Here is a 144,179-nt window from a genome sequence, read left to right on the forward strand (position 1 = left end):
GCATGGAGTCATTGAGAGAACAGAGCTGGGCTTGGGAAACCCAACGGTATCCCTTTCTGAGTGCAAACAACCCAGGAATTCAGACCCACAGCTCCGTTCGGTTCAGTCACCCTATGCGGTTTTGGAGGATGCCTGCAAGGTTAAGCCAAATGTGGATTCATTCCTTTCGACGCGGGGACTTCACTTGCTTCATCTTAACATCAGACGCCTTTTCCTTAAAATCACCGAGATACGTCTCCTCAGTTACAGCAATAAGGTGGGACTTTTTTGTTTTACCGAGATATGACTGGACGACTCCATTAAGGACGCCAAAATTGAAATAGAGAACTAATTTTTAATCAGGAGAGACCGAAACCGTAAAGGTGGAGGTGTGTGTCTCTATGTGAGATCGGACATTGGTTTGCCGATCAAACGATGTGACGATAAATCGGAAGTTATCATGATAGGAGATTTTAATACTGATACTCAAAAGACGGACCTCTCCGGCTATAAGGTGTTATTGAGTTTTTGTCACTACTTTAGTTTACATCAGCTGATCTAAGAACCAACACGTGTCTGTTCTTCCACTCAAACTATTATATTAACCTTGTTATAGTGTCAGAAAAGTCTAGGGTAGCAAGTAATTATGGATTGAGTGATCATTCTATTGTTTTCTGCACTCGAAAGATAAAGAAAGCAGTGCTCAGTTGTCATAGCTCTGTAAGAGCTAAATTATGGGTCATAATTCAAATAACCCATTCTTAATTTCTTGGCCATAACATTTTCAACTAAAGGAGTAGTGCCAGGCTTTTTCACCCCCTCCCTTTGTGCTTTTTTGTTTTTATGTCTTGTAGCTGAACTTTCCTCCTTTCACTTCCATAATCATCTCATCCATCGTCATTGTCAATGTCACCAGCTCCATTCACCATGCCTGTGTCCACAGAACTACACTGAAAAAAATGATTTTGTGGTGAAGTAAATACTACAGAAAAAAAACAATGTAATTTACATGAAAAAGTTAGTTCAGGCAAGAATTTAAAAAACGAAGTAAATTCTATATTAGTACTCAATTCAAGCAAGTAGAAATGAAAGCGTAAATATCAACGTTATAAAATTAAGTTCATCATGCACTGGGCCTTGAATAATTAATGAGGTTGATTTTTCACTGGTTTCCAGCTGTATACACTGTTTTATCATTGCTTTTGTTGTTAGGATTAGTAACTTGTCATTTTGTGACATTTGGAGTTCATTTTCTACTCAAAATGACACATTTAAACACAAAAACGTTCCATCAAATGTTACCGTCATTGTGTATTGTCTACGAAGTATTGAGGTCTCTGTGTTCACATAATACTTTCCTTCTATAATGGAAATATGGTCTCACACAATATCTATTGTATTAATTACTTGGATGTTTCTAAGTAAAGCATATACTTTAAAAGTGTGGTTTTATTCAATGTTATATTGTTTGAGTGAAATGTATCACAAAGGAAACTTCTACTAAATAGATTTTACCTCAACCTTTTATTAGCCAAGTTAAGATTACTTATTTTCTTTTTTACTTTCACTTAACTTAGTTAAGTACAGTTTACTTAATTCCATATGTGAAATTTACTTTTAAAATATCTGTGCAAAAACTTGCCAAAGAAAAATTAAGTACATTTATCCTCAATCACCTGCACCTGGAAGCCATTACCCTCGTTATCTCACTCACTGGCTGCCTTCGCAGGACGCATTCAGGTGAGAAGGCATCAAGGCACGTCCGAATGCAGCGTTAGCTTCACTTCCTGTCTCTGTCCTGAGATCCTTCATCTGGTCGCTTTTTGAAGGCAGCATGTATTCTTCGGATTCTTCCCTGCCTTTGATATCCCACAATCCTGTGCTTTACATTCTGTGACAGTTGATCTAGAAAAATAAAGATGGCGTCTGAAATTTGCAGCTGTTCGTCAGTTTGTGTGTAAATGTACATTTTTGATAAATGTTTTTCACTTATGATGTAATTTTATGAAAGTAAAATAATGCCAAATGTTTTTGAAACAAAAAGCCTGTTGAATTGCACTACTTGACAAAAATATGCATTGCATTAACCATGCTTGCATTTTAATGCATTATATTTTAAGGACTTGCATTTTTTATTTGCTCAAATTCGACATGGTTGAATATTTAAGCTGTGAATATTTCAATTCAAAATATTTCAAACACATTTTCATTATTAAAAATTCAATAATCCATATTCACCCTTCATATTTCACTTCCAAAATATTCAAACTTTTTAAAAATACAACCTATAATATTCAACAGGCAATTTTCGGTCCATTTTATTTCGCTTCACAAATTCGCTTCCACAAATTCAGTGGTTCAAATTCGACAGTAAATTCAACACTGAGATCCAGGAACTGCAGGAAAAGCAGTAGATTACAGAGCATAATCCCCATCAGCTGTTTTTATCTGCTGTTTGTTTTTAACCGGAAAAAAAACGTTATCAAAAGAAAAGGCGATGGTCAAAGAATCTCTGACGTCCACCGGACTTTCTGGTGCGCCATGCCGCCGGTTGTTTTGATTTTGTTTCCGGTGCTTCCTCTGCGCCTCGTCACCTCGCTTTCTGATTGGCTACACGCCACAGTCTGCGTGCTCGTTTGTCCCCGGGGGGCACCACACACGAGGAGAAATCGGGCCAAAAAAATCCAACATGTTGGATATCCCCGATTTGAGATCTGAGCGGAACGTCCTTCCGAGCAGACGAGAGCAGTCTTAACACACCACACACGGCAGGAATATCTGATCAGATTATTTTACGATAATCGGAGCATCCTTAAGATTGTCGGAAGGGGTGAATCGGGGCTAAAATCGGCCTAATTTTCCTGCCGTGTGCACCAGTCATAACTATGGTGACCTTGAGCAAGGCACCTAACCCCAATCGCTCCCGGGGCGCCACAGCAATAATGGCTGCCCACTGCTCCAGGTCTGTGTGTTCAATAATACTCACTGCTGTGTGTGTGCACTTGGATGGGTGAAATGCATGGGACACCATACTTGGCTACACGTCACTTTCAAACTTTCACTTTCAAACTTCCCAGGACAGTCCCACTTCAGGGTTTATATTACATTTGGCGTCACAGGCGAGAGAAGGAGGAAGGCCATCTATAACAGCACAGAGGCTGCAGAGAAAGCAGCCATGTCTCTACTTGTACAAATCAGTCACTGTACATTCATTTAAAGGGTTAGTTCACCCCAAAATGAAAATTCTGTCAGTAACTACTCACCCTCATGTTGTTCCAACCCCGTAAGACCTTCGTTCATCTTCGGAACACAAATTAAGATATTTTTGATTAAATCTGAGAGCTGGATCACTCTGGATTCATTTCCTTCTCTGTGGGCCGTGAGATTTCACGTAGTGGAACTGCGCAACGGTTCTGTGTTGTACGTCACACGCAGGCTCACCATTGGCCGACGCTGGTCATGTGTGTGATGCGTGTGACGTACAACCTAGAAGCTTTGCGCAGTTTCACTACGTGAAATCTCACAGCCCACGGAGAAGGAAATCCAGAGTGATCCAGCTCTCAGATTTAATCAAAAATATCTTAATTTGTGTTCCGAAGATGAACGAAAGTCTTAGGGGGTTGAAACAACATGAGGGTGAGTAATTACTGACAGAATGTACATTTTGGGGTGAACTAACCCTTTAATTCTGACTTTCGCATACATAAAAAAGTCATTTGGTTGTGGATAGTAAGATACATTTGCAACATTCATGGATAATTGTGCATACATTTGTTAATTTTGAGAATAATTGCATTCAATAAAATCTGGACATGGCTATAAATTTGATCAAATCTGGACATTATAATGTGAAAACACTAACATAGCCTACTCTGTAGAGTTTGGGGCATCATATTTGGAAATCAAAGGTTGAAACAAAACTTTAATGAAGACTATATAGCTAATATCCAGTCAATAACAGGCACATTAATTGTTTGTGGAAAAACCTTTACTAGCATTTGTTACATTTGAGAGCCAACAATAAAAACGTCATGCACATTAAATTGGTGCATTAATGGACTGGGCATTGTTACAGATTTCACAATTCGATTTTGTTTCACAAGCTTTCGATGTGATTAAATTCATTTCGAAATATTTAATTTACATGTCATTTTTAAAGACAAAAATCTGCAAACAAATGCTGTGAACTATAGGCTGAACTCTCGGCTCACTCTCACTGAACCTCTCACATTGCTGTAATATTAAAGGTTAAACTTGGCAACACAGCCCAAACTATTATACTCAATTGGTATTTCAGGTATAATTAAAGGCGAATTAACACTCAAACAAAACAGTTGAATACAAACATTCAAATTAAACACATTTCTAGTTTTAGTGAGTGAATGAAAAAAGGGAAGTCTCAGTTTTAATTGATATACAAGTATTAAGCAGTTTTATGTAGGCTATTAAGTAAAAAACAACAACATATAAAGTGCAAATATTTAGCAATTTGTTCCTCTCCAGAGTTTAATCTGTCTAACTAATGAGCAGTGGACTTTGAATGACTTTCCTGAGGTAAATGTCATTTTGTTTTTTATCAGCTATTATTTATGTCTTCGCAGTAATACTGCAATTACATAAAAGATTATGATTGCATTGCCTGTGATGGACTGGCCACCTGTGCAGGGTGTTTAGAGTATAGCTTTCAAAGGTAAGCGAGTAAATGTTAATGTAGATATATTACTGCAAACGGTCTCCCTCCAATGGAAAAGCAGTGTATTACAGTTTTTCAAAAATGCTTACACTTTTTGAAACATTGCTCCATTTCTATAAACTCCACACACAAAACCACAAAACAATCTACACAAGATGCAAAACATCCCAAATCTATTGCAAAAGCAAATGCTTCATTCAAAACTATTTGAACTCTTCTAAAAATGCTATTTATGCTACTCTACACAGTACACAAAAATAAAATGACTCTACATAGGCACATACACGCCAAACAACACACAGATGTGATAAATGTAAAACACTAGGCCTACTATATTGTGTCTTTTGCTTGTTCGGTGTGCAGTGGAGTGTACAGGAGTTTGTCAAAGGTGTACAAATATCAGTCATATCATCAGTAAATGAGTGTGGCATTTAAATAGTAGTGTTTCTCAAATGAAACTAAAGAGCTGTTGTTAGTTTTAAATGAAGTGTCTAATGTAGAGAACTATGTTTAGAGTTTTGCAAAAAGTTTGTTTTACAATAGCAAACTGAGTTTAAAGCACATAATGTGTTTGTAGTTCTGTAGACCTGGTCTAAAGATTAGGTATGTGAATGGTTTCACTTGGGCCTCAAGACCTTTTAGTGTCTAAGCAATTAAAAAAAAAAATGTAAATGGAAAAAGCCTTCAGCATCATGTAATTAATATTCATAAAGAAGGGTCTCATTGTGACAGGTCTGGAAGACCATCGTTGTTTGTCAACCGCCAATAAAATCTCAAAAAGAAGAAGACGGAAGAAGGAAGACCTTATTAATATTCATAACCCAATCCTTCGTCATAGTAATTTGGCATGAGGCTTAGTTAGTCGCTAGCCGAGCTCATCGATCTGGTCATCATGCAGTTGCAGCGTCATTGTGGGCTGTCGTTTGAATGAAGTTACAAGACATACAGATCTTCCGCATCCCAACTTAAACCCGGCATTTGGTGTAGAGCTGTTTAAAGGACAAGCAAACAGAAAGATGCCCGTATTTACAGGTCTGTTCACAGTATGATTTGACATAAATCATAGTTAGTTTTTAAACGATAAGAGATGCGTTAGAAGAGGCAGCGCCGTTAGCATGAGACATTAGCTCCAGGCCTCAGTTGATGGTTTCTGTTTAAAAACAGAGGGAAAGCTAAACAAGAAGCAGAAATCCCATAACAAGCGTTCTGGTGTGACTTGTATTTAGGCGTTACGTTTATTTTATATGGAAATGTATGATGTGAAATGTAAACGTTCAGACTTGAGTAACGTTACTTATTAGTGATGAAGCATGTTATCATGCCGGCTAGGCGGCTCACACTTTATTTTAATACATTTTAAAACTTATAGCACTTTCAATTAATAGACAGTATTTCTGAACAGTAGGTAACGTTACAGACTTTACACTAAAAAAATGTAGTTGTTGCAAAATTGACTGTAGAACAGCTTGTAGGCTAAACATCAAAATTGATGCATCATGGCTTGTATCCATAGTTGTGCTGCAAATCTGGTGTGTTGTAAATTTACTAGTTCACTGTAATGGATTTCCAGGGATACATTTGTTAAACTATATTATTTATATATATGTCTTACTGCTGTAATAACGTTCAGGTGTAGCATCTCATGTGGTGGTTATGTTTTGTGTGTAGTCTCAGCTCAGTCGTGTTAATGGGGTTTCAAACAAACATATTTCAAAGAATAGTTCACCCCTGATTGTTCAGGATGTTATGCTAAAAATATTTGTTTTCCACCTAAGCAGAAATATAATTGTATCGTTTCAAAAGACATGAGGATGAGTAGAAGATGATTGAATATTCACTTGTGGGTCACTTGTAAAGCAGGTGTTTTAAAGCTGTTCCCTGCTCCCTACACATTTTGGAGGTTTCCCTTATGGACCCTTTTCACATTTCCGGGGTTCTCAGAAACAGCTGGTGTCATGAGCTGTGTTTCCATCCACCTATTTTTATGTGCATTTTGGGATATGGAATAAAAAAAAAATGCTGGATGGAAACGTCAAGATGCGCATACGGTTGTGGCCAGAATTATTGGCACCCCTGGTTATATGATCAAAGATGGCTGTAAAAAAAATCTGCATTGTTTATCCTTTTGATCTTTTTCAAAAAATTTGCAAGAAGAGAACCTTTTTCTCCATAATGCCGGATGAGTTTGGAGATCAGAGTCCATTCCTCCATACAGAATCTCTCCAGATCCTGCAGGTTCCCAGATCCATGCTGGCGCTTCTACTCTTCAGTTCAGCTCACTCATCTTCTATAGGGTTCAGGTCAGGGACTGGGACGGTCACGGCAGAAGCTGCGTTTTGTGCTCAGAGACACATTTTTGTGTTTTGATGTTTGTTTTATATCGTTGTCCTCATGGAAGATCCAATCACGGCCCATTATAAGATTTCTAGCAGAGGAAATTTGAATTTATCTGTTGATATTTGATAGAATCCACGATGCCATGTATCTGAACAAGATGTCCAGGACCTTCAGCAGAAAAATAGGCCCACAACATTAAAGATCCAGTGGTATATTTAACCGTAGGCATGGGGTACTTTTTATCCCTGTGTGCACCAAACCCATCTGGTGTGTTTGCTGCCAAAAAGCTCTTTTTTTAGTTTCATCTGTCCACAGAACCCTGTGGCGTTTGAAGATCCAGCCGTGTGTCTGACAACTGAATAGCAAGGAGGATTTTTCTTAAAACCCTCCCAAATAACATGTGATGTAGGGGCTGTTTGATTTATTTATTTATTTTAAATTTTTGGAAACCTAATCTCTGCAATTCTCCATCTATGATCCTCTGAGAGTCTTTGGCCACTCAAACGCTCCTCCTCACCGTGCATTAGGACGATATAGACACACGTCCTCTTCCTGGCAGATTCATATCATCTTTAGTTGATTATTGCCCTGATGGTGGAAATGTGAATTTTCAATGCTATTTTCTTACAGCCACTTTCTGTTTTGTGAAGCTCAACAATCTTTTGCTGCACATCAGAACTATATTCTTTGGTTTTACTCGTTGTGATGATGGATGATTAAGGGAATTTGGCCTTTGTGTTTCCTCATATTTAAACTCCTGTGAAACAAGAAGTCATAGCTGGAGAATTTCATGCTCCTAGTCACCCTGGGGTGCAATTTTTTTTTTAAATATTCATGGGGATATACTTCAGAGATATTTTACCTATATAAATTCTAGGGGTCCAATAATCATTCCAATAATTGTGGCCAACGTGTTTTGTTCAATGAATGATTCGATTTTTGTGCTTTTTTAAATGAAAGATCAAAAGGATAAACAATACAGATTTATTTTTACAGCCATCTTTGATCATATTTTTTACATGGGGTGCCGATAATTCTGACCACAACTGTAAATTCTCAAAATGCACATAAAAAAACATGCGCTAATTGAGACGAATAAGTGTATTATGTGGATGGAAACCCATTTACCGAATAAATCCCTCGACTGACTCGCGTGACTGCCTCAACAGAGGATCTGATTGGATAACCGGACTAATCACGGACCAACCGCATCGCACAGCATCTCAAACGCTGCTTTGGTCGTTCCTTTTGCGTTTCCTAAAAGCATCGTCAGCCAACCATGGTCACGACTCAGAAGATCCGCTGAACTCTGTTGGTAACGATGGAACTTGCGACTATAGTTCGTTTTGGAAAAATACCTAAGCCAAAGTCTGTCCTCCAAAATGATCTGGTTTATTTCCCTCCCAGTGGCATCTCACATGATTTCCTTCCCGAACACCAGGTCGGTGTATCTATAGATGGGTTAACTGGTATCGTGATGAATGAAACTTTTGCTCCAATAGAAAAGAAATGCGGCTTTCTACGACTTTCCAAAAAGATGGAAAAAATATAGTGAGGTTGTTTACGGCAGTCATAAGAGAGAAAGATGAGGAATTTATCGTCACTCCCTCAGGCGCTGTAATAGAAAAATGTGCAGTACTGGGTGTGGAGAATCCTGGGATAGTCTGAAAACCCATACGTATTTTCGTAGAAGACAAGATGCAAAGTTTGCCACTGGGGTAAAAAGTCTGTATCTCGCTGCTCTTTGGATGTGGGATAGTTACAAAAGACATTAGAGGCCAAGGCATTTGAGAATGTAGAAAAAATATACAAAGCCTTTCTGTAGACTATCAGCAATGTGCAGATGCGTGGCACTGAATAATTTAGCTGTGTCACTATTCTTTTGGTGTCTTGATTTTTCCTTCTTTTTCTCTGTGAATATCTTAGTGAATGTGAAATGGGGAAAGGAGAAGTTTGATGCGGTGGAGCTGAACACAGAGGAGCCGCCCATGGTGTTCAAAGCCCAGCTTTTCGCTCTAACAGGAGTTCAGCCGGAGAGACAGAAGGTCATGGTGAAAGGAGGAACACTGAAGGTACTGGCTGGAGTCTGTAACGGAGAGCTGTCATATTTACTGTCCTCTGTTATTGCTGGTATGTGACTTCTTTTACCTTTTGTTCACCAGGATGATGAGTGGGGCAATATCAAGTTGAAAAATGTAAGTATGTGGCTAAATCTTGACTTCTGGTAGATTCAGAAAATGCACTTAAAGAGTCGACCTGTAATAAGAGTTCAGCAGTTTATAGTAACACAAGATCCAAAATAGGTGATCCAACAGTACACCTTAATTTAATAATTAGTTCTGATTAGTTCCTTAATACACGTTCCTGGTCTTATTGTGCGCGTTTGTTGATGGCCATTCGAGCGCTAGTCTAGAACAGCGAGCAGTCGCGTGACTGACTGACTGCTGGAGCACTTCAGGTTCGGGTGGACCACCAAAAACAATGTTACAGCCGTTCATAAATCGTATAAATACATTCCCATTACCACAACTCCAGTTAAATATACTAAATTATTGCCTAGATTTATTGAAACTTCGCACAGAAGTCCGAGTGAGCAGCTTTGTCATCTCAGCTCAATGCAGCCCTTACATAGCGAAACGAAACCGCTAATGTACGACTACAAAAAAACTAAACTGTACATAAGTAAATTATATGAAATAGGCTAAAAAGAGTTTAAAAAAAAGAGCTAAAAAATAACTAAAATACAGTTTTGATTTAGTTTGTCATATTTAGCTGAATTTTGAACCTGCTCACCAAACCCACTCCCTTGAGGGGCGAGCCTGGGAAAGAAACAAAAGACATTTGACTCATTAGAAGGCAGTGTACCATCAGAATTATTTTGAAACTGATATTTCTAGTTAAAAAAAAACGTCCATACAGTTGCTTTAACAATTCACTACAAACTCAGGTCTGGCTCATAGACTGTAAAAAAACATAGACGTAGTGTCACGAAAATGGGCAAAGAGGCAGGATTAGCCGAGGTTACGTGGCGCTAACAGACAGCAGACAAACTGCTAGTAGTGACATCAGCGGCAATCCACCTGTCACTCAAGTGGCCGCACCCTTATTATGCACAACTTTAAGGCTTAATAAAATTGAAACGGATGAGCTATAAAATAATTCACTCTCCTCACAGTTGTCATAAAGGGCAAAATTAGCTATACAGACCAAAGCCACTTTTTGCACCAGGCTGTAAACATATATTTTTCTGCTGTAAAGTTGGGCATTTTAACATGGGGGTTTATGGGATTGACTCTCTTTTGGAGCCTGTCTCTAGTGGCCAGTCGCTGAATTGCAGTTTAAGTCACTTCCGTGCTGGATTCAAGAGAGAGACGGGAAGGTTGACTTTAAATGTGAGTTTTCTTCGGCTTAAGATGTTTTGATCCATGTAGGGGATGACTCTTCTGATGATGGGCTCCGCTGACGCCCTGCCTGAAGAGCCTGTAGTGCGACCCATGTTTGTAGAGGACATGACGGAGGAGCAGCTCGCGTCTGCCGTACGTGTTCAGGCCAGATCTGAAACAGATCTGCCATTACAGTATTTTAGCAGGAATCAGAGAGACAAGCCAACAGCTGTGAAATCATCTCTGCTATCTGTGTCATGTTCAGATGGAGTTGCCGTGTGGATTGACGAATCTGGGCAACACATGCTACATGAATGCAACAGTGCAGTGTCTACGCTCCGTGCCTGAGCTCAAAGGCGCTCTCAGGAGGTACAGTTTAGCCATGTCCTTCATATCCAGTTCACACATGTTATGTGGTGTAATGCATCAATGTGTTTTTGTGGTAATTCGCCTCCATCTGTAGGTATTCTGGTGCCTTGCGGTCTTCTGGAGCTAACGCACCTTCCCAGTACATCACAGCAGGTGACTGACTTTCACTATCAGTTTTGAGGTTACCGAATTCTTTTATTTATTTATTTGGCCAACTGTTTGGGGTCAGTATGTCCAAGCTAATGCATAAAAGAGTCAAGCTGTGTAGCCTTACTGAATCCCACAGGTTTTGTGGGCCGCATGTAGCTCATGTTTGATTCTTCTCTCAGCTCTGCGTGATTTGTATGAGTCCATGGATAAGACCTCGTCAAGCATTCCTCCCATCATTCTGCTGCAGTTCCTGCACATGGCCTTCCCACAGTTCGCTGAGAAAGGAGACCAGGGCCAGTACCTTCAGCAGGTCGGGTCACACATCTTTAGCTCAATACATTTAAGCAGAAAATGTTCTGTCAAAGTGGAACGTTTTTATATATATGTGTGTATTTTTCCATTTACTCAGGATGCCAATGAGTGCTGGGTCCAGATGATGCGGGTCCTTCAGCAGAAACTAGAACCTGAAGAACTAGAAACCCCACCAGAGGCAAGGCTACTCTATTATATATATATATTCATATTCATTCTAGGGTTGTCAAAAGTATAGATACTTTGTTTACAAGTTGGTACTGAACTCTGTGAGGAGCATCAAAGGTTTCTATTTACAACGTGTTTTTGAAGCATTGATCATTGTAGCCAATCACAGACTTATGTTGCGCATGATGCCAATCAGAGATGTTTAAGTTAGTCGTAATCCACTCAACATGCTCGTGAATCCTTTATTTCCAAAAAAGTGTAAACGCGATGTAAATAAGAGATTATTTGTGCAGTGTGGACAGCTTTTTTGACTATTTTCATAGTAGTGTGTATCTAACCGTGTAGAGTAGACCAGGGGTGCTAACGATTAATCGATTAATTGTCGATAATAATTTAATCGATAACTTAACGATCGTCGATTAAGCCGGTTCATGCGCATACGCTCAACCGCGAAACACGTAAAGCAGATACGAGTAAAAAAAGCAAAGTTATGTTTGGGACCTTTAAGGCTAGAATTACAACTTCATGACAATAAGTTTGCATGTGCATTCGCAGCCTTTTGTTTTGTGTAAATGTAAGTTGTAATATTGTTTATTTTGTGTAGGCCTATATATATATATCTGATTGATCTCATAGAGGATGCTACGGTTGAGAATGAATGCGGTAGTAAAACACGCCGGTGATCATCTTCAGCCGCTCAAATAGCAATGCACGACTAATAATGACTATGATTTGGACTGTCATATTACATAACACGATAGAGAGAACTATATTGTAATAAATCGTTGTGAATTCATTGGGTTTAGCTGCCGTGTTTCAGCGCATCCACAACAGTAGTTACACATTCTGACAAGCACACATAATCTGAGGCGCCGTTGGTGACATTTAATAATCAAATATAACGACTACAACATAAGTAATTTAATGAAATGATCAATCACATCAACTCATTTTACAATCCCACCTGCCCTTTATTTAGATTAAAAACCCATCTCATTCATTTGGTGAGGAACATGGCGTTTTGAGCAGATTTGCAGACCCTGTCATGCTGTCGGCCATATGATACTGCAGCGGCAGGATTAATGCTAATGATTAATTGATCGTTAATTTAAACGACGATCGATCATGGGAATTTGTGTAAATTGACATCCCTAGTGTACACTGCAAATATTCTTTACATCTGTTTTGAATTGCGTGATTGAATCCGAAACTGCATTGATTGACAGGGATATAACCATAGCAACAGATGGGACGACGCAATCTGATACTGTATGTCAAAATACATGTATCTTAAAGTGTAAATGGACACTAGTTGACCTGCCACTTGTTCTATCTTTTTATAAGCAATGTTTACTTAATACATTTAAATGTTTATATTTACTTATAATTAGTATCATCATAATTAAACTCATTTAATTTAATGAAAATTTGTATTTTCAAATAGTTCAATAAAATAGTAAATTAGTTCTTGCTATGGTATTGAAATTGACATATTGACAGCCGTGAAATCTCACTGGTATTTGTACCGACTACTGGAATTTTGGTGCTGTGACAACCCTAATATATTCAAACTCTTTCATTACAGAAATGCAGAGAATTTATAATAAAATGGGTCTTTATTTGTAACATTGTTTTTTAGCTTGCAGACAAATATGATAATGTATCTATTCTTCTTTGTTTGTTTTGGTGGAATAACAGACTGACAGTGATAGTGGAGCTGCTGCCGCCGCAAAAAAGAAGAATTTCATCGATCAGTATTTTGGTGTTGAAATTGAAACTACGTATCCTTTGAGAAGTGCCTGTTGTACACGTCTATATCAGCATGTGCTCTCTCAGTCAGTGATTCTGTGGGCTGTTCTTTCTTCAACACACTGCATTTCTTCAATGTTTACTAGGGTTGGGAATCGAAAATCGGGATACTTAAGGTCAAGAATCATCATGTTCGATTCCTCTTATCGATTCCTTTGTGTGCATCTTAATATGCTTCCAAAACGAGCGCACAGAAAGCCGCCTCTTATACTGTATACTGTAGTTCCTTCCGCCTCTTTTTGCACTTGAACGGATAAATATACACACAAAAACGTCAAAAGATCCTCAAACACAGTAGCTTATGTCTTAAATGTAAACATTTGACAAAGGCATCAGATGTTGTAGTCGGAGTTCACTTAAGGCGTGGGTATACTTCATTTCCCAAAGTATACTTTGGGCTTTACGCTACTCTGATAACACTGAGAAATGAACTCGACTTGTCATGTTTGGGGGAATGATCTATAATCCCGCTGACTATTTGATTATGTAAGTCTTTTGAATTCACTGCGTCACATTGCACTGCACGATTCTGCTTAGCAGCCATTATGATGATATATTATGGGGAAGGCCAGACTGAGCATAATGTGTTTTGTAGTCTGACGACTCCTGGACTGAGTTGAAATTTTCACCAGGCCAATAGATATGAATTGTACGGTACTTAACCTTTATGTGTCCAGTATGAAATGTACCGAGTCAGAGGACGAGGACCCAACTAAAGGCTCCGAGAGCCAGCTGCAGCTCAGCTGCTTCATCAACCAGGAAGTGAAATATCTCGCCACTGGACTCCGACTGGTGAGTGGACCGTCCCGTACGCAGAGCCACCGGTGCTCACAATCCCTGTTAATATTGACCCTGTCTCTCTCATTATATCCAGAGGCTACAGGAGGACATCACGAAGTTCTCTCCATCCTTACAAAGAAATGCCCTCTATATCAAATCGGTATGTTTTACCTTTTGGCATTTCTGGCGTCAGTGGAGAAATGCTGCTTTTTGTTCAAGCGTTTTCTCTTTCGTACAAGAATAAAACAGTCACTTTTTCTGTTTCTGCATTCAAGTCCAAAATCAGCCGTCTCCCGGCATACCTCACGGTTCAAATGGTGCGGTTCTTTTACAAAGAAAAAGAGTCTGTGAATGCCAAAGTCCTCAAGGTAGGTCTTTTACTGAGCAGGGGTTTAAGATATCAGGTGTTGTCACCAAAATATCTATAAATTGATTGTAAACTTGAATTTTGCTGCATTTAGGATGTCAAATTTCCTCTTATGCTGGACGTCTTTGAGCTGTGCACTCCTGAACTTCAGGAGAAGATGCTTCCTATGAGGACAAAGTTTAAGGAGGATGAAGACAAGAAATTGGAGATGCAGCAGCAGCAGCCGAAAGCAAGTGCCCTGTGTGACGTCATGCTGAACGCATCTTGCTTTTTGAAAAGCCATCTAACATTTTGTTTCTCATTCAACAGGTGATTCAGAAGGTTGGGGCACCAAAGGATAAAAAATATGAACCTTTCTGTTTTTCTGAAGGTGAGCACTCACTGCAAAGCTACTAATGTCAGGGATAGGCAACGTCGATCCTGGAGTGCCGCTGTCCTGCAGAGTTTAGCTCCAACCCTAATCAAACACACCTGAGCAAGCTAAACAATGTCTTCAGGATTACTAATGCTAAAGGCAGGCGAGTTTATATCAGGGTTGGAGCTAAACTCTGCAGGACAGCGGCACTCCAGGATCGACGTTGCCTATCCCTGGTCTACATGGTTCTGTAAGTTTAGTGTGCAGATTGATTTATAAGCTTCACTTCGTTCTTCTCTACAGACTTGGGCTCCAACAACAGCGGTTACTACGACCTGCAAGCGGTTCTGACGCATCAGGGCCGATCCAGTTCATCTGGCCACTATGTCGGCTGGGTTAAAAGGAAAGAAGGTCAAGTATTGTCGTTGTCAAATCAAGTTTTTGCTTTCATTATTTGTAAAACGTACTTGCATAGTCTTTATTTTTGCCTTTGCAACTGTAAACGCGACTTGATAGCATTCTTTCCTAGTGTTGGGTAATGCTACTTTTACAAGTTATCCATTACAATATTTCGTTATTCCCTAAAAAGTAACTAATTATTTTAGTTGCTTTTTATGGAAAGTTATGTAGCCACTGCTCCCTCTAAGCTACGCACGTGTGCACGACAAAATTAATAAAATGCTGTGGAAAAGGTAGACGTAAAATATGTGGGGAAAGCCATTTCATTGTATTGTAGCGAATAAGAAATAATTGCAGTGTTTGGATCAACCGCTGTAGAGTTAGATAGACAGACGGGTTTAATAGAGCATGATGTGAGCCAAATCACTCACTGTTGGTACACTCTAATGGACGGGGTACAAAAGAGCTCAAGATTCAATGCAAATACATGAGAAAAAAAGGCATGTTTTAAATAAGAGGTTTGATCAAGTGCTGGAAATAACTATGATTAGCGCAGCACGGTAACTCAGATCCGTTTAAATGACGGGTTCACGCTCAAAGCACTCCTAGGACACCTGCCACAGTACTCCCATCCCGAGGACACGAGGCATGGAAAGAGTAACAGGGTTACTTGTTTATAATAATGACTACATGTCTTGTATATTTTAAATGAGTTATGGTACTTATAAAAGTAATCTGATTACTGTAATGTAATGTGTGTTACCCAACACTGCCTGGTAATTCCCCAAATCTATTTTTCAAAATATCTAGGCAAATTTGCATACATTTCCAGCTCAAGCTGTTTATTTCTTCTGATGTATGTTTGTGTAGAGGAGGGGTTGTCCAGTCCTGCGTTGAGGAGCAGCTGCAGCTAAACCGCTTCTGGTGTTCCTTAAAGGGATAGTTCACCCACCAATGAAAACCGTCATCATTTTCTCACACTCATGTCGTTCCAAACCCGTAGGACTTTTGTTCATCTTCGGAACACAAATGAAGTTTGAGGAAATCTGAGCGATTTCTGTCCCTGAAACTGTGACGCTTCAAAAAGTTCATCACAAAACGAATTCGTATGAATTGAGCAGTTTAGTCTAAATTCTCTGAAAAGACTCGATAGCTTTATATGATGAATTTAGGCTTTTATTCACATAGAAACATTCATCAACAGAAGCAAGTATGTTCGCGTGACGTGTGAGAACCAATGAGGTTCATTCTCGTGTTACGCAGCAATATCTTATTTCATCAAAGCTCTGAAGATGATGAACTAAAGTCTTATGGGTTTGGAACGGCATGAGGGTGAATAATTAATGACAGAATTAACATTTTTGGGTGAACTATCCCTTAAGACCTTGATTAGTATTTCTAATCAGGGTTTGATTCCCCCTTCTAATGCTCGAGTGCTTTGCTGTTGTATCTGGTGTTGATACCTCACTCTCTCTGAACAGATGAATGGATGAAGTTTGACGATGACAAGGTCAGCGTGGTGACCCCTGAGGACATCCTGAAGCTGTCTGGTGGAGGGGATTGGCATATAGCATATGTCCTTCTGTACGGCCCCCGGCGTCTGGAAATACTGGAGTAACGGTGTTTCACAGAGGAAACTTAAACCATAATTGCCATTTTCAAAGCACTGTCTGTATAGATGTGCAAATAAATTTGTGTCTTTAAAAACACGACCGTAATTTCTGAACTCTTCATGCATCAACTCAAGTGGCGTGTCTGTTAAGGGTGTTTTCCCCCTTTCATGGATGGTAGGTTGATGGACCTGATCCTTTTTATTGGACTTTTTTTTAACGTTTTCTATATGCATTGAATATTTTTTTAAGCCTGTGAAAAGGTGTTCATGCTCAATAGACAGAATCCCACCACAGTATCTAAAGATGTTCTTGGCCACAATACTGGATACTGGGATCTCTCCAAAAGGACCGTGTGTCTGAACGACCAAAGGTGGATTTCATATCAAAGCACTTTGAGAAGATGTTGTTCTGCTCGATTACTGCTTCTGTCTTCTAGCTGCCGTTCAACACATGCAACTGTAATCTTATCTGTCCTGAAATACTCAAATACAATCAAACCAAGAGAATTGACCTCTGTAATAAGTTATTGTTTACTGGCTTTTCATAAACCGTGAAAACAAATAAACATGCCATTAACACTCTTGTGTGTATTTTACAAACAAAACTGATTCATTTCAAATTGCCATTTATTTAAAAAAATGTAAAGTAAACAACTCATCCAAGTACAGAAAAAACATATCAAATAGTTCAAACGGAAGGAAAAGGCTATGTTTCGTTGAGGCCATCTGTGATGTTCCTGAACCCAGCCGTGTTTAGGGCCGTGACCAGGCTCTCCATCGTGGCTTGAGGGCCTTCTCGGTCCTGCCAGGCCACCAGCAGCATCTTGGCCTGCAGCTCTACGTCCTCGCTGTCAGACTCGATCACGCGGATCTCCTTCTCGCTCATCTCCAGCTGATCCGCCAGCGTCTTCCACCGGGACCCGAGCTTGCCTGCGATCTCGTCCATCTGACTGTTGGTCACCGCCTTGCTCCGAATGCTGGGACCTGGAGAGATTTCACTTTGAGTCAAACTAAACGCTCGGGTCCAAAATCTGCACTATTCACAACATGCATCTCAGGGGCTGTTTTACACGACACCATTTTTATGCGTTTTGACAATGGTGTCGTCTGTACGCGGAAAACTCAAAGGAAGACCTTCTCAGTTTTAAGCATATCGTTGTCGTGTGAACGTCCCCTCAAATGAGTCTCCTGTGACCACTTGTAATTGGATTTCATAATCTACCGGTACCTTACTTCCACTGACTCGCTGAAAGGAGTTCTTGGCCCAAATGGAAAGAAGGCAAACCACGGGCATCCATATTGTATATGTGCATTTAAGGGTGAAGCCACAGAGGCACAGACCCCTCTTGTGATCGTTAGGTTTGCAGCCCATAGAACCATATGGTATAAAAAAAGAAGACTTGTGTGTTAGAGTAAAATTGGGAGTATCTCAAATCCCTCACCTGCTCAAAGTGTCACCAGTTTATGCTAATACGCTTTTAACGCCTATAAACAAGTCCTGAGTTTTGAGGTTCTTGAGTCGCCTATTAACAAGTTCCAATTTAAGAATTTTCATAAACTACTCGTCTTAGACGATTCATTCCATCATGTAGATGGAACTGCCATAAAAAAAGGGCGGATGATTACCACCATAAAAAAAATAAAAAAAATTCCTTTTCCTTTAAATCCTCACTTGTCTGGCTTATGCTACTCCGAGCAATGTCTGAACTTTGTATTTTGAGCACTTCTTGCGTTGTTTTTGCCTCTTCACGATGACTCGCTTGGTTTAGTCCTCAGTTGTAAGTTGCTTTGGATTAATGTAAAGATTGGCTCAGATCATTGTGAGGCCATGCTGGCGAAAAAAGTTGTTTATGCCAAAGTAGACGTGAGGCTGCATCTCTGAAACACTGGTGTATTGAGATGAAACTGGACTAGCTTCCATCACACACATGACCCGAGGTGCAGTTTTGGAAAGGAAATTAAAACAAAAGAAGGCAAAAATAATAATAATATTTACAAGACTGGACTTTTCAGATTTAATGCAGCATATAGAGATAAACGACGCTCGGTTTTCATACGCCCATTTTGAGTGTCTTTTGGAATTTTGACCAAAAAGAAAAAAGCTTTATTTTACAAATGCTTTGGTGTGTCATTATGAATTGTGGTGTGTTACCGCCACCAAGCCCTGAAGCAGTGTTTCCCTACCCGAGGTTTGGAGGAAGGCTTTCAGCTATGATTACCATGAGTCATTTGATTGTATCATTTATTTAATGTTTTACTAATAGCTGTTATTTCATACTGCTGATAGACATATTTACCTTACAAACTGTCTCACTCCGTTTACATAATATATATATATATATATATATATATATATATGGATAACTATGGCTATAGGAGGCCTAGGCTTACAGCGCCACCAAGCCATATGTAGCCATAGTTATCCAGTTATAAAACTAAAGTACAAAGTGAGGTGAGCAACACCATTCATTTAGCTGACTTCTCCCGTGTAGTTGTTACCTAGCAACAGCTGCCACTTGACAATGCCGTTCGGATCCAGAGAGTCCGGTGTGAACAGAGTCCAGTGGAGGCAATAGCTATAAAAACGATAAACTTTTGAGGTTTAATAATAAAAAAGAGCAACAGACTCACTGTCATTGCTCTCTTTCAACAGGTTATCTCCATTCTCATCGTCATCCTCCTCTCCCGTTTTTATCTCCTCAGAAGGAAGGTCTTTCTGTTAAAGAAAAAAAAAACATTCGGTCAAATTTATGCATTCATAAAATACTGAATATTTGAGTAAAATATTAAGCAAAATGTTTGAGTAAGTTTGTGTCTCACTTAAATTAATTGAAATGATATACATCGTTGCCTCCCCATTTAAACTAGGGATGGGCCATAAATTGCTATATTGTTTTTCATTATTCCACATATGTCTCTAAGATGATCAGGTGTGTATCTCAAAAAAGTCTGCATGCAAGTCCCAAGTGAAGTGGCACAGTTTTGTCTACTACACACACTCACCATGATAATTATGTCACGCGTGAATGCTTGTCAATGATTATGAAATGCATAGATTTTGAAAAGATTCTTTCAATTATTTTATTAAAGGTTAGTGGATATTTTGAATGAAAAACCAAAGGATAAACACCATTTTCCATGGCCATATTTACCAAGGGCGGCAAAATGTGTTGACGGCACTGCATACGTGTCACATAATAGAGGCTTTTATTATTAGCCCCCAATATTAGCCACTGAAAAGGCTATATCGGTCAAGCACAAGTTCGAAAGTTATCTACATTCCAGAAAGCTCCGCTAGTGTTTGATGAGGTGGATGCCCACTCACAGGAAGCTCTTTGGCCAGTTTGATGACCATGTTCTCCAGATAGTCTGCCAGGCTCTTGAACTGCTGATTGGTGGGCTGGAAGAAGTGAGGACTCCTCCTGGACAGCAATCGCAAGGCTCGCCAGCCGTAGTTTGAGTTGCGCACAACTCTGAGGGAAGACAAAGACTTCATTCATTCTGAGGTATAGTTTGTAATCATTTTGATTTAAGAGAGTAAAGGATGAATGTACTTGTACTCATCCTCCACCATGTTTGATGGATCTGCCTGTTCAATAGCTTCTACAAAAAACTCCTCCAGTGATGGCATGAATTCCCTTTGAACGAGACATGTATTAATGCTAAACGTCTCTTATTGAACACCTCTGAGGAAGTGTTTACCAAACACACACCTGGTTTCCGACTTGCAGGCCTCCATATTGTCCGGGTTCAGGTTCCAGAGTCTTGTGAGTTCGTCACTGTAGATGGTCAAGAACAGCAGAAATGCTAAATAAGATCTCAATCGAAGTCTCGGCAAAGTTGCACAGTAATCAAATATAATCTTACTTTCCCATGATGATTTTGCGATCAGGACCTTTCCCCAAAAAGTCTTCAGGCGCTTGTCTCTTTCGGCTGGGGCGGATGGGTTTGGTCTCCGCGGGTCTGAGAGAAACAAACATATTCATTCATAACTTGAAAAATAGCAGTGACCAAACCTGCAAACGAACGAGAGATGAACAGAAGATGTTTGTGTGTATCTAATGCGTAATGAGATAAAGCTGTTTGTGTGCCGTTTTTATTCAATACCTCTCTTTCACAAAGCTTGGGCAGCCCTCATTTTTCCAAGAGTTCCAGTTATCCTCTGTGTTTAGGATGTGCTGTTGGAGACATAATTCATAAATTAAGATGACATGAAAAAGCTTTTGGAGGCCAAAGCTGCATTTTCTATATGTGACCCTGGATCACAAAACCAGTCGCAAGTCGCACAGGTATATTTGTGGCAATACCCAACAACACAGTGTATGGGTCAAAGTTATCCATTTTTCCTTTCTGGCCAAAAATCATTAGGATATTAAGTAAAGATCATGTTCCATGAAGATATTTTGTAAATTTCCTACCATAAATATATAAAACATTTATTTTTGTGAGTACAATTGCGAACATAAATGGACAACTTTAAAGGCGATTTTCTCAGTGTTTCCATTTTTTTTGCACCCTCAGTTTCCAGAGGTTCAAATAGTTATCTCGGCCAAATATTGTCCTATCCTAACAAACCACACATCAATGGAAAGCTTATTTATTCAGCTTTCAGATGATGTATAAATCTCAATTTAAAAAAAATTACCCATGTGACTACATATGTGACCCTGGCTGGACCACAAAACCAATGTATTCATCACAAGATGAGAGCAAAACCTAAAACCCATATGCATACTTTAGAGACACTACTTACCTCAACCATAGACGCAAACTTGTCGCCATCAGGAGGGGTTTCTCTCAGTAACTGCAATGGTAATAACACAGTATGACACAGCGGTGTGATTAATATAGAAGTCACTCCTGTACCCAGGGTCCAATGTTCCTGAGATTCATAGGGTTCTTAAGAAAACATAGGGTCCTATTCCCTATATGTTAATGAAATGCAGTTTTTTTTACTGTAAATTTAAAGTTCACTTCCATAACACTTGAAATGCTGCTCCTCCGTGTTTTTTTATGGCAAAGTGCTGGCAACCACAGATGCTGTTTTTTAATGTATATTTTATGGGTTTATATTCTACAGTGAGGGAACCTGAAAAAGCTCTGTATTTACATTTGCTTAATATGACATGGGATATTGTGGAACTTGTCAAAGGGGTTTTCTGTTCCTCTGCACTGCCGCATGGCTCTCAATACTATAGACTTGAGGGAACTAAACAAATGGTTGGAGTAATAGAATCACAAAAGGTCTTTGCTTCCTTAGGTTAGGGTTAGAAGCTTATAAAGTTGATAGGGCCTTGGGAAATGTAGTCCTGACCTTTTAAAAAGTTTATTTACAGTGTGTTAACAGACCATTGAACTGGGGAACATAGGACCCTGGGAATATAGGTATACTCTCTTAACCCTCTGGTGCTCTTTGGTCAATTTTATTTAATGTACATGCATCAGAATGGTGCGAAACTTGGTAAAGGTTGGCACTTGCGCACACACAATTGAAAAAGGTTAAATGGTCCTGAAAAAAAAAAAAGTCACACTTGTGCTCCTCACGGTCAAAAATGACCACATTGGAAACGAATTACATCTAGTGGAAACTTTTGGTACTGCAGCCCAAACAAAATCTGACTGAAAGCTCATTTTTTGAGACATCAAGCTCAAATTTGGACCACAACTTGTCTAGATTTATGTCTTTTATGATTTTCTCGCAGAACATGTTTTGGAAAATATACATTTCGTATAAAAATTGTAAATAGTATTTTTGTACATTCAGAACGTAAAACTAACTTTCAAAAACACTTTTTAAAACCATTTTCTTTCCAGCAATAATCTGCCAAGTGTGGTCTTTAAAAAGAGACCAAACTTAAGTCTGTGCTCCAAAGCATTCAAGATTTTATGACAGTTTAAGTTGGAAATTTCATTTTCAGGTCTATGCTCAAAACGTGAATAAATGGATTTTAACAACAGCATAAATATAATTGAGCACCATAAAATCCACTTCAAATACAAAATATTAAATAAAAAAAGAAATCAGTAATTTTTGACTGCCACACGAAGAGCACCAGAGGGTTAATATGTACCACACACTAACCTGATAGACTAGTTTAGCTGTGTCCTCAATCCACAAAGACTGATCATCATTCAAAACACAGCCGGAACTGGAAAGGTTAAAGACAGATTGCAGAAAAACAACATTTATTGCCACTGACAGCAGGGTAAACGTATCTTTACAGCTTGAGAAGATAAGCGTGCGGCTTCCCCTGACCTCTTGAACTTGACCTGGCCCTTGAGATACTGGAAGAGGATAAGGTACTGAAGCAGAATGTGCCGTCTGAAGTTGCTGTCGCTCAACTGAAGGTCCATCAGCTGCAGAGAGATGGGAATTTGCCTTGTGTTATCAGGTCAATGATTGGAGTTTGCTTTCTATTGAACAGTTGATTGAAAGAACTGACTTTTTCACTGGTGAGGAACTTGGCGAAGTAGACATGGTCTCCAGCAGAGGTCCTCATCTCCTTCATCTTTCTCTTCGACGCTTGCATGTCATCCAGTTTATAGCTCTTGAACACAGCTAGTGTCTCATCTGAATACTGCACACAGGAGAATACCATTGAGGGGACATTAAAACAAGATGCATGTGGACCAATCCTGTCAGCTTTCCTTGTTCAGTTGTTTCAAGTCAGTTCCCCTCAAGCTCACAAACGTGTCCTATCAGAGTACCCGCAGATATAGTTCACGACATCCACTACGGACAATCACAGTGTTGATATACTTTGGTCTCAAAGGGTTAAAGTGCTAAATGTAGACAAATGACTTCAAATAACCAAATTTTAAGAGAAGCGTTACCAGAAAAAGGTAAGTGCAAACTCTTCAAGAGCTGATTCATGAACGATCTTTCCACTTTGCCCTTAATAGAATATATTCACCTCAAATGAAACCAACAGGACTGCTTTTGAAGACGAGGTTTTGGTAACACTTTATGTACTTTGACATGTACTAGTAATAACATAATAATTACACAATAATTACACATCATTTTCGAAGTGATTAACCCTAACCCTGTAGTAAGTACAGTTAAATAATATTACTCAGTACTGGTTTGTGCAATTACACTGTAACAATGTCACCTTAAAATAAAGTGTAACCGATTTTTGTATATTGGTTTGGATTAAAAATGAATAAAATCAAATACCTTCAGGAAAGTCATCCATGAGAACTTGTCGTAGCATTGAACAGGGTTTCTGAAATAGTCCTGCAGGGTCCAGAATTTTCTGTACAAGTTGTAGTCAATAGGAATGGAGCTACAAAACAAAAGGCCTCGGGATTAGACTAATAAATAACAGGCTAAATAAAGCAGGAGGAAAAGCAAGACTTGGGCTGCGTCTGAAATCGCATCTCTCTAGACTCGAGTAGGTACTTATTTCCAATAACTACTTGCTATATGGATCGTTCTTATTTAGCGCTCGCAAAGTATGAATGTAATCTGGACATGCTAAATCCTCTATGATGTCATTATCATGTGACCTTAGCGGCGGCGGCAGTTACATCACTTCACTGCCGTTCACAAATTGTGTCCACCATAAGCACTTTTTGCCTTCTCTTTTATGAGAACTGTGAATTCAGACATCCTACTTTAATCACAATCTGTTTTTCGCCTACTATATATATTAGGGAAGTGTATGATTTCAGATGCAGCCGCTGACTTTGTAACAGAGGCTGTGAAAACACAAATATCTTTTACCACGGAGCAGGTGCATCTTCATCACCCATCTCTCCCTCCTCCACCTCCATCCCATCCTCCTTAACTTCTGCATGCTGGGAAAAAAACACACAAAAAAACTGATGAACAACCCTCTATAGGTGTCTAACTGGCTGTGTTTCCATTCAAGATGTGAATTTAACTTATGTGGAAAATTGGAATATCCATAAAACATCTGCAAATGAAGCAACAGAACAAAATCATCACTTCCTGGGAAATTGGCTAAATATATGACAAAATATCTGAAATAAAAATGGAAGTTGCCGCAAACGGGCAAGAAACTGTGAGGCATTGATGGAGAAGAAAAGAGACTGAGAACGCAGACGAAACACAATAAACACTGTGATGTTCTCTTGCGTTCGGGAACGCCTCATGTGTGAGACTCTTCTAGCAGGGAAATTAACCAAATCATCCTGATGACAGACTTCAGGTATTTTAGAAGAATCAAACTGAGATTTGAGATGCTGTGCGAATGCGTTTTATTCGGTAAATGCGTTTCCATCATAGTTTATGCCATGTCTTCTGGGAGGATATGGAGAACGCCTTTTTTATTGGGATAAAAATGTATATCCGCCTCAATTGAGCGCAAAAGTTTATGGGCATTTTTAGAATTTATGCATCCATCCAGCATTTTATTATGCAGTATTCCCAAATGCACATAAAGTAGGTGTATGGAAACAGTTACTGTCAGTTTTACTGAAGTCCTCCTGCCCCTTAAACTCATCTTTGATAACCAAAATGAAGTGTTTTTCCCTGTGAAAATGTCTTCTTCATGCCTTAAAATAGCTTGAATGTAACTCTACGCCCTTGCTTTGTTTCGCATACATGAATAAGCATATTAGTCTCCGCCTCGACTCGAACACTACCTGATCCACTCGCTCAGATTTACCGCAGTAAACGCTGCACAATGCCAAGTGGAAATATAGGCTCGCATACAAGTCCATGTATCTGAAAGGAAATGTGTTTTATGTATCGCTCTCTACAATGTCGGACACATAACGGTTTTCAAACCGTGTGTTTGAGGCCGTCTTTGGTTCACTGCAGTTTTAAGCAGAAAAGACTCAGCAATGGTGTCGACTTAAATGAATTTACACATGGTTTGTCTTAAAAGCATATTAAAACCAGGAAACCGACATAAACAATGTTAAAGACCCTCTGTGGTGAAAGTCAAAGTTTTAATGTTATCTTCTCACATGAGAATTCAAAATAATCTATTCCGGTAAATCAAGCCCGACATGCGTCATAAGTTTACCTGCAGTCCAAGTGTGCTATCCTGCTCATTCTTGTTGAACACGGTGATGTTATCAAGGTTGAACTGACTCTGTAAGTTCAGTCCTGTAACACAGAGGACAAACCGGTCAAAAACAACCACTGAACAAACAACTAAGAAAAACAACTAGTTAAAAACAAAAAGTATACCTGATTTTTCAGACAAAGGGAAGAGACGTGCTAAAAACAGCTGGATCCGTCCACAGAACACTGTGTTCTGAGACTTGGAGAGTCTTCTGAGGAGGTCTGTGGACACAAACACATGGTCATGCCCGTTTAAATCTAGAGTACAGAGACAATCACAGCCCACATCTGTGTCCAAGAGAAAGGAGCTGTCTGAAGCTTTAGCCTTTACCATTTAAAGATAAATACGATCAATTAAAAGGAAGTTGTTGCCTTACACATCCAAGGTCACTATACTTAAGTTAATTTAAGTAATTTCAATTTAAAGCTGCAGTCTGTAGCTTTTTTAAGTTAAAAATAATCCAAAATAATTATATTTAAAAAAACATATTCTGCCAGTGGTCAAAACTATCTGCTTGCCATAGCTAGATTCAAAACGGTTAGCTTGTAATAATGATTTTAATTCCAGTGGTACTGGTGGGTTTCCGCGGGAAATTCGAGCATGTCTTTGCGTCATTACGTCACACCCGTACACATAAAGAAGGAGTTTCGGCTAGCCGGCTATACTGCGCGTGACGAGATGTTTAGATGTATAGGCTTTTCTCGCAGCACTTTACATGATTAAACTTATGGCATCCAGAAAGATCCAAACAACAATCATCAGTGTCAACTGGAGATTCAGCAGTTATAAAACCCAAAAGACTTCGTACTTCGGATTTAAGGTGGCTAGAGAAAGAGAAAGAAACCGTCTCATGCGAACACAAGGATTTAAACATCGGCGGGGCTTTTGAAAAGTGCATGAACTCCGTGTTTTGAAGTGGTTCGAAACGGAAGAAGAGACGGCTTTTTTCTGCTGAACAAGTAAGACATTTCAATAGTTCAATCGTGTAACAGTACGTTTTCTTAATTCACACAGTTATGGAGTTTCCTTTGTTGTGCCTTTCTCGTTTTGCTATTATGGAGAATATGAATTCTGAACTACACAGGTAACCATAAAACACATTAAATTTAACATTAGTCACGCAATGCTGGTGTGATGTTGTTAACATGAACAGGCTATAATTTGCACGGTTGCTGTAAATCGCGTAGATTAAATCTAACGAAGCTTATCATGTCGAATGCTTTTCCCCCCTTAGTTGGTCAGAACAAAAATGGATTTTACTTACTTGTTCAGAAAACATTTTCTTATGAAAATTCTTATGTTGGTCAAACTTTCAAAAAGTGAATCTGTGATTCTGTATGCCAGTATCCACACAGCGCGGTGACTGACAGCACCACTCGCCTCAAAGCACTGTGTTCATCCGCGCTGTTTCATGCCGATTTACAACCCACGTAAAGATGATAATTCCGCGAATCACTGCAGTTACAGATTTCGAACAGAGAGATGGCGACAAAGAGGAAAAGCTACGGACTGCAGCTTTAAATTACATTAAACTGACTTGAAACGTGTATAACTAATAATAAAAATGTAAGATTGCTTAACTTATTTTGATGAGTTAAAGCAACGTAAAAACATATGTTGTCATAAATTATTGATCATATCATTTTTTACAGTATACTGTAAAACAATGAAGAACTCATTCAGCGACACTGTATTAGGACTGTGTAGATGCTAAATTCAGTTTAGAAACATTTGCACAGATTTCTACAGTAAACCTGCTTTGAAACGGTTTGAACTGCAATATAAATAAACTTGAAACTCACCATTGCACATTCTTAACAAGTAGTTTTTTCCAGCAGAGTAAAACGTATTCTGTGAACATGAAAGGAAGAGCAAACACATAAATATAGCTGTATCTGCAAAACAAATACACTGAACAAACCATTCTGATGATTATTTTTGACAGCTGGATTAAAATCCATTAACAGAATTCATTTTAAACATGGTGTAAATATCTCGTTTCGTTTATGATAGCCATCTCCATTTACAAAAAGTGGCATTACCCCTTTACTTTTTTCAGCGTTTTAACATATTCCCCAAAACACACAAAAACTCAATCAGCCAGGTTATTATATCCGTGGTTTCTTTTCTGATTGGACAAATGAGTTTGTAAATAATGCATTATACAATAAAATTCAAAATGGTTGATGACCAAAATGGCCAAATAATGTACAGCTCCACTGATTTAAGCATTGCTCGGTCTGCCACACTGAATCCAAGTACACACGTCTCCTGTTCTGTTAAGCAACTGTCCTGAACCTGTTGACTCCCCTAATGGGGTTTTACGTCAATTGTGAGAAAGGCTGGTGTAAAAACACAACTTCTATACGTTTTTGCCAGCATTTTCGAATGATGATGACATTAGGAACGTAGAAAGACTGCCTGAACCGTCTGAAAACAAAGGTTATTTTCTGAAAAACTTCAGGTGGATATAGAAACATTAAACTGGGCTCAAAAGTTATTAGCATAAACGTGTGAAAATTTGAGCTGTTGGTGGCACTAGATGGTTTGAAATAGAGATTACACATTTTCTATGGGACAACTGTCCTATGTGCAAAACTTCACAACTTTTGCGCAAGCGGTTCTATGGGCTGCTATACACTTCAATGGTGGAAGAAGAAGAAAACTAACGCATACAAGAGGTTTATACACTCCTTTCTAGCCTCTAAATATCCGTCTAATTTATATAGTCAAAAACGAATCACTACCAACTAAAAGCTCCAAACTTACAGCCTTCCACGTAGAGACGTTTTCTTCAACAAAGGAGAAGATCTTGTCACACTGATCCAGAGGAAGACAGTCGAGAACGTCTCCCAGCAGAAGGAAAGGAGTGGTAGCCGAGCAGATGCCTGTACAGACACGAGAGATGGATGATCTGCATATCAGTTTTCATACGCACTACTGTGTGTGCAGAGCGCAGGGGCGTAATTTGTGGGGGGGATGGGGGGGATATAACCCCCCCCAATATTTAAATCTATGCATTACGACCCCCCCATTATTTATACCATGATCACAATATCAGGAGGCATACCCAAACTTCAACCCCCCCAATGTTCAAACCAAATCTACGCCCTTGGCAGAGCGCAAAAAGAGGTGGTACCTTCAGTCACGCCATCTATACTGATGTAGATCAGAGAAAGGAAATCTTCAACATTCACTTTCTGCTTCACCTGCAAAATAAAGTGCAATCATCATCGGACTTGTAGGAAAAATAATTGCGCGTATGCCAATGTTTCAAGATGAACATGACAATAAATAAATGCACAAATATACTCACTATTTGCTCTTCAAGAACTCCACGCAGAGCTTGATCGAGAGTGGCTTTCTTCTCGGTTTCACTGTGAACAATCACACATCATATACAACTAATACATTCAAATACATCACTGGAGTTCAAGCGTAATAAAGCAACTCCCTGCAGCACAATTACAACCATGATAATATTAATAAAAAGCAATTATTACTTTCCAGGCAGATGACTGAACGCGCTGGTCAGGGGTTTACAGTTCCTGATATCCACAGCACTTTTAGTGGCAGCCTGCAAACAACAGAAATAACACAGCATGACTTCGACTGAGCAATTGACTGATGTGCTTGTATTATGGCACAAGCAATATAAGCACGATGACATTACATGGATATGGATAATAATACCAAAGTAATAAAGTTTTATAATGAAAATGTTATTTTGGCCATGTAGCATATTATTAATACCATGTTTATCAATGAGTAAGACGGCATTATTATAGCCTTCACAAACATCATCATCCTTTATAAAACAACCAACAACAAATTACTGTACATATGACTTATGTAAGTGTCCAATAGGCCTAATGAATGATAAACATATATTACGATAAGGTCTAATATTACATTAGACACGAGACAGAAACAAAACATTTTTATTTGAACCTCTATCGGTTACTAGTTGTGAGGACACTCCACTAATAATTTACCGTAAATGCATCTCTGGCTTCGGTGAAGTCGAAGAGAGACGGAGGAGACATCTTTACTCGTTACTGGCGCTTTGTCTGTCTCCTTCTACTTCCGGTTCTCCTTCTTCTTCGTTTACTGGCGACACACATTTTATGCGCATATCTCCACCTACTGGACTGAGTCATGATTCCTTTTTCTTCCGATTTTTCTTTTCTTTCCCTGCAATGCGTCTCTCACATGGTCAATGTATTCAATATACCAGGCAGCTTGGCAGATCAATAACAATGCTGTTCTTTCATCTCTTTATTCTTTTCCAGATTTTTTTAAGTAACTAGTAGTAAAGTAATGCATTACTGTTAAATTCGCATCAAAATATCTGAGTTACTTTTCAAATAAGAAAGGCAAGAACTGTTTTCCCATGCGTTGACGACAGCTCTCCTGTCCCCGTGTTGAGTGAACACGATGCTTATTGTAGTTCTAGACTGAATGTGAGAAGACATTTACTCGTCGTCGTACACTTGATATAATATTATTGGCTATAATACTATTGGATGAGAGCTGAACTGAGCTGGATGATGACATCACTGTTTTCTTCAGAGCTGCTTTTATAGATGAATTTAACTCATTTCATAATTAATGCATTTTACTAATTTCAACTGAATAATGACTAATTAAAAAATAATTGTCTACTTCACAGCAGAATTGAATTCTGTTTGCATCACTGAATCGTTATTTTCCTGTTTATCTCTGTAAAGCTGCTTTGCAACCTTTGTACTGTAGCTATAAAGTGACTTAGCTTGCACAAAAACAGTATTCCTCAAAATGAATAAAACTAGTGAACTGCAAACTTGGAATATAACACAAACCTTCAATATAAATATGTTAATACAAATATAGGGTGCGTTTCAATTAGCGTCTGTGGCTCCTCGCTCAGTTGTATCCTCCTTGGCTCCCCTTCATCATCTCCTCCTTGGTCTGTCCCACCGCCAAAAATCCTGCCCTCCCTCCATTGTTGGGCTGTCTTTTGCAGTGCAAGGACGTGCATCCTGGGAGGGAGTAGCACTGCCATATTTGTTTTCTTTAATTCCTGTTCCCTTTGTTCATTAGTTGCTATGGTTAATGATTTATAAGTTCATTATGTTCACCTGTTTATCATCTAGTTGACTTTTAGTACTAGCTTGCATATACTCCTGTTTCATCTTCATCATCGTGCTTGTCTGCAACCACAGCTTCAGCAAACACTGTGAAAATGCTTAAAGTCCCCCTGTAGTCAACCATTGTATCCCTTAAAACTCATCTTTGATCACCAAAATGACATTTAAAAAATATGCTTGATTTTTTTTTGTCATGCCTTAAAATAGCTTGAATGTAACCCCCGCCTCCACTCACTCATAGCAGCTCAGTTTACGGTCACACGTTGATCTGATTGGTTACAAGGTAGTTTGTGACGTCAGAAACACCAGCGATTTCAAACCGTGTTTTTGAGACTGTCTTTGGTTCACTGCAGTTTTAAGCAGAAAATACTCAGCAATGCTGTTGACTTATGACTTTACACATAGTTTGTCTTCAAGCACATTAAAAAACACACATAGAAATATAAATAACATTATTTTTTTGGAGGCCAACAGGCCAAGTCTTCACTGTAAAAAAATTATTTCCTCAGCTTTCCAATTTCTAATCTCTCCAACTCGAAATTGTCTAGTGACTGGTCACATCTAAATTTTTCAATTGGCCCAAGTGAAATTCTGCTAATTTAATTTTATCACTTTGCAGAATTTCACTTGGGCCAATTGAAAAATTTAGATGTGACCAGTTACTAGAAAATTTTGAGTTGGGAGGTTAGAATTTTTTTACAGTGTTGAAAGCTGAGGAAAGAAATATCGTTGGAGGCATAACCAGTTTGTCCGAAAATTTATCACAAGAAAATTAGCTGATCTACAAATGAAATGTGATTAAATATAAACAAGAAATGCCAAAGGCCATATGCAGGACTGGCTCTTCATTTGGATCAGAATATATAATAAAATGCTCTTTTATTTTGTTTGGAGACATGCATTATATAAAGAAAATGGTTATAATGAACTGTTGGAAAATGGTGGCCTTGACTTCTTAGATTTTGGTACATTAAACAATAGGTTCAAAACTAACTGGATTAGACAACTTGTTAAATACCCTAACCCAGGGTTCCTCAAAATCCAGTCCTGGAGGGCCATGCCCTGAGTTTAGTTCCAACCCTGATCAAACACACCCGAACAAGAGTTACTAGAACATTGCAGGTAAGGTAAGTGGTTTGAGCTAAACTCTGCAGGACACTGGCCCTCCAGGGCTGGCTTTGAGGAACCCTGCATTAACTTTTCACCTTACAGATACTTCATATGGAACATTTTATTTAAAGGGTCACTCCACCCATTTCAACATTAATCTTTATTGAAAGTGGGTTATATATGTAGTCGAAATGTAAAAGAAATTTTAAATTTGGTGCCCTCTTGACCGAGAAAAGACAGAAAATAACTTTGGGGCGCATTTGTATGTAAGACAACAACTCCCACAATGCACCATGTTGCACAGCTCCGCAAGCCACTCCCACTAATCCAGAACAGCGCAAACATCAGAGAAATCGCTCTTCCGTCTACAAGAAGGCTAGCTGCCAAATGAGTTTAAAATTCATTTCACAAAAAATGTCTAGTTAGTTGTGGCGAGCAGGACGAGGGCGAGGGACGTGAGAGGACGACGCGAGTGATAATGAATGGCACCTGTGCAGCGGTCTCATATCTCTCACGGAGGAGCGGAAGCACAAAAGGAACAGGCCTGATTTTATGTTTTGTTTCTGTTGTGTGTGGCCAGCTGGCTTATACTTTTGTTTTGTATTTGTTTATTTTACTATTAAAACGTTTAAATGTTCGCCGGTTCCAGCCTCCTTCTTCCCACAACAACGAACCCCGTTACATTGGCAAACTCATTAGTGAATTATTTGTTTGTATTTCTTTCTATATGGTGAATTATTGCATGATACCTGCATGTTCAGTCAGGCGAAACTAGGATGGTTCACATCACAACACAAACGTCCGTGTGGTCGTCTGATTCAGAGATTTCGTCCAGGAGAAACTGCCTTGTTGAAATTCTCTGCAGCAGACGGACTCTATCTGTGTCCGTAGCGCACAGCGAGAGCACACGCACCAGCAGTCCGCCCAGCTCAAGCCAGCCCGGGCTCCTCGTCCGCGACAGGCAGCCGCCTCCTGTTCCACCATCAGCCTCAGCTGCTCTTCACTATATTGCGGCTCGTAAAGATAGCCACGAACAGCGGATTCGAGCAGCAGAATTTCAAAATCCTCTTCTTCCATATCATGTTTAGTTTCTTCCGTCATTGTCGTAACTTCCTATATCCACAGCGCTTGTTAGCTTAGCTTATAAACAAGATGGCTGATATTGCTTTCAGTATCTGCAAGTGAAGTCCCACCCACTGATCTGTGATAGCTCTGTTAGCGCATTAGGTCCAACCCCCTATGGGCGGGTTTGAAAGGGTGGGAATTTGTGCTTGTAGTCTATACAGAAATCCCCCCTTTTTACACTTCCTCCTACAATGACGTCAAATGACGATTTTTGCGTCATTGTAGGAGGAAGTGAAAAAGGTAAATAGTAGATTTCTCTCGTCTCAGGGGAAAATGAAAGAATGTTGCACGACCATTCAATAGTATGACTGGTTGTCTAACAATGGACCTCTTAATGCAAATGGGTGGAGTGTCCCTTTAAACATGACTCTCTTCTTTGTAAATTGGTTTCAAAATGATATTGTACTGGTGGACCAGTCATTTAACACAAATGGTTTTCTCTTTACATATGAGGAGTTTATGAAACATTATAACATCCATGCAGGTGTGCATGTCATTGTGCATGCTATTTAATTCAATCGTTACACGTTTATTTGCATAGCGCTTTTAACAATACATATAATTTCAAAGTTCATTTCAACATATTTAAACACCAAAGGAGACTGGATTATTTGCATCTTAAACCTAAACACTCATCTGAAGGTTAAATATGTTTACTTCTCATTCTCGCAATGATAACTGCTCAATAAGAGCCCTGTTCCAAAAGGTTATTGTTACATGACCAAATGTAATTACATGGAGTCAATTTGTGGATGAGGTCAACTGAAGGTTAACCTATTAGTTATTTTATAACAAACAAGATGAAAGAAGTCTCTTTTAGACTTACTCATAGAATATACCCATTGGATTATTAAATTTATAAAAGATATAGAAGTAAAATGTAGCTTTTTGTAATTTGTGTCAGGAGAGCTATTTATTTGTTTTGGTACTTTTCTGAGGTAACTTGACTTTATTATTGAAAATATTGATTATTGATTATAAATTTTGTTTCACAGTAGAAACATGCTGTTGGGTCCACATGCAAGTCAGAATGACAAACAAATTCATACATATTTGATTGATTTTATTTCCTTATTGGCTAAATTACATATACATAAATGAAAATTATCAAAAAATGAACAATGTTTTGTAATGTTTAAAAAAAGAGGTAATGCATTATGCTGAGTCAATATTGCCCAAAAAAAACCCAGAAAGATATTCAGACTGTACACGCATGCAATAGTCTTTGTGTAATATTTGTACTTGTTTATTAGCCTGACTACGTCAGACTTCGTACTTCCGCTCTATTTCAGTTCGCTTCTGTGCAGTCTGAGACATCGACATGTCTCTCAGTTCCCTATCAAGGCTACGGAACTTCGACATTACGGATGTCGTATATGGGAACTCATCCCCTTCTTCACTTCTGCTGAAATCTTATAGGCTAACGCCAGCCGTGCTGGCCAATTGACGTAAAATATGCAAATACTGAAACGCCGTTGCAGTAATAATGCAGATGCAGCATCAATTTCCTCAGAATCTCTCTCTTCACGCTCAAATCGTGTGCTAGAAAGCTGATACTCCAAACTACCGTTACAAGGATTTTTCGCCATCATCGAAGGTGCGCCGAAGATACGCCTCTGACTTCTGTATCCGATGGCGACTATTTGCAACTTATGCTTGGGCCCCATCGTGCCCCCGGACACGCACCTGTTCTGCATCGCGTGCATGGGGCTGGCCCATGCCGAGTCGGCCCTCAAGGATGGCGGGTCTTGCGAGCACTGTGCGGATATGTCCCTACGAGCTCTCAAGGTCAGGCGGGATGAAGCTCGTGCAGCAGCGGGGATCGGGCCCACTGCCGCCACCGAGCCGCTGGTGGGCCCCCCCGACCGCGAAAGAGTCGAGGTGCGGCCCCCGGTGAGTTTCCCCGACGCCACTTTTCACCACCCTCGCGAGATCGCGGACTTCGTGTCTTTCGGGGCGAGTGAGGAAGAGGACTCCATGTCTCTGTCTGCCTCCGAGAACGACTGGGGCGCAGAGCAGGCCGCCCCGGAGCTGGCGGCTTCGAAGCAAGACACCCCGGTGGACCTGCAGGACAAGCTCTTTCGAATCCTCTCTAAGGCCGTCAAGGAACTGGAACTCTCTTGGAAGGCCCCGGATGAACCATCCAAGAGCAAACTCGACATGTGGTTCCTACAATCGAGCCGCCGCCAGGCCGCGTCGAAAAGAGGAACCCCGTTCTTTCCTCACGTGCACGAACACGTCGTGAAGTCGTGGGCCGCCCCACAATCGGCGCGCACCCTCACTTCCACCCAGGCCATGTTTGCCCCCGCGGACGAGGCGGGGGACCACGGCTACCTACGCCCGCAGCCGGATGCTCGCAGAGGACGGAGCGGCCGGTGGCAGGGTGCGGGTAAGAAGAGGACGGCCCAGAGGAGCCCGTGCAGGAAAGTCGCCGCGTCTCCAGCGAGGCCGAAAAAGTCGTCCTGACCGCACTGGCAAGAGGGCAAGAGGGCGCCAGGCTGGCCCCGCTCCCAAGCGCCGTGCTCTACAGAACTTAGTCCCTCGAAGTTCCACGAGCGACATGTGCAATTGTGTTGTGAATGCTGTTTCATGTTTATGTTCAATAAAGCAAACTACCATTTCACAAACAGAGCTTTTTTCCCCTCTTACACCACACACTGTGTTACCCGTCCTGCCCTCGAGCAGCGCAGAGTCACGGTTAATAACTATAAGGGCACCTCGCAGGCGCGAGGTGTTCATTTCCAGCCCACAAACAGCGGCGATGACCGCAGGTTTAGATCAGCCCACACTGATCCACTTTCAGGCAGCGGGGGAAGCTATTCCGGGCATTTCGCGGTGGGTGTTAAATGTAATTCGGCATGGGTACACACTTCAGTTCAAACGCAGACCACCCCGCTTCCGCGGCGTAATTCATTCATTAACTTTGCCCCAAAAAGCTCATGTACTGAGGCAGAAAGTGTGCAACTTGCTCGAGAAGAAAGCGATAGAATCGGTTCCCCCGAGCGAGCAGGAGAGTGGGTTCTACAGCCGCTACTTTGTAGTGCCAAAGAAAGGAGGTCTCGGCCCCATACTGGATCTGAGACCCGTCAACAGAGCGCTCCACAAGCGTGCCTTCTGGCTCTAAAGCAAATCCTGGCGCAAATTCGCCCCGGGGATTGGTTCGCTTCAGTGGATTTAAAGGAAGCGTACTTTTATATCCAGAGAGTAAAGCGTCACAGGCGATTCCTGAGGTTCGCGTTCGAGAATTCGGTGTACCAATACACAGTGCTTCCGTTCGGACTAGCCCTCGCGAGCGGGATGCGCGTCTTGAACTATCTGGACGACTGGCTGGTTCTCGCCCAATCGAAAGAGACGCTGATCGGCCATGTGGAATCCCTCCTTCGTCACTTGGAGACGCTCGGTTTGGGGGTGAACGTTCAGAAAAGTGTGCTCTCACCGAGCCAGACCACCACATTCTTGGGAGTGCACTTGGATTCGGTGAGAATGAGAGCACACCTCTCGCCCCGAGCGAGCGAAGGCTCTGAGCTCTTCTCTCGGTCTCTTCAGACCTGGCAAGCTCGTCTCACTGAAGGAATTTCAGAGGCTATTGGGACGGATGGCAGCAGCTTCGTCGGTGTGTCACCTAGGGCTGCTGTATATGAGACCGCTTCAACACTGTCTGAAAGCGCGCGTCCCTTCGAGTGCGTGGTATTCCGGCCACAAGCGCATTATGGTCACTCGCGGTTGCGAACGCGCTCTGGCTCCGTGGAAGAACCCGGAGCTTTTCAGATCGGGTGTCCCTCTGGGCATCGTGACACGGCGTGTGGAGGTCCTGACGGACGCATCGACCACCGGATGGGGAGTGGTCTGCTTGGCAAGCCCGCTTCGGGTCGGTGGTCAGAGAAGCAGGCAGAGTGGCACATAAATCATTTGGAACTAAAGGCGGTCTCTCTAGCTCTCGAAGCCTTCCGTTCTCAGCTGGAGCAGCGGCATGTGTTGATTCGGACCGACGATTCGGCGGCGTACATTCCAGAGCCCTATTCAAGCAGGCAGAATCTCCTCTGCTATGTGCGGACCGGTTTTTCCTCTCAGCGAGAGCGACTCACATCCCCGGCGTTCTGAATCGCGGGGCGGACATGCTCTCGAGGAGCGGGATTCCTCAAGGGGAATGGAGGCTTTACCCAGGAACGGTTCAGCTGATATGGAAGCGTTTCGGCAGAGCGGAGGTTGGCCTCTTCGCAACGAGCGAGAACACGCATTGTCAGACGTTCTTCTCGCTGTCTCGTTCCTCCCGGGAGGAGGACGCGCTGACTGCGCGATGGCCGAAAGTTGTACGTGCTGCACTCGCGAGCCTTGAGCACCATCGCGGAGGCGCGAACCCCGTCCACAAGCCGTCTGTATGCCCTGAAGTGGAGAGTTTTTTCAAAATGGTGTCAGGATGTCGGCATCAACCCAGGGAGTTGTTCTGTGTCGGATATTCTGCGCTTCCTTCAGTACAGGATGGACGAGGGGAGCCTTCCATCCACTCTAAAGGTGTGTGTGGCTGCTATCGCCGCATTTCATCCCCCTGTTGACGGGCAGTCTATCCCCTGTTGACGGGCAGTCTATCGGCAGACATACGTCGGTGATCGGGTTCCTCAAGGGAGCCAGGAGGTTATGTTCCCGCACGGCCGCCTTCGGTGCCGCTGTGGGATTTGGCTTTGGAGGCTTTGTCACGACAGCCTTTCGAGCCCCTGGCTTCGATCGCCATTAAGGAGCTTTTTGTAAAAACGGCTCCGCTTGCATCGGCGAAGCGAGTTGGGGATTTACAGGCTTTCTCTGTAAGTGAAGATTGTTGTGGCGAGCAGGACGAGGCCGAGTGACGTGAGAGCGGCGCGAGGCCGGTGGCGTGAGTGGTAATGAGCGACACCTGTGAGACGCACCGGTCTCGCATCTCTCACGGAGGAGCGGAAGCATAAAGGAGGAGCGACGACGGTGAATATGGAGAGAGGAACAGGCCTTATTTTATGTTGTGTTTTGTTTCTGTGGCCAGCAGTCGTCCGTGAGGGGCTGCTGGCTTTACTTTCATTTTTTATTTGTTTATTTTATTATTAAAGTGTTGAATGTTCACCGGTTCCCGCCTCCTTCTTCCCATAACATCTGAACCCCGTTACAATTGTATTCGCTTTGGACCGGGAAACTGTAATGTGACTCTCAGGCCAAGGCCGGATTATATTCCTAAATCGCTCAATACCCCGTTTAAAGCCCAGATTGTTTCTCTGCCTGCCCTGTCCGCCAAGCCATCAACCTCTCAGGTTTCGGATGCTCAGAGTGCCGTTTGCCCGGTCAGAGCGCTCCGGGAATATATTTTTCGCTCGGCCGCTTTTCGACAATCGGACCAGCTGTTTGTGTGCTTTGGTGGATGCAACAGGGGACGGGGGGTCTCTAAGCAGAGGCTTGCCTTAACATCAAGGCCCATTCGACGAGGGCGATCGCCTCTTCGTGGGCCTGGACTAAGGGTATGTCTATTCAGGATTTATGTCTTGCGGCTGGCTGGTCTTTTTAGAACACGTTTGCCAGATTTTACAAGTTGGATATACCCTCGGTGGGGTCTCGGGTGCTTTCGGTGAGCTGATTTGTGTCATTGCATGGCATTTAGTGAGCTACTCTGTGCTTGGCTCATGAGTTCTTCTATATGCTGATTGTGTATGTTTTAACTGTTGTCACCGCTATGCGTTGGCCTTCTCTTACTATTGTTGCACTGTATGCTCGACAGTGTAAACTTCTCCCGGTTATACTGCTCGGGATATGCAAATTTGGGCAATGTTTTGTGAGCATGCGATTGGTCTCTTTTGACCTATCAGAGCTTAGTGGTTCGCTATTGGCCAACCTCAGCCTATCAGATGCTTGCTCGCTGGAGGGACGGTCTTGGTATTGGGTTCTGTCGTCAGTGGTGTGTTATGCTGCCACAGCGGGATTTTATACAGTTCCCATATACAACATCCGTAATGTCGAACTTCCGTAGCCTTGATAGGGAACGTCTCCTGTTACTTCCGTAACCTCGGTTCCCTGAAAGGCAAGGAATGAGACATTACGCTTGCCGCCGTGTTCGCTATTGATTTTAGCATTTGTTCGATTCTGAGGAAATTAACGCTGCATCTGCATTATTACTGCAACGGTGTTTCAGTATTTGCATATTTTACGTCAATTGGCCAGCACGGCTGGCGTTAGCCTATAAGATTTCAGCAGAAGTGAAGAAGGGGAGGAGTTCCCATATTCGACATCCGCAATGTCTCGTTCCTTGCCTTTCAGGGAACCGAGGTTACGAAAGTAACCAGAGACGTTTTCCTCCGGCCTGAAAACAGCCGGCCAATCAGCGAACAGAGGGCGGGCTAAGAGCCCGTGATGTAGACGCTAAGCGCAGAGTTTAAGATTGGGGAAATCTAAAACGACCGCGGATATGAAGACAAGGGGTTCTATTCGCTCTGTTGTGGAGAATATTCCTGGCATTTCCAAACTGAAAGCCGAACAAGAAGAGTGTTTGGTAAACATTTTGAATAGAGGTGATATCGTGGCCCTACTCCCGACAGGTTTTGGTAAAAGTTTAATTTATCAAATATTACCGATCGTCAGCGAGAAACTGGGGAGAACAAAGGCCGGCAAGACGATAGTTGTGATTGTGTTCCCCTTGGTTGCACTCATGGAGGATCAGGTTAAGGAGGCAGCAAAACTCGGTCAGCCATGTTTACTCCGGTATTTCGCTCGATGGTTTCGTTTTCGCATCATACATGTGTTTACAGTGGAAGTTCGATGCGGCTGAGCTGGCGAATAACACACGTCATAACCAAACGTTATGTGATTGGCTTACGGGTAACCAATGATTTTATACTTCAGACAAGCGCCCTTTTCAATTATTTTGATTTGATTTGATTTGATTTGATTGACTTTATTAATCCCACACTGGGGAAATTCCTGTATGCCATGCCAGACTCTGTCTACGAAGCAAAGCGAAGTAGCAGAGTTTGGTATTACCAGGCTACTTGTTTATGTGCATGTTATTAAATAATTGAAAAAAGAAACTCAACACTGACTATGAGAGCGGCCGTGCGCTAGCTGTGACATCATCACAGTGAGGCGAACACATACATTACCAAAAACGTGCCAGATATTGTTTAAAACTACAAACATATAAAAAAACTAATATGAAGTAAATGTTGCTGTCCACTCTGAACTGCTTGTCCTTATTCCAGCTTCTCTTACTGCTGGTTGTATAAAGCTGGTGGAGGGTGTGAGATGTTGTTTAAGTTTGTTATGTTTAGTACATGTGTTAAGTACACAACTTTTTTGTTTCCTGTTTTCTAAGTGCAGATGGCAACGTTGTCAAAAGGATCCCCATTCACACAGATCCACGAAAATGGCTAAAAACGCTGTATTCTGCAGCCAGGCCAGTAGCTGGCGACGTTACTCTGACATTTATAGGCTGAACACGTAATATGCATGCGCATAAAGTCGGCATTTTCACAATTTCGCGGTTTTGTAGTTTACACAGAGACAATATGTTATCGTTTCAAAAACTTGCACTTTTAAACCCGTTTTCAAAAGTTTGCGGTTTCAAGCCCCCAAACGCTGTCGTGTAAATGAACGTCCGAAAGCATGAAGAGTTTTCTGTTTTTAGCTGAATACAGTGTAGTGTAAATGCTCTCTCTTAGTGATTAATAAAGCTACATTAAGTGAAACAGATGAACATATGGAGCAAATCAACTGACCAGAACAAATTTGAAATGAACTTTGGATTGTTCTACAACACTGGATATCAAAAATAAAATGATGTAGACAGAGAGCCATAACAATCTCAACCGTGTGGGGTGAAATATATTTTATGAGAGCTTTTATTGCTCTTTATTGCATGTTATTGGGTCATGTTTGCTGAGGGATGAATATGAACATCAATTACTTACTGTGATTTCGGACATGCGCTTTTTGTATGGCCAAGCAGAGAACCCAAATAAGTGAAACTCTTTCCGCATGAATGACACTGATACGGCTTCACTCCAGTGTGGATCCTCTCGTGTATTTTCAGATACTCTGGCCGTTTGAATCTCTTGCCACACTGCGGACACTCATAAGGCTTTTCTACAGTGTGAACCGACTGGTGCAGTTTCAGTTCAGAATCTCTAATGAAGGACTTTCCACACTTGGAGCAAATGTGATCCCTCACGCCGCTGTGTCTTTTCAGATGTATTTTTAAATTACCCATCTGTCTAAAACCCTTTCCGTTTCACGTGGTCCTTCAGGGCATCTGCCCTAAAAAAACGTTTACCACAATGATCACAGTTATAAGGTCTTTCTCTAGTGTGCGTACGCAGATGTACTTTAAAAACACCAGCCTTTCGGAAACTCTTCCCGCACTGATAACACGTGTACAGATTCTCTCCGGTGTGGATTTTGATGTGATCCTGAAGGCTTGGTTTTCGTCTGAAACTCTTCCCGCACTCGTCACATTTGTGCGGCTTCTCTCCGGTGTGGATTTTCATGTGTTCATTAAGGGTTACTTTCAGTTTGAATTTCTTCCCGCACTGATCTGATCACTTGTGTGCGGCCTTTCCCCAGTGTGGACTTTCATGTGTTCGTTCAGGTTTCCCTTATGCGTGAAACTCTTCCCGCATCCATTACACGTGTACGGCCTCTCTCCAGTGTGGACTTTCATGTGTTCGTTCAGGTTTCCCTTATGCGTGAAACTCTTCCCGCATCCATTACACGTGTACGGCCTCTCTCCAGTGTGGACTTTCATGTGTTCGTTCAGGTTTCCCTTTTGAGAGAAAGTCTTCCCGCACTGATCACACGCGTGCGGCTTCTCTACAGTGTGGATTTTAATGTGTTCGGTTAGGCTTCCTTTATGTAGAAAACTCTTCCCGCACTGATCACATGTGTGCGGCTTCTCTACAGTGTGGATTTTCAGATGATCATTAAGGTTTCCTTTTTGAGGGAAACTCTTCCCGCACTGATCACACACGTGTGGCTTTTCTGCGGTGTGGATTTTCATGTGTTCGGTAAGGTTTCCTTTCATTGTGAAGCTCTTCCCGCACTGATCACATGTGTGCGGCAGTCTATGCAATCTTGCGTGAAAATGAAGATTTTGTTGGCATGAGAAACTCTTTCCACACTGAGGGCAGGTGAAACATTTTGGGGTTTTTCCTTCTAATGAGTCACTTAAAGACGTCTCTTCAGTTTTGACATGGTGATGTTTCTCCTTCGCTTCAGTCAGTTCTTCAATCTCCTTATTCGCTTCCATCAGGTCTAAAGTGAAAGTTAAAGTACAATAAGTTCCTACAGTTAGATTTTCAGTAAATCATAAAAAGAAGCAATTGTTTTCAATGAGTCTGTTCATATTAGCCTTTATTTTTGATCTTATGTCTTTTCTTTTTAGAGGTACAAGTTATGTCATTAGTGACATCTGCTCTGATAAAACGAATGCCTTTAACAGGTACCAATAAACCTCAAAGCATTGTATTGATTATTTCATAGCTTATGATTTTCTAACTGCAACCGCTACATCTGATAAACTGCTTGAAGTGTTATAACCTCACTGAAGAGTCAAGAATAAACACCAACCTATTTGTGCTTCAATATCTTCCTGCTTAATTCTGCAGGGTTCAGGATCATTTATGTTCTCCATGATCTTTCATAAACTCTTCTTCACTTGTAGGCTGACTGCAATATTCCAGCGCTTATTGGTGAATTTCTGTGGGAGGAGCAGATCTGCAAAAATAAATCTGTTATTAAATTGATGCTTCCACACTGTCACATTTTAAGCATGTTTTGTGTTCATCGATCCAACTATCGAAATGTAAATTTATTTGATTTGCTTTAAAACATATTCACATATTGTAATTGAGCTGAGTTTTTGTTAATTGTTTTTATTGTTTTATTGTTGAAAACATTAATCTGGTTTATCACAGACTTTATAGTTTGTCTCAATCTATGGACATCAATCAAATGAACTGTAAGTGTCAATTTACTTGTGATCTGTCGACATCAGCATGACAAATGAAGTAAAAATGGGGACTATTGACATGAAATAAATAGGTTTTTCAGCGGCTCTGTTAATAGATACTCCCGAAACAAGCCTTTAGTGAGATGAGAGACCGTTTCATTAACCTCGGTTAAATTAAATTATCGTATAGCAGTATAGCATTAACTTTAACAAACATTTGAACAATTATACACAAACAAACAACACTTTTTGTAGAAAAATTGTAGGGATGGACGATATATCTGCCACCATATTGGTATAGGCCAATATATGTTAATTTTTAATGTTATCGTTATTGGCCCGATAAGGAAATTTGACTGATATATTAAAGCCGATAAATAATGGATTTTTTTCTTTTAACTGAGACATTTACATTACATTTACATTTATTCATTTAGCAGACGCTTTTATCCAAAGCGACTTACAAATGAGAACAATAAAAGCAGTTAAACTAACAGTAGGACAACAATACGTAAGTGCTATAACCCCTCTCAGTTTAATTTTAGTGCAGTTTTTTTTTTTTTTTTAGAATAGAAGAGAAGAGAAAGTGTTAATTCTACTGAATCAAGTGCTGCCGAAAAAGATATGTCTTCAGCAGTTTCTTGAAAGTGGCTACTGACTCAGAAGCTCTGGTTGAGTTAGGCAGATCATTCCACCAACAGGGAACAGCCATGGTAAAGGTCCGAGAAAGAGATTTTGTGCCTCTTTGAGATGGTACCACAAGACGACATTCGCTAGCAGAGCGCAGGTTTCTGGATGGCACATAAGTCTGAAGTAATGAGTTTAGGTAAGAGGGAGCAGTGCCAGTGGTTGTTCTGTAGGCAAACGTCAGTGCCTTGAATTTAATGCGAGCGGCAACTGGCAACCAGTGCAATTGTGTGAGGAGAGGAGTGACGTGTGCTCTCTTCGGCTCATTGAAGACTACTCTGGCTGCAGCATTCTGGATCAATTGTAGAGGTTTGACAGAGCAAGCTGGAAGACCAGCCAGGAGAGCATTACAATAGTCCAGTCTGGATAAAACAAGTGCTTGGACAAGGAGTTGTGTGGCATGCTCTGTAAGGAAGGGCCTGATCCTCCTAATGTTGTGCAAAGCAAATCTGCAGGACCGGGCAGTTCTAGCAATGTGGTCTGTGAATTTCAACTGATCATCAATTACAACCCCAAGGTTCTTAGCTGACCTTGATGGAGTTATGGATGACGAGCCTAGCTGAATGGAGAAGTTGTGATGAAGTGTTGGGTTGGCCGGGACCACAAGTAGCTCTGTCTTCGCAAGGTTTAGTTGAAGGTGGTGGTCCTTCATCCAGCCAGAGATGTCTGTCAGGCAGGCTGAGATACGAGCAGCTACCGTCGGATCGTCAGGCTGGAATGAGAGGTAGAGTTGCGTGTCATCAGCGTAGCAATGATAGGAAAAGCCATGTTTCTGAATCACAGATCCTAGTGATGTCATGTAGATGGAGAAGAGGAGTGGTCCAAGCACTGAGCCCTGAGGCACCCCAGTAGCTAGATGTTGGGTCTTAGACGCCACACCTCTCCACGACACCCTAAAGGACCTACCTGAGAGGTAAGACTCGAACCATTGGAGTGCAGTTCCCGAGATGCCCTTCATCTTTAGGATTGACAGGAGGATCTGGTGGTTAACTGTGTCAAAAGCAGCAGACAGACCCAGCAGGATGAGAACTGAGGATTTGGAAGCTGCTCTTGCCAGTCTCAGAGCTTCAATTACTGAGAGCAGGGCAGTCTCAGTTGAGTGTCCGCTTTTGAAACCAGACTGATTGTCGTCCAAGAGGTTGTTCTGTGTAAGAAAGGAGGAGATCTGGTTGAAAACAACTCGTTCAAGTGTTTTCGCGACAAATGGAAGAAGAGATACCGGTCTGTAACTTGTTAGATGTGCTGGATTTAGATTGGGTTTCTTAAGCAGTGGGGTAACTCGAGCCTGCTTAAAAGCTGTGGGAGACACTTCAGATGCGCACTGTTCAGCGTGATGGTTTTGGTTTCATATAGGCCTACGGCTACATAAAATTGAAATAAGAAAACATCATTATAATTGTGTGCTTGGGAAATGGATTTTAATGGTAAGACTTTTGTTTTTGTAATCAGGCTCTCAAAAATTATAAAAAAATTTGGATTTAGATTTATCGGCCAATATATCGGTTATCGGATTTCAAATTTAAAGATTTATCGGTTATCGGCCTAAATTTTCATATCGGTGCATCCCTAAAAAATTGCTCTGAAGTTCATCATATCGTTGCCAGCTAAATTTTTATTTCAGCAAACAGATGCCAGAGGTCCATGTACGTTCACCCGTTTGAAAGCTTCTCTGAAAAGGAATACAGAGAAATGGAAAGATGGATTGTGTTTTTTCGTTTAGTTTAACAAACGGAAAATGAGATTTGGGCTCGATTTCTCATTTTTTTGTTGGTGGTTTTCAAATCGGTTTATAGCGTCGATATTTCATTCTTGCATGTGGTCGGCGCTGAAACGCACCTGATTGGTCAAACCGCTCCGTCTTCAGTCCAGTCTGTCAGGCAGAATAAGAGTCACACTGCCAAGTCCCAGTTTACGGGCCGTGACACACCAAGCTGATGGTCGGCCATCGGTGAGCGTCTGTCAGGCCAGATTCTGCGCTGTCTTCCACATGTCGGCTCTAGTCGGGCTCACGGCGACGGCAGTTCGCCCAATCCAGCATGTCGAATCTGCAGCGGAGCCGTCGATGAGAGAGATCACTCTGATTGGCTGTACAGTTTAGCAAACAGGTCAGATCACGAGAAGAATAGCAAAAGTGATAGTCTAGAAGCGAGCAAATAAGTCAAGACGACACAAATAAGTCAAGACAGAAAGATCTAATTGCACGTCATCTTACCTGAGCCTTCCAATACATGAATATTTTCATAACATGAGCCATCTGGAACGAAGAAAGTGATCAACATGATTGATATTCATAAGCAAGCGATGCTTTGTTTACGGTTTGTATGCAAGTCAAAATCTGCAACGGGGTAATATTATTTACCACAGGATCTGCATTTTTCCATTGGTTTAAATAAAAGTTATTTGGTTGTAAGTGACAATAAAAAACCCTACAACAAAACCACTACTTTCCTGGTAAAAAATTAACGTTATTTTTAAAAGTCAACGAATTTGTGACAGCTGAATGTAACATTTTTGACAAGCCAAACATGTTACTCTCTAAGTAATCTAATTTAAGCCACAAAATAAACGTATTTAGTAAGTTTGGGAGATAACAAACTACTCAAAAAGCATTTTGAATGTCTCCAGCACGTTTCATAATTACCCAAAAATCGAACATACACTCACCTAAAGGATTATTAGGAACACCTGTTCAATTTCTTATTAATGCAATTATCTAATCAACCAATCACATAGCAGTTGCTTCAATGCATTTAGGGGTGTGATCCTGGTCAAGACAATCTCCTGAACTCCAAACTGAATGTCAGAATGGGAAAGAAAGGTGATTTAAGCAATTTTGAGAGTGGCATGGTTGTTGGTGCCAGACGGGCCGGTCTGAGTATTTCACAATCTGCTCAGTTACTGGGATTTTCACGCACAACCATTTCTAGGGTTTACAAAGAACTGTGTGAAAAGGGAAAAACCAGTATGCGGTAGGGCTGTGAATCTTTGGGTAGGCAGCGAATCGATTCGATTCACGATTCATATTTTTTCGATTCAAGAACGATTTTTGCAAATGGGCTATATGCACGCATAACTTCCGCGTTTGATGCAAGGATGCTCTTGCGTTTCCGGTTGGGGAGATTTAAAGCGGAGGAAAACGGGATTATGGCAGAGTCTTCAAAATGTACTGTCCTCTCGTCTTTGAAACGAAACTTTAATATGTTTAGATGTAATTTTATATATAGTTATGTTTATTTAATACAATAAACAAAGAAGCATAAACAAAATGAGGGGTGTCTGTTTTGTCTGTTTTTGTGACTAACGTTTCTTTAGTATAGCAATAGAGTATAAAAACCTATATAAAGTCTCGGTATAGCATTGGACTCTACGATCGCCGGAAGTAATCCAGCATCCTTAGACCTTCACCGGAAATACCGCCATGCATAGAGCCCATTCAGAAAGATTCGATTCAATGCGATTCACATTAAAATTCGATGCGATTCGATTAATTCGATTTGATTCTTAATTTTTTATATGCAATCATAGGATTATTTAAATGCTTCCCCCAATGGGTCTTAGTCAGGGTGTGAATTATAGGCTACAGCTGCCTTCGGGGGTCAGAGAGTGAAAAAAATAAAAAAATAAAAAAATTTGTTTTGTCTATTGTTAACGTTAGTTCATGTTAGTTTTTAATGAATCTATTATTATAAAAAATATTTCCAAAGCCTATAAATTAGCATTTGTAAAAATGTAAACCAAGATTTAAAAAGGCTTTAAAAGTATAGTTAGTTCATCATGCTAACTATTTTGTAGGAATGGATACACAACCTTAAAGTGTTCCTGGTACATTAAACATCCTTCCATTGTGAGACTAAAAATACCATGAACTTTCCCAACTAAACCTTAACTAACGTTTCCTCATGGAATAGCTACTCTTTGTTTTCTCTTTCCATGTAATGAATGCGCACCCTTGAATAAGTGGGTTTTTACTTTAACTGCTCAGGACGGGTATGACCCATTTCCGTAAAACTTCAGTATCTTATCTTAAAGAAAATAACGGTGACGTTTCCACGCAACTAACGCGTTGTTTCATAGCAGTGCCCGCGCAATGATATGGCAGCTTTATCAATGGCTTGCTTTCTCGATAGAGAGCTGTCATCTGCTCATGTGAACTCCAATGGCTGTCCTGAGGAGAGCTCAAACATGGACTGCTCAAAAATCTGCAGATGAGAGCTATATGGGACCGAGCGCGAGCGAAATCCAGTGAAAGATGGTAAGAGTGCAGCGAGTATGTGAGAGCTGTGAGGACGCGAAATGACGCCGCACAACGCCTCATTAATTCGCGCATGTAGTCATTTAATGTTTAATGTTTTAAAGCACTGAATCGATATAGAATCGCAAATTATTCGATTCTTAGCATTTTAAATCGAATATTGACCGAAATAAACGATTCACGATTCGAAATACATGATTCAAGATCGATGCATATTCATCGTCAGGATTTGTAATCGATGCATCGAGAAAACGAATGAATCGTTACACCCCTAGTATGGGGCAGTCCTGTGAATGGGCAGACTGATTCAAGCTGATAGAAGAGCAACTTTGACTGAAAAAAACACTCGTTACAACCGAGGTATGCAGCAAAGCATTTGTGAAGCCACAACACGCACAACCTTGAGGCGGATGGGCTACAACAGCAGAAGACCCCACCAGGTACCACTCATCTCCACTACAAATAGGGAAAATAGGCTACAATTTGCAAGAGCTCACCAAAATTGGACAGTTGAAGACTGGAAAAATGTTGCCTGGTCTGATGAGTCTCGATTTCTGTTGAGACATTCAGATGGTAGAGTCAGAATTTGGTGTAAACAGAATGAGAACAGGGATCCATCATGCCTTGTTACCACTGTGCAGGCTGGTGGTGGTGGTGTAATGGTGTGGGGGATGTTTTCTTGGCACACTTTAGGCCCCTTAGTGCCAATTGGGCATCGTTTAAATGCCACGGCCTACCTGAGCATTGTTTCTGACCATGTCCATCCCTTTATGGCCACCATGTACCCATCCTCTGATGGCTACTTCCAGCAGGATAATGCACCATGTCACAAAGCTCGAATCATTTCAAATTGGTTTCTTGAACATGACAATGAGTTCACTGTACTAAAATGGCCCCCACAGTCACCAGATCTCAACCCAATAGAGCATCTTTGGGATGTGGTGGAATGGGAGCTTCGTGCCCTGGATGTGCATCCCACAAATCTCCATCAACTGCAAGATGCTATCCTATCAATATGGGCCAACATTTCTAAAGAATGCTTTCAGCACCTTGTTGAATCAATGCCACGTAGAATTAGGGAAGTTCTGAAGGCGAAAGGGGGTCAAACACAGTATTAGTATGATGTTCCTAATAATCCTTTAGGTGAGTATTTCACCCCTCACGCATGTTATCACGTCCTTCAAGACTGGCTGTTGGTTGCAATATTAGAACTAAAAACAAGGACACACTCATGGGTATCAATCACGTCACTGCATACTTAATTATTTCCTTACAATTCCTCTGTTTTCAAATCCACATCGCTGTTTAGTGGTCGCGTGATCAAGACCGACCAGCGAGTAAACGCATCTGCTCTAGACTGCGTCCGAAAACTCAGGCAGTGACTTGTTTCCTCGCTGCCCTATCAGGCCAATGACTGGGCACGAAGGTTCCTCACAAAACAGTAAACCGTAAAATAGAGCGAGCTTTAGTAAAAACTAAGCGAATATTTAACTACCGCAATAGTCATTTCTCGCCAGAAATGACATCATAAGTGGAAAACGTTAATCAAAAATGTACATTTACACACAAACTGACGACCAGCCGCAACTTTTAGACGCCATCTTTATTTTCTAGCTCAACTGCCACCGAATGTAAAGCACAGGATTGTGGGATATCAAAGGCAGGGAAGGATCCGATACATCTATGCTGCCTTCAAAAATCGATCAGATGAAGGAATCTCAGGAGACCGGAAGTGAAGCTAACGCTGCATTCGGACGTGCCTTGATGCCTAAATGCTTTTGTTCTTTATATCACATTTAATGTATAACGTAAGCTTGTTCTGTATATTGCCTAATTGTAAGCTTGTTCAGAAATTGTGACAAAAAATGCAATGGATAAAAAAAACGTCTTTCTTGTTAAAGGTCATTTAAATAAACAAATATTCGTTTATGAGCCCAAATATTTGAATACAATATTTTTGAAAAATGCCCATCCCTAATTCAAATAATGTAAACGATAATGTTCAATGAATGGTAAAAAGCCTATTTTCAGACGCATCTACTGTAATCTACCTCATCAGAGAATTATTAATCAGGAATTTTACTAAGGCACAGCATTATTTGACTGTAAAAAGGGTCTAGCGACACCTCTGCTAACAAGTAAAATCTTCTCCTCACTATAGTCTGCTTTCACAGCCTCTGGTGTGTATAACTGTGCTCTTGCAAACTATTTTTTTTAAAAGACTGAAAAGTGAAAAGCCTTTAGGTTTTGACTTCTGCCTATTGTATTTACGCTTCAAACTTCATAAAAGTTGTTCATTTGTGAAGATTATCACAATGAACAAAACATGTAAGAATTATAAGGCTTTTGTTAAGTCATCTATACCTTAATTATATATACCTAAAATTAATGAAAGTAACTAACTTCCAATAAACTGTAAACAATCAGCGAAACATTCACTCTATGAACAGAATATGAATAATGATTTACAAAAACTGGGTACAACGAGGTTTACATTACATTTGTTACATTATTTATTAATCTTTGTTAATGTTAGTTAATAAAAATACAGTTGTTTGTTAGGCTAATAGTTTACAGTACATAAACTAATGTTACAACTTTTGATTTTAATGCATTAAATGTTGAAATTAACATTAACTAAGAATAATAAAAGCTGCACAAGTTTAGTCAATTCTTTATTCATGTTAACTCAATTTGTTAACTAATAAAACCTCATTGTAAAGTGTTACCGAAAAAATAGCAGCGACTGAAAAGAGCTCTTGCCATAGATATCATGTCACATTAAAATACCAAAAGTTAAGCTATTCTCTTGACGTCTGAAAAAAAAGTACATTACATGAAAATTTACAGTTCATTCAGTCAAACTGACGGATAAGAATATTTGTAGCTCAAACGTATGATGATTTGCACTGATTTGTTTCAGTCTTTTTAAGTGGAGCTTCCCCAAAATGAATTAATTTAAAACACAGCAGGCTCGCCAGGAAAAAAAAATACATATTCAAGCTGTTTATCCATTTTGGATTTATTGTAAAAAGTGATATGAAAACAAAAAATAAAATTATTAAAAAACGAATATGTGATGAAGAATACGGTCGAATACGTGATAAATAAATCAAGACAAATTATCCGAAGGCAAACGGGCCGCCAGAAAATACGCACAAATAGCGCTGTACCAGTTGAAAACAATACAGAAATGACCCTGAACAAACTGTTTTTATAATTGTGTAAATAAGCACTGTGAACTACTAACCTCAGCTCAGGGAAGTCTGTCACTGACGTAACATAAGGGGCGGGCGCTAGTGGTGACGTCTTCTTCTTCCTCTGATTTGATTGGCGGTTGGCAACCTGCTTTAGAGGCGCGTTACCGCCACCTACCAGACTGGAGTGTGGAGCAGGAGAAAGAAAGAAAGACAGAAAGAAAGAAAGAAAGAAAGAAAGAAAGAAAGAAAGAAAGAAAGAAAGAAAGAAAGTTATCTCTATTATCCCAGTAGTCTTCAAATTACCTTCTAAGAGGCTTTTAACAGTAATATTTTGATGATCTTTTTCATTTTCTTTCTTTCCTCCTCACTCCAACAGCACATGTTACTCCGATTCCATTTCATCACAATTTGCACATATTGGGTGTTTACCTGAGTGTCTGATTTAGTCTGATTAGTGTGCCCATAAATCCTTAACCGTAATGACTGCCTCTTCCTTTCGGTTCCTGCCCCACCACTTGAGGGCCCCACCAACCAACCTGTTTCTGGATATTGTGTTTACCTGTATCCTTTATTTCTCAGTATTCTGGCCATTTCTCACCATTTGTCTCTTTATAAGCGCTTCCCCCCAGCTTTACTTAAAGGTGTTAAAGCTGCATTGTGTAATATTTAGGAGGATCTGTTGACAGAAATGCAATGCAATGTTGAACTTCATTGCGTTGTGTTTTAGCGTTAACGGAAATGTCCTTTTCTTTATTTGTAATAGCCATTCTATTGTCTTCCATTACATGTATCCTTTTGAAGCTGTCAAAAGGCTGCAAACACAATTATACAAAAACTCAAAACACTTCAGATGAATGGGAAATCACACAATGGTAGCTGAACAACACCAACATAATGCCGAGAACTTACACCATGATGGTGGGATAGACTGAGAAGCTGCTAAAGCCATTCGCCACTTTACTACATAACTGTTATCAACACTATCCTCTACTGAAAGATGATTGAATTGTTCACATAGCATTCAAAATTTCTCCTAGTCTGCCTTATCATATGCCAATTATAACAATTATATTTCTTTATTTACTTCACAGGTCACTGGAAAATGATCACTACCTATTTTTATATTTAGATACTGACAATATATATTTACAAGCTAATGATGCTGAAACTATTGTGATATCCATACATGACATACACCTCTGACTAGTTGGTTTCCCATTATTTAGACACACTGAAGAGTTCTCTTCCATGAATTCTATCCCCCATATTTATCTGTAACCCTGCTAACCCCAAATACCATTGTGAGCATTAAAATCACCACATATAATCATTTTGTTTGACATTTCTCCCATGGCCCTTTTCAAAATATCTATTGTTAATTCTGAACACGGATAACTTTAATACTCTAATTGTCCTCTGTGTATCCATTCCATCTATACACACATGCATTCTGCATTACTTATATTATTTACGTCTGTTTATCAAACTTTCTTTCATGAATATTGCACATCCTCCACCACTTTACCATAATTCCTGTCTTATTACCTCATAACTACTCATCTTAAAGGAACACTCCGACTTTTGGGGACTTTAGCCTATTCACCTTATCCCCCAGAGATAGATAAGTCCATACATACCTTTTTCATCTCCGTGCGTGCTATAAGTCTGTTTCACGCACCCACCGCTAGCCTAGCTTAGCACAAAGACTGGATGTAAATGGTTGCAGCTAGCATACTAATCCAAAATAAGTGACAAAATAACGGAAACATTTTCCTATTTACATGTTGTGATTTGTATAGTCACAGAGTGTACTAAAAACAAAGTCACATGAGACACAGACATATTTTAACCGTATAAATACTGGGAACTATATTATCTGAAGGCGAAGCACTGCTACTTGGGCGGAGTGATAACCGCAGCACCTGAGACGCGCTCTCTGCTCAAATAGAGGTCTCCTTCTCTCTCTGCTCCTCACCACGGCACGTCTCAGGTGCTGCGGTTATCACTCCGCCCAAGTAGCAGTGCTTCGCCTTCAGATAATATAGTTCCCAGTATTTATACGGTTAAAATATGTCTGTGTCTCATGTGACTTTGTTTTTTGTACACTCTGTGACTATACAAATCACAACATGTAAATAGGAAAATGTTTGCGTTATTTTGTCACTTATTTGGATTAGTATGCTAGCTGCAACCATTAACATCAGTCTTTGTGCTAAGCTAGGCTAGCGGTGGGTGCGTCAAACAGACTTATAGCACGCACGGAGATGAAAAAGGTATGTATGGACTTATCTAACTCTGGGGGATAAGGTGAATAAAAGTCCCAAAAAGTTGGAGTGTTCCTTTAAACCTAATGACTTGCACCATGTTTCTTGTATACAGATGACATCATGAGATTTATTCATATTCGCAACATATTTAAAATCCTGTCCATTAGCAATCAAGCTTCTGGCATTCCAATGAAGCAACAGGAAATACATGATAATGTTACAGAGCTCTACAAAAAGTATTGGCACATTTGGCAGTGACATACATTTTGTGTTTAGCAAAGTTTGTAGATGATTTTTTTCACATGTTTCCATGGTATGCTGGAAAACAGTGATAAGCATTTAATAAGTTTTAAAGGCTTTTTATTGTCAAAAACATTCAATATATGCAAAGAGTCAATATTTACAGTGTTGACCCTTCTTCATAACCTCAGGCGTGCTGGATATTAGCTCCTAATCCTGACTGATAGCGATCCATTCCCCTTATTAGCGCTCGGAGATGTTCGCGATTTGTTGGCTTTTGTCCACTAACCTTTTGAGGATTGACTACAGGTTCTCTATGGGTTTAAGATCTGGGGAGTTGCACTCACAAACACCTGTTGCCAATATTGAGCAATAAATCTATGGTATATCGTCATTTATAAATGACGCAGAGATTAAAATTGCGTTTAAAATACAATAATAATATTCAACAACAAAAAAAAAATCACATTTTTGGATTATCATAGCCTATATGACACTCCCCTCAGCCAATAAAATTAAAATCTATGTGCCATGTGCTTGACATTTGTTGCAACAAGGAAGTAAAGGAGACATTCGCACATGTTAGGCCACATGCTGTCAAGGCTCCTTTGTGAGTTTATTTTAGACTAGGAAATATATATTTTTTTATTTGTACATCCAAATAATAGAAACTCTTTCAAATGTCAAACATAACTGAACATTAAACATTAGCAGATGTTTCCCTTTACTCAAAAACACATAAAATAACACTTAATTTCAATACATTATTCGAGCCATGTGCAAAGCATGCTGAGAACTAATATTTCCAATTTTGGATGCAATTAATCTTTGAACAGCACTAAAAAAAAACATTGTTTCTTTCTTGGAAGTCCAAATCAATGATAGTAGCACAAGGCTAAATCAACAAGACTCTTCTTTTTCAGTGCAGGACAATCTTCACATGTATTTTAAGTGTATTTTTTAAAGGGCTTTCATCAGGCTTGTATTCAAAAGGCTAGAGGTTACTATCTCTTTTTTTCTCTCTCCCCATTGACAGATGGGATGGCCCTGTAAATTGTGCAGCACTGTGGTACCAGGAAAGAGTGACATTTTAAAGCATCATAGACTGCATCATGGGACCTTTGGACACAGCCATGCCTTGCCTTGTATTCATATAAGTCTTTCATTTCCTGCCCTTTGTGTCAAAACCTTGGACCCTGGACAATCTTGGGGCACACTTAATTTGTGGATTAGTGGAATTTTTTTCTGGACCATTCATTTGCAGATTTTGTCTTGGACAGCGATCAGAATTTCAGATAAAGGAGGTGAGGCCTGGTGCATTTCCTGCTCGCACCCAAGAAGCACATGCAGCTCATGTATTGACTGTCAAAGAAAACCCCACCTTGACACATAGTTTTGGTGTTAAAAAGGCTTGCCCATTGACTGAAAATCTGAGCTACTTCCACTGTGTCACTGGTTATCCACTGTGTCACTGGTTATCCACCATACACATTACATTTTTTAAGGGTTTGTTGCCTTGGAACTGGGTCTGTGCTTCAGTGTTTTCATTGGGTCTGTGCTTCAGTGGTTTCATTGGGTCTGTGCTTCAGTGGTTTCATTGGGTCTGTGCTTCAGTGTTTTCATTGGGTCTGTGCTTCAGTGTTTTCATTGGGTCTGTGCTTCAGTGGTTTCATTGGGTCTGTGCTTCAGTGTTTTCATTGGGTCTGTGCTTCAGTGTTTTCATTGCGTCTGTGCTTCAGTGTTTTCATTGGGTCTGTGCTTCAGTGTTTTCATTGGGTCTGTGCTTCAGTGTTTTCATTGCGTCTGTGCTTCAGTGTTTTCATTGGGTCTGTGCTTCAGTGTTTTCATTGGGTCTGTGCTTCAGTGTTTTCATTGGGTCTGTGCTTCAGTGTTTTCATTGCGTCTGTGCTTCAGTGTTTTCATTGGGTCTGTGCTTCAGTGTTTTCATTGGGTCTGTGCTTCAGTGGTTTCATTGGGTCTGTGCTTCAGTGGTTTCATTGGGTCTGTGCTTCAGTGTTTTCATTGGGTCTGTGCTTCAGTGGTTTCATTGGGTCTGTGCTTCAGTGTTTTCATTGGGTCTGTGCTTCAGTGGTTTCATTGGGTCTGTGCTTCAGTGGTTTCATTGGGTCTGTGCTTCAGTGGTTTCATTGGGTCTGTGCTTCAGTGTTTTCATTGGGTCTGTGCTTCAGTGTTTTCATTGGGTCTGTGCTTCAGTGGTTTTATTGGGTCTGTGCTTCAGTGTTTTCATTGGGTCTGTGCTTCAGTGTTTTCATTGCGTCTGTGCTTCAGTGGTTTCATTGGGTCTGTGCTTCAGTGTTTTCATTGGGTCTGTGCTTCAGTGGTTTCATTGGGTCTGTGCTTCAGTGTTTTCATTGCGTCTGTGTGCTTCAGTGTTTTCATTGCGTCTGTGTGCTTCAGTGTTTTCATTGGGTCTGTGCTTCAGTGTTTTCATTGGGTCTGTGCTTCAGTGTTTTCATTGGGTCTGTGCTTCAGTGTTTTCATTGCGTCTGTGTGCTTCAGTTTTTTTCATTGCGTCTGTGCTTCAGTGGTTTCATTGGGTCTGTGCTTCAGTGTTTTCATTGGGTCTGTGCTTCAGTGGTTTCATTGGGTCTGTGCTTCAGTGTTTTCATTGGGTCTGTGCTTCAGTGTTTTCATTGGGTCTGTGCTTCAGTGGTTTCATTGGGTCTGTGCTTCAGTGTTTTCATTGGGTCTGTGCTTCAGTGGTTTCATTGGGTCTGTGCTTCAGTGGTTTCATTGGGTCTGTGCTTCAGTGTTTTCATTGGGTCTGTGCTTCAGTGGTTTCATTGGGTCTGTGCTTCAGTGTTTTCATTGCGTCTGTGCTTCAGTGTTTTCATTGGGTCTGTGCTTCAGTGTTTTCATTGGGTCTGTGCTTCAGTGTTTTCATTGCGTCTGTGCTTCAGTGTTTTCATTGGGTCTGTGCTTCAGTGTTTTCATTGGGTCTGTGCTTCAGTGTTTTCATTGGGTCTGTGCTTCAGTGTTTTCATTGCGTCTGTGCTTCAGTGTTTTCATTGGGTCTGTGCTTCAGTGGTTTCATTGGGTCTGTGCTTCAGTGTTTTCATTGGGTCTGTGCTTCAGTGTTTTCATTGCGTCTGTGCTTCAGTGTTTTCATTGCGTCTGTGCTTCAGTGTTTTCATTGCGTCTGTGCTTCAGTGTTTTCATTGGGTCTGTGCTTCAGTGGTTTCATTGGGTCTGTGCTTCAGTGTTTTCATTGGGTCTGTGCTTCAGTGGTTTCATTGGGTCTGTGCTTCAGTGTTTTCATTGGGTCTGTGCTTCAGTGGTTTCATTGGGTCTGTGCTTCAGTGGTTTCATTGGGTCTGTGCTTCAGTGGTTTCATTGGGTCTGTGCTTCAGTGTTTTCATTGGGTCTGTGCTTCAGTGTTTTCATTGGGTCTGTGCTTCAGTGGTTTTATTGGGTCTGTGCTTCAGTGTTTTCATTGGGTCTGTGCTTCAGTGTTTTCATTGCGTCTGTGCTTCAGTGGTTTCATTGGGTCTGTGCTTCAGTGTTTTCATTGGGTCTGTGCTTCAGTGGTTTCATTGGGTCTGTGCTTCAGTGTTTTCATTGCGCCTGTGTGCTTCAGTGTTTTCATTGCGTCTGTGTGCTTCAGTGTTTTCATTGGGTCTGTGCTTCAGTGTTTTCATTGGGTCTGTGCTTCAGTGTTTTCATTGGGTCTGTGCTTCAGTGTTTTCATTGCGTCTGTGTGCTTCAGTTTTTTTCATTGCGTCTGTGCTTCAGTGGTTTCATTGGGTCTGTGCTTCAGTGTTTTCATTGGGTCTGTGCTTCAGTGGTTTCATTGGGTCTGTGCTTCAGTGTTTTCATTGGGTCTGTGCTTCAGTGTTTTCATTGGGTCTGTGCTTCAGTGGTTTCATTGGGTCTGTGCTTCAGTGTTTTCATTGGGTCTGTGCTTCAGTGGTTTCATTGGGTCTGTGCTTCAGTGGTTTCATTGGGTCTGTGCTTCAGTGTTTTCATTGGGTCTGTGCTTCAGTGGTTTCATTGGGTCTGTGCTTCAGTGTTTTCATTGGGTCTGTGCTTCAGTGGTTTCATTGGGTCTGTGCTTCAGTGTTTTCATTGGGTCTGTGCTTCAGTGTTCTCATTTCTAAGAAATATTTCACATTTAGGGAACTTAACAGTGCTATTTCACAGTTTCCATATAAGTGGGCTGACAAAACGAACTCTCCTCAGCCAGTGCCTGCCTTCTCCTCAACAAAAAAGATTGGAGGAAAGGACTGTTGCCATCATTATTGGGCACAAAATACCTTTGAATGACCCAGCCTGGCTTCTGCTGACATTATTGAGCTTGTTGTGGGTCCAGTCCATAATGAGGAAAGCATTGCATATCTTGACTCAAAAATTTCTGAACACCGACACAGATCTTCCCAAATGAAAATTTAATCCCGAAGCACCACTTTTTAGAGCACTATCCTGCATTGATAGAAGCTTTTGGACCAGTGATAGCTTTCTAGACGATGCAGTTCGATGCAAAACACAGCCAGTTTAAATGGATTGTAAGGCATACTGGCAACTTCAAGAACATTCTCCTGTCCCTGGCTACAAAGCACCAGCTTATGATAAGCCACAACCTGCATTCCACAACACCTTTGCCTGCTCTTAGTGTTGTAAGAGTAACATCAGTTCCAGTGGATGTCCTACATGTAAATGTTCAGGAGTCAATCAGGCATATATCTCCTTCTCAGTCTCAAGTTCAGCTGGCTGACACAGTCACCTATCAGGGAACGTGGTACTCAAAAGGCATGATTGTAGCCTATGGTTCTACTGAAGGTCTTCCTGATTTTGCAGTGATTCTTCAAATTGCACTTATCGGGGAAAGAGTGTATTTTATTGTGAGAACACAGATATCCTGGTATGATGAACACTATCGTGGATATTATCTGGAGAAAACAGACCACATAACTCTTGTTGAGCAACAGCGCCTTACTGATGTATGTCCTCTGTCTGCCTATATTGTTGCAGGAAAGCGAATGGTGACATTGAAGTGCCACATCTGTCTCCAGTGTTGAGTATCTTTTTTTTTTTTTTTATGATTTATTTATGCATTTTAAGATACATTACAAAACAGTGGGAGACAAAAAAGGCACTAAAATATATAACAGTAAACAGATACACCGAAGTCCCACAAGAAAAAAAAACAAGAAAAAGAAAAAAAACCCAACAAAAACAAAAACAGAAAAACAACAAATTACAAGTGCAATCTAATACAATCCTGCATACAGTTAACCCAATTATATATTGACCAGACAATACAGGAGTAGTATCATCTAGGCTGGTGATTGGTGGGCTTGGGGTCTGGGAATGGGTTCCAAAATCAAACACAGAGAGCAGGGTCAAGCTGGAGAGTTTGGACATGTTCACGAAGGGGTCTCCAAAGCTTGACAAAAATAGTGCTAGGTCGGCGAAGAGAGTACCTTATTTTCTCCAACTTCATGAAATAAAGAACATCTCTAACCCAGCGAGTGTGAGATGGAGGGTGAGGGCTCTTCCAATTCAATAAAATTAACCGTCTAGCCAAAAGAGTTAAAAAAGCTATAAAGTCTGAGAAATAAGAAGGCAAAGAATGACCAGGCTGGAAAACCCCAAATAAACCAATAATTTGACAAAGTGGTATTTCCACAGAGGTTATAGCTGACAATGAGATAAAAATGTGACTCCAAAAGGAAGACAGTGCAGGGCAGGACCAGAACATATGAATTAAAGTGGCTGAACCAGAGTGACACCGGTCACACTCCGGGTCAATAGAGGGGTTAATGCGAGCTAACCTGGTTTTGGACCAATGTGCTCTATGAACCACCTTGCACTGTATGAGTCTGTGACGTGCGCAAAGAGAGGAGGAGTAAACCCTGTTCAAGACTGCTTTCCAAGTCTCCTCGTTTATGTCAGTACCGATGTCTTGGGACCAGACAATGCGCAAGTTATCAGAGGAGAATTGCAAATTAACAATTATGTTCACTAATTTACAAATTGACCCTTTAGTACAAGGATCCACACTCAAAATGGTGTCCAAATCTGAAGGGGGAGGGGCATTTGGAAAGTTAACCATTTTTTTACGTACAAAGTCTCGAATTTGTAAATATCTGAAAAAATGGCTTTTGGGAATATTAAACTGGGAGGTCAACTGATCAAAAGAGGCAAAAACACTATCAATATAAAGGTCTGCAATAGAAACCAATCCATGGTCTCTCCAGGATGCATACGCACAATCCAAAATGGAGGGGTGAAACGAAGGGTTAGAATGTATTGGGGATAACAAGGGGGTATTATGAAGACCAAAATGGCGCAAAAATTGGGTCCAGATTTTAAGACTGTTTTTTACAACTATATTATTTGAATATTTGATCGGAGACATTGTATATGGGAGGCATAAAAGAGCAGCCAAGGAGGAGGACGTACACGATGCGTTCTCTATGTGAAGCCAGGATGGGGAATTGACAAAATTGCTTGAATGGAACCAGTTAAGGGTGGAGCGTATATTCACTGCCCAATAGTATATTAAAAAATTAGGAAGAGCCAGGCCACCCAATTGTTTTGTCTTCTGCAGAATACCTTTCCTGAGCTTTGGAGTTTTTTTATTCCTTATAAACTTAGAAATAGAACTATCAAGTGCAACAAAAAAAGACTTTGGAATAAAAATAGGAATACACTGAAATAAATATAAAAATTTCGGGAGCACGCTCATCTTAATACAATTAACCCTACCAATCAGGGATATAGGAAGGAGAGACCAACGATTAAAATCCTGTGCAAGACGATTAAGCAACGGGATAAAATTGTGATCAAATAGATCAGAAAAGCTTTTTGTGACATTTATGCCCAAATATCTAAAACTCTGAGATGAATTTTTGAAAGGCAGGGATGCTAATGGGTATTCCAAGGCAGCCGTGTTGATGGGCATTAATTCACTTTTGCTCAGATTTAATTTATAGCCTGAAATTAGGCCAAAATTTTTAGCAAATTCAGCACCAAGGGAATAGAGGTGCCAGGGTCGGACACATATAACAAAAGATCATCCGCATATAAGGATAGCTTATGCGCCAACCCTCCCCTTTGTATGCCAGCCATCGCACTAGATCTTAGAGCAATTGCCAAAGGCTCAATAGCTATTGCAAACAGCAGGGGGGAAAGTGGGCAGCCTTGTCTAGTCCCGCGACCAAGGGAGAAATACTCAGAGTAGTTATTGTTTGTTCGTACACAGGCCAAGGGAGACGTATATAAGAGCCTAATCCAAGCTATAAATTGGTGGGGAAAACCAAATTTCCTCAGTGTGTAGAACAAATAGTGCCACTCGACTCTATCAAACGCCTTCTCAGCGTCCATGTTTTTAATAAACCCTGTTTGGTCAGGAGAAATTATGGTCGGAAGAACAGTCTCCAGACGCCTCGCTAGGACTTTAGCTAATAACTTCACATCTGAACAAAGTAAGGAGATGGGGCGATAATTACTACACTGAGAAGGATCTTTATCTTTCTTGAGAATTAGAGAAATAATTGCCTGCCGTAAAGATTGAGGGAGGTTACCTGAGCTGTAAGACTCATTAAACATATTGAGCAAAAGAGGTGATAATTTGTCAGCGAATGTCTTTAAAAATTCTGCAGGAAAGCCATCAGGCCCTGGGCATTTACCATTCTGCATTAGACTAAGAGCAGTCTTAAAGGTTCTCTAAGCGATCCTGGGTTACGTCACTTCTTGTTGACGTTCGAACTATTGTCAAACAAAACGGAGGCTAGCTAGACCCTCCCTCCTCCTCATCCGCACACTAACCCCCCAAACCACACCCCCAAACCCTTCTTGTCGGTGATTGGCTAGAACAGTTTGTTATGTTTTGGGGAGCGGGTCGCTGCAGTTTGTTTTTGTTGCTGTGTGTGGAGCCAGGGCTGTCTACAGAGATCGCGTTTCTTTACAGTGTGTTCAGGGGACAGGCAGCCAGCGGATAGTGAGAAGATGTTTGCTGTATGTGACAAAAAATGTTTTGGCCTAAAAAACGCGTGACATCGCTTAGAGCACCTTTAATTTCATCTAAAGTAAGAGGGGCTACTAAATTTGAGGAGATATCAAAATCAATGCAAGGCACATTTAGGGAACTGAAAAAGTTATCGAATTGAGCCTCTTCAGCTATGTTTTCCGAGGTATATAAGGAAGTGTAAAAGTTTCTGAACTCGTCATTAATAGTAAGTGGATTAACTGAAGACCCAATTGGGGTGTGGAGATTTGAGTAATGAGGTGCGAGGCAGCAGACTGACGCAATTGATGGGCAAGCAATTTACTCGATTTATCACCGAATTCATAGTAATTGCAACGAGTCTTATGTAGAGCTTCAGTTGCCTCATTTGTAGCAAGTAGATCAAACTCTGTCTTCGCCGTGAGAAGCTTAACTAAGAGATCTGAGTTTGGAGAATTAACATAGGTAGACTGCAGGTCTGTCAAAGTATTCAAAAGATTAGCTCTCTTTTCATTCATCACTTTTCTCTTGTAAGCCGAATATGAAATAATTTCTCCTCTTAAATAAGCCTTGCATGCCTCCCAAATTGTCTTAGCTGAGACGTCCGGAGTAATATTTGTGGAAATAAAAAGGTCGATCCTATCGTTAATAACACCAATAAAATCGGAATCATTGAGCATTAAGGAGTTAAAATGCCAAGGAGACCGGGACATTGAAAGGCCTGGTAAAGCCAGGTCGAATGTAACAGCAGCATGGTCTGAAATAACAATAGTATTGTATATACATGAGCTAGCCAATGGAAGCAATTTGTTATCAACCAGAAAATAGTCAATGCGGGAGAAAGAACGATGCACGGGTGAAAAAAAAGAAAATTGTTTTGTGTTGGAGTTAAAAAAGCGCCACAAATCAGACACCGCATATTGCTCCATAAATAGCTGAATAATCTTGCTGGATTTAGACTGCGCACAGGGCCTAAATGAGGAGCGATCTAGAACAGGGTCTAAACAGCAGTTAAGATTCCCCACCTAGAATTAGTTGGTTGGAATGCAAATCAGGGAGGGAAAACAGAACTTTTTTGAAAAAAGCCTCATCATCCCAATTAGGACCATATACATTGGCCAAAATCAAGCAAACTCCATTGATCTGTCCTCTAATAATAATAAAACGCCCATTGGGGTCGGAGATGACTTCAGACACAGAAAAAGGAACTGATTTATGAATCAGAATAGCAACCCCTCGAGACTTACTCTGAAAACCGGAATGGTAGAGCTGACCCACCCATCCCTTTCTAATTCTAAGATGATCTGCAGGCCTGAGGTGTGTTTCCTGAATAAAGGCTATGCTAGTATTCAAATGTTTCAAATAATTAAGAACTTTATTTCGCTTCACCGGAGAATTCAGTCCCTTAACGTTCCAACTGGTGAATTTCAGTGCACCACGAGGTGCCGCCTTGTTACTCATCACAGACATGGATAGTTAATTCTATAAACATGACCAGATTTCTGAGCCCCTGTCCACATATACAACCCAGCCAACAACCCACCTTGTTTGTAGTATATAAGGATATAAAATAGCGTAGTAATGATTGCACACGAACCGACAAATGTAAAAGAGAAAAGAAAAGAAAAGAAAAAAAAAAACCGAACAAAGAACCCAATAAAACCACCCACCCTTACACCAGCTGACAAAACCAGCAACTGGATCCACTTTACCATAACAGGTAAGTTTCCTAACTCCTAGTCCTCCCATGTATGGTACGTAACCTCAATAATATGTGTCAAATAAATAAATAAATAAATAAATAAATATATATAAAAAATAAAATAATAATAATAATAATAATTTTTTTTTTTTTTAATTACTGACAGTTAGACTTCAAAACAAATCTAATGTATAAGAACCAGGTAAAAAATAAATAAATAAATAAAACTCAACTTGGGCAAACAGGCATTAAAACCAGGTGTCTAAAATTAGCACACTATGTATAGATTAAGTTTTAAAGATCAAACAGAAGGATCGTTGAGGTGAACAACAAGTTAAAGTGATACCGAACACTCACCTTTGTCAAATTTAGCAAACAGTCTTATATTAAATTCACTAGCCAACAGCCCAAATTGTCCCTAAAATAATAGGAGACTGAGAGGAAGAAATTATTATTATATTTTTTAAATAATAATAAATAAATAAAAAAGGGGCTGTTCAAACCATAACCAAGAAGAGAACAAATAATAAAATAAAAGTTTGAGACCGTGTTTGTACAGTGACGACATCACATCTTTATACTCGGCGCGAAGTTTCAAAACCTCAGGGCAGTAATCCTCAAAGATACGGATCTTATGTCCTTCATACAGCAGCTCACCCTTTTTGCGAGATTCACGGATGACCAGGTCTTTCACTTGAAAGCGATGAAATCGCAGAATGACAGGTCGAGGTCTCTGCCCAGGCGCTGGTTTAGGTGCGAGGCTATGATGAGCTCTGTCCAGCTCAGGCGGCGAGGTTAATACCTGAGATCCAAGGACATCCACCAGAAGCTGGGGAAAAAATGTAGTCGGACGTGGCCCCTCGATTGACTCGGGTAAGCCCAGAATTCGAATATTTTGGCGCCGGCTGCGGCTTTCGAGGTCCGAAACTTTAGCCTTGAGCCATTCATTATCCTTCTGGAGCCTCGAACACGTAGCTTCGACTTGCTCAAGCTGTTGACTGATTTCCGTAGTGCCAGACTCGAGATTACCGATGCGAATATCATGATCTGCCACAGTGGACTGAATGCCATCTAGTTTGGTTGCCAAGCTTTCGAAAGATGTTTTGAAGTCCGCGGCGATCGAGGCTCTGAGATCGTCATGCAAAGCACTGATCTCGGCTAGCGTAATGCTAGCACCCGGTGTAGAGGCGCCTTCTCGGTCTTTATCAACATGTTTGCCCTTTCCTTTCGACATTTAACAAGTGATTGAAGTCACGAAACAGTTAATAAACAAATACTAACAGATGCCAACGAAAATGCTGAGGTTTAAATGAGAAAACACTGAAAAGTTAAGGGAGCGAGGCGCGCACACGTCTACTCCTTAGGCGCCATAACCGGAAACCTCCCAGTGTTGAGTATCATTGTACCTCTCTCTCAAGTGTTGATTAACATACCTCTCTGTCTTTTGTCTTCCTAGACATGGAGCAAACTGTGAAATTCCGGGTCCTCGTCGATCATGAAGTCAAGAAACTCACTCTCAGCAGTGGCATACCCTCAACTGTGGACGAGTTGGTTGCAGCTGTCAAAGAACATTTTTCCATCCCCACAGATATAAGTCTTCAATACAAAGATGAGGAATTTGATGACTTCTTCACCCTAACATCTACCAATGAGCTGAAAGATAAATACACACTTAAAGTTGTGCATGCACCACTGGAGCTGACGCTGACAGTTGTTCCCCAGGAAAGCACCCCTGATTCCTCTGATGCCTCTTTATGTTAGCGTATGAGCGAGTCCCAGTGGGAACTCAGTGGCTGCCGTCATTCTGAATCCCTCCCCCTCTGAAAGGCAGAGCCCATGTGTTTCCCATTCCAACCTTCTCACACAACACTGAACTGGCCTTAAGACAAGGAAACGAGATTTATTTAAAAGATGGCACCCCAATGACATCCCCAAGTGTCAAATCGGACATCCTGGAGCGCCTGACAGAGGCCATATTTTCCTACACAGCTTACCCCAATGATGCCCAGAGATGTGCAGTGGCAGAGGCACTAGTTGCAAAGCATCCCTGCTTAAAGGAGCCCGGATCTTTTAATGGGATTTATGGGTGGCAGCAAAGCCTAAAGTATAAGTGTGGAAACTACCGGACAAAACGGAAAGCACTTGGAAGCCCTGAACTCCTGATAAACTCACTGAGAAACAAGTCAAATGATGAGCGAAAAGCTGCTAAAAATGTCAAGAAACCAAAGAGGGCAGAGGTGAATTACTTACCCTCACACCCACATGGTGAAACAGATGACACCCTTGAGAATCTGAGACTTGACCAAATTGTTGCCCGTCAGACAAAGGACTCTGTCAGGAGCACAAACGATATGATGGCCAGAACATACAGCTGGAGAAGACAGGAAGTGGTTGCCAAGTCTGGTGTGAAACACCCACTGAGAAATCTGTTGATTGTGCCCTGGTAATTGGTGATTCGATCACACGGAACGTGAAAATAGAGACACCAGCCACTAGGGCTGCAACTAACGACTATTTTAATAGTCGACTAGTCACCGACTATTGAAACGATTAGTCGACTAATCGAATAATTATTAAATTTTTCTAAAATTTAGCATGAGATTGCTTTAATTCTGTGGAAAATGATAGTAAACACAAGAAAGAAGGGGGTACTTCAATGAAAAATGCATATTTTATTGAACTTTGCTGCTGATAGGCCGATTCATACTAAAAGTAAATAAAAATGCCCTGTCTAAAACCAATTAGGCACAGTGCTCGGTCAGTATAGACATAAATACATAAATAAAGAAACTCTATCATTTTTATAAAGGACAGGCACATTTGTTTTATAAGAAAAAATAAATTAAAATCAAGTAAACATTTTCTTCCTGTAAACCAGGGGCAGGCACATTAGCAGCAATAAAACAGTAAACAAAAATATTAAGTGCATTTTGTGAGATACATTCAGTGGTCAATCTGTTGCAAAAGAACTTTACAACTCGTCTCAACATTATGAAATCTAACGGTTTTAAAATAAGCTTTTGTAAACATGGACTGTGTGATACTACCTGGACACAAACCTGTCATGGTGGCCAGACTGAGTTTAAAATCAACATGAGGCTCAGGCTATGTCGTTCAGTTTATTCATATTAAGGAAAGTCAGCATATCCACATGGTCTCGTGTGAGACTTCCTCTCTTCTGGGAGCAGATATTTCCTGCTGCTGAGAAGATTCGCTCTGCAGGGGTGGATGTTGCAGGAATGCACAGAAGAGATCTTGCTAGGTTTGACAGTGTGGGAAAACGCCCCTCATTTTCGCTCCACCAGCTGAGAGGGTGTTCTTTTTTTGGCTATTGGTGGCTCTGTGAAGAACATCTGAACTTCCCTCCTCACCATTTGGATTTTTTTGTCCTCCTGGGTTTCCTCCTCTTCCTCACTCAGACTGTCAGTGTCAGTCTGAAGCAGGTTATCCAGCGCTGACTTTCCCCCTGGGATATGACCCCTCTTCTTCTGCTGTAGCTCCTCAGGGTCATCATGTAGCCCAGTCTTGGCCTTTGCTTCTTTGATAGCAAGATCTTCAACTGTACTTTGCACCCTTGTGCCATCTTCAAGTGAGATAAACTTCAGCTTTCTGAATCTTGGGTCGATGTCAGCTGCAAGAACAAGTGGCTTGTCTCTCTCTGCAGACACAGTGTTAAGATTCTCCCATCTCTCACTTATTCCTTTTCCTCAAATGGCTTGAAAGGCTTTTCCTGAGCTTGTCTCAAACTGGGTTTGATGTATGGACCGTTGCAGCCCTTTGACCAGCTGTGGAAGACATGAAGCAGTTAGGGGTGTGACGAGACGCTTATCTCACGAGACGAGACACGAGATTGGGTTCACGAGAACGAGACGAGACAAGATTTTTGCACAATTTTTCAGAAATCCTCAATGACAAAATTCATGACTGGAAAAATAGTATGCAGGTGCACTTTTCAATGTTTTAACTAATAATCTTCTAATGCATGTCATTTCAGGTCTACTTTATGAGTGTGAATTATCAAATGCATTGAAAGAAAACAATATACAAGCACTGTAAAAGGTTTTTATTGATTGGCTTTTCTCCTGTGTGATTTCACATTAGTCTCTTCAGACTTTACTGTACATTTAAGAGCTTTCAGAACTTCTGATTGAGCCTGTGTGTGACCTAACTGAACTCCTTTACATCCATTGAACAGAGAAATAAAAACAGTATAAATAACAAAAATAAATAACTGTTTTCTCTTAGTCTTATTAAGTGCAAACAATAAGTGCAAGTGCAACCATAATCAAAGTTAGCACACAGACTCTTTATAATTGTTGTGAAACCGCCGTTTTAATTTTGCACCGGCAGTTATAGGGTCAATGCGGTGAGTTCGGGAAAAGGTCGGGTAGAGAGAAACGAGGCTGGTGTGTTTGTCTCTACAGTTGTTCTTGCGTTCCGATTATAAGTTCAGAAACGGAGCCTCCCTTGTCTGTTGTCCTTTATACGTTACAGTAGGCCTACTCTCTCAATATTCGCAGTGCAAACAGAAACCATAGCCGCAAATAAACAGTCCAGAGATGGGTATTGGGAGACGGACTATTGTATGTATGCAGCCTAATTTATGCGCAATGCACATCAGGGAGCTTGTGTTTTACTTTCACTTACAAATCCGTGACCGCGCGTATAGGGAGCAGCGGTGCTGAGCGCGCATATTCTACAAGATAAGACATTTATCAGATGTTTAGTCTGTTGCGCAACGAATCCTCCGCCATCGTCACGCGATCAGTGAACTGTGATTCGTGCTGCACTGATTGGCAACTCGTGCTGGATGAGCAGAGCAGACTTTTACATTACTTTATAATGGTTTTTATTTTTTTATAAAAACAACAAAACGATAGTTTAGGCGAATGTGAGTGTAGCGGTGAAATATTCATGGCGATATCGCGAGACAGCTTTTTCACTCGACGAGAAATCTCGTCATATTTAGTCTCGCGAGATCTCGTGGCACGAGAGCTCGTCACACCCCTAGAAGCAGTAGCATACTCCTGCCCACTGAGGAAAACGGTAGCACATTCAAAAGGCCCTAACCCTTGCACCAGCTCTTCAAGTAGTACCCACTGCTCTGGTTTCAGGTCAAAGTAGTGCTTGCCTCTTGGTGTTACCTCAGGGTCTGAGAGAGTTGCAGTGACTGGCCAGCACTGCTCCAGGAGTCTTGATACCATGTAATAGGTACTATTCCATCGCGTACTGACGTCCTGGATCAGCTTGTGCTCTGTGGTGTTCATTTGCTGCTGCTTCTTCTTTAGTTTTGAATTTGCCAGCTCACTTCTCCTAAAGTGCTCAACTAGGTTTCTTGCAGCACCAGTAGCTTTGTTGATGCTGGGCTCTTTGAGGGCACTGTTGATGATAAGTTGGAGGGTGTGGCCAGCACAGCGGACTGAAGACCAACCGTGTTTTTCTTCCAGGAGTCGAGCTGCCGCCACCATGTTAGACCCGTTATCATGTACTATTGCTTTAATTTTGCTAGGCAAGATGTCAAATTTCTCTATCACCTCTTCCATCCATATCATGATGTTCGCAGCAGTATGTCTCTCCTCCAGGGGTAGAGTGGCAAGGTTTAAAGTCTTCATTTGCCAGTCTTTGGTGATGAAATGACACGAAACTCCAAGATATGCCTCTGTGGCACGGCTGGTCCAAACATCACCTTTAAACACAAAATTTGATTTTTGAAAATATTTAACATGCAAAAACCTGCATGTCAACAGAAAACTATTCAACATACAAGTTTTACATTTTTAATAATTGCAGCTACTATGATTTTACCAAAACAAAGTTATGTATTTCAGCTATTTTAATATATATATATATATATATATATATATATATATATATATATATATATATATATATATATATATATATATATATATAATTGCTTTTAAATTAAATTTGTGATTTTTTTTTATTTTATGAAATATGTCTGACTGTGGGTGCATTCTAAACAATTACCTTCAGAAACGTTGTACTGTATTTCTGCTCCATCAAGTGGGTGAAATGGGTTCTGGATGGCAGGATGTAGTCTGGATTGAACTGGGCTATCATTTGTTGAAACCCAGCACCATCGACCATGGAGAGCGGCCTCATATCATAGATCAGCATCTGCAATACTGACTCAGTGAGGGCATTCGCCTGTTGTGGGGTGCACGTCTGCTTCTTTTGCAGAAAGGGGTCCATGGTGGCTCTCTTCTTCAGACTGCATGCATTTAATTTAAAGCTGCTGTCCGTAACTTTTTTAAGTTAAAAATAATCCAAAATGATTATATTAAAAAAAACATATTCTCAGACATCCCAACCTGCAAGAAGTCATTTCAGGGAGGTATATCTTGGTGACTGGATTGTTGAGGGGGTGTGGGGGGGGGGGGGGGGGTCTTTGTTCGGTCAACCGGATTGTTGACGGGGGGGGGGGGGGGGGGGGGGGTGTGTCGGGTTGACTAACGTTAGCTTTCCTGAGGCACACTCGCAAGGTCTCTCTCCCTCTCTGCCTTGCACGCGCCGCGCGCTTTGTAGGCTATGTTATGCGCGCAGTCAGAGCCGTTAAATATGAGTTTTTCAAAGCTCTGCGCGCAGTATGTTCTATCTCGCTCTAGATTCCGGGAGATTTTAACTAATTTGCGGGCATCAGGGAGACGCTAGCAATATGCGGGAGACTCCCGGAACTTCCGGGAGACTTGGGATGTCTGTATTCTGCCAGTGGTCAAAACTATCTGCTTGCCATAGCTAGATTCAAAACGGCTAGCTTGTAATAATGATTTTAATTCCAGTGGTACTGGTGGGTTTCCGGGGGAAATTCGAGCATGTCTTTGCGTCATTACGTCACACCCGTACACATAAAGAAGGAGTTTCGGCTAGCCGGCTATACTGCGCGTGACGAGATGTTTAGATGTATAGGCTTTTCTCGCAGCACTTTACATAATTAAACTTATGGCATCCAGAAAGATCCAAACAACAATCATCAGTGTCAACTGGAGATTCAGCAGTTATAAAACCCAAAAGACTTCGTAATTCGGATTTAAGGTGGCTAGAGAAAGAGAAAGAAACCGTCTCATGCGAACACAAGGATTTAAACATCGGCGGGGCTTTTGAAAAGTGCGTGAACTCCGTGTTTTGAAGGGGTTCAAAACGGAAGAAGAGACGGCTTTTTTCTGCTGAACAAGTAAGACATTTCAATAGTTTCAATAGTTCAATCGTGTAACAGTACGTTTTCTTAATTCACACAGTTATGGAGTTTCCTTTGTTGTTACGGACAGCAGCTTTAAATTAAATGCATGCAGTCTGAAGAAGACAAACCCCCCAAGCCAGATTCCCAGTGAAATGCTCTCAGACGTCAAGTGCAGTGAGTTTGCTTCTTTCTTCTCTGAGAAAATCAATAATATCAGAAAGGTGATCAGCTCATCCTCGACCGCAGCACCTGAGACGTGCCGTGGTGAGGAGCAGAGAGCGCGTCTCAGGTGCTGCGGTTATCACTCCGCCCAAGTAGCAGTGCTTCGCCTTCAGATAATATAGTTCCCAGTATTTATACGGTTAAAATATGTCTGTGTCTCATGTGACTTTGTTTTTTGTACACTCTGTGACTATACAAATCACAACATGTAAATAGGAAAATGTTTCCGTTATTTTGTCACTTATTTTGGATTAGTATGCTAGCTGCAACCATTTACATCCAGTCTTTGTGCTAAGCTAGGCTAGCGGTGGGTGCGTCAAACAGACTTATAGCACGCACGGAGATGAAAAAGGTATGTATGGACTTATCTAACTCTGGGGGATAAGGTGAATAGGCTAAAGTCCCCAAAAGTCGGAGTGTTCCTTTAAGTGGGGGGCTATGTCACGATTCCTGTCTTGTGTTTTCCTTGTCTTATGTGGACTTTAGTTATTTCCTGTTCTGTGCCATGTTTTGTAGTCCTTTGTAGTTTTTCTTGTTTATGAGTCTCTCCAGGTGTTTCTAATTAGCCCCGCCCCCTTGTTATCTTATTTAGCTTGTTTGTCTGTGTATTCAGTTGTTGGTTGTCTGTTGTTGTTGCTTGTAGCGTTCTCCATGTTCCTGTCCTGAGTTATGTGTTCCTTTGTATGACCTGTTTACTTTATTAAAAGAGTGCTTGCTTTTGTATTCTCTCTCCGCTTCGTCCTTGCCGCATCGTTACACTAGAATCCAGCGCTGACTAGAATCACGCAGCGGAGGAATGGAAAGTTGACAAGCCATTAAAAAGTATTGACTTAAGAAACACTTATATATTTTCAATAAATCATGTTCCCATTCACACTAAATTCTATTTATAAGGTAAAACTTTGTTTGAACATTTTTAGGCATTATCAATCCTAATGCCTAATGCCAAAATGTTTTATTTGTTCACCAAGTAATTCAGGCTACTGGTCAGGCATTTTTTGTTAACTCGCATGACAGTAAGGAGAAAATGACAATTTGATGGATAATTTAAATATATTCTGTAATCACATTTTGGTAATGTATTAATTCCACCATCACATCTGAGCGCGAAACGCTGCTTGGATCATTTCAAGATAGTTAAAAATAATTAATAATACAATAATAATTGAATTGAATTTAAGTAATCATATGTGTTTATTCTTGTTATAATATATTTTTTTTTACTGATTATGAACACAAATTAATCACGACAAACCAAATTAATTGTAATTGTATTAATTATACCATTAATGAAAACCAGCTGATACAAAGGTATTTAGGCCTACAAATAATTTTTCATGAAAAATCAGGATTGTATTTATTTATTTTTCGAAAGTAAGGTTAATAAGTAGCTTCTTGCAATACTCTCCTAAATGAGTAATAAAACCTACGTGCAAACATTATCGCTTTAATGACCGTCCTTTTTTTTTCAGTGTATTTGTTTTACAATATATGGCTATTACTGTCATGGGATTAATATTATAACTATTATGTAGTAGTGTAATGTGGACAGACACAACTAAAAGAGGTTTCCTTTGTTTAATTTGCACACTGAATATGGGTAGAGCTTTTAATTTTGATCTGTCAAAGTGCACCAGATTGATGAATTTAACATTAAAATGCACAAAATTTTCTTACAGGGGGGCATGCTCCCGAACCCCCCTAGCCTAGAAGGCAAGAGGACCACCCACCACAGATTTAACAAACAACCTATGAGAAACACTGCTATTGCTATGCTAATGCAACTAATTTTTTTTTTTTTTGGGGGGGTGGGATTAATCACTGTGGAGTATAATTTAATTGTATTAATAAATTACAATTTTGTACTTATTTCATCTGTTAACTCTCACTCGCTTGACTCGCTCGTAACATGGCATTAGTTGAGTTGGGGTGGGGGCGGTCAGGGACCTGGATATTGGATAGGGGGCGCTGGCCCAAAAAAGGTTGAGAATCACAGATGATTTAACGAGTTTGCAAAATTCTTCCTCTCCTATAGCAACAAATGAATCCAATTTTTCCTCAGGGAGACTACAATGCACTCCCTGATGCGATACTGTAGTAGACGGTTGTATAGTTGTAATTTTGTCCCTGATATTATCGATTTTATAAGTGAAGAAGTTCATAAAGTCATTACTGCTGTGTTGCTTGGAAACTTCTGGGCTAGAAGCTTTATATTTTGTTAGTTTAGCCACTTGTTCAAATAAATACCTAGGATTATGTTTATTTTCTTGTAATAGGGTTGAAAATTAAGCAGATCTAGCAGCTTTTAAAGCCTCTCTGTAAGCAATCGAGCTCTCCTTCCACGAAATCCGAAATGGCTCTAGTTTTGTTTTCTTCCAGTTGCGCTCCATTTTTCTGGCTGCTCTTTTAAGGGCCTGGGGGTGCTCGTTGTACCACGCCGTTGGACTATTTTCTTTAATCTTCTTTAAGCGCAACGGAGCAACTGTGTCTAAAGTGCTGGAAAAGAGAGAGTCAAAAGTTTCTGTTGCAATATCAAGTTCTCCATTTGAGTTTACAATGTCTTTAAATGCCAATCCCAATGCATCTTTTTCATTATCTACATGTACATTAAAATCACCTACAATTAGTACTTTATCTGCAGCCAATACTAATTCTGATAGAAAGTCAGCAAATTCTTTGATCAAATCTTTATGGTGCCCTGGTGTCCTGTATACAGTAGCCAGCAGAATTCTCAAACGTGATTTATTGATTACACTATATATTTTTACATTAAGCACCAACACTTCAAAAGAAGTTTATTTAAAACTAGATTTCTTAATGGTTTTGAAAATATTACTATAAATTACCGCAAACACCTCCCCTTTTGCCTTTCGGACGAGGCTCATGTTTATAACTGTAATCTTGTGGGGTTGACTCATTTAAAGTAATGTAATCATTTGGTTTTAGCCAGGTTTCTGTCAAACACAGCACATCTAGGTTATAATCTGAAATCATATCATTGACTATGAGCGCTTTGGAAGTAAGGGATTGAATTTTCAGCAACCCAAGCTTTATCGTTTGCTCATCTGTATTATATCTGTTTTTTATTTGTTGAACATCAATTAAATTTTTAACCTCAGATGGGTTTGGAAGTTTTTTGGACTTCCAAATTCGGGGAACAGACACAGTCTCTATATGATGATATCTAGGTGAAAGAGGCTCTATGTGGTGGGATTTATCTGACCTTGGTGACGCGAGGCCGCTAGCAGACAGTCGGTTAAGCCAGTCTGTCTGCTTCCTGCCAAGGTCAGATAAATGGTGCCCAGGTCAGGAACTTTTTAAATAGCCCACTTAAAGTGTTTATACAAATAAATTATTAAATGCTTAAAATGAATGAAAGTAAATGAACAAAAATTTGCGTTATATTTAAACTCATGAACGCCCCCCATTAACACCTGAACGCCCCCCTTTCAAAAATCCTGCTTCCAACTTGTTCTGAACGCCCCCGTTGAGAACCACTAATCTAAATCGACAACTTGAATGTTAGACCGTATATCGACTAAGCTACTAAAAGATATGCTTCCAGATTTCATAGATCCTCTTCTTAATATAATTAATTCGTCTTTGTCTCTAGGATACGTACCAAAAACCTTTAAGCTGGCTATGATTAAACCGATTGTTAAAAAAACGCAACTTGATCATACAAAATTATTAGTCAATTACAGGCCGATCTCGAATCTGCCTTTTCTGTCAAAGATATTAGAAAAAGCAGTATCCTCACAACTGTGTTCCTTTCTTGAAAGAAATGATATCTGCGAGGATTTTCAGTCCGGATTTAGACCATACCATAGCACTGAGACTGCTCTCATTAGAGTCACAAATGATTTGCTCTTATCATCCGATCGTGGTTGTATCTCTCTATTAGTGTTACTTGATCTTAGTGCTGCATTTGACACCATTGACCACAACATTCTAGAAATAGACTAGAAAACTATGTTGGCATTAGTGGAATTGCACTAGCATGGTTTAAATCATACTTATCTGACCGTTATCAGTTTGTAGCAGTAAATGAAGATATGTCTTATCGATCACAAGTTCAGTATGGCGTACCACAAGGCTCAGTACTAGGACCGCTGCTGTTCACTCTGTACATGCTACCATTAGGAGATATCATTAGGAAACATGGAATTAGCTTTCACTGTTATGCCGATGATACTCAGCTGTATATTTCTTCATGCCCTGACGAAACTTACCAATTCACAAAATTAACGGAATACATAGCTGATATAAAAAATTGGATGACTAGTAATTTCCTACTACTAAATTCTGAAAAAACAGATTCTAATTATTGGACAAAAAACGTCCTCACGTGATAACCTAGAATACTGTCTAACACTTGATGGCTGCTCTGTTAAGTCTTCGTCGTTAGTTAGGAACCTGGGTGTGCTCTTTGATACCAATCTTTCATTTGAAAATCACGTGTCTAGTATCTGTAAAATCGCATTTTTTCCATCTTAAAAATATATCTAAATTACGCTATATGCTATCATTGACAAATGCGGAACAATTAGTTAATGCGTTAATGACCTCAAGGCTAGATTATTGTAACGCTCTACTGGGTGGTTGCCCTGCACGCTTAATAAACAAACTACAGCTAGTCCAAAACGCAGCAGCTCGAGTTCTTACCAGAACCAGGAAGTATGACCACATTAGCCCGGTTCTATCAACACTGCATTGGCTGCCTTTTAAACATCGTATAAAATTCAAAATATTGCTGATTACTTACCAAGCACTAAATGGTTTAGCTCCACAGTACTTGAGCGAGCTCTTAACGCATTATAGTCCTTCACGTCTATAGCGATCTCAAAATTCTGGCCAGTTGATAATACCTAGAATATCAAAATCAACTGCTGGCGGTAGATCCTTTTCCTATTTACCTAAACTTTGGAACAGTCTTCCTACCATTGTCCGGGAAACAGACACACTCTGTCAGTTCAAAGCTAGACTAAAAACACATCTCTTTGACCTAGCATACACATAATACATTATCGACGACTTCTATATTTCAATGTTAGGCTGCATAGATTAGGTCAGCCGGAACTGGGAACACTTCCCTTAAATCCTGATGTACTTGTTACATCATAAGAAGAATGGCATCTACGCTAATTTTAGTGTCTTTGTTTATCCAGAGGTTTTCCCGCAACCTGCCGGATCCAGGCCGTTTCCAGATCTGACGAAGGGCCTGGACCCAATGACAACGCAGTGCTGAAGTGCCAACTAGCCTCTCCCTATGGAGGATCCCTATTCCACTCTACAGATAAAGCGTTGTGGAAATTACGGTTCACTTACCAACCCCGAAGTGATAAAATAAAATAAAATCTCTTTGTTTAGGCATGGTTTGTAGGGAATTACAAACCTGCGCACATACACTCACCGGCCACTTTATTAGGTACACCTGTCCAACTGCTCGTTAACACTTAATTTCTAAGCAGCCAATCACATGGCGGCAACTCAGTGCATTTAGGCATGTTGACATGGTCAAGACAATCTCCTGCAGTTCAAACCGAGCATCAGTATGGGGAAGAAAGGTGATTTGAGTGACTTTGAACGTGGCATGATTGTTGGTGCCAGAAGGGCTGGTCTGAGTATTTCAGAAACTGCTAATCTACTGGGATTTTCACGCACAACCATCTCTAGGGTTTACAGAGAATGGTCCGAAAAAGAAAAAACATCCAGTGAGCGGCAGTTCTGTGGGCGGAAATGCCTTGTTGATGCCAGAGGTCAGAGGAGAATGGCCAGACTGGTTCGAGCTGATAGAAGGGCAACAGTGACTGAAATAACCACTCGTTACAACCGAGGTATGCAGCAAAGCATTTGTGAAGCCACAACACGCACAACCTTGAGGCGGATGGGCTACAACAGCAGAAGACTCCACCGGGTACCACTCATCTCCACTACAAATAGGAAAAAGAGGCTACAATTTGCAAGAGCTCACCAAAATTGAACAGTTGAAGACTGGAAAAATGTTGCCTGGTCTGATGAGTCTCGATTTCTGTTGAGACATTCAGATGTTAGAGTCAGAATTTGGCGTAAACAGAATGAGAACATGGAACCATCATGCCTTGTTACCACTGTGCAGGCTGGTGGTGGTGGTGTAATGGTGTGGGGGATGTTTTCCTGGCACACTTTAGGCCCCTTAGTGCCAATTGGGCATCGTTTAAATGCCACGGCCTACCTGAGCATTGTTTCTGACCATGTCCATCCCTTTATGGCCACCATGTACCCATCCTCTGATGGCTACTTCCACCATGTCACAAAGCTCTAATCATTTCAAATTGGTTTCTTGAACATGACAATGAGTTCACTGTACTAAAATGGCCTCCACAGTCACCAGATCTCAACCCAATAGAGCATCTTTGGGATGTGGTGGAACGGGAGATTCGCATCATGGATGTGCAGCCGACAAATCTGCGGCAACTGTGTGATGCCATCATGTCAATATGGACCAAACTCCCTGAGGAATGCTTCCAGCACCTTGTTGAATCTATGCCACGAAGAATTGAGGCAGTTCTGAAGGCAAAAGGGGGTCCAACCCGTTACTAGCATGGGGTACCTAATAAAGTGGCCGGTGAGTGTATATTCAAACACACATAACTATAGAATCAATTCTTAATGCTCTAAATAACATTATTCAAGAACCGCTATAAAACCAAACCAATCTCTGTTACCTTAAATTATATGTTTATCTCTGTAAAGCTGCTTTGAAACAATCAACATTGTTAAAAGCGCTATATAAATGAGGATGACTTGACTATGCTGAAGGTCATAATTTCTGGTGTGAAAAAAATATTATATTTTATACACACAAAATAGCCCTGCTGTGAAGCTGCATTTTAAAAACTGGTCAGTAGGTGGGATCAGTGAGATGTTTGACTAAAGATGTTTCAAAATATTCACACACGCTGTGAAGGTATTATGCTATTGTATTATGCTAAGCTGTACTTTTTAAGTTGAGGTCAGATGCTCATGCTTGTGACCTGTAATGTTAGTGTTAAAATGTTTCAATATTATGTACACACTGTACTCTAAAGGTGTTTAACTAACCAGCAATTTATAAGCTGAGGTCATGGTTTCTTTAATACATGAATACAGATGTTCTTGGTTGTTTATACTGTCCAGCTCATTGCTACTGTTTGGATATAGCAATTATTTAATAAATGTTGGAAATTGACATCATAGCAACTAATTATTTGAAGCTGTTAACACTTCCAAAACAAAGAAAGGGCAAATTGGTCAAAATTAATAAATCAGAGGACATTAACTAGTATAATTTCATTTAAATGTTACCTATTTTAATTAAGTCTTAATGTGTATAATATACTGATATTTTCGACATTGATTGTACTCAATTTATTGGCTTTTTCTGAAAATGCTACTTAATCCTTTTGCATACATTGAAATGCAGATTATTAAGTTGTCCTTACTCAAAATATCAGTTAGTTCACTAAACTTGCAAAAAGTAGTTTGAAAATGTTGTCTTAATTTTATTGAGTTAGATCCAAGTAACAGTTTTGCACATATTTCTTAAATAAAGAGCTAAACAAGCCAAAATTCATTCTTCTACTCTCACACACATACATTCTCCTTTCACATACATACATTTGTACCCTCACACACACACACACTTACATTCTCCTTTTTACTTATATTTTTGCTCTCATTTTCCCATATTTTATAACACACACAATGTTAAATTTAAATTTTACTTTTATATTAATATATTTTTAACGCACATTCACAGCCTACATTTTGTACTTGTATATTTTTACGCACACATTTATACATTTTACTCGTATCAAAGTATACATTTAATATTATAAATAATAAATGTATGTAGCCTAAGAAGAAAATGTATGTATGTCTGAAAAAATATGTGTATGTAAGAGAATAATGTGTGTATGTGTGAGACTGAGAGAGAGTGTAGTGGAAAGGCAGCTAGGTCTGGCGCGATCGGTGTCACCAGAACAGGTCCTGATCAGCATGGCTGAGGTAGATGAGGCAGCCGCTGGTGCACTTCAGCAAGCTATTGGAGTTTTAAGAAATATTTTATCATCTCCTGAAACGGTTACATCTTTGGCCTCGTCCCTTAAGCGACTAAAGACAGGCTCGTCCGCACGTAATACTACATACAGCACGGTGGAAAGTGAGATGAGGGCATTTTCAGGTCTGGCAGCTCAAGAGTCGATTTCCTCGGCAGGTCAAGCTGCAACTCAAGGCCAAACTGGAGGATTGCGGCAATCTTTGCGATATCAGACTCAGAAGCACTTTGGCAACTGGAGCTCCAGGTCAAGGAAAAGGTAAGAACAATGCTCATTTACAACTTAACATTATATAATGAAGTTAAACATAAGGTCGCAAGCCAAATTATTTACCATATACAGTACGCGAAGGATTACACAGAATGCACACAAACTCGCGAAATGTACGTTTGCTAATCTTGCAACACACTTTGGCATCGCAGTAAACTCTGTAGTGTTAGATAGGGTATTCAAAAACCATGTCCGTAATAAAAACAGTAGGTTAAAGGCCGCTAAAAATGATTAGAATGACAGAAAACAACACAAGGCTATTTTGCCGTTTTTTTCCTAAAAAAACCCCCCTTTTTAACGCCTGGTATGTAGTTACCACATTTGGATATCATGTGGTATGACCTCAAAACAACAATGAATATTAAGTTATTTCCACAAATATAATTTTTTTATATAAATTTAATAGTGAACTTTTGTGGGAAGCTAGCTTTTTTTGTTTAGGTGGCCAATTATGTGCCTGTAAATTTTGACTGAATTTGAAAATATGGTGCGACCAAATATCATGTGGTGCCACCACTGCATAGTGTTTTCCATGAAAGATATATGTCCTAGATTGGCTAGTTTTTGTGCTTTTATATTCAATCTATGGTTTATATACACAAAGTACTTTATTTTAGTATAATTTGGAATAGATTTTGGTGCAATTTGGGTCATCTTTGTACAATATGAGAAAAATGCAAAAACATAATTTAGGTATAGAAAGGTATGTTAAAACATTTTTAAAAATGAAAACTGCAAATAAAGCCACATGGAGCTTGGACAACTTGTGTTTTTCATTACCTGGAAGAAATGCATTTTTTCGTTAACATGTTCTTCTGCTATCATCTATCATTGGTCCAAAGTAAAGCAGACTATACACCATGGATTTATGACATGATGCTATATTACATTACTGTTTCAGCTACCAGAGAAGAAAACTGCAGGGAAATATTCCATATGTCAATTCAAGGGAGATGCCAGTGAGTGAGAAAAAGAAACAGAGAGAGAAATGGAGGGCTGCATCTAGTGCTTACAGGGAAAGGAAAAAGATGGCAAACACTGTGTTAGACCTTACACCACCATCTATGGAGAACATTCCAGCAGTTCTGGTTGATGTAGATGAAGCACAAGAGCAGCCAGAAAATCCAGGTCAAGCTGTGGTAGAAACCATACCTCTGAATGAGGATTTTAATCCACCAGTGTCCTCCACACCAGAGAGAGATCAGAGAAGGAATAAAACTTCAGCAGAGAAACGTAGCAAAAGACTGCAGAAAGAGAACAGTAAACTGAAAAAGCAGGTCTTAATACTGAGGAAACAGCTAGCAGAGATGAGAAAACAAAATGATAATTTCAGAAAGAGTGAGAAGAGGTTAATGGCAAGACAGCAACTAACCACAACCCTACGTGAAAAATTCAAGCAAAGGGGGTCTAAGAAACTGTCAGCAGAGAGAAAGCAAGCTGTTGTCAATTTTCTGTCCAGAGATGAAAACAGTCGTCTTTTAGCTGGGAAAAAAGACACCATCACCAAAAATAAACAGAAAATGCAAAGAAGAGTTCTAACAAAGCCACTCATTGAGCTTCATACACAGTATCAAAAAGAGGTGGAACAGCATTTCTCCATGTCTTACAGACAATTTGCCAGAAGAAAGCCTTTTTATATCACAGAGCCGAAGACCAGGGATAGAAATACATGCGCATGTGTGGACCATGAGAATGTCCGGCTACTGGTTAACAAACTTGCCAAGAGAGGGCTGTTGAAGACAACCAGCATCTCAGAGTTAATAAGTATGATTGTGTGTGACCCTAAAAACAAAGCATGCATGGATCGTGTATGTGCGAAGTGCTGCTTTGATGAGGTTGAAATTCCAGAAACCGACTCTACTGAGGTTTCTTGGGAATGGGCAAGGGCGTAGATTTGGTTTGAACATTGGGGGGTTGTAATGTTTAATATAGTTAAAAAAAGTTGTTCTGCATATTTTTCATGTGATCATGGTATAAATATTGGGGGGGGGGGGTTATCTCCCCCCCAACCCCCCCATAAATTACGCCCCTGGGAATGGGTAAATTCAAATAACGGTGAGGAAACCTTTGCAAATGTTTTAATACAAACATACACCGGACAATACAGGACTTAAAAGAGCTGTTTCTCAATAGGCTAGAGGCTTTAGCCATACATCAGTTCAACTGGATCCACCAAACAGAACAGTTTCGTGACCTAAAACAAAATATCACAAAATCTGAAGCTGTTCTCCACATTGTTTTTTCGGAAAACTATGCCTGCAAGATGAGTACAGAAATACAAGCTTATCATTTTGGAGGCAGCCGAAAGCAGGCCACACTACACACTGCTGTCCTCTAGACAGTCCATGGCACCAAATCGTATGCAACACTGTCAGACAGCCTTCGCCATGATGAACGAGCAGTGTGGGCACACCTGGAGCCCATACTGAAAGAGCTTCGGGCAAGCTGGCCAGAGATTACGACCCGTTACACAGTACAGGAACAGAGCAAACTTTTACCTCCTTAGTACTGTGCCTTTCCTTTCTGGGTGCAAGCATGTTACATGGAACTATTCAGAAAAGTCCCACGGAAAGGGTGCCCCGGACAGTAGCACCTCATTGCAGTACATGAGATCCAGGGGGCGGAGTTGGATCCAGATCCAAGGGGTGGAGATGGGTAGGATTAGGGGTGGGGTTAGAGATCAGGGGGTGGAGATGGGTAGGATTAGGGGTGGGGTTAGGGATCAGGGGGTGGAGATGGGTGGGATCAGGGGGTGGAGATGGGTAGGATTAGGGGTGGGGTTAGGGATTAGGGGGCGGAGATGGGTAGGATTAGGGATCAGGGGGTGGAGATGGGTAGGATTAGGGGTGGGGTTAGGGATCAGGGGGTGGAGATGGGTAGGCTTAGGGGTGGGGTAGGGGATCAGGGGGTGGAGATGGGGATCAGGGGGTGGAGATGGGTAGGCTTAGGGGTGGGGTAGGGGATCAGGGGGCGGAGGTAGGGTAGGATTAGGGGTGGGTTTAGGGATCAGGGGGCGGAGATGGGTAGGATTAGGGGTGGGGTTAGGGATCAGGGGGTGGAGATGGGTAGGATTAGGAGTGGGGTTAGGGATCAGGGGGTGGAGATGGGTAGGATTAGGGGTGGGTTTAGGGATCAGGGGGCGGAGATGGGTAGGTTTAGGTATATGTAAGGTGGGAGGAGTTGGATCTGGATCCAACACCTCCCCCTGGATTTCGTGTTCTGCAGTGAGGACCATCTCGCCCCGGATGGCATTGGTGGTGCTGTAAAGAGGGATGCAGATCTCTATGTTCAACGAGGAGGCGAGCTGCAGACTCCACTGGACTTTTATTAGATGCTGGCCAATAAATCAGGGTCAACTATTACTCACCATTGGGTAAGCGAAGAGAGCATTCAGAAATATGATGAGCTGATTCCAAGCAAATTGACAGCTGTGAGGGGCACCTTAAAGATTAGGGGTGGCTCGATACCACTTTTTCATGTCCGATACCACAAACTTGAGTATCTGCCGATACCAATACCGATACAATACCATATTTTTCTCCCTCTTAATTAAGCTGTTAATAACACATTTGTCAGGAGGATGCACTGTGCTTAACCTAGCCATCTAAAAAGCATTATGCTCAAACAGTGCAATAAATGTTCTACTTCCCTAAAGGAAGAAATACATAGCCCACAACATAACTCTGTTGTGCAATACTGCTTTTTAAACAGAACTTGTAGCAGCTTTTTAAATTATTTAGCACCATTCAATGAATGAAATTTAAAGTGCAACTGTGCAAATTAAATATATATATATATATATATAATTCCAGTGCCAAAAACTGGATGTAACACAAAACTCTTATGTAGTCATAACTTAAATAAGTATAACCTAACATAAAAATAATGGTATCTCCATTATAAAATGTGCAATAGAACACAGTACAATAAGGCACTCACAAATTAGACTCTAGGCCATTACACCTGATAAAGGGAAACAAAAAGAACACTGTCACAAAAAAACACTGACTTATGTTTTTACAGTCCATCTTTGACTTCCAGTAAGTGTGTTCACTTTAACATGAGGGGCAAATTCTTCTTTAGAAAAATTAGCATTTCAGCCTTCTCAGCTGTCAGGCTGCTCCTCCTTTCATCAATAATAATAGACCCCTTTTGCGCCGACATCACAGTTACGTCACGGCGCTAGCTGGAGGCAAAACAAAGTGAAAACTGGAGGAGGCCAATACAAACCAGCACAGCTTCGGCTACATAATAAGGAGCTTAAATTATTGATACTATTATTAAATGTCATCTTGTTGTGTTGTTTGGTGCAAGAATTGATGAAAAATGAATATGCTGTATCTGGAATTTTTATTTCTAGAAAATATTCACATCATTAAAATCGCACCGTTATGTCACTCTTTACATTGTCGTCTTCTTGGTGCTGGCTAGGCAGAACTGCGGATCGTACACACAAGTCTTGTACATGATCATTCAGCACATAGTTATAGGCATCTAAAGATTTATATATGTTTTTCTTTACGATCGGTTTCTCTATAAGGTAGGTGTAGAAGTCAGGCCACTCAACCGAGGTAACGTAACGTTAATCCTGTCAGATCGTCCATGCATTGAGTGAGCGTGTAGGCTACGGGTCAGCCAATCTGGTTCCGTCCGTTAAAATTAACTTTTGAAAATAACAATCGCGGTCCTGGACAGTGAGTGACCTTACACATTAAGATAAAATCGGATTTTCTCCAGGCATTGTAAAAAAAAGCTAACAATACTTGCTAACTAGCATTAGGGAAGCGGCCAGAGGGATCGTTCTGCCTCCACCTAAGCTCCGCCCACATAAAAACGTCACCATGTTTACCAACTGAAAAGGGGTCTATAGAGGCTGTGCTGAATCTCTACACTTGTGGAAAGTAGGGGTGAGCGATATGAGCTAAAATTCATATCACAATATTTTTCACTCTCCAGACGAAAAATTGGAGCTGTAGCTCTTTAGCTCTTGTTCGATGATCTGCTTCTGTGAACATGAGGCAGAGGCAGATGCACTGCTGGTCTTCTTAAAGAAGCTTCCAAGGCTCTTCTTAGGCTTCTTAGCTGATGGTAGTGGATCTGCTGGAGCCGTGGCTACTTCTCGCTCCCTTTCAGGTTGATCCTCTGCACGAGATGATTCTACCAGGCCAGTGTTCTCCACCAGAAGGTCTTTAGTCTCTGAGGCAGCTCTCACCTTAATGTCCTCCAGCTTCTCAGTGGACATGTACATGTTCTTAAATCTTGGATCCAGAAAGGTAGCCATGGTGAGTAGCTCATCTGTTGCTGGGTCAGTATACTTGTCATTCAAGTAATTGAGAACCTTACTCTTGATCTCCTGGGTCAGTTAAGTATCCCCCTCTTTTATTTAACAGATGGATGACAGGCTTTAAATAGGACACGCTCACGTATGCTTCTCCTCACAGGGCATCTGTAAATTCCTGGAGTGGTTTCAGTGCTGCTGTGACTGACTCCAGGACCATGATGTCTTGCCATGTAGGTACAAGGTGCCGTGTCTTCTTGTCTGCTGCCAGGACTTGTGTAATTGCTTTCTCCTGCTCCAGGACTCTTTGAATCATCTGCAATCGAGATTCCCACCTTGTTGGGGATTCTGTGATGAGCTTGTGTGGGGGCAGGCCTCTTTCCATCTGTGCACTCATCAGGGCCTTCTGTTTTTTCCAGCTATAAGAAAATGTGCTAACTATCTTCTTGCACACACACCCCTGTGGCCCGAGAAATCCGTGTTTCGTTTTGGACACTCCTCTCTGGAAATTGCACATAGGTAATCAAAATAATAGGGTGACAAATAATTACAATAGAATGACAATACAATAAAAATCACAGTAATTACAACCATGTAATTTACAACATGGACACTGACACAACTCATACTGCTTCACTTTCTGTGAACATGGGCTCTGGCCCTTTTGCACATCTTGCACTAATGTACACTAATGTTTAAACAACTTCAACTGTGAACATTTACACTGCCCTCACTTTTACTACTTGTACTTTACTTATCTCTTTTTATTTTTCCTATTTATTATGTGCATGTGTGTATTTATATATTTGTATTAGTGCTGTCAATCGATTAAAAAAAAACTAATTAATCACACGTTTTCTGTAATTTATCTCGATTAAAAACATCAGTTTTTCATATTTTTATATTGTAATAATTTCAGTTACTTAAAGACCGTATAATTTGTTATAATTGCATCTTTTTTTATGAATGAAGGCCAGTATTACTGATACTAATACTGATGTCTCTATGAAATTTAAAAAAAATATTAATGATAGACATTCAACATTACAGTATAATTGTATTGATACCTGTATAACAGGTAGGAAATATTGGCTATAATAAAGTTATAAAACACTTTATTTATGCACTTCACTGCTTAAACTATAAATTAAAAACATGTGTGTTATTGCACTTGTTATGTCTTTCCACTTTTTGCTCGTCTTGTCATAACGAGTACCGGCAGCGAACAAAGACTTTGCTGATTTGGGTGCATTCCTCATATTCGCGGACATGCATGGTTTTCAAGTGATTAAAGAGATTGCTGGTGTTTCCACCTTTGGCTGCAACAACACGGCGACACAACTTGCATAGTATTGTTCGTTGGTCGATGTCGGAGATTTTGAACCCAAACCAGTTCCATATGACAGAGGAGCCCCCCTTCTTTTTAACCAATTCTTCCTCGTGCTCTTCAATATGACTTTCTGCGTGTTCGCTCATCTTGTTCACTTTTGCAGTGCCTATTATTAAATCTCACGAGTTCGCAAACTGCAGTTGCATGTGCCCGCTTATTATTACTGTTGTGTGTTTGAGGCGGGTTTGTGCTCTATTAACTTGGACTGTTACCATGCTCTCTGTGTTTGATCATTAATTCCTGTGCATCACGCGAGTTGGAGACTAGAGGAAAAGGTTAAACGTTCAGTTCAGCCTCGATTCTGTATCGTCATTAGTAGTGCTAAAAGTTGTAAAGAGTACCAAATTGACCAAAACAATAAAACTGCAAAATTTTAATTTAGGAATATCTAACGGTATCCACGGTATCGCAAAATCCATATCATGGCACAACATAATACCGGTAATCACGTTCATACCGGTATAGCGCCCACCCCTAGTGGAAGGTGCAGAGAGAAATTTAGTTGCCACGGCTGCCAGGGAGGGCAGCCTAGGTTGGTTGACTTTCCAATACAGCAGTGGATTGTCCGAACGTGGAATAGTCGGCTCGATGAGATTTGAATTTCAGTGCGTGCATTTGTGGTGGTTGACTGAGGATCAGATTCTACTGTGCTTTCTTCTAGGATTTCCTAAAAAATGCTCCCAAGTCTGTTCTCGCTTGCAGCTTCCACCCGTGGAGTCTTCTTTGCTGGCTCTGAGGCTGCTGATTCAGATGAGGTCCCCTCTGCTGGCTCTGAGGCTGCTGATATGGTCCTCCTCAGCATTTCTTCTCTCTTCCTTGCCTCTGCCATTAATGCATCCTTTACATGTTTTGAGGTTTCTGCATTTGCCTGTATAAAAAAAAAAAAACACATTTAACATTTACATAACATTTACATTAACATTTAAAATGAGCCTACCCCTTAATTTCAAGGGATCCCATTCGGAATGCTAATGCTTATGCTTGAGATGCAATATAATGTAATTATATAATTATACACCTCGTTCGTACATCTTGTTGCAGGCGCTTGGGCGGCATATTCAGCTCCAATTGAATGTCCTCTAAGCGTGAATAGGCAAGTGGTGAGTGCTTGAAGTGACCTACGATTTTTCTGCCGATAGCCAGTGCATCACTAACACTGCGCTGTGCTAGCAGTCCCTCATTCACAATAAGTTGCAGAGTATGCGCGAAGCATCCCAAACTGGGAACTCCAAGCCAAGGCGACCCTTTGCTTTTATTACGTTACTAGCATTGTCTCTTAAAATGACATTGACTTTACTCTTCTCAATCTCCATCCATGTATTTAACATCTCCTCCGTTGCTACAGCGATGGACTCTCCTGTGTGTGAGCCACGAAAGTGTTTAGCCTGCAGCACTGCTTTTTGCAAACTAAAGCTCGAGTCTATCCACTGTGCAGTCAGGCTTAGTAATGACATAGGACACACGTCTGAGCTCCAAATGTCAGTTGTGAAGCTAATCATGGCACCATTTTCCAAACATTTCGAAATGAATTCACACACTTGCTTGTACTTATTTGAGACAGCCGTGTCGGAGATGAAATGCCGGTTTGGCATCATGTAGTGAGGCTCCAAATACTCAATTAAGCCCCGAAAACCCATATTCTCAACAACAGAAAGGGGTTGGTCATCCAGCACAATGAATTCAGTCACTTTCTCCGTTATCAGTAGGGTTGGGTACCGAAACTCGGTGCCAATAGGGAACCGGTTCCGACGTAAACGGTAGTAACCAGACCGAATAAGAACGACAATTTCGGTGCCTGATTTCGGTGCCTGACTTAATTAGGCACACACACACGCACAGTCTCTTCTGTCTCGCATGCGCGCTCTTGCTCGCAAGGTTTGGCTGCATTTCACGTGTAAAATTACGCGTCAAAACGCCCTCTGGGTGTGCCGATAGTCTGAATCCCATATAGAATCAAGCCAATTCATTGGCTGATGGCGCGGGCGCCGCCTCGACGCACTACGTCGTCATATTATGTTGGCGCGCGCGCGCCATCTGCTCCTCAGATTTCTCTGCCGAAAAAGGAAGCTGGTCGGCAGCGCGAGGAGCTTGGCAGCGTCTCGTTCCCTATTGAGAGAACATAGGTTACACCAGTAACCAGAGATGTTCTCTTTCATAGGTTCACTCAACGCTGCGTAGCTAAGAAGCAGTTGATTTGTATTTGTAGGCTGCTGTATCACGTGCCGTTTGAACTGACGCGCTACAGCGATCTGTCACATTTCAAAGAGCCAAAACGTTATTTATTGTGTGAATCTCGTAAAAATATTGACAGTATCTGACAACTGTGGATTTGTTCCATATCAAAAGTAACCTTCTCTGTCTTGTCTGTCGGTGTCCTCTTTGTCCACGATTTTTTCTTTGCGTGAGAAAATGGATATGTGGCGTGAGAGCGTGTGAAAAGGGTCAATTGCGTGAGTCTCACGGTCAATGCGTGAGAGTTGGCAGCTCTGCTAGTAATCTCTATTAATCTCCAGTATTATTACATTGTTTGTAATTTTAATTTTTTTTATATTGGTTTTATTATTTCCATATGTTACTTGTATTTAGCTATATTGTTTAAAGATTTAAGTTAATATTGTGTCCAGTTTGGCCCTGTAAATAAAAGGGTATTATTTTTTGATAAAGTGTGTGCGGTTTCGTTTTCTTAAGTACCGTTTCAAGAACCGTTTAAGCACCGGAACCGTTTAAAAAATACCGAGTAGGTACTGGTATCGGATAAAACCCAACCGATACCCAACCCTAGTTATCAGCTTTGCTTTGTTGCTGTCTGGGGGGAGTTTCTCCCGCTTTTGAATTGTTTCACACAATGTTGGTTGTTGCGGCACACTTTTCTTCTTGGCACTCGTCGCCTGTATAAATTCAGCATACTCCTTTCCATGATGCTTCTGCAAGTGTTTAAACAAGTTTGTGGTGTTGAAGCTTCCAACTATGCAGACACCTTTCGAAACGCTTACATTGCATAAATTGCACTCGGCTTTGGTTTTTTCTTCCTTGAGATTGAAATAACTCCACACAGCTGACATGATAATTGCTGACAGGTCTCACCTCACTCACGTTCTAGCTACCGTTCACGTGATGCCAGTGTTGCCAAGTCCGCGGTCTCTCCCACCCCGAAACGCGATTTTTTAAGAAGCAATTGGGCGGGGTTTGTTATGAAAATCTGGCAACCCTGCATGTTGCTCATCTCTCTTTACGGCATGTCTCTCAGGTGTTGTTAAGCATTTGTATGACAGTTTAGGACTAAGGTCCGTGATCGTATCGGATCGGATTATACTCCAAAAACACACAAGAAAACAAACAGACCAGACAACCACATCAGAAACACTAAAACAGGGAGGGAACCCAAACCAGTCCATAATCGCATAACGGCAAAAAGTCCAAGAAGGCCAGGGAGGGATGGGAGGGTTAAAGCAGGTAGTGCAGGCCTACAGGGCGAAGCAGGCTGTGTAGGCGGCCAGGGTGGAACAGGCTGTGCAGGCCGCCAGGGCGGGACAAGCCATGCAGGCGGCCAGGGCGGAAAGGGTCGTGCAAGCGGCCAGGGCGAAGCAGGCCATGCAGACGACCAGGGCAGCCCCGGTTGTGCAGACGACCAGGGCGGAACAGATTGCACAGACGACCCAGGCGAAGCAGGCTGTGCAGACGACCAGGGCGGAACAGATTGCACAGACGACCCGGGCGAAGCAGGCTGTGCAGACGACCAAGGCGGAGCAGGTAGTGCAGATGACCAGGGCGGAACAGATTGCACAGACGACAGACATAGCATGAACAGTCTCTCTATCAGCAGATATGACAGGAACAGTCTCTAGATCGGCAGCCGTGACCTGAACAGTCTCTGTATCAGCAGACCTGACATGAACAGTCTCTGGATCCTCAGATGTGACGGGAACAGTCTCTGAATCCTCAGACGTGACCTGAACGATCTCTGGATCAACAGACGTGACGGGAACAGTCTCTGAATCATCAGACGTGACCTGAACAGTCTCTGGATCATCAGACGTGACGGGAACATTCTCTGAATCATCAGACGTGACCTGAACAGTCTCTGGATCATCAGACGTGACATGCTCTGAATCATCAGACGTGACCTGAACAGTCTCTGGATCATTAGACGGTACGGAAGCGTTCTCTGAATCATCAGGTGTGACCTGAACTCTCTTCTTCCTCCGCTTTCGTGAGCGGGTAGTCTCTGCCAGCTGCTCTACAACCCCTGAGGTCTTAGCAGGGAGAGTACAGCCCTCTGGAACCCTCGAAGTAGGATCATCCAGGACCACCGGGGTTGGGACCCCCGAAGTCGAAACCTCCAGGACCACCGGGGTTTTCTTCCTCCTGCGATGATCAGTACGAGACGGTGGAGGCAACCCCGCCTCTGGGAATACAATGGCTGGCCACTCTGGAAGTTTCCTCTCGGGATCCAGAGCATTGATGAAACCCCAGAAGTCGAACTCCTTCAGTACCCCCATCTCCACTGCACTGAGTGGTTTGTCAAGTGCAAAATTAAACAGGTCCTTGAGGGCCATCTTCCCCAGGCTCAGTCCCTCAGCCGTTGAGCTGAATCTTAGGGCAAAGTCTCGGATATTCATACCCTCCTGATGGAGAGAAACCAACGCGTTGAATTTCATAACCCGTTCATATTGAGGGCAGGTAATCGAAGGGCCTGGTGACTGGTATGACGTTTTCCGCTGAGTCCTCATTCTAGGCTGGTTCATTCTGTCACGTGATAATCAGGAAACATAAACAAGGACTCAATTGCAGGAAAACAAAGGTAAGATTTTAATTAACCAACTAAACAAAATACAAAGTACAAACAAAACTCCCGCGTGGGGGGAAAAACCAGAACAAATACTAACAAGGCAAAAACACTAGGAACAAGAAACAGGAACTTAGACAAACGAACCCGCACCGGACTGAAAACACAAAAGGAGGCTATAAAGGAAACACAGACAGGAGGGTAACGAGACAACAGGTGAGGAATGTTAATTACTAAACAGATAACGAGAAGGGAGGAGCTAACAATTAGACAGAAAACACATGGCACAGGAATAATCAGGAGCCATGTGCTCACATGAAACTAGACTAACAAACACGAGACAGACAGGAAATGTCATAGCTCTGTCACCACACAGAACTAGTAACAAAAGCAGAAGTGACACAACCATGACAGATATAGCACAGCATATTTTAAAATGAAGGATTTAAAGTTGTTCGATCGCGTCTCCTGTGAAGCTGATCTTCTGTTCACATTCACTCACTTCGCACGGACCGACCGTCACTAGCAGTAACACGTTTATGCAGGCTACAAATGCACACTTCACAAGATATAACAGATTTGTGAAATTAAATGTTAATTAGATATTCAGAGATTTGTTTAAATGATGTAGGCCTAGATGCGCATTTGCTGAATGTTGACGGTAAATGAGAAAGTATTTTAGCCTGATTGTTTGCCTTTTCTGTTACAAATAATATAAAAGCAAACGCTTTACTCTTCGCATACCATTTACTTTCTTTGTTTACCAGTTCTGTCTAACAAAGTATTAGATATGACTGACCGAGATCATAAACTAATGAAGACGGAGAATGTGAGTGAGCACTGTGTGATCAGGCGCTGCCGATTCTCTTCTCAGGCGCTGGTGTTCTCAGCGCCGCCCGTCAAAATAAAAGTCCCGCTTCCAACACATCGGCCAATCAGAAAAACGTATCGGCTAATGCCAATATTGAAAAAAATGCCAAATATCGGCCGGTGGCCTTGGTGATATATCGGTCGACCACTACTGTAAATGCAGTACAGTCGTTTACTCTATCTCTCACAATACTCTACTCTATAAGCTTCAATGAACAATATCAATGAGAACATATGTTTACGTTGCTAAGAGTGGTTGCTAGGGGTGTTGTGTAGTGATACATTGAACCGTTGGGTGAAGCGGCCATAGTCGTGTTTTATCGTGAATAAAACACAGCTATTGACCAATCAGAACCAAGGACTGGAACTAACTAACCGTTTTATAAAGAAATTATAGACCAACGCTACTTTTGCGTCATCGAAGGGTAACGCCCTTTTTTGGGGGATAACAAACGGATTCCCCTGAGAACAGAACTCGCTATAGATCTGCAAAGTTTCTTGATAGCAAAAATGGCACAAACATACACACTCTCTTTGCCGGCCGAGGACCGTGAGCGGTATTTAAAGAAGCTACTGGATACGGGGTTACAGAGGTGTCCCTTTGAAATGGTCGAAAACTGGATTAATGACCCCACGCAGTGGCCAAATATGGACTATTCAGACATCTACCACTATCTTGTGGAATCACCAAGTAAGTATTGGTTGTGGACATATCAATAAATAGCGGCCGCTATTTTGTCCCAAATCTCTGTGCCGGATTTTCCCTCACCACTCTGAGCGGGTCTCCTCAAATGCGCTGTTTTCATTGGCTCGCTGTGGGAATCCTTGATTATTTTTAGCCAATCACGTCATTAGGGTTTTCGGCTGCACATTTGTTTTAAATTTTTGCTAGTCAGGCTGCATTTTCCTCCTGAACGGCGATTTTAAACAAGACGGAAGAATTCAACTGTCAAGAAATTATTTTCACCCACTTTGGACACTTCTCAGAGGTAGGTGGACATAAAAAACATATGTTTGTGGTGTGCTGTACAAAGTTTCATGGCCATTTAAACTCCCCCACTTTTTTTATGACTACCGACACTGAACGTTACCTGAAGAAGAGTTGTCAAAATGCCGCGCGTCGTGTCCGCTCAACTTTTGTGTGGTCTTCTCCACTTTCTTAGAATATCAAATATGCATAGAGGTTATGCAGACTTGCAGATTCTATTTCTATTCAAATCTGAATAGAAATGAAACCTCAAATGAATGGACAAATCAAAATCAAACATAAGTTAGAAAGTCTAATTGAGGGACAAATCAAAGAATAACACAAGATTAAGATTGCAGGGATAGCCACTCAATTTTGTGATGACATCACACGCATAAGCCAAGAAATTATCACTTAAAAAATACTCCAAAAGCACAAATAACATTTTTTTAGAACAGCTAAAGGACCAGCTGAAAACGTTCTGTCTAAAATGCCCAAAATACAAGACATAATTATTTATCATTTGAATGATTAAAAATGTGGTCTTTTCCTGTAGATAATGAGGTTCTGAGCCATTTATTTGCATCTTATTTAAACTAATTGGCTTGTGCTTCTGTGCTTATACATTGCCTGTATTTAATACAAAATGTTAATGATTTTCTATTACCTTTTAGATGTCAAGATGCCTCAGAAGAGAAAATGCCAAAATGCAAATCTCAACGCCAGACCAGGAAAAGCCAAGCAACATGTTATGGACAATTTTTCCTCCCTGCCTGGTGCATTGAATGACATTTTGAATGGACATGTGGTCTTCCTCTATCTTTGCTCATATGAGAGTAACCGGGCAAAGACTGTTAAGTTCCTGTCTTCATTTGAGGAGCAGGGACCAGTCAGACTCTTGGAAGCTGAGTTTATAAAGGTAGTACGAAATCTTGAAAAGTTTCAAAGGCTTTCGAGGCCGTTTGTGTTTGAAAAATTTGACTCAATGTGTCGTGAGAAGTTTTCCTTCCTAGTGGAGCAATCTGAAACCAAGCAACTCAGTCATGCAAGTGAGATGGAGCCTGAGCCATCACCTACTCCTGCAAAGGTTTCTGTAATTTCTCCTGTAAAAAACACAAGGAGGACATCGAAGTGCGAGTCCTGTAAAGTATACAAGAAAAGTCTGCAAATCATGCGACAGCGCCAGCTTGCCATGCAGAGGGAAAACCTACAAACAATTAGACGTTTTTCATTTCCAAAAAAAGGGGAGGCTGTGAAAAATCTTGACCAAAAAATTAAACGGAAGGACACTAAAATTACTGCACTAAAAGCAAAGCTAGACACTTCAGTCAATGCACAAAACTTAAGTGACACCATGAAAGCCCTTTCAGGTTTGAGGAATAAATTCAAAAGACTGAAAAGACAATATAAGAAGCAAAACACATGCACAGGGAGAGTCGTCTAGTGAAGTGAGAATCCAAGAGCTGGAGACAAAGTTGGAGCTGAAAGAAGAGGAAATCATCACCTTCAAAACAAAAAGCTAATGCTTGAAGAGAAAATTAAGGAATTGGAAGCAGAACAGAAAGAAACCAAATTGGACAAAAAAACGTATTCCGCAGATATGCGTATGAAAGTGTATGATGCTGTAGCAGACCAGGTTCCCACAAGCAATGTCCCTAGGCTTATTAAAAAGTTCTCTGCTCGTTTTGGAGTGGCCTTGACTGATGTGCCTCATAGGTCCACTGTGGAAGCGATGACCCGTGAACTTGGTGCAATTGCTGAGCTTCAAACATCCGAGGAAATACTCGAAAATAAAAACACCACCCTTGGATTTGACGCAACCACACAAGAAGGGGTCCATGTAAATAGTGTGCACATAACAACAGAAACAAAGTGTTATGCTGCAGCTGTTGACGAACTTCCTGGGGGGACTGTCGAGGATTACAGTACCCATATAATAGAAACAATTGATAATCTGGCCAGTGTATATTCCTATTTCTACAACGGAGATTATCAGGACACACAAAGTAAAATTATTGACAACATATCAAACACACTAACTGACAGGTGCGCGGCCAACCACACTGCAATACTGCTTGTAAATGAATCATGGGACAAAACTTTAAATGAGCAGTAACTGCCATTTGCATCCCTTAGATTCGATAGCAATCTAAACCCGCTCCGCTTTAAAAGAATGTGAGGATACACTGGCATTGAAAAAACTATGGGGAAACGACTGTTCTGCTGGAAACATTGTGATGGCAATGAATAAATTAAGATACAAATGTGACGGAGCGGTAAAGGATTTCAATAAGTTACTTTGCTTACGGTGATAATTGTCGACTACGCCACCCTGAATAAATCAGGGAATATCTAAATAACCCAGCAGTTAGCATTAGGTCACACAGGTTCGTGTGTGTCAGGGAGGTTAGCGACAAGAGTACAACTTAATTACAAAAAAGGTCTTTTATTGACATACAAAAATAGTTAAAAACAATATCTTCTCTTAAAACAAGGGCGCACAGCGCTCAATGCACAAATGTCAAGGCACAAAAACAGGTGCTCACAGGGGGGCAATATGAGTGGCACACACCAACATAGTCCTCTACCCACGAGGGTAGGAGGAGTTTCAGTCAAACAAAAAAAATAGTAAAACAAAACAACCAGGCTGAGCCTACCGGCGGAAGGACCACTTAATGGCTTTTCCAAAAGCGCAATCCTACTCACGCACACACACACACACACGTCACCGTGCACTAGATCACACACACAGGCACTTCAAAAGTGTCACCCACTGCAACACCACCACTATCACCATGCACGAGAAGGTCCTTCCGCCTGGCCACCTCAGTCCCTGAGAAAACAAATACACTGAGTTAAGTAAAACCCAAAAATAAATAGCCAAAAGAAAATATAATAATCAAGGTCAGCAACGACACACAAAAATAATTACAGAAACAAAATCAAAACAAAATACACACAGCTAAACTAAAGCAACAGAACAGAATCACAGCAGATAGAGCTGGTGCAGCACACACACACATACACACGCTCACGCGTGCACACACACACTGGTTCTCGTACAAATAACAGTCAATTATTGTTGATCATAACTTTTCTATCACATTAAAAACGAAAGGAAGTAGACGATGCAAATCCTGCTGCTGGCCCACGGCGCGATCGCAGCGTAAACACGTGCTTCTCAAACGCACTCAGGTTATACTAAGCGCACTTCACTGCAGAAACCGGAGGAAGATCGCGCTGAAGACGAGAGCGAAGAACGGTCCGGAGGATGAGAGAGAAGACCCACGCCTTAAAGGAAGCGAGATGTTACTAATGCTCTTTTACTACAATTTCCATCCATCTTACATAACACTTACCACAAGAGAATATTCCTCACATATAATTCCCTCTGGCTACTGTTTACAGCAATCATCAAGACCGCCGATTAACTGGGGTACAGGAAGCAACACATTAATAGTAACATAGCGACCCAATATTACCGCACCCCAGTACTCAATACAGAGACAGAACATACCTGAAGGGTGAACAGACACACACTCTGAACTGATAACGTGCACCGTCGGGAAAGTGCTGATGGACAGCTACAATTTGAAGGCATGACAACACATCAGTCGTGTTCTAAACACCTGATTTAAACCAGACGCTATCAACACATACCTGAGACTCGAGTGAATGACGCACGTGGGGCGGAGCAAAGACGTGACGTATCTCCGGATACAGCCAACCTGCATTAAATAGATCATACTCTCCCCTGATAGGACACCACAACTGTCAATCACTTAACTGATTATGTCACACAAAGACGGAAAAGGAGATCCACGTGGCTTTGTAACATTCCTGGACAACCAGAAATTGCCCAGAGGCATACTTCCTCGTTATAGGGGAAATCGGCTTCACATTCTTTTCCACATCTGTGGAGTCTTCATTCAGCATTACACTGTTTTCATTAAGTTTTTGGAGAAAGGAACATCATGTGGCGGTTTGCGAGCAAGCTTGGTCTCCGACTTCAGGTCAACCACAGGCCACGTTCAGATGCAGGTTTTGGACCTTTTGGAAAAACTGCTGACCGGTCCATGGATGAAGAAATTCTACAGGGCAGCAGTGAACCAAATTGACCATATGGAAGCAATATCTGTGGTTAAGGTGGTGGTCACCCGACTGAAGGAGCAAAGGAGCCCCTTGGATCTCTTGACACAGAGCAACGATTTTTTTTTGGAGATGCTCTTAAAGACTCAGATGCAACACTACATAAGTTAAGAGATCCTCCAAAAGATGAGGACCTGTTTAAGGTCATGATGGAAGCTCGTCTTGGTGCCATTGTCGAGGTCTTAGAAAGACAATATAAAAAATATTTTGAGATAGACCTGACCAAAAAACTTAAAGAGGAAACCAAGTCCGCCAGAACACACAACATTGATGCAGAGGAAATCATGGGAATGTTTAGTGCATCTAAAAAAAGATCCCCAAATGCCACCCTTTGTTTTCTCTCATGTAAGATGAGGGCTCAAAAGAACAAAACCGTTGTATTCCTTGATGACATGGATACAGAAAAGAGAGATGCAATTTTGAAAAAAGCTGTGAAGCTGGGACAGGTCCAGAGGCAGAGGAGGAGAGTAAAGCAGAATGATCTGAGGGAGGAGCTGAGTAAAAGGCAAGCTATGAAAGAACAAGCAAAGGAGATAACAGCAAGAAACAAGCTGGAAAGAAACTTAAAGAATATCCAGATTAAAGATCTCGAAGAGAAATTTCCAGAGCTTGAAAAGTCAAAACTCGAAAAGATCACAGAGCTGTTGTCTGGCAAAGCAGTTGGAAGGAACATGTGCCATGTTTGGTGTGAAGAAGGGAAACGCATTGTGTACAATGGAAGAATTGTAAAAATGAAAGCGAAAGGAAAAAAGGTGTGTTGTTGCGTACTGGGGGGAGGACGACTCCTATAAAGATGCAACTGATTTTGACATGTCTGTGTTTGCGCTGGCAGCCGATCTAATTGCCGATGATCTCACCATCTAACAGACTATATATAGTCTCTGTTGTTGAGGGTGTAACAATATATCGATCACCACTTCTCTGCCAGATCACCAGTCATCTACAGTGTCCTCTTGCCTCAGCCTTTCTCTGCTCGGAAATCACCTGCTATCCACGGTCCAGCGTCGTCTCAACTCACCTGCTATCCACGGTCCAGCGCGATCTCCAACTCACCTGCTATCCACGGTCCAGCCTCGTCTCCAACTCACCTGCTATCCACGGTCCAGTGTCGTCTCAACTCACCTGCAATCCACGCTCCAGCCTCGTCTCCAACTCACCTGCTATCCACGGTCCAGTGTCGTCTCAACTCACCTGCAATCCACGCTCCAGCCTCGTCTCCAACTCACCTGGAATCCACTGTCCAGCCTCGTCTCCAACTCACCTGCAATCCACAGTCCAGCCTCGTCTCCAACTCACCTGCAATCCACGCTCCAGCGCGATCTCCAACTCACCTGCAATCCACGGTCCAACCTTGTCTCCAACTCACCTGGAATCCACTGTCCAGCCTCGTCTCCAACTCACCTGCAATCCACGCTCCAGCCTCGTCTCCAACTCACCTGCAATCCACGGTCCAGCCTCGTCTCCAACTCACCTGCAATCCACGCTCCAGCCTCGTCTCCAACTCACCTGCAATCCACGGTCCAGCCTCGTCTCCAACTCACCTGCAATCCACGGTCCAGCCTCGTCTCCAACTCACCTGCAATCCACGGTCCAGCCTCGTCTCCAACTCACCTGCAATCCACGCTCCAGCCTCGTCTCCAACTCACCTGCAATCCACGGTCCAGCCTCGTCTCCAACTCACCTGCAATCCACGGTCCAGCCTCGTCTCCAACTCACCTGCAATCCACGGTCCAGTGTCGTCTCAACTCACCTGCAATCCACGCTCCAGCCTCGTCTCCAACTCACCTGCAATCCACGGTCCAGCCTCGTCTCCAACTCACCTGCAATCCACAGTCCAGCCTCGTCTCCAACTCACCTGCAATCCACGGTCCAGTCTCGTCTCCAACTCACCTGCAATCCACGGTCCAGCCTCGTCTCCAACTCACCTGCAATCCACGCTCCAGCCTCGTCTCCAACTCACCTGCAATCCACGGTCCAGCCTCGTCTCCAACTCACCTGCAATCCACGCTCCAGCCTCGTCTCCAACTCACCTGCAATCCACGGTCCAGTGTCGTCTCAACTCACCTGCAATCCACGGTCCAGCGTCGTCTCCAACCAATGTTAGTGTGACACAGGGATCATTTATTTCACTTATTTATTTAAGAAAACGGGGCCACAAAGCACATGAAAACAAATGTAAATGATGAATAATACTTAGTATGTTTAAAAAAACGTTAAAAATCGCATGTTTCTTAAAAAATTGTGATGTATCGTAGGTTATTTTTGTGCAATATATAAAATAAAAAAGTTATGTGTATATATATATATAAAACAAATCTAGAAATCCTGGGACCAGAGGAATGTCGCTTAACAAATAAGGGATGCCTTTTTTTATTTTATTTTTCAATGTATGTGCAATAGCCTACATGTCTCCTGAGTCCTGCTGATTTCTACTGATGTATTAATGTTGACGTTGTCAATCATCCTATTCAACAAAGGGCATCAAATGTTAAAATAAATAATAGTTCAGTCAATTTGATTTCTCCGTATCCAAACACTTTAATAAATTGGTTTCATAGTTTTATCATTTGTTTTTGTTTTTAAAAGAACAACATTTAAAGACCCATGGATGTAAAATGTAAACACAGAGCTTTCAGCTCACAGAAGCACATTGATGAAGGTTGTCTGGTTCATGTTGTCTGAATGCTAGATGTTGTTTTCACTGGAAGTTCGGCAGCTTTGCTACATAAAAGTGACAGAAACACTGAGGTAAATTATCATTGCTATGGAAATTATACATCATCTGGTTACAACTGGCAGGTTACACTCTTCTGTCTACAATGGACGTGGACAAAACTGCATGCCAAATTGGCAATAAAAAATAAAATTATGGGAGTGAATCTGCTACATTGCTCCACGGGTCACTCCAGAAATTGTTATGATTGACAGTGAGCAACGTACCAACGGACGGGACAAAACATTTGTCAAAATAGACCTGTGGGTACTTCTAGCAGCTTTCAAAGATCATTTCTAAAGCACTCTTTTTATGTGTCCTTTTAAAAGCAATGTTTAAAAATAGGCCTATTTGATTTTTTTTATAGCTATTTTATAATAAATCCAAAATCAAAACCTAAAAAAAAACTACATTAGGAACTACAAATGAGTGTCCTCTGCTGGTTATAATGGTTATGTCATTTTTATTTTAAAAGTCTTTATTTTATTGTCTGGGGTCCAAACATCCACGAGTGCACCATACAGTAGACGAGCGGCCCGATTGCGCAGACCTCATAAAACAGTTCAGTTTAGCATGAAAAGGCAGCTTAATATGCTGGAATTTTTCAGATATCTGAAAAGGAGGCATATACATCTCTAAACTGTTACTCATTTGGAATACAGTGTCAGTTCATTTATTTACCTTAATTTAATTATTATTTGTGGAACAGATAAGGCTCTAAACAGACAGCCTAACTAATGCTGAGCTCTGGTGGTTTTGTAATCTGGTTTAAAATAATATCAAATTGACCTACTTGACAAGAAAATATCTGCACACAGTTTATCAGTATATACATAAAGTTTGTGTATTGTTTTTTTTTACTCAATTTTTTAAATATCACATATAATAAGTGACACATTTAAAACATTTACACATTTGTCTATATGAAACTTCTGGATTTATATATTTTTCTCACTTAAGATATGCAAATGAAATAAATTATTTTGGCAACATATAGCCTACCTGAAAAATTATGTTCTTTGTGTTGTTTTAATTTTGATAATCCATTTCATATTAAAATTGACAAAACCCCCACCACCACCTTTCTTACACACCTGTGCTACACCCCTGAACATTAGTCTGAGACGAAGGAACTTCTGGTTTAATAACAGAGATGAACTCATAATCAATTGTCTCTGTCAGATCCCATTAAAGAAATCGTCTGGATTCATTGCTAGCCTTGGTTTCTTGAAGCACAGCAGTATAGGCTACATTTGGGATAGCTAGGCTTAGGCTTTTTAAAGTGTCAATTGATTGATATTTACTTCGCCATTTCCAAATTCAACTCCACAAACGCGCATATTCTTACAATTATAAATTGGATCTTAAAGGGTTAGTTCACATCAAAAATATCTTAATTCGTGTTCCGAAGATGAACGAAGGTCTTACGGGGTTGGAACAAAATGAGGGTGAGTAATTACTGACAGAATTTTCATTTTTGGGTGAACTAACCCTTTAAAATAACATTGTGGATGGGGCGAACAGAAACTGACGAATTAAAGCCTGTTTTAATATTTATTTTGACAAGCATTATGATACAGTATATGCACCTAGGGAGAGGGAAAACTAGCCTGGTTAAAACCAGACCATTCTCAGTTGTAACTGAGTTATGGTCTGGCAAAGCGTCATAGACAAATCATTTCCAGAGGGGCGTCACCAACGGACGTCGCGGATAGACCTAAAACCAATCAGAGCGATGAAGGAGATGACGTATGCAGAGCGGCGGAGAATCTCCGAGTGTTGTTCTTTGCTCGGTTTTTAACAAAAAGGAAACGTTTAAATCGCTTAAAACAGACGCGATAGCTGATTCGAACGAGTGATGTTCGACGGCGGCATCCATCTTTGTAATGTAGGCTACAAAACCTGCTTCAAAATCCCAGCGCTGTTGCCAGACTAACTTTCAGAGCAAATCTAAATTTGCCGGAAGTTGTCTGGGTTTTCCCAGGCTAGAAAAAAATCATGCCTCTCTTTTTTTTTAAATTTGAACTTATTTTAACTTGAGCGCCATGTTTTTATAACCCAGTGTCATGCGCAAGAGCAAGCGCAATGGTCAAACACATTTGTCTAGCATGTGTTTACATGCTAGAAAAACGATGAAAAAGCAGAGCAGTGGAGATCTTTTCTGTGTGGTTGGCTCCAAAGCAGTTCACCCAAAAATATCACAATACGGAAGTAAAGTTGGTCGCAAATTTCATTTAATACAGACTTAATGCAAACAGCACAATCAAAAATGGAAACACTCACAATTTTTTTAGCTTTAAAATTATTTAAAAAAAATATAAAAAGGTATAATTTCCAATAATGGCAACAGAGATAGGGCTTTAAATATCTAATTTCAAGAATTATATATTTATGATGTAAATCATCGGTGCAATATTACTTAAAAATAAAATAATATACTGATCTGCAGATCAATTTCTTCAACATTAAGAGTTTTCACTAAAGATGCATTAGACCTAATACCCAGCAAGCAATTTTGCGTTTAAAAGACGTCTAATAGCCATCCAAACACAGCCCTGATGTCTAGGCTAAAACAAGGCAGAATGTGGGCTGTCAGTGAAAATGTAATACAAGTCTAACCATAGCCCAAGAATATACACACAGGCTACGCATAGAACATGTCAAAGAAATGAAACCAAACACCTTGTAATCTATAGTTTACAACGCGTCTATAGTTAAACTAGACGAGGCGGTGAAATGACGGCTGTTGCTTGCTGGGAATCCAGTTAACTTAAATCTGTCAAGAGAGGAGTTTGCCTGGTTGTTCTGTAATCCATGTTTACTCGGCTCCCAGACCTCCTGCAACAAAAACAAAAAAGACAAACACAAGTCAGATAACAAGTCAGATTTTTTTATTCATTTTTATTGTATTTCTGTAAAAACAAACAAACCCTGAAATGACACTCTTGGCACCAAAACAAATAAAAAGAAGAGTCTGTTACAGGAATAGTGGCGTGGAGAGTAAGGATGGAGGAAATAGGTTACATATTTTGACACAATGATCCTGAGTTCGAATCCACCTTTTCCAGATCCCATTCTTCTCTCCTATAGATTGCGGCTCATGCAGCTCACATTGTTCAAGACACCTTTAGGGTTTGTGGTGGGAATGCCTGAGATCCACTGGGGGGTGGCGGTATATTTTTTATTTTTAAACCACTATATTTATGTATGAAAATAAGCATTTGGATGGCATTACGTGGATAAAAGATGGAAATCCTCTACATTGTGAAGTTGAACTGGTCCCCCCTTGAAATTCACTCCATGAACTCACATGTCATGTGTCATGACTCCCTGAATTTGCTTTGCATTTCGCTTTGGTCAAGCAATGCAAGTGTGCTCGAGGACATCTACAGTATGTGCTTGTTTATGCCTCATCAGCGCAATGACAGGAAGCTGATAACTGAACTTTTGGGTGTTGCAGTTCTGTCACTTGAAAAATGTTGTTCAAAAGTGTCACTCCACCCTCAGCAAAGCCACCGGTATAAACTCTTCTCTATGTGTTTAGATGGCAGGGGAAGTTAAAAGCTCCTAAGCCAGCACATTTTCATAACACATTTGGTTTACAATTTTTCTTCAGTTGCAGAATGACTATCATTTTGTTTTTATCTTTGAGTGGGGCAAGTTTAAAAAATGTTGTAATTCCCATTAGCACTTCATGGTTTTTGAGATGACTGGATAAGCTCCAGCATCCCTGCAGAGGACAAATGGTTTGGAAAATGGATGGATAGATGGATAGTCTGTGTCTGGCAAACAAAAAACAGAACATGTAAAGTATCCAAAAAAATGTTTATGAATTGTTTCTCAAACAAATATTTGCATTCTATGACAGATTCTGCACAAATTTACATAACAATCGCCAATGAGACTACATGTGCAAATACGCAACATGCTCTATGAATGAGGCCCAAAAAAGTATTTTGAGTAAATGGAACAGGTTATCGAATGCCTTGGTCATCATCTGTCCGTTAGATTGTGCTGTTTCCAATTGTTGGAAACAATTTTTCACTATACTTGATTACCAGATATACAAATATTGTCGAAAATCATTTGAAATAAGACTAAAACTGACTTTTTAAACAGCCATCTGCGTCTCTAATAAATCAGATCTCCTTCACTGTGTTCATTTTTATCTACCTCATAAGACAATAAAACAGAAATCATAGTTTTCCAATGACAATGAGCCAAAGGTTATGATTACCATTTAAATGCAGGCCAAGAATTTTGGGCATGCACCTTAAATTCGTGGCAATCCTCCAATGCAGATCCACTCTGATGCATTTTGGGATGCCTTCTTGTTTTTCAGCGGTATTAAAACAGATGCTAAGCATTGATGATTATTTCTCATAAGCGAAATGCTCTCCCTAAAAGAGATGTATTGTAGAAACCTGACAGGGTTTGCTGTAGTGCTCATTAAAACGATATATATGCCTACGTGAGCGGCATCCATGCATGCAATACATCTGACTGCGCCAAAAAGGAAACAAAATCATTTCTTTTAAAATGTGCTAGTGGATATATTCATTTCAATGATGTTAACAGTTAGTACAGAGCAAACAGTCATTCAGTTCGTGACATTATCCAACAAAGAGTTTTGTTAAATTCTTTGTAATTCGTGGCAGTCAACAAAATGCTGACTTGTGTGACAGCTTTAGCATCGGTTAGGCTGGAGGTGATACAGAAGTTGACATCGGGTCGGTTTGGTTGTACTTGTTAACTGCTTTGCAGAAGTGTTCTCATAAACCTCTCAGTACAATGTTGAGCATAATGCTACAGATTTGCAAATGCTTAATTCTTTCAATGTTAAAACACTTTCCTCTTTCCCTGCGTAATATCAAGAGACAGCTGGAGTTAAGCATTCATAAGGCGAGACTTTTGAAATGTGGTGAAACTGTGGCTTTTTAACGTATTCGAAGCTTTGCTGTGTTTGTTTGATTATCCCAGTAGCATTGTCTAACCACGTAGCCTGACTGGACCATCTATTCAATCAATGGCAGATGGGGATAGTGTTGGGGGAAACTTGTTTTGCATATTTGACATGCTAGTGCCACAGAAACTTCTGTACTTTCAATTTGAAAATTTGTAAAATGCCAACTTAAAATCATACTGTTCACAGTCCAGACATTTTCAAACATAGAAGAAATATTCTGAATATTACTGTTTACATGGAGGTCTTCAACAACCACAATCTAACAATGCTGCAATGTCTGAGAGAGGAGAAAGACTTCATGAAACCATTATGCATCTAAGAGAGAGAAGACGTCACCTTACAGTTGTGGTCATAATAATCCGCAAAATGTTAATAATTTTAACTAAATAAGAGGTGTAACAACAGGATGATCAGAGTAAGTTGTATGCAGAAGATGCTGGAAAACCAAAGAAGATGGATTAAGGGAATCATGACAACTACGCAAAAGAAAAAAAGCAGTCGTGGATCATCCAGGTAAAGAGACACATGCAGTATTAAGAATCAAGTGTATGTAAACTTATGGACATTTTGTACATTTATTTACTATTTTGTCTTGTGGACTATATGTAAACATCTATAATGTGAAATAGCTTATTCATGGAACTACTAAATAAATAGCATTTTTATAATCCCTCTTATTTTGTTAAACTTATTATTATTATTATTTTGTGCAGATTCTGCAAGGTTTATGTAAACTTATGACCACAACTGTATGTTTACAGTATAGGGCCGCCAGCAAGTTTCCATTTGAGACTGATTACATAGGAATTGATAGGAAAATAAATATAGATTAAATTATGGCAAACTCAAAAGTCAAGATAAGTCACGTTAATGCTGAAAACAAGATTAATTTATTCAATCAACTGCCAGCCCGTAAAGCAAAAATAATCTGCCTCCCCAAGAATAAATCAGCAAGTGCGCTGAATGCTGTTACAGGAAATTCCTGAGATGTTATAGAGACAGAAGACGGCAGAACACTTCCTGAAGTGTTGGAAGTAGCCGTGCAAAGGATGCCGCTACAGAGAGTAAGACACTAGAAGAAGCTGACAAAACGATCGTTTGGACAACAACAAAAGAAATTATGTTGTATATTTTGGTACTGTATGTAGACATTTAATGAAGGTTAAAGACACGTTTCAGGGCCTAGGCCACTGACCAGACCCAGATCTGGGGGTTCGGGGTTCGATTAGGGGTTCTGTCGCAGAGGCGTCCGGATCCGCCGTGCCCTTCAGAACCTTCAGACGCTTGCCAAACGCTTCCTTCTTTGGGTAGAGCAAGAAGTCATACACAAGAGCAGCAGCCACCCCACCCAACATGGGTGCAATCCAGTATATCTATACAAGGAAATAATTGTCACATTTGATCAAATTTTTATTTTGCACACAGTGCACACACTCTTTTACGCAAAAGAACAAGTTATCTAAAAGAACCAAAAGTTTTCTTTTTCTGGCCTATGAATGCTTTTGAAGAAGTAATACTATGTCAAGATGTTTATAATGTAATTTAAAATCAAATATAACCAAATCATAAAATGACTAATCTCTACCCTCAGCAAAGGATTTAAGTTGCCATTAATTCTTGCTTTTACTCAAACAGCAATTTCAATTTGTTCTGACCACAACCTCATAGAAATAACGAGGTACGGACTTACCCAGTGGTTTTTAAAGGATTCAAGAATAACGGCTGGTCCAAAAGACCGAGCGGGGTTGATGCCGCAGCCGGTGTAACTGATCTGGGGATGAGAGTGATGAGCTTGTAAGGTTATGCATGCAGCAGAGAAGAGTCTTGACTTCAGCTTGTTTGGAAATCTACTGATCTAAGAACTTTGCGCATCATTTACGTTTGGTTGATGAAAAGTCAATTATCAAGTGCTTACTGCTACCAGGTGCCCTAAACCAACGGATAGTCCGATGGCTAGGGGTGCAGAGCCTGTGACATCAGTCCGGTGTTTGTCTGTTGTGGCCAGGACACAGAGGACCAGCTGAAAGGTTGCGAAGAGCTCAATGGCAAATCCCTGTCCCTGTGACACACCGTGACTCAGCTATAAGGAAAATAAGAAAATAAACAAATATTGGATTTCCTTTTAATGATGCAAAAAGTTCAACATGATACTGTCATATTACAATTGTAAGACAAGATAATAAATGTGATTTCAAGAATACCTCCTAACATCTGAATGAATTTTGAACATTTGCACCATTACTGTCAGAAGAAAAAGACACTACAGTCCCACACTACATGGGACAAATCGTCACAATGGGAACCTATACCTTTAAATATTGTAGACTTTTTAAAGTAAAATTTAAAAACAATTAAAACAATTATGAAATAAAATGAAAGAGCAAAAATGGAAATATAATATTTAAAAGAAAAGAAAAGTGAATTATTGCCTTTGTATTTTGTTATGGCACTCAAGCAAATTGTTAAAATATTACCTGGAAAATATTTACATTGTTTATTGAGTTGACTGCTTATGAAAATGTTATATGTATAAAAAATAATTAAATTAAACATATTTTCCTAATATCTTAAATGCAAATGTTAACTTTGTTTCTTCTTTTTATTTTTCATGGACTCCATAGAACCCTTTTGCAGACCCAAATAAGAAGGAAAGAAAGAAAGAAAGAAAAAGAGAAAGATACTGGAAAGAGGAAACAATAATTAAAATATTCTAGTTTAAGACAATTTTGAGTTTGAAATCAACATACAAAATCCCAGCTAGATAAAAAAAAACATTTTGTGTAACTTATAGTTACTAAAATATCCCCATATGACAACTAACCATGTAATTCAATTCTGCATGTAGTATTAGTGGTTGAAATGTAATATTCTGTATAAAGCAACTTACCATATTGAGCCCCAGTGTTGTTTCAGGGTCAGGGCTAACTTTGAACATAATGCCACTTGCCACCACAGCTCCCAACAACTGGGCAATGACATACATGAAGGCCCTGAAGAAGCTGATCTGACAGCTAACCAAAAGTCCTAAAGTAATAGCTGGGTTCAAGTGGGCTCCACTGATATGGCCCAAACTCTGAGCCAGTGTGGCAATCGCCAGACCGAAAGCTAAAGCTACTTTAACCTCTTGGTCAGGATATCTGTTATGCCTGTTTCCAATGGCAGAAGCTATACCAATAAAAATAAAAATGGTCATCCCAACAAACTCGGCCAATACTGCCCGCCAAAAGGACCAACTTTTAAGCTCTCGTGCCATTACAAGAATTGTTCCTCTTCTGCCTTTTAGCTGGTAAATGAAATTGCCTGCTAAGCTGCCACTTATAAACACTTAGTGAAAGATGACTGACAGGAAACTGGTTTTAACAAAGGAACCAGTTTTAGTCCAGAAAACGGTAGGAGGTAGTTAATTACTAACTGTCCGAGAGCTAGTGTCACAGCAACTCTATTAAATAATTGTAGATCAATTTGTCTATATTTTTACCTGCTGCATTTTTGGGAGTCATTCCTATGTTTCCAGAGTCCTATATGCTCCCCAGATGTATATGGTACATAATGAACCCAAGATGTTCCCAGGCCTGTTTACACCAAGAGAAATATTCAGCGCTTAGATTTGATGAGAAAAATATTTTTGAATGAATAGCTGTTAAAGGGGTGGTATAATGCCCCTTTTATGTAAAATAAGTCTCTGTTTTCCACAGAGTGTGTATGTGAAGTTTTAGCTCAAAATACACCACGCTGTTTTTTATAGCATACTTTTATAAAGTTTGCCCTTTTTGATGGTCAGTAAAAACGCGTCGTTTTGTGTGTGTCCCTTTAAATGCAAATGAGCTGCTGCAAATGAGGCTTACAACTTTTCTAAAGATCTGTTTGGCCATTAACTTTTAAATGCATTGTTGTTATGCATGAATGAGGAGAGTCTCCACATGAAAGACCCGTGACTGCAGATCAACGTGCTTCTGCATTTCTCTCCGATACAGTAGGAAATTAAATGTGGAGGATTTTATATTTGACACGATGATTGACAGGTCAGTACACGTAACAGGATGCGTGTAACTAAGCGACAGAGGGCAACCGTTAAAGACACTATAAAGACGTGATAGTATGTCCAAAAGCTTGTCTACTCTTCTGCTACACACTCAAAAGTATGTACTTTTTCTCCACAAAAAGAGTACATACTTTTAGGGCGTAGAATAAGTAGGGCAATAGGCTTTATGCCCAGCTTCACTACTTCCTGAACTTCAGCCAGCCCTTTGTTTCCTGTCTGTCATTATTGGACAAACTGATTAATCCAGGTGTGCCTGATTATTGTTACTGAGGCCAGGCACACCTGGATTAATCAGTTTGTCCAATAATGACAGACAGGAAACAAAGGGCTGGCTGAAGTTCAGGAAGTAGTGAAGCTGGGCATAAAGCCAATTGAGACGCAGCATGTGGGAACTAACAAGAGCTAGGACAACCACAGACACAATAGGAGCAGGGAAAACACTTCAAAATAAGAGTTTACATAAAAACAGGGAAACAGGCTGAGATCGTGACAACAGACATCTTTGATGTGCGTGATTTTGTCGAATTTGTGACTTTTTCTAGAATTTGCTCATTTACAATATGTCTCTATTAAGAAGTTTGCCATTAATTACAGATATTTATGAATAATGTTTATGATGGGTAATGTATGTAAATTTGATGTGTATCAGATATTTCAGCACTCTAAATCATTTCCTAAAGTTTTTCTCTTTAGTAGAGGGCTTTTCATGGATGTGAGTGCTAATATGAAATAAATATAAAGTTAATATATTAAATATAATTCAGAGATATCAAAAGATTCACAATTTATTTATTTAAGTCTGTCAAAGTACTTACAGTTCTAGGTTGACCACAACCTTAAAAGCCTGTCACTGTCCTCTAATAAATTTGAATGTTCAGCACAAAACATTTTGTGTTGGCCTCAGCTACATAAAACCAATCTGTACAATTTTTTCATCATTGTACTTTTTCAAGAAACAACAAAGTGATTAAATGGATTTATTTACAATTTCTAAATTTGACACAGTAAGCACATATAAATACCAAAAGCAGATGATACGTATACTGTATATACACACACAAGTAAACGCAGATTTCAAGTTGAGCAGGAAGCTAGGCTATTAACCATTTTCAATATACAGAATTTTACACAGTGTATTGGGGCTGTTTACACAACACCGTTTTCAACTTAAAAGGTAAAACTTGTATGCGTTTTGGCCATTCGTTTACGCGACAATGGCATTTTGGGTGCCTGAAAACGCAATGTTTTGAAAACGGGTTTCAAAGTGCAAGTTTTCGAAAACGGTCTCCGTGTAAACAGCAAAAAAGGCGTTTCAGTCGGTTTCGCGGATCCGTGTGGATGGGGATCGTTTTGACAGTGGTGTCATCTGTACGCAGAAAACTCAAAGGAAATAATTATTAAATTATTATATGCTTGCAAATAAACTGTAGACCATATTACATTTACATTTATTCATTTAGCTGACGCTTTTATCCAAAGCGACTTACAATTGCTATATATGTCAGAGGTCGCACGCCTCTGGAGCAACTAGGGGTTAAGTGTCTTGCTCAGGGACACATTGGTGTCTCGCAGTGGATTCGAACCCGGGTCTCTCACACCAAAGGCATGTGTCTTATCCACTGTGCCATCACCACCCGTCTTGTCATATTGACACATATTGTCTTGCCAGGACACTCTACCTTAAAGGGAGCTGAAAAATGTGCAAAGCTTTTCACACACATCGTAAGCTTCTCTGCATCCCCTATTTCCACCCATGTTTCTAACAGGTGGTAGCACTTCCCCTCTTTCTTCTGCCTCATCCAGCCATCTTTGATTTTCCCATGGGTTTGTGAGGTAATTTTGAAGGATGCATGCTGAAGTGCTATAGAGTCTGCTTTCTCTGGCTTAACATTCATCCTTATATGGACCCAGATAGCATGTAATCAATGAAACAATGTTGACTCAGTGTTGATGCGTTAATGCTAATTGCATTGAATTAACGTTACAAAGTGATGTGCTTTAGTATAAACATTGGGTCTGGTTAAAATACAGAGATGAGGATCTTTAATTTACATTGCTGTTGTACTCTGTCTTATAGTGTTAACATGTGCTCAATGTTTCCTTACCATCGTTGGCATATTGTCCATTACCATCGTTGGCATATTGTCCATTACCATCGTTGGCATATTGTCCATTACCATGGTTGGCATATTGTCCATTACCATCGTTGGCATATTGTCCATTACCATGGTTGGCATATTGTCCATTACCATCGTTAGTATATTGTCCATTACCATTGTTGGTATTGTTACGACCCTTCGCTCAAGGGCAGCAACAAAAACAAGGGACACACGTAAACCAAATTGTAAGCTCAAAAGTAATGTTTATTTAACTACAAAAATAAGACAAGACTAAATAATAGAATGAAAACAATTAAAGAAAATAAGAGTGTTTCTGTATTCATCAGTAAGATCAGTGTGTAAAGCAAGATGCATGGTTGAAAGTGTAATGCAATGTTGAAGTTGAAATGTAAATGCAAAAAGTAACAAAATACAACGCAAGCAAAAGGCAAAGTCCAAAAGCAAAAGTCCAACACCAAAGTTCCCTCTCCCTTTGGCTCAGTGGGTGATCTCTTAAGTTTGACTTTACTTTACTTAGTAAATGCATCTTGATTTAAGAATTTTTATATATTTGGATTGGAAACTTGTTTACAAGTAAGAAAGAACCACTTACAAGTAAGTAAGAACATAGTTTATATAGATTACTATAAGATAGAGTGATCATATAAAAGCCTCTGAAGTTAATACATGTCATATAGGTCAAAGATCTGGTAATAAAACATAAAACAAACAGCTTCCTCAAAGCAGTCAGATGTGATATACAATACCTTAATACACACCTTCCTGGTTGGTGATATTCACATCGTGCAATAATTATGTATCTCTTTCACAGAAGTCCGCCCTTCCCTTTTGTACAAGATTTGCTGTTTTGTCACAAGATGTTTTATACTTCACTGGTACAGGTTGTTTCTGGAAAAATATAATTTTAAAGATTAAACATGAGATTTAAAAAATTGAGGATTCTGAAAATAATCTCCATTTCAGTGTCCCTTTTTTTGCTGATCTATCTAGGACGAATGACAAATGGTCCTCATAGGAAAGAGCTGGTATTGAATCACTTACTAAAGCAGGATGTTGGAGAACTACAGGCTTGTTCTGCTATTATCCAAGGAGACATGGACGGAGTGGACAAGGACATTTTCGGGAAGCTCTTGGCCTCGAAAAGAAAAAAGAGGAAATCCCTGCTGTCCGAATCATTCTATCTCAACGCAACCAAGGATTGTCCATCCTACATCCGAGACAGAGGGTTTCTGATGCTTTCTCTCAGTAAAGAGGAGAAAGATTTCCCCATTGCTTACTCAATGGTGATCCACGAGAAGATTGAGATGTTTGAAAGGCTCTTAAGGGCCATTTACACTCCTGACAATGTGTACTGTGTTCATGTGGACCTGAAGTCACCTGAGATCTTTAAAGAAGCAGTTAGGGCCATTGTGTCCTGCCTGACCAATGTGTTTGTGGCCAGCAAACTGGAGAATGTGATCTACGCCTCTTGGTCTCGAGTTCAAGCGGACATCAACTGCATGCAGGATCTGCTCAAGTCACCTGTCCAGTGGAGGTATCTGCTCAACACCTGTGGCAATGATTTCCCCATTAAAACCAATGGAGAAATGATCCAGTCACTAAAACTCCTAAACGGAAAGAACAGTTTGGAGTCCGAGACCGTAAAGTCCAAAAAGGTGCGCTGGCAGTACCATCACAATGTTACGAATGTTGTGACTCGGACCGATGTTACAAAGTCACCCCCGCCAATACAGAGCCCTATGTTCACAGGAAATGCTTACTTTGTGGTTTCAAGAGAGTTTGTGGAACACATCTTTAAAAGCGAAGAGATTCAAGATTTCATGGAATGGGTGAAAGACACATACAGTCCAGATGAGCACATGTGGGCTACGTTACAGCGGATGCATTCAGTACCAGGATCCAACCCTCCAAACAGTAAGTACGAGCAATCAGACATGAACTCAATTGCTCGTCTAGTGAAGTGGAGCTACCATGAAGGAGATATAAAGAGTGGGGCTCCCTACCCACCATGCACTGGGATGTACAGACGGGCAGTGTGTGTCTATGGAGCTGGGGACTTGAAATGGATTGTGAGGCAACACCATCTTTTGGCAAACAAGTTTGATCCAGAAGTAGATGATGTAGCAATCAAATGTATGGAGGCTTTTTTAAGGTACAAAGCTATTTATGGTCAATCATTAGTAACAGTTAAAAAAATCTGACATTATTTTATGATGTTTTAATGACAGGTACAGTATCTATTTGTATATTTGGTAACACTTTATTTTGATAGTCCACTTTAGACATTCTACTAACTATAAGTAACTTTGCAGCTACATCTCAATAACTCTCATTAGAGGATTAGTAGACTTTCTGCTTAATATTTGCCAACACTGGTATACGTAAAGTCTGCTTAATTTGAACAAGTAATTTTGTATGGTCCAACTAAAGATATACTTACGTATATTTGATTGTGCTAAAGTGAAACTATTGCAAGTATACTTAAGGTACACTTTAAATATCTTGCATTTAAATTATACAGTGATCATACTATCCTTACTAATAGTGTTATTAAACACATAGGCTTAATATTAAGAAATATTCATTGTGCAATAAAGAAGAACTCCAAATAAAGTTTAATTATAATATTTAAGTCTCAAGCAATATGTCAGTGAATATATTAATGGGTTTGTAGTATAGTTAGTATGAAATACATGTAGGCCTATTTTAAATACATTTTGGAATATGTTTTTTCCATAGGGCAGACTCTGCATCCATTGCCTCTGACATGTTTTCTCCTCGTCACACACCTAACTCGAAAACTCTTAAGCAGTATCCACATTAAATATAAAGTTCCAAATGCCAAAAGCTTTTTTATTTTTATTTCTGGGTGACCTTTTCTAAAAAGATATTGAAATTAAATGAGGAGGGGGGGAGGAGGGGGGGTTGTCGACCCTGGTTTCTCCAGGGACAACTCGCTCGTTTGCTCGGTTCATGTGTTTGTGTGACACCTGCTCTCCAGCATTCATGTGATTCTGCGATCACTGGGTTCTTTTTAACCAGTCTCTTTGTTTGTTTTGCTTGCTGTACATTTACTTTACTGGTTTTTCTGTGCATTTGTTTATAAATATTGTTTGTTTAAATTCATTTTTGTTAGTTGTATATCTGTATATCAGGCAGTATATCTGTCGAGGACAAAAATAGGATAAATAAGCTGATCAAGAGAGCTGGTTCAGTTATTGGTCTTAACCCAGATGTATTGGAGCTTACTGTGGAGAAGAGGATAAGTTCGAAATTAAAAATTGTCCTGCTTTTTGAAGGCCATCCACTACACAATTTGTTCAAAGGACTTAGAAGCTCTTTTAGTGAGCGATCGGTAATGCCTCGGTGCTCTAGTGAGCGCATGAGAAGGTCTTTTGTTCCCGCAGCGGTCAGATATTTCAACGAACACTGTTAATTGTTGAATATTATTCTTGTCTTTTATAGTGTTTATTTTTTATATTTTTGAACTGTGAAATTGAATGTTTCTTCAAATTGTGTCTCCTAATCAGGGTTTATTATAGCCTGGTTAAAACCAGACCATTTAAATAAAACCAGTTGTAACTGAGTTATGGTCTGGCAAAGCTTCATAGACAAATCATTTCCAAAGGGGCGTCACCAACGGACGTAGCTCAAATGCCTCTGGGCGCAATTGGATAGACCTGAAACCAATCAGAGCGATGAAGGAGATGACGTATGCACAGCGACGTTCGTCTGTTATACATAGTTCCCACAGGCCAATTAATGTCACGTGACCTCCCCGGAGACGCCATCTTTGAGGGCATAAGCTGCTCTGTTTACAAAGTTTTACAAGCAAATTTTGAATATTTCTTTCTGTTTATAATGTTACGAAAATCATGAAGAGACAAAGTGACAGAGATTATAAAGAGAATCTATTAACACAAGACAGAGAGAGGTACAATGCGAAAATTTCAGTCATAAATGGTGTGGATCCGTGTAAGGGTTCTTCCATAAAATTTTCAGCAGACATTCATGGAGTCAACAAAGTGTCGGTTTATTGACGGTAACACTTAAGTACTGACACACATTGTGCAAAAGAAAGAAAGAAAAAAACAACAACACTGACTAATAAATGGGACATCAGCACATTACTAAGTTCTGGGTCTCAGATGTTTCTCAGGAATCCCTCACCAGAACTAACCCAGCCACAGAAAATGAAGCCCTTTTAACAAACCAGACCAAACCATTTTACAAATTACAGGGGTCTCACAAAATTCTCATTTTCTTACCTCAAACACAAAAAGGGAAATATATATAAATACATAAACTCGAATAAACAAATCACATTTACCATAAAACAATAATGAAAATACACTTAAACATACACACAAAAACACATCCTTTAAACACATTCGAATTAACAGACGACCCCAACCCATATTGTCCCCAAAACTACATTTCCCATAATTCCCCATCGGATATATAAAGGACACCAGGAAAGACCGCACCCTTTTCAATTCCAAACCTTTGTTCCATGCTGCAGTTATGGATCACGGCGGGACCATGGGTAAGATGTACAAACAAACTTAAATAAAACATTAAACCCATATTTTGGTTGTGGTTTCATTTACTCTAGCGTGCACTCTAGAAATAAATGATTATTGACTTTGTTGCTCTTTGAGATTTAAAATGCTAAAGAGACAACATAGCTTCTCCAGTTCCAAGGTTTGGGTAAATTATATTTAAAGAAACAAAGTAATTACATAGACATTCATAATAGACCAAAAACCCCATTAATTCCTTAGATCAATCGAAATATAAATTTTTGCATACAAAAAATAAAATAAAAATAAACTAGAACCAATTCAAATGAAATGTTCACTCAAGTGTGGCCTTAGCCATCACAATCCGTATGCACTAACGAAGGAAGCACTGAGCACTGATTATGCAGCTTTGCCTCATACAGTATTATCATGTGTAACGTTACCATTATCGTTATTTTTTACACATGTGAGCAATTCCGAGCCTGGAAATCACTGGAGGCGTACAATCAGTTTGTCGAGGGTTGGGTTGGTGACGTTTGCTCAAGTGCAATCAATGGAAAAGTAGTCATCATAGCGAATGTATGTAGCATGATGCTAGATTATCTGTCTATCTGTCTATCTGTGTGTGTGAGTGAGAGAGGCGCAGGCGCGATCGAACAGTGGAAACAATGTTGTTTTTAATACCTCGTCATTATGTTTATACAGGACATCATTCAAACTGCAAAGTGTTAACTTGTTTATCCTCGCCAGCCATAACCTCCGTCGTTGTTCTGACAAAAGCTTAGGGTGTATTCACACCCGGAAAGTCCGATAGTTCACTTGCTTTGGTCCGGACCAAATTATATATATATATATTTTTTTTTTGGTACGGTTCGCTTTCACACTGCTCTTTTTGCAAGTGAACCAAAATTTGTAAACAAAACCACACGTGTGCTAAGGTCGTCCATTCATTGGACAAGGATTCTCAAGTAGGGAAATCAGGAAGTGCAAAAAAGGCTCAGCATGGAGATATTTCGTACTGCAATATTTGTTCTTTTACTAATTTTGTGTTATTCTGTACAAACGCAATATGAAGAAACTAATGAGTATCATATGATGCAATGTCATCATCTATACAATGTTGTAATTCGGATTTTGAGAAGACGACGATGTGCTGCAAGACGGTTCACATGCTCTCATGTGCGCTTACCATGCCATGCTGACTAGGCGCGTTTCCATTACAGATTTGCGCAAAACTTTTGCGATTTTTTCTAAATGTCGATAAAAAAACTATTGCGGCGTTTCCATTAACCGATGTTATGCGACTAAAATGTATTTTTTTCCTCTCGCGATAAGTCATTCCAAAAATCATGGTAACGGATGTTGGTAGGTTTATAGCCTATATCACAGCCACCGCACTAGACATTATTATTATTATTAATGGAAGGAGACGTGGTGTGTTATCCAAGCATTAATGGCAGACCCTTATACTGCGAACGGCACACAGCCTATAGCCTAAGAGTGGCTGTTTCTCCCTCATTTCTGCTCCGAGGTCTTGATTGTGGCATTTCTTTGAGGTTTAATCCAGTATTCCTGTAATTATTGTTTCTTTTATGAATTTAATAAAGAACTCTGTCTCGTATTATGTCCAAACGGTCAGTGTACTTTTGTGTCCATTAGTTTTTCCTTATTTAACCCGTAATTGCAAAACGAAAAATGAATGGTTGTATTTTTAAAACGCAAAGTTAAACACCAAAATTTTTATTAGAACTGTAGGCTACACACCAAATACTGCGCAAAAAAATTAATATCGACGAATTTTCAGATTTTTGTTTATGACTTTTTGCCCCTTTATTAAACATTTAAAATATTGACAAATTAATATGAAAAAAATTAGATTTTACTGGTTTTCTAAGGCCAAATTAGAACCTGGAAATTATATTTTTCCCGCAGTGCTGAATGAGAAGAGCCATATAACCACAGCCTACAGAAAGGGGATTTATAGGCGAGTTATAGGCTATAATAAATGTGTCTGAAAAAATACCAAGATATTTTAATTGTTTATTAATAAAAAATCAGTGTCGGCTAAAACATCTCCATCCCCGCTGTATACGGCGGATGCACCTTTGGAGAGAAATGCACCTTTCATACGGCTTACATAATCAGAAGGTATTAGCTTTCGATTCGAATTTGTTCGTTTTAAAGTGGACATTTCAAGCTTTAGCTTAGGCTATATTTTGTTTCAGTTCTAGCGCTTCAGTTCACGGAGAGCATGAAGCGCGCCTGATTATTTTATTTTACAAAAGCACAACGTTTTCTTGTTATTGTGAGTTTACACAAAGTAGTTGCGAATAATGTATTATTATTTTCTGTATGACCAGAAATGATAGAGTATTTTAAGTTGTTTCCACTGTTGATAGGAAAATGCAAGTGTTCGCGCCCGCGCCCGCTCCTCCGTGCCATCCAGTGCGTGCTCCACACTCCGCACACACACTTGGATATGCGTCAAAATCTTGTTTAGCCTATTTGTGATAATCTTAGCTCAGTATTATGAATGAGATGTGACGAATTGCTTTGTTCCTTTTTTGGATAAAAGCGTCTTCTACATGTGTAGCCTAATAGCCTAAATGTTATAATAATGATGATAATTATTATTATTATCCCCGCGTCTTCTAAGTCAGCTGACTGTAAATGCGCAAAACCTGTTTCCATTGCAGTTTTGCGAAATATTCCTTTTTCGAATTGCCTGAAAAACCTCCTCATGCGAGCGTAAAAACTTTTTTTGCGATAAACGGGAGTTTTTGCGAAATGGACGTGTTTCCATTGAGCGTATTTTCAATTCGCAATTTCAATTTGCGCAATTTGAAGGGTAATGGAAACGCGGCTAGTGGCACTGCACAGAAGACGGATAAGGTATAAAGTTTTCATTCATAGAGAGGGGCTATGTTCATAGCGCAGTGCTTTCTTGCAATTGGGTCGGTTCATGTTCACACCGTAAACGAACCGTACCAGAGTTCGTTTGGAACCGTACCGAGACCACCTCTTCAGCTGGGTCTCGGTTCGGTTGTTTGGTCCGCACCCGAGTTCGATTGCTGTATTCACACCTGCCCAAAAGATCCGCACCAAGGGGGGAAACGAACTAGAGTTCGATTCAATCGAACCAAACAAGGCGGGTGTGAATACACCCTTAGTCTTCTTACATTCATTAAGTCTAAAGATGGGTATACTGTAAAATCCAAATTTAACTGAACCTCCGGCACGATTTGAACATCCATTGACCCAGCAGGAGATGACCATTTTCACTTTTTATCACGAAATTAACTCGTTTCAGCTTCTTCCTCTAATATTCTGCCCACAACATGCCCACAGAAATGGCGCCGGGTTGGCAAATGCCCGTATGTTGTGACGTCATGTAGGAACTATGTATAGAACAACTTCATTTGAATAAAAGAGCAGACACTGATTAGCTACTTGCTCTACGTTTATTTAAAATAACAGCAAGACAACTAGAAGTGAATGTGCTTTCCATTAAATAAATCACACACAGTAAACAAAACCTTAACAAAAAAAAACTTTGCAATGAACTTGGCAATTTAGACGCGCAAACTGGGTGCCGGTGCGGTGAGAGTGAGACGTACATGCTCGGGCAGATTCGGCTTGAAGTCGTTCATCCTCGGACGCGGCGCCGCGCGCGCTGTTACAATAAAAGCCGTGCACACAACCAAGCGAAATGGGGTCTTGCCGGTCTTTTTAGCAAAGGACCTCTTCTCATGCTACCATGGGCTTTTCATTACATACATGCACATGTGAAATTTTAAATAGTTCAAAATTGAATTTATATTGCTTCAATTATATTGCCTTGTTTTTTAGCTTTCCACCATCAGTCTCTCTGTGGAATCAAGTTTTAGTGATTATGTAGTTTCCGATAAAAAAAAGAGAGATGAGGCCAAAAAAACAGGCAGAAGAAAACAATAGTAAATCACAGGAGAAACAGAAGGAAGCATATGCTGAAAAGGTCCAGAAGAAGTCCAAAGACTTGATTTACAATGTTGGTGATGAGGTTTTTCTGATGAATATGAGGAACCATGGAAAAAAAGGAGGAAGGATTGAACCTGACCCTACATCATTGAGAGACTCAGTGGCAAACGTGTCACTTTAAACCATACAGAAGAAGCCAAACTGGAAAAAGGTGCCTGATGACTGTTCTGGTACAGTATCTCAGTCTCCAGTGGGTCTACAGAGAGTAACAGTTCTTGCAAGATGCCTCGTTGCACTGTTGCACCTACACTCAGCCATCAGCATTCTGTGACCAAGGTAAATGATTCTGAGAAGCTCCTTTTTAGGTCATGTTCCAAAAATATTCAAGCTGGCAGTAATAAAACCTCTCATTAAGAAACCGCAATTAGATCCAAATAACCTAGCAAATTACAGACCCATTTCAAATCTTCCATTTATGTCTAAAATACTAGAAAAAATTGTGTCCGCTCAATTGTGCTCTTTCTTGCAAGAAAATGATATCTATGAAAAATTTCAGTCAGGATTCAGACCGCATCATAGCACAGAAACTGCGCTAGTTAAAATTACAAATGATTTACTTTTAGCTTCTGACCAAGGCTGTATCTCAATACTAGTTCTACTCGATCTTAGCGCTGCGTTCGACACTATAGATCACAAAATACTCTTGGATCGACTACAAAACTACACTGGTGTTCAGGGACAGGTATTAAGCTGGTTTAGATCGTACTTATCAGACCGTTACCATTTTGTCTGTTTAAATGGGGAAAAATCGAAGATAACGTCAGTAGACTATGGAGTGCCGCAAGGATCGGTGTTAGGCCCTCTGCTATTCTCAATATATATGCTGCCACTTGGTAATATTATAAGAAAACATGGAATTAATTTCCACTGTTATGCTGATGACACTCAATTATATATTTCATCACGACCAGATGAAAACACTAACTTATCTAAATTGACAGAGTGTCTTAAAGATATAATATGCTGGATGACGTGTAATTTCCTGCTATTAAATTCAGATAAAATGGAGGTATTACTTATTGGTCCAAAGAACTACCCACAAAACCTCTTACAATACAACTTTAAATTAAGATGGATGTCCTGTTACTTTACCCACTACAGTAAAAGACCTGGGTGTTATACTAGACCGCAACTTGTCTTTCGAAAATCATATTTCATATGTTACAAGAACAGACTTTTTCGTAATTAGAAAAATGATTAACAAACTAACTTTGGCTTTCTTTTTCAGTAATGAAGGTCTTGGCAGCAAATGTCACTGGTCAGGTTGAAGCAGTTGTTGGGCCATATAAGCTCTATGACTCTTCTTTTCACTCACTGCAAGGGATGGCTTTCTGATGAAGTAAGTTATTTATTTGTATGCTATGGGTGGCCTTTCTTTCCAATCGGCCGGTTGTCTAAATGACTTATAAACCCAAAACATGATTTTAAGAGTCACCCAATTGAAAAATATTTTTTTCCCCTCACAAAAACAAAGTTTTGTTTGTTTATATTCATGTTTATTTTTCTTAATTTAGGTCATTGATGCATACCTGCACCTGGTTGTTGAAAAACAACAGGTATGTATAGAATGTCTACTTATTTAGGAACAATAATTTAATTTTATATAATTACAAAATGTTTTTTATTTTTTTATTTTTTTTTATTCAGAACCACGTACACCAGCTTTGTGCAGTTGTTGCACGTTTGTTGTTTGCTGGACAGTTCAGCTGCCTGGGGAAGGTAATTTAGCTTTCCAGAATGTAATAATGTAGATATAATTTACGTGTTTTGGAACCATCACAAACTTGTTATTAAACACTTTTCACTGAAGTTTCCCATTGAGGACATTTGGCTGTGGCCTGTGAATGTTGGAGCACATTGGATTCTTGTGGTGCGTGTGTATTTTTCAAAGTACATTGCAAGTGAGATTAAAGAAAATGTTCTTAAATGATCTTGGGCTATTTTCCAATAGAATACTCGTGATTCATTTTAAAGCTAGATGGTGGGAGAGTTCGAGTTAACTAACCAACAGAGCAATTCAAGTTGTTTTGTTTTGTTTGTGATATATTTCACAAATTGTTGTCATGTTAAGTTTCATAGGTAAGAAATGTGTTAGGTAATGCAGGGTCAAAGATGACACACAGCAAGTTTTAAAGTTGTGAGCAGAGAAATAGGCTACACACACACACATAGGCTTTATACTGTATATATATTTCACTGACGAAGGTAAAGCGCCTTTGTTATCTTTATCTCCTGTCTATAATAAAAAAAATATGAGTGGGAACATTTCCAGGTGAAGATAATGAGGAAATTACATTGTATTTCATCACTCCCTTCACCAAGTGCGGTCCAAACGGCTACATAATATCACGCAAGTGCCCTGCTCACTTCAAAGACTCACTTCCATTTGGAATTTGCCCTCAGTATAATGCTACCATTCACTTATGTGTGTTATATTCACCTGCAAATAACTAAATCACTGTGTTGACACTTACCTCATCTCTCTCTCTCAAAGCCTGTCACATCCTAACAATTTCTCCATAATCTGCAGACATACTTTAATGCTTTAGGTCAATAATTTAAAGTTTATTTATTCCATTTGCATAAGTAGTATTTCAGAGATTGAAAGTGTCTATACCAAGCAGCTTCCTGTAGTTGTTAGTGGTGATCTAAAATTATTTCATAACCTTATGATTCGTCAGAGGTGTCTGGAGGAAGGACCCAAGAGCGATAGCAGAATAACAATGTCTTTAATATAACCAAGAAATGCGCCTTGTAGGGCTAGCAACAGAAAGTCTCTCAATATAAGCAGCAAACAAAAGTAACCCTGGGCTGGGCTGGCGGGTCCCGGAGAGACAACGAAGGAAAAAGCAGAGCCCCAGCAGCTGCGGTCAGGAACTCAGGTAAGGAACCCGTCTCTTGTCTTCAATAGCAGGATAACTGGACAGAATATAACTTTAGCGAACACACAATCAGAGAAGCCTGCAGGACAGGACTCACCAAACAAGACAGGACAAGATAAACGGGAGAACAGTCAGACACGTACGTAATTGATAATAATCTGGCAAAGGAGAGGTGGAAGAACGAACAAGAAGTAGGAAGACTAATCAGAGGTAAAGAGGTAGCAGGTGAGAAGGGGATGAATGCAATAGCGATAAATGATGAGACGGCTGGCAGAGAATGAAGAGAGTAATAGTAAATGGGTGTGTCTGCACAGAGGGTGTGTGTGTGTGTGTGTGTGTGAGAGTGAATGAATGAAAGATAATAGCGTGTGTGACCAGAAGAGGGAGACAGAGAAAGGAAGGAGAATACCAGGATCATGACATGATTACATGACATTATATTCTAGAATATCAACATGCCTGATAAACACTCCTTCTGATTAGTGATGGGCAGATCGAGGCTTCGTGAAGCAATGAAACAGTTGAAGCAAACGTGCCATATTGTTTCGAGGCTTCGAATCAATCCGACACCCGTCTCCACGGTGACACCTAGTGGTCACTTGCAGGTGTTGATCTGAAACAACTTTGATTTTTAATACAACGAGCCGAAAAAACCCTGTTTTTTTCTTATTTGTATTTTTATTGTATGTTTTTAATATATGAAGCTTGTAACCTGTAGTCTCTTCACATTGCATAATGTTATTTTGGTCATGAAAAATGAATAAAAGAAATAAAGCCACAATGTCTCACTTTCTTATAGATTTTTATTCAAAAATATAAATTTCTCTGCTGTCGAAGGACTCAGCTTTCTTCTTTTTTTTTACAGTTAATTTCTCCAGCCTTTGAAATTAGTGGATCATGAGTTCTGGGCAAAAACGCATCGTTGAGGTATTTTTTCACTTCCACTGTGGCATCAGGTGTAGCATTGTGTATCATCTGGGTTTCACGGATACGATTATCAAAATGTTCCCATAAACTATCCTGTGTTTCTACTGGTGTTGATGATGATGGGCCTGATGTTGACATTTGTGGCTCTGAATGAAAATGAAAATCTATTATATGCATCTATCTATTAATCTATGTATATATCTAATAATCTATCTATCTATATATCTATCTATCTACCCAGGTAGCAAGCCGACGTTGGCCCAACGTTGGCCCAACGTCTGTTGTTGTGTTGGGCCAACGTTGGGTGCTGACGTTGGCCCAACGTAATTTTGTCCGTTGGGCCAACGTTGGGCCAACCATGTCATTGAACAGTCAGCAGACCTTCTGCCAACCTAAAAACCACTAAAACAACATTGGGCCAACGTTGGGCCAACCATGTTTATGGACAGTCAGCAGACCTTCTGCCAACCTAAAAACCACTAAAACAACATTGGGCCAACGTTGGGCCAACCATGTTTATGGACAGCCAGCAGACCTTCGGCCAACCTAAAAACCACTAAAACAACATTGGGCCAACCATGTCATTGGACAGTCAGCAGACCTTCGCAAACTTATAGCCTAAATAAATAGGTTTACCAACCTTACACTCAAATTTTAAGATTGGGAAATGGCCTATTCATTGTTGAATTGCATTAAGAGACGGCACAACAGACAAACTGAATTGGTTATAAAAATGACCCTTTTTATTGGTAACAAAATGAACTTATTGCAGTTTAATGCAATTAACAACGTGTTGTGGTGCTGTTGTTAAAAAAAAAATATATAAAAATGCAAAGAAAAGTAAAACATAAAGCCAAAGAAATCAACAAGGAACCAAAAAGTGACAAAAAAGGCAGCAAAGAAAATGCAGAAGAAGGCCAAAAAAACCCCACTGAGTGGCTCTGATGATGAAGACGGAGCGGAGGAGGAGAAGTAGCAGCAGCATATACTCCTGTAAAAAAACAAACAAACATACAAACAACTTTTTAGAACATTTAAGATGTGTCGTTCTATATTAATTACACAACCCAAAACAGAAACAGAAAAAAAGATGGGGTATTGTGCAAAATATACAAATAGCAACCAGAAAAACAGAATGTGATCATTTGCGAAAAGGACATAGTCAACATATCAAAATGTTGAAAATTACACATTTGACTCTTAGACTTTGCTGTAATTTCTACAAGTACTTACCACAAAAATGCCCATTAAAATACCATAATTTTCTTTTCTGGTGCATTATGATTTTAACCATTAATTTACAGTGATTTAGTGTATGTTTTTTTTTATTTTTAGTTTGAGACCTAAGCTAAATACTGTGTAACTGAAAGAATATGGTGTTAGTAGTTGAGTGTATAGTTTTAAGGGGGGATAGTATTTATTTCCCGCCAGCAAGAGATTTACATCATGTTGGGGTAGCAAATTTATTATACATCTAGTGTACGCCTAGTAAAGATGAAATACACCTCTGTTTAGTGGTGGGGTTAGACAGAGGAAGAAAAAACAATCATTGGAAGACACTTACATTCACTTTCACAGCTGCTGGAATCTGCTTGAGGGGGAGGCATCTGCTTTTCTGTGTTAAAGAAAAAATATAGTAATTATCAAAATGTAAATTACTTAAAACTTATATATTAATATATATAATAATTAATAGCATATTGGATCAGCCTTAAAAAGGGCTTGTGTACCTTTTTCTGTTGCTCTTTTTTTTCTTCCTCCATTTCGGTCTCCACTATACTTCAGCCAGGTTTTTATTTTTTCCTCGGCTTCCACCACTTTTGCTCCTTGTTTTTTGGCTGCATCTGTCAGCATGAAATTAAAGAAAATTAAACAGAGAAAGGGTTAGCAGAAAGATCATATCTGAGGGTTATTTTGTAGAGTGCTGTATGATTAGTGGATTAATTGGCATTCTTTCATTGACTTGCATTGTATTTTATTCAATGACACATTGTGAAACTGTAAGGGGTTGTTTCCTCTTTTGCTATTTCAAAGTTATGTCTTAGTTTTGAATGTTTTTTAAACATATCACCTATGACAACTTTTGCTAGCAAAAGTGTAGAAAATGGACTCTTCTGTCCTCTCCCTTGCCAATTAAACTTGTTGGCCAACTCATTGGTCATTATTTCTCTCATAATCCTGTGGACAATGTCTTTGGCTGATGTTCCACCCAAGCTGGTAAGATATCTTGTCTATGAAAAAAAATCATGTGTTAAGCAGCAGTAAAACAGGTCTAGATCTCTACATATGTTAGTATTCTTTTAAGTGAAGTAACAGAACATCATTAGAATTTACTAGAGAACGCTGTGTGTCTCTGTTTGACAGGCTATCCTCCAGATCTTTTATGCCTGTCATGCTCCTTATTGGAAAATGAAACTCCTCATTCACAACTTCAGCTGCATTCTCTTTTCGCAAAATGGCCTGAAGGAGGAGTGTATTCTGCCTGACTTGACCTTTTATCTCTTCCAGCATCTGGTAGAGCCGGAGTTCTCTTTCTGAATCAGACAAACATGCGATGCATGTTAGACGTGTTGCTGGCATTAAATTCAAAATGTACTTCCATTTCCCATAAAATAGTCAAATTTGACATTTTCAACATTTGATATGACAACATTTTGACAGTTATGCCTTGTAAAGCGTTTATGAAGGAGATTAAAACTCTCATTTTTCTTCTAAACGGAAAAATGAAACAAACACAACACAGTGATACAGAACATAGAAATATTTAACAGCCTTTAAATCTCCTTTATAAACGCTTTACAAGGCATAACTAGTCCTCACTTTAGATGAGCTCACAAAAATAGTTAACTGACCACTACTAAATGCTTTATAACTACCTGTATTTACTCCATTTACTTACACTTTCTAAGTGATCTTATGAATCACTGACAACTCTTAAATAACTGGTTTGTAAATAATGCTATACTTCATTTAGAAATTATTAATTGATCATTAACAAAGTATGTAAATACAATTATTAAACACATTATAGGTATGCTTATAAATCAAGAAAAAAGCATTTATAGCTGTATTTATAAACTGCTTATTAATGTCTATTAAAGGGATAGTTCGGCCAAAAATGATATTTAAACCATGCATTACTCACCCTCAAGCCGTTCGAGATGCATATGTCAATCTTGTTTCAGACGAACACATTTTCAGTTATTTTAGAAAATGTCTTAGACCCTTCAGTGGATATAATGTGAAGCAATGGGGTCCACCTCCTTCAAGTCCCAAAATGTGCATATATCCTTCACAGAAGTAATCCATCCGGCTCCAGGGGGATAAACGAAGGCCTTATGAGGGTAATCCGTGCAGTTTTGTCGTAAAAATATACATATTTAAAACTTTATAAATGAAAATATCTGACTTCCGGCAACGATCGACGCACGTTCACGGGTGATGTTTTGCTCTGCTCTCTGGCTGCGCGGGCGCGTTCGTTCTACGTCACGACGCTACGTCCTACCTCGTACGCCGACTTCCATCACCCGTGGACGCGCGTCGATCGTTGCCGGAAGTCAGATATTTTCATTTATAAAGTTTTAAATATGTATATTTTTACGACAAAACCGCACGGATTACCCTCATAAGGCCTTCGTTTATCCCCCTGGAGCCGGATGGATTACTTCTGTGAAGGATATATGCACATTTTGGGACTTGAAGGAGGTGGACCCCATTGCTTCACATTATATCCACTGAAGGGTCTAAGACATTTTCTAAAATAACTGAAAATGTGTTCGTCTGAAACAAGATTGACATATGCATCTCGAACGGCTTGAGGGTGAGTAATGCATGGTTTAAATATCATTTTTGGCCGAACTATCCCTTTAATACTTTATAAATGATGAATTAACTGTTTACTCATGCTTAACTAATGATTAATAGTATACAGTTATTATAAAGTGTTACCCAACATTGTCTGTCCTTTTCAAGCTAAATATGATTTTGCAAGATTTGGAATTTTGTTTTTATTTTGCATTTTACATAACGTCCCCAATTAAAAAAAAAAGTGGTTGTAAATCAAAGCACATTGATATTAAGGCTAATTGTCAAAAGCAGGGCTTAAAAGGTTTTTCATTTGAAAATAGTACAACTTAGCCAGGCGAAGCCAGGTTTTATTCTCCTTTTTGGTTACATACATTTTATTTTGTTGCTTGAACAGTTTCTAATCCATGTTAGAGACTAAAAAGGTAATTACAAAAAACTATTGTAAAAGGTTTGGAATAATTCTACGAACCATCTTGTCTTGGTTCAGGGACTGTCACAGCAGGTGCTGATGGTGCAAATGGTGGTATGGCTGGCAAGGTCAGGCTTTTGGCTCCGTTACTGCAGAATTTTTTTTTTTTTGGTCTTTCCATTGTCTCTGCATATGGAACAGTAAGAAACAGAATCAGTACAATGTCAGACATCACAACATTTAGGCCCTACTTCCATCCAGAGCTTCGCTGCGATCTTATACAACAGGAAAGTGACATTTCAACATATCGTCCTCTTGGAATTAAATATAGTTTACTACAACTTAATTTTGACAGAAATGTCAGATATAACCTTATACTGTAATTTCCCAACTATTAGCCGCAGTTTACACATTAATTTTTCTAAATTTCTTCAGGTTAATACATGAGAGCAGTTAATATGGTATTAATGTTTTTTTTACCTTTCATAAAACACTCTCCTGTGGCTTATACACAGGAAATTACTTTAATTCTAAGGGGACCATATTCCCAAGTCTTGGATTTAAGGAATCTGTGGTGACCAGATATGTTGGGAAATGATGCAGTGACCACTGTATGTTTTCGTCTGTACCTGTGTGGAGCCAGCTTGTTGAGGCCTGCACTGGAGGTCTTCCTGAGGCTGTATCCGATGTAAAACCATTTACATATTTTGATGATGGTCTGTTGGACACATTAAGTGTAATCAATTTTTTTAAAAGCTCAGTGCAAATAGGCAGTAGGCTATAAAAGGAGAACAGAGAACAGAGGAAACATACACTCTTTTCCGTACACTGTCCTCATCTGTAGACTCCAAACTGTTGCCTTTACAAAATTTCACCAGCTTTCTTCTGGCTTTTTCATAGGAATCTAAACATAGAAACAAATAACATCACTAAGCCTATTATCTGAACATTTGAAAAGAACTGCTTGGCATAACTCACAAGAAGTATGTTTTATTTTTTGAATAGTTATTTCTCTATATTTCTCAATAATGATTCATAATTAATTTCTCAAAGACTTACCATACTCAGCCACCCATTCAGTTATATATTCGTCCCATTCTTCATCAGGAGTTTCATTTTTTTCAACCGCTTTTCTACATTTTGTAGTGTTATATGGGGGCCAAAAGGAAATTTTTTTGTCGATGCTCAGCCAGTCACTTGGTATTACCTCTGTCTCATTCTTTTCAGTAAAAACAACTATAGAATACATCTATAAAAAACAAAAACAAAAAAAACAATATATCTAGTGTTACAACTATATACATTTATTGAAGCTCTATTAATTACCCAGTGGAAATCTATTTAACTAAAATAATTCCTAGTCTTATTATTACTATTCTTTAGTAATAATAAGGGGGGGGGGGGGTGGCTATTGGGGGAATCAAGCAGTATGCAGTAAAGGATATGCCACAAACCCATCCTTAGACTGTTTCAAAAGTCCTTCTTTTACAGCATGTGTAGGAACAATAGTCAATGACTGCCCAGGTTGTTTCACAAAGGTTATATCAAGACTTGATGAATCAATGGGATAGGTGAAAAATGATGACTTGTTTTGGAATTTAAGACAGACTAGATGTGATGCTTCCTTGTCTTTTAAAATGTTTTTCACTATATAAATATCTCCATTGAACAGAATATAGTTGTCTCCCTCTGATAAACTAATTAAAGTTCCACCATTTACATATTTCTTATACTGTGTAAACTGCTGAGATGTCACATTGTATGGAAAAGGCCCATTCTTATGTTCCTGGTAAAAACCATCCTTGCACACCCTTATTTTAGTTCTGACACTTGCTTTTTCTGACAATCTCCTGATGATCTGTTGAAGGGGCTGGGTAGGGGTCCTAATCAATTTTTTTAATGTGTAGAGAAAGTTCTCAAATGGAAAAGCTGCGAAATTATGCAGCACACCAAACTGCCTTACATCATTGACAAGATGTGTCAGCCCGTGTATGTTATACACAACGTAATTACCATAAACAGATTGAAAACGCTCAACAAATGTGATTAGTAACTTTTCAGCAAAATCACAGTACTGGAGACACAGTGAGGGGCAGCATAATATTCGAATGGCTACATGCAGAAGCATAAAATTGTGGTATAGAACATTCGGCAGATGGTCTTTTAGTGCTACTGGACCAGTGTACAGGAGAAAAGTTCTGAACTCTGTTGCTTTCCACCTATCTACCTCAACAAGGGATCTCCCTTTTCGTGCAAACTCTCTGGGGAGTCTCATGGCAAAGGACATAAGCACTGCAGAAATTAGGCCTATCTGATGAGCACCTAAACGAGTTGGAAGTGGTCCCCTCATCCAAAACCCTATCAACTTTCTCACAACCCCAAGAAAAACCAGATGCATAACATCTAATGGAAATTGGGAGACCATACCAATTCCAACCCTTGTCAACACACTGGTCCCTTTATGGTGAAACTCATCGTCTTTATTAATAAAAGACGTATCTGTCCGTAAAGGTGAATCTACTTCAGGAAAAGTCATGCGATTTTCCGCCCATGTTCCCTCCTGTGTGCATTTTTCACAGCCGTGGTATGCATTGTGGGCTTTAATGTTTTTTACGAAAGCCCTCGCACTTGCATCGCAAACAAAATTTGAAATTTTAATGTCTACACATTTGCCAATTACATCCACACCCTCTAATTTAAGCTTTCCATATTCATTCACAAATGATTCTAGGAACAGATTGACATTCTCTGGTTTTTTAGATCCAAGATATAAAGCGATGACGAATGGTTGCTTTGTTTTGTCTTCCTCTACCAAGCCTAGAATGGGCCAGAACTGCTTATTGCTGCTTTTGAACAAAGGTAGTCCATCAATGTTCACTTGTAAATGAATGGCCTTTGGGAGAGGGTCTATCTGGTTTAACACATGCCTAATGCCTTTCTCCACTCCAAAATAATGCATGGTGCCACCAGCAATCTGCTGGACCTCATAATTAGTTGGAGTGCCTAAAAGAGTACGGGAATCCTTTGGGAGATATGGATGATATTTTCTCAGGATGCCCAACAGCCCATTTAGATGACATTGTGGTATTTGGCTGTCTATTGCCCAACCTCTGATCTCCTCAGCAAGACACTCTGCAGACTCAAATTCGTCATCACTTGAGTCAGTTTCTGTCAGAGCATTTGACCAAAATTCATCAGTCACGTTATCGTCAACATTAAACTCAGTCTCTAACTCGTCTGATTCATAGGACATGGGCCAATCAGATGCAGCATCTAACCACACATCATCAGCAGGGGCGTTTTTTTCCAGGCATATGTTTACGTCGGCTGCGTCAGATTCAGCACTGACGCAAACCTCGCTAAGTATATTGTAAGCCCTCCGCTTTGCCTGACGTTTAAGTGTTCTGTCTGAATAAATGTCTGCAGACATTGTTAGTATGCTGCCAAACAAATAACTACAGCTGATTTCGATTATGTTTAATCTAGACTAGAAAGCTACAATGCTAGCTACAGTATCTAACGTTAACTGTTAGAAGCTAGCAGGCTAACGGTAGATCGTTACGAATGTAAATTATGCTGGCTAAATTATAAGGATAACGTTACATTTACATCAGATAATGCCTTACTAGATAACATATTGATTATTTATATATTAAAACAATATATTGAATCGAGCAGATTACCTTGGACTGGCTGGGTTACCGTTAACGGCTGAAGTGAAGTCTAGAAGAAAGATAACGGTTAAAAGATAACGGAAGATAACGGTAATTCTAAATCAAATAAATTCGAAAATGCACATTAGATGAAAAAAATTAGGCTACAAGCCTGTGCTACAATTTTGCTTGTACAAATACAAGCGTTTGCTACAATTACGATCCATTCTACAAGGTGACATTTCAGCACTTGACAAACGGACAGCGACTCGCTAGGGAGAAACACCAAAGCACACCGATAGCACCCCCAAAAATAATTTCTGGAAGCAATTATATTCAGGCTGTATTCTATGGAAGCCCTGAACCACATGGTGAAGATTTTTTTTTTCCGATCATATCTCGTTATTTCGACATAATAATTGCAGGGACATTCCAGTCTGCAAGCCAAGCGTTCTTATAATGGTTTTCTATGGTAGGAAAATGCTTAATGTGTAGGAACGCGTTGCGTTCATATTCTGTGCTCATCTGATTTTTTTGTACATAGTATAGCCTACTTTATTATGATTTTAGTATCATAACGATTAATAAATGCTTGCACAATTATCCGTGAACTTTATAAATGTTGCAGATATGTTTTACTATGCACAAAAAATGCCTTTCAACTTATGTGTGCAAAATTCTGAATTAAATGTGTGCAGTACTGTAGGCCTACTATATTTTGTAGCCATTAAATATGCGCATTTATTTTCATATTTGTTAAAATATTATAATGGTTTTTTCCCCCATCTATGTTGATTATGAAAAGTGAACAGCATGAGCAAGATAGGATGTGTAATATATCGGGAGACATGGAGTTGGTCAGACAGGATTTTGACCACTTCTTCATTAGGCCTAAGTTTTGTTTTGTAGAAAACCTTTCTTAAAATATGAATTTTGTTTTGTATAAATTGTATCTTAATTTTAATAAAATTTGCATCAACCAATTGCCTGGATTTAATAATAGCAAATATAGCAGACAATTGAATATAATCATGACATGGAGCCGCTGGCGCGGTCACTTATTGCACTTATTGCATTGCTCGTGGAGCGCGTCTCATCATAAATTTTACCGGAACTCAGCGTAGGCCCCTATGCCTCACCAAAAATATATATCTATAGAGAGCTTGAAATGTCTTTAAACAAAACATAAAAAAAAAAAGAAAGAAATAGGCTAGGCTACTCTCTGATTATGTTATCCATGTGCATTTCTCTCTCTAGGCACGTTAACTACGGAGATAGAGATCTTCAACTTCATCTTTTGCAGCAGCTGACACAGAAAACAGTTTAATAAAATATTTTTTTTTTAATAAAAATCAAATTCAATAACAATCAATGCATGTGTGTCACCGGATTTACAAATGCACATCTTGCTTGTTGCACGCACACATGTTTATTGTGATCATTAAAGTAATTGAATATGATATATTGAGTGGCCAAATTTGGCTAATTTATTAAAAGTAGGCTATTTATACATGGCTATATAATTGCACAGCTCACCCGGTCACCCCCGATCTATAGCGTTAAAATTCTCTGGCGCCGCCCTAAGAGTTTTTTTTTTGGACCAAAACAGACGGACCAAACAGTCAATTTTTCAAAAGTCTATTTTTGCCCTAAATGAGCTATGACGGGCCGAATTGATTTAGTCCAAAAAACAACGTCTCTGGTGCTGGGTGGGAAACATAAAACCTAACCCTCATAAAAAGGAGCCAGACACTCTTTTCCCCATGTTTACTGGGAAAGAATGGTAAAACATGAAAATGCTGCATGCATATGTAGGCTAGTGTTTGGCGTTTTCCTGGTAACTGTTCCAGCAAACTTTTATTTGGTTAATTATTAAATTGGGTAAATAGAATTACTTACGTCATCCATATAATCTTTATTTTGTTTTGCAAGACAAGAAAATTACATATTTTTGTTTATAATTAATATTTTTAGTTGTTCGGTGAGTGACGTCATTGGCAATGGACCGGTTGCGCGGTCTTCTTTGTAACCGAAGAACGAGAAAACACTACTTTTTAAAAGTAACTTCCCCAACACTGGTCCTCTGTCAATAAACTGCAGGTATGTTTAACAACAACAATAAGGGGAAAAAAACACTATATCTAACACATTGAGACATACTGGCTATAATATAAATGTAAAAATATGTACTTTTGATGGAATTTAATTTCTTTAATTTAATTTGATGTGGGTGAATGGGAATTTTCATAAATGAGATGCAGGAAGAAATTGATTGTTGTATTACAAGACTTTATTGTATAAACTGCTCTCTCAGAACAGCCTGTGACTGGAGAGAGTCAGCTGAAAGAGAGCGAACCTGAAGGCTTGTGTGTTGATTGTCTGTCCTCTGTCAATAAACTGCAGACGTGGTCCACCGTGTTGTTGGAGTTTCTTTGTGGCCATCGCAGCTGACCATACCAACGTTGTATTTCTGTCAGATAGGTTGGGCCATCGCAGCTGACCATACCAACGTTGGCCCAACGTTGTATTTCTGTTGTATAGGTTGGGCCAACGTAACCAACCAAAATTGAGGTTGGCCCAACGTCTGTTTGCTACCTGGGTATCTATGTATCTATCTATTAATCCATGTATATATCTAATAATCTATCTGTCTATATATATTTCTATCTATGCATCTATCTGTCACTATATGTACTCTGTCTCTCAGTCAGTGACTACGTTTACATGCAGCCAATAACCCGTTCAAAACCGGGATATTAGCAATAACCCGGTCGCGAACGGCCATGTAAACACCGGCAAAAACCCGAATATGCTCATATCCCGGATTTTAAAAACCGGGATATTATACCTGGGGTACCCCTTTTCTAACCCGAATTTTTGGTCATGTAAACGCGCATCGGCATATCCCCATAGTGATGTGTGTTCTGCGCATGTTCTATTCGCAAGGAATCTTGGTCTTTTGAGTAGAGAAACTTCTCGGCGCATACAAAACCCCGCGTGCAGTATACCGGAAGTAAACATGGCGAGACGCAGCACAGCATACTTTTGGAGCGAGGTCAGTAACGTTACCAGCACCAAAGCGCAAACAAAGGCGATCGCTATCTGCCCCGAACTATTCATTATCCGCGTGCTGCTGCTGTTGTTGTTGTCTTTGGATACAGGAAGAAGAATCGGAAATGACGCATATTGCGTCTTAAGGTTGTCCGTACGTCCAGACGCTAACCGCGCGTCGCGTTTACATCGGGATATTGCAATTCCATGTATACAGGAGTAACTCTCTCTGCTCACGCATGTAAACGGGTTATCCCTAATGTTTCAGAAACCCAAATAGTGACCTTAACCCGACCAAAACCCGAAATTTGGCTGCATGTAAACGTAGTCAATGTGTAAATTTAAATGGAATCCTAAATATAACTAAACAAATCGCACTATAAATGTCACTATATCACCAAAAATCCGCTACCTCAAAACCAAACTCCTTTCACAAAAACCCACGATGTGAAAATGCGTTGACTTCACTTTTATACTGTGTGTGATAGTGTGATCTTTCCCGACCGATCTGTCAATCAAACCCTGATTCGGCGGAGCACTCCACCTGATGAAACACTCAGAAGCTTCATTTAGCCGTAGTCACGTGACGTGGGTGTTTTGAATCACGCTTCGGATCAGTGTTTCGAAACATCTGCGCTTCGGGATTTCGCAAAGCTTCGGAACGACTGTTTCGCGTCAGCCATCCCTACTTCTGATTGACCCAATGGGAAATGAACGTTCTTATGAACATAAAATTCTGCGGAACTGGAAGTAACCTTGTTAGAACTGTTTCATCTTTTTTTTCATCCTATTCGATTCTAAACAGTACAAATGTCTCGACGACATCTAGGAATTTTATTTAACTGAGGTGTGATGAGCAAACAGCCCAGTGGCAATTACGGACCCTGAAGCACGACCTGCAGATGGATTCCAGCGGTTGTGGAGTTTTGGGATTGAATGTATGTGTTCATATATTTGCACAAGTGTCTTCAGGTCTGGAAATGTTATAATGAATTGAATTAAATCATCTGTCAATTAATGTTTTAGTGTGCTGAACAATACCTGCTGACAGACGAACGATCAGCAATGTTCAGACTACGCCTGAAGCAGTCAGCTCAGCAGGTCCGACTGCAGAACCGCAGAACCATACGTCATAGCAGTGTGAGGACGACAGCGCCAGCCTGACAGTCTGATGCCGGAAGTGGGCGTGGCCAGGCATTGCGCTACTTCTGTGTTTTAGAACGTTTCAAAGTTTAAAACAATGCTATTATAAATATTTATTTATACGATTTAATTAAACATATGTTTAAGATGTGTATATATATATATATAGTTGTGTGTATACAGGTGAAACTCGAAAAATTAGAATATTGTGCAAAAGTTGTGCAAAATTACATGTAATTCAGTAATTCAAATTAAAAGGTGAAACTAATATATTTAGTATATATATATACATATGCATGATTATATATACATATGCATGATTATACTTTTCAGAGGGCCGACATTTCTGTATTTAAAATCCTTTTTTGTATTGATTTCATGTAATATTCAAATTTTCTGAGATTTTAAATTTGGGGTTTTCATAATCTGTAAGCCATAATTATCAAAATGATAACTTTTGCACGATATTCGAATTTTTCGAGTTTCACCTGTATGTATGTATATATATATATATATATATATATATATATATCAAATATTATAAAATATAATAATTATTTGTCCTATTAACAAAAGACAATATACTACTATTAAAAATGCTTTTCAATTCAATCAAATGTTCAAGCTTTGTTTTAATTTTATGATTATTTTTGTTTAAAGCTTTATTCATTTTATATTGTTAATCATTTGACACAACAAATGGATAAAGTATAATTTTAACTTTTAAAAAACTATTTTGTTAATACTCAACCATTTCACAACTAACACTTTTTTTTCATAGACCAAACAACATAATTCTATAGTGGACTGAAACAAAAATTATTAAATAAATACAATTATTATTTTCCTCTGAAATGGCAAAAGCATCACACACAGATGTACCTGCTCTAAATAGCTAAATAATAGTAATTAAATAAAAATAAAAAATCGAACTAAATAAAATAAATTATAAAAAACAAAATCAAACCAAAGAAAATAAAAGCGAGTGTCATGACGAAAGGCGCCTCATGAAATCATCAGGATTAACTCCATGTGTATGGAGTTTTGATTTATTTAGTTTATTTGTCACTTGAGAATTATTGTTAAATGTGTGCCTGCATAACTTTAATAAGATTTATTTTCTTTGGTTTGATTTTGTTTTATATAATTTATTTATTTGATTTATTTTGATTTTATATTTTGATTTAATTACTATTATTTATTTGGAGCAGGTACAGCTAGTGTGTGATGCTTTTGCTATTTCAGAGGGGGGGGGGGGGGGGGGGGGGGTATATGAACACCATATCTGTTTATTTGAGCCTCTTGAAGGCAAGAACTGCAACATTTCTTTAAAAGACATCAAACTGAGGAGGAGGTTCGCAGATGGCTTCAATCCTTTCAAAAGTCATCACAAACGACATGGCGGGTGAACAAAAGCTACCCTGTGGAACGACAAAGGCAGAACATGTACAGAGTAAGTGATTCCATAGCAGGTGCATTCATTTATTGTTGCAAGGGTTGAGCCAAAACCTTAATTGAATGTGTTTGAAGGCGGACCTAAGATGCCAACACAACACACCCCATTCTTCCTCGAAACAAAATACATCCTGTCCTGCTTTGATGTATGTTGTTCTCAAGAGGCAAAGCTTTTCGCAAAAACAGAAAGTCCAGGTTAGATCTAAAAATAGATTTGCTACCCCAAAAAACAGGCTTGCTGTTTTGTAAATAAAGTCACTCTCTGTCTCAGTTTTCTAAATAACGTAATAATATATGTAATAATAGTTTGATTGTTCTCAGATCTGCTGATTTACACATAGAAGAAGGATTATGTCTCTACATCAGAGAGGATTTCTTTAAGACTGTAAGGGAAGCTCGGCTCCCCCTGTATAATGTCAAAATTAATGGTCAAATATGTACTATTGTGTTAACATTTTATTGACTAAAAATGCGTTAGAACACGTAAATCTCGAAGACGAGTTCATTCAAAATCAGCTACATATAGCAGGCCGGCTGACTCGATTTCCTTCTCATACATTCCCGTAGCGTCACAGTGCATTTCCCCATTGAAGCCGAGCGTCCATTGACTTCAGTGGGGCTACTGTGAACAGTTTTTTTCAGTGCTTCGAAACTAGACGGTCATTGGATAAATGCTGCGATTATGTCATGCCCACGGATGCTCAGCGTCTCTGGGGGTGAATGGAGGAGTGGGCTGGCCTGGACTCCAGGCTTCTGCGTGATGATTGGAGGATCTGTCGAAAGACTGCATCTCCTTTTGACTGAAAGTGATTTTGTAAGGTAAGAAGTCGCTGAAGCTATTCGCGCTCAGTCCCATCGCGGATTTCTGTAAACTATTTCTTGATATTTGCGTGGCGAAATTGCCCATTTTCATTTATAAATTTCACACAATTATACATCACATTCCTTGTTTGAGTTTTAGCGAGTTTAATATATATATTTTTAGATTGTTAATTCATTCATTCATTCATTCATACAGTAGGCTAGGCTAGCTTGGTAGGGGTGAAACTGCACACGATGGCAGACAGTGCTAATATTGTCGACCTGATTTTGACGAAGCCATTTGAAAGTCTTCCTTACGAGGAAAAACGTAGAATTTAACAGCAGGGCAGATCAACACCTAAGATTGATTTAGTGCAAAAGATCATAAATAACAGGGGCCTCATTTATAAACGTTGCGTACGCACAAAAGAAGGCGTACGCCGCTCTCTACGCAATAATTGGTATTTATAAAAACCAAACTTGACGGTAAAATGTGCGGTCCTTCACGCAAGCTCTGACCCAGGCGTACGCACAAAAACGGGTGAAATGAGAAATGGCGACACCGTCGGCAGATGGAAGAAACACGTGAAAGTGTGTGAAACTGTAGACCGTTGTGTAAAATAAATGGCAATACTGCCTCTCATAAATAACACGAAGACGTCACAAAGCAAGTATTGCAATTAACAGCCTACACGAACACCCGTTTGATCGATCTGCAACAGAAATGCAAATTAACACATATTTGCAAAAAGAAAAGTGAAATGTTCTGCAATAATATTGGCATGTTATACAATTCATCCTCATAAATAAGATGGTAAACAGAACGAAATAATGTACAAAACTGATATTCTCGCCAATGTGTCCGTCTGGCGGAGCTAGTCAGTCAGATAGATAGATAATTAGGGAGAGATAGATAGATAAATAGATAGATGTATTATTTGTCCACTGGGGAAAGTTGTTTTCATAGTAAAAATGTATTTATCAGCTACGGAATCATGGTATTCATGCAGGTATTTCATGCATATGCCTTTAGTTTGTTTTATTTTTGATAAAATAGCGTATGGCGTATGTCTCAACCATTCAGAAAGCTGCAAGAAATTACATTTGCGCTGAACTATTTCCCATTTCCAAGTAGATTATAACCGACATCTGTAGCTTGTCATTTCTTTTTTATTTCGGCCACAGTCTGAGGTTGTGAGGCTACAGCATACGGCGTCTGCAACCTTTTGCCACTCAAGTGCCTTTTTGGCATTAGTAGGCTAATGCCCACACTGTGCCCTCCAAACAACATTTTTTCTCCTCTTTTCCACCTCGCCAACGATAACTTCTACTTCACATTGAATGAAGTAACGTTTTTTTGATTTCCTCTCTATGTTTGCCATGATTTCGCAATCGATGAATATTAACTTGTGGGCGTTTCACGGACTATTTATGGGCAACTATGGGCGTGACATGAAGCCGCAAAAGCTGCGCTACATTTAGAATTGATTGTGATTTATTAAGGGGAAAATGCGTAGGATGTGCGTGCGCACGGTTTTATAAATCCGAATATTTCTGTGCGTACGCACGTCCTATGTTTCATCCGTACGCCACTTCTGACGCAAATCCTACGCAAAGTTTTATAAATGAGGCCCCAGGTCCTTTCAGCTCTCCTGGTATGACAAAATTAGCTGGCTGACTGGAAGTGCTGTGACAAATAAAATGTACTGCTGGCCATGCCTCTTGATGAAACCATCTCACGGATGTGTTGTTTGGTCAAAGGTGGGGTTTGGAGATCTGTCTAACTTTGACAGGGCATATAAAAGGCATGAAAAGAGCAATGAACATGTGAGTGCATGTGCAAGATTAAGTTGCATGGGCAGGATCAGGGTTGAGCATGCAATCAATGAAGGTGCTCGCATTCAAGTGGCTAAACATAATGAAACAGTCAAACAAAACAGGGCCTTCCTGATGAGAGTAGTGAATCATCCAACAAGGGGAATTACAGGGAGTTCACATAAACATTAGGTAAATATGACTCTGTCCTGTCCACACAATTCGAGTCCTCAACTGTGTTTTCTGGTATGTCCCATACTATTCAAAATTACTTGATCTCTGCTCTTGCAGCCACCGTTTCTGATCAGATCAGAGATAAAATTCAGGATGCTCCCTTTTTTGGATGGCAGGTGGATGAAACTGTCATTGTTCGCTATGTGGATAGTGCAGGTAAAATTCAGGAGCACTTTATTGGATTTTTTTATGTTTCTGAGGGGCGAGATGCTCAGTCCGTTTTTGATATATTAAATGAGAACATGCAGGGCTACAATTTTAAGGATAAGCTTGTGGCACAGACCTATGATGAAGCTGCTGTCATGGCTTCACCTCTCAATGGTCTGCAGGCCAAAGTGATGTTTGTGCATTGCTATGCACACAGACTGAATCTGGTGCTGTCACAGGGGGCTAAATGCTTGCCTGAGTGCAGATTTTTTTTGCATCACTCTCTGGTTTTTTTTTTTTAACATCCACAAAGAGGACGTCTTTTCTGGAGTCTGCAGGCAAGGTTGCCCAGAAACGCTCCTACTCGATGGAATTTCACATCAAGGATAATGAGCACAGTGGCTGTCAGATATAGCCAAGTAGTAAGGCACAAGGACACAGGATTTCCAACAAAAAATGGGTTTTATTTTACCCCCAAAAAATATAAGAAAAAGTCCCAATTAAAGGAAACAAAATAAATCAACTTGTTCTAACAAATAATCTAGCTAGACTTACATAAACTAAAGTAAACCAAAAACAAATTTTAACGCAATATAAGGAGAACTAAGGAGAACTGAACAACACAAACATTACCCCCCAAATGAGACAACCAACAGGTATTTATCACAGACGGTGAGCTCACTTAAACAAGGCAGGGGAAATCATACAATCAACAATTCATAAATCAACAAATTAGTTACAAGTTAACCAATCAAAGTAAATAAAGTAACAAACAAACAATATAAGAATACAAACCAACAAGTGTAAAATATAAATAAATTGGAACCAATCAAAACCATAAATTTCATTTTCTTCACCCCCCCCATGACATAGCATCTAGTTGGTATCGGCAAGCGGAATGCTCAGACCATAAATATTCACTGCTGCACGCGCCTCAGCCCTTTGTCCGTCAAGCCCGCGATGACAGAAAGACGCACTCCTGCAGCCAACGCCATTCATCCAACCTCCATGCCACGGTAACTTAAACTCAAAACGAAACAAGGATAAGGAAACAGACATAGCATAACGCACACCAGTAAGTGTGCACACCAAACCAACGAACGAAGTACTAACATGTATAAATAAAGCTTTTGCAAATTTGTCAAACAAAATCTGTGTAGTGATTTTATTATACCTGAAACTTAAATCCTATACTATACTCAAATATAACTGGATTTGAAAGAGAAAGAAAATAACTATCAATATGTAAATAAAGGTATGTATCGTGAATGACTGCGTATCTGTTACCCTTATCAATGTGTGGCCACAGGTTCGGCCATCACACACCCCCTCCCTTCAGGCATCTCGTGGATACAACGAGAGAAGTAGTCAGCGGTCACATTAGACTTGCCAGGAACATGCTGGACAGTGAACCGGAAAGGCTGCATAGCCAAATACCACCGTGTGATCCTCCCATTTGTATCTTTCATCCTTCCCAACCACTGGAGGGCTTTATGGTCTGTTTCCAACTTGAACTCCCTTCCCAGTAGGTAATATCTCAAGGAGTCTAGGGCCCACTTAACTGCCAAACATTCCTTCTCTATTGTCGAATAGCAGACTTCCCTTGGAAAGAGTTTGCGGCTTATGAAAGCCACAGGCCGTCGCTCACCAGGTGGTCCCTGTAACAGCACAGCCCCTATGCCCCTCTCAGAGGCATCCGTCTGCACAATAAATTCTTGATCAAAGTCTGGACTGTACAGCACAGCATTGTCTCTTAACGCCGATTGAATATCTCGGAAGGCCGTCATCCTTTCTTCTGACCACTTGCATTGATTTGGACATCGGACCCCCACCATATCTGTCAACAGGGCAGCCCTGCTAGAGAAGTGAGGGATAAAACGATTATAAAATCCTGCCATTCCCAAAAAGGACCTGAGTTCCTTACGTGTCTGTGGAATGGGAGATTCCTCTAACGCCTGGACCTTTTTGACTTGTGGTCGCACTACCCCGTTGCCAATGACAAAGCCCAGGTATTCGATTTCCGTCCTGGCCACAGCACACTTGGCCGGGTTTACTGTGAGGCCTGCTTCTTGAAGACGCTGTAGCACTTCTTGAAGGTGTTGAACATGCTCCTCCCAGGTAGTACTGTAGATGACTATGTCATCCAAATAAGCTGCAGCAAAAGTTAGCCCATGTAACACCTGATCAATAAGTCTCTGAAAGGTAGCCGGTGCCCCATGCAGGCCAAAGGGTAAAACCCGGAAATGGAAGAGCCCCCATGGTGTCCTAAATGCTGTTAAAGGACGGGCCTGTTGTGTCAATGGTATCTGCCAATACCCTTTGGACAAATCGATGGTCGTCAGGTATTTGGCTTTGCCTAGTCGATCAATTAAGGCGTCTATACGGGGAGTAGGGTATGAGTCAAACTGTGATACAGAATTCAAGTACCGGAAGTCAATACAAAATCGGATACTCCCATCCTTTTTCGGTACTAGAACCACCGGATGACACCACTCGCTTTTAGAGGGTTCAATAATTCCCAGCCTCAGCATCAAGTTCACTTCCTCCTTCAAGTCCTCTTGGAGTCTCTCAGGTATTCTGTAACTCCTACGTCTAACAGCTGCATCAGGTTTTAATATCACATCATGTTGTATCAAAGATGTCAAACCAGGATATTCTGAGAAGGTTTCTGGGGTGCATAGAGCTCTCACTTGGGATTGCTGATCTTCAAGCAGATGCTCCAGATTAATATTTCCCGCTACTGGTCGAGGCAAGTACTGGTCTTCCCATTCCTCCTCCTCCTTCAGGCATCTCCTTTCTTTGGCGGTCGACTCATAACCCCTCAAAAAAAAAAAAAAACCTGTGTCCTCTACTGGCTTATCTCACCGCTGCCACCATATGTCAGATATAGCCAAGTAGTAAGGCACAAGGACACAGGATTTCCAACAAAAAATGGGTTTTATTTTACCCCCAAAAAATATAAGAAAAAGTCCCAATTAAAGGAAACAAAATAAATCAACTTGTTCTAACAAATAATCTAGCTAGACTTACATAAACTAAAGTAAACCAAAAACAAATTTTAACGCAATATAAGGAGAACTAAGGAGAACTGAACAACACAAACATTACCCCCCAAATGAGACAACCAACAGGTATTTATCACAGACGGTGAGCTCACTTAAACAAGGCAGGGGAAATCATACAATCAACAATTCATAAATCAACAAATTAGTTACAAGTTAACCAATCAAAGTAAATAAAGTAACAAACAAACAATATAAGAATACAAACCAACAAGTGTAAAATAGAAATAAATTGGAACCAATCAAAACCATAAATTTCATTTTCTTCACCCCCCCCATGACATAGCATCTAGTTGGTATCGGCAAGCGGAATGCTCAGACCATAAATATTCACTGCTGCACGCGCCTCAGCCCTTTGTCCGTCAAGCCCGCGATGACAGAAAGACGCACTCCTGCAGCCAACGCCATTCATCCAACCTCCATGCCACGGTAACTTAAACTCAAAACGAAACAAGGATAAGGAAACAGACATAGCATAACGCACACCAGTAAGTGTGCACACCAAACCAACGAACGAAGTACTAACATGTATAAATAAAGCTTTTGCAAATTTGTCAAACAAAATCTGTGTAGTGATTTTATTATACCTGAAACTTAAATCCTATACTATACTCAAATATAACTGGATTTGAAAGAGAAAGAAAATAACTATCAATATGTAAATAAAGGTATGTATCGTGAATGACTGCGTATCTGTTACCCTTATCAATGTGTGGCCACAGGTTCGGCCATCACAGTGGCAAACAATTAAGATACCCTACTGCAGACATTTGATAACATCATTGCAGATATGACAATGGATGCTGATACACTGTATTGTGCCAAAAGCTTTGTGAGGAAACTGGAGGATTTTGAGTTTGTGTTCATGTTGTACACATATGAACAAATCTTCTCTGAGACTGATGTGGTCTTTGACATTGTCCAGCAGAGGGCGATGGATGTTCTCTACTGCAAGAAAAGAATTGAGTCTCTTCTTGCATTTGTCAAAGAGAAGAGGTCAGAGGGGGCTTTCCAAGCTGTTTATGCCAAAACAGCAGATCTCACATCAGACCCACGAGATGAGCCCATGAGAAAGCACCGTCTGACCCAATAACAGGATATCCAAGAGCGCTACAGAAATCTGTACATGGCCATCCTTGATAACATCTTGGAGCAGATTCCTCGACGTTTTTCAAATTTGGAAAGTATGCTCTTCCTAGAATTAGTCAATCCAGGGAAATTTGATGACATGAGGCAAGTTTTTCCAGAAGAGGCCTTCCAAAGTGTCCTGAAAAGTTATGGCCATCACTTTGATTCAGGGAAACTATGGTCTGAACTTAAGGTGTGTGATTACTTGGTATTTCTTAAAGACATGGAGTTGGACAGTGCAATGCCTCAGCTTTACAAACTGTTCTCATTAGTGGCAACAATTGGAGCTGCATCTGCAGGAGTAGAAAGGAGCTTCTCCTGTTTAAAGTGGCTCAAGTCCTACACCCGTAACACAATGGGCCAAGGCCATTTAAGCAGCCTAGCTCTGCTGGCCATTGAGAGGACACTGGTCAAGTCACTGGAAAAGATGCCTAGTTGGTACGACAGGGTCACAGAGCATTTTCTTGAAAAGGAACGCAGGGCAGAATTTACGTTTAAATAAATGGACAATTGTATGATGTAGGCCAAAAATGAGCTTCCACTGCAAAACAGCAGCCGCCACTGCTCTACATCAACCTGAAACATCAACATAATCACCTGCTTATGTGTGCTGAGGCTATGAGGTACCAAGATGTAGCACCAGAGACAATCAACAAACTACAGACTCTCTAGTCTCTAGTGGCCAC

General features: G+C 40.1%; 5 protein-coding genes, 1 long non-coding RNA gene and 1 pseudogene across 6 annotated transcripts; 2 read left to right on the forward strand and 5 right to left on the reverse strand.

Annotated features, from left to right (window-relative positions):
- The first annotated feature begins 5,546 nt into the window (after nucleotides 1–5,546).
- On the forward strand, nucleotides 5,547–16,813 carry usp14 (ubiquitin specific peptidase 14 (tRNA-guanine transglycosylase)). Its single transcript, XM_056264814.1, has 16 exons — nucleotides 5,547–5,704; nucleotides 8,936–9,081; nucleotides 9,172–9,204; nucleotides 10,441–10,545; nucleotides 10,658–10,761; nucleotides 10,856–10,914; nucleotides 11,091–11,221; nucleotides 11,321–11,401; nucleotides 13,090–13,172; nucleotides 13,878–13,992; nucleotides 14,075–14,140; nucleotides 14,256–14,348; nucleotides 14,442–14,576; nucleotides 14,657–14,717; nucleotides 15,006–15,113; nucleotides 16,583–16,813. The coding sequence occupies exons 1-16, from the start codon at nucleotides 5,689–5,691 to the stop codon at nucleotides 16,717–16,719; spliced, it is 1,473 nt and encodes a 490-aa protein (XP_056120789.1). The 5' UTR covers nucleotides 5,547–5,688; the 3' UTR covers nucleotides 16,720–16,813.
- A 601-nt stretch (nucleotides 16,814–17,414) lies between these two features.
- On the reverse strand, nucleotides 17,415–29,868 carry thoc1 (THO complex 1). The gene is made up of 21 exons (XM_056264809.1): nucleotides 29,750–29,868; nucleotides 29,258–29,331; nucleotides 29,071–29,131; nucleotides 28,894–28,963; nucleotides 28,524–28,642; nucleotides 27,557–27,605; nucleotides 25,880–25,975; nucleotides 25,713–25,795; nucleotides 24,443–24,516; nucleotides 23,894–24,002; nucleotides 23,157–23,291; nucleotides 22,970–23,070; nucleotides 22,796–22,862; nucleotides 21,467–21,517; nucleotides 20,821–20,891; nucleotides 20,581–20,676; nucleotides 20,427–20,492; nucleotides 20,268–20,351; nucleotides 20,039–20,186; nucleotides 19,345–19,429; nucleotides 17,415–17,697 (listed from the first exon to the last, which is right to left on the reverse strand). Exons 1-21 carry the CDS (start codon nucleotides 29,798–29,800, stop codon nucleotides 17,420–17,422), a joined length of 1,968 nt encoding a protein of 655 aa, XP_056120784.1. The 5' UTR covers nucleotides 29,801–29,868; the 3' UTR covers nucleotides 17,415–17,419.
- Nucleotides 29,869–41,337: 11,469 nt separating this feature from the next.
- LOC130095505 (gastrula zinc finger protein XlCGF8.2DB-like) lies at nucleotides 41,338–42,275 on the reverse strand (annotated as a pseudogene).
- Nucleotides 42,276–42,287: 12 nt separating this feature from the next.
- LOC130099563 (uncharacterized) lies at nucleotides 42,288–45,746 on the reverse strand. Its single transcript, XR_008808409.1, has 3 exons — nucleotides 45,594–45,746; nucleotides 42,689–42,818; nucleotides 42,288–42,373 (listed from the first exon to the last, which is right to left on the reverse strand). It is a non-coding gene; the product is annotated as an uncharacterized LOC130099563 (long non-coding RNA).
- A 56,315-nt stretch (nucleotides 45,747–102,061) lies between these two features.
- aqp1a.2 (aquaporin 1a (Colton blood group), tandem duplicate 2) lies at nucleotides 102,062–107,704 on the reverse strand. Its single transcript, XM_056265127.1, has 5 exons — nucleotides 107,165–107,704; nucleotides 106,193–106,357; nucleotides 105,968–106,048; nucleotides 105,473–105,650; nucleotides 102,062–102,149 (listed from the first exon to the last, which is right to left on the reverse strand). The coding sequence occupies exons 1-5, from the start codon at nucleotides 107,528–107,530 to the stop codon at nucleotides 102,130–102,132; spliced, it is 810 nt and encodes a 269-aa protein (XP_056121102.1). The 5' UTR covers nucleotides 107,531–107,704; the 3' UTR covers nucleotides 102,062–102,129.
- A 3,544-nt stretch (nucleotides 107,705–111,248) lies between these two features.
- LOC130099255 (beta-1,3-galactosyl-O-glycosyl-glycoprotein beta-1,6-N-acetylglucosaminyltransferase 3-like) lies at nucleotides 111,249–112,788 on the forward strand. The gene has a single exon (XM_056264865.1). The coding sequence runs from the start codon at nucleotides 111,357–111,359 to the stop codon at nucleotides 112,638–112,640; it is 1,284 nt and encodes a 427-aa protein (XP_056120840.1). The 5' UTR covers nucleotides 111,249–111,356; the 3' UTR covers nucleotides 112,641–112,788.
- An 11,440-nt stretch (nucleotides 112,789–124,228) lies between these two features.
- On the reverse strand, nucleotides 124,229–130,759 carry LOC130099344 (uncharacterized). The gene is made up of 9 exons (XM_056265011.1): nucleotides 130,688–130,759; nucleotides 128,064–128,253; nucleotides 127,818–127,908; nucleotides 127,634–127,722; nucleotides 127,065–127,190; nucleotides 125,123–125,322; nucleotides 124,860–125,019; nucleotides 124,519–124,632; nucleotides 124,229–124,403 (listed from the first exon to the last, which is right to left on the reverse strand). Exons 2-9 carry the CDS (start codon nucleotides 128,251–128,253, stop codon nucleotides 124,312–124,314), a joined length of 1,062 nt encoding a protein of 353 aa, XP_056120986.1. The 5' UTR covers nucleotides 130,688–130,759; the 3' UTR covers nucleotides 124,229–124,311.
- Between the last annotated feature and the right edge of the window lie 13,420 nt (nucleotides 130,760–144,179).

Source organism: Rhinichthys klamathensis, unplaced genomic scaffold, assembly GCF_029890125.1.
Source record: "Rhinichthys klamathensis goyatoka isolate OS25496 unplaced genomic scaffold, OSU_Roscu_1.1 h1tg000011l_1, whole genome shotgun sequence".
In the NCBI taxonomy this organism is placed as follows: domain Eukaryota; kingdom Metazoa; phylum Chordata; class Actinopteri; order Cypriniformes; family Leuciscidae; genus Rhinichthys; species Rhinichthys klamathensis.

What these genes read in the sequence shown, in the direction of transcription:
- usp14 (XM_056264814.1), top strand. An exon ending in TCGCCACTGGACTCCGACTG is followed by an intron (nt 13,993 to 14,074) that starts GTGAGTGGACCG and finishes CATTATATCCAG; the next exon opens with AGGCTACAGGAGGACATCAC. An exon ending in ACCTTTCTGTTTTTCTGAAG is followed by an intron (nt 14,718 to 15,005) that starts GTGAGCACTCAC and finishes TCTTCTCTACAG; the next exon opens with ACTTGGGCTCCAACAACAGC.
- thoc1 (XM_056264809.1), bottom strand. Translation starts at nt 29,800, where the DNA reads ATGTCTCCTCCGTCTCTCTTCGACTTCACCGAAGCCAGAGATGCATTT. An exon ending in TATAGATGGCGTGACTGAAG is followed by an intron (nt 28,643 to 28,893) that starts GTACCACCTCTT and finishes GTGTCTGTACAG; the next exon opens with GCATCTGCTCGGCTACCACT. An exon ending in ACGTCTCTACGTGGAAGGCT is followed by an intron (nt 27,606 to 28,523) that starts GTAAGTTTGGAG and finishes TCATGTTCACAG; the next exon opens with AATACGTTTTACTCTGCTGG.
- aqp1a.2 (XM_056265127.1), bottom strand. Translation starts at nt 107,530, where the DNA reads ATGGCACGAGAGCTTAAAAGTTGGTCCTTTTGGCGGGCAGTATTGGCC. An exon ending in CAACACTGGGGCTCAATATG is followed by an intron (nt 106,358 to 107,164) that starts GTAAGTTGCTTT and finishes TTTTCCTTATAG; the next exon opens with CTGAGTCACGGTGTGTCACA. An exon ending in GTTTAGGGCACCTGGTAGCA is followed by an intron (nt 106,049 to 106,192) that starts GTAAGCACTTGA and finishes TCTCATCCCCAG; the next exon opens with ATCAGTTACACCGGCTGCGG.
- LOC130099255 (XM_056264865.1), top strand. Translation starts at nt 111,357, where the DNA reads ATGAGATTTAAAAAATTGAGGATTCTGAAAATAATCTCCATTTCAGTG.
- LOC130099344 (XM_056265011.1), bottom strand. Translation starts at nt 128,253, where the DNA reads ATGTATTCTATAGTTGTTTTTACTGAAAAGAATGAGACAGAGGTAATA. An exon ending in CCCTGAACCAAGACAAGATG is followed by an intron (nt 125,323 to 127,064) that starts GTTCGTAGAATT and finishes TGTCTGATTCAG; the next exon opens with AAAGAGAACTCCGGCTCTAC. An exon ending in GAGACACACAGCGTTCTCTA is followed by an intron (nt 125,020 to 125,122) that starts GTAAATTCTAAT and finishes TTTTTTTCATAG; the next exon opens with ACAAGATATCTTACCAGCTT.